This window comes from Canis aureus, chromosome 24, assembly GCF_053574225.1.
Source record: "Canis aureus isolate CA01 chromosome 24, VMU_Caureus_v.1.0, whole genome shotgun sequence".
NCBI lineage: Eukaryota > Metazoa > Chordata > Mammalia > Carnivora > Canidae > Canis > Canis aureus.
In genome coordinates, this window is record NC_135634.1 from 25,763,346 (window position 1) to 25,907,524 (window position 144,179).

Genomic DNA, 144,179 nt, shown 5'->3' on the forward strand with positions numbered 1-144,179 from the left:
GGAATTTCCGGTGGTACATTTAAGATACAGAGAAAAATTGGGTATGGTTTGGCTAGCCATATGCTAGCACACCGTTAAAATGAAAAAAGAACTTAAAGTTTTTAAAAGGACACACATAACATTTAAGATATCCTTATACAGAATGCTCACAAAAAAAAAAAAGAATGCTCACAAAATTTTTATGAGTTATATGAATAGTTACAATGAAGAAATTACATTCCCTATTTAATAAAATTTATTTTAGTCGTTTGCACAGATATTCTACACTGATGATGCTTGGTTATAAAACTTTATTTTGCAGAAAAAATATTGCTTCCCTATCAAATTATAACACAGGGCAGGAAATAGTATATTGGACTTTTAAACATACATAGTTATTTTGAAACGAAATGTTTTAACTGCCTGGCACATACATAAAACACTAAAAAACTAAAAACTTGGTTGTATTTTAGAAATTATCATAATACAGTCTCCTCAATGAAATCAGAATTCAAGAAACCAAGAAAAAACAACTAATGCTTTGGGATAAATAATCTTTTCTTCTTAATTCCTAGACAAGGATTGGCCAGTAATAAATGAATATTTGCAAGAAGTCATTAAAATCAAGATTAAAATGCTGTATAATCTTCCTTATAAAACATAACATATACATTTCATATCTGACCATACGAAACTGTCACTTATAAATTTTACACTTTTATGAAATACAACTTACTTGTGTTATATTTATTTTGTAGCAGAATGGAAGCCTTATTGCTTAATTTAAGTGAATATTACAATATCACTTCTGTTGATTTAGTTTTACTTTTAAAAGTCTCCCCCCAAAAAAAGAGGGATGTTTTTGTGTAAACAGCAAATTTTTTCAAAATATAAAATCTAAAGAAATCATTTGAAAGTATTTTGAAAACTTTAGAGATTATATTTGTTGGATTTTCTCTTCTTTATCTCTCTCTCTCTCTCTCTCTCTCTTTCATAATTTGCAAGTGTGAATATTTGGGTGACCTTCACTATCTTTTCCCCTTGACCTTTCCAGGTTCCTTTTCCATCTGTTTCTCAACTTAGGAGGCCAAAAATTCATTATATAACTATCTCCAAACAAAAACACACAACTAAGAAAGGTGGCATTTAATCAGGCATTTGCATATTAGGCAAGAAAATTATTTTTGAAGCTCCCACTTATTTAAACAATGTTACATATCTTTGCTTGGAAGTGAGTAAACTAAATGTAGTGTTTCTTTCTAGTCACAATGGTAGAGTACTATGTTAGAAGGCAAAACCTCTCAGCCTGTGAAAATCACCTACCTACCTTCTCTTGATGTTTAAAAAAATATCCACTGAATTCTTTGGACAGGCTCTCTATACAATCTAGCTTTTATCGTAAATATTCATATTGACATTTGAGAGGTAGCTTTATTCCAATTAGTGAGAGCTTATGAACAACAGTATAAAAGGAAAAGACAGCTTTCCTACATATTCACACCCTAAACTTCCTATCCCCAATGTAGCAGGAATAATCCTTTTATTCCATTAAAATGGTCACTAACCTTATAATGATAAAAGAATGTCTTAGTCTTTTACCTGAAAGAGTCTTGTCAACGTAACAGGAACTGAAATTATGACTGGCCCATGTTGTCTATTACAGTCCAGGGCTCTGTACTGTTTTGCCTTCATGAAGGCTGAAGTAACAATGTCTGACTATTGCCTCCTGGGACCCTTATGAAAATAAGATAGATAGCTGGTTCAAGCAAATGCTATAGACCTTGACCTGGGATATAGCTGTGAAAAGCAAATAATGCCACATACACTAAAGATAATTAAAATGTTATTCTAAACTGTTTTTTTTCTTGTGCACATTATTTTGTATGGGCATATGAATGTTATACTCAGTTACACAGATATATAAGAAATGATTGTACTTATAAAAATGTTACATAGCCTTTCTTTTCCCCTCAGGAGGGCAAAAATACCATAGGAAGCAATTGCATTGCAACTTCCATTTTCAAAGTCCTTGCAACTTGAGTATTTTAATTCATAATTCATATCTTTATCATTCTAAAAAAATTAGGCTTCTTCAAAGCTGTCGCTCTGAAATGTCTTGGTGTTTGGTAGGCTGCGCGTGTAAGGCTGCATTTCCTTTTGACTGGGGCAGAATAAAGTCATTGCTTTGGAGATAATATTTATTTGGATGTGTGTGCTTATTTGTTTAAAACTACGAATCCTGGAGAGAGTGTTAATTCTATGCTATATAAGTGAGTTTTATATAAGAAATATAGAATTTCAGCTAAAAAATTGTATCTCAACAATATATTATTGTGTTAAAATATTGTCAGTCTAAGATCAGCTTGATATGAAAACAAAATGATTAAGGTCTCTTAATGAACACCAGCATACTACCATATGTTATATGCATAGATATTTCACTGGTTTTAGATTGGAATGATTGGAATATAATCCTCCTGAGAAAGAAATTTAAGGTAGATTACTTAATGATTTTTTTCCAGCCCAAATTTTAAGATGCTAAAACATAGGCATATGTTTTGTTGTTTAAAATGTTTCCAAAAGAAAATCTGAAATCAAAAAGACATTAGAGGTCTTTTAGGTCTCTAAAAGACATTTAGGTCTTAGACATCATGATCATTAAAAAACATTTTTTTTAGATAAAAATTATGATCACTATTCTGTTTTTCAAAAGTAACAGTCTTGGGATCCCTGGGTGGCTCAGCAGTTTAGCGCCTCCCTTCTGCCCAGAGCATGATCCTGGAGTCCCGGGATTGGGTCCCACATCGGGATCCCTGCATGGAGCCTGCTTCTCCCTCTGCCTGTGTCTCTGCCTCTCTTTCTGTGTCTCTCATGAATAAATAAATAAAATCTTAAAAAACGAAAACAAAACAACAACAAAAAAGTACCAGTCTTCATGCCAGGAGAAATATATTTAAGAGTCCCTGACACTTTAGGTTTATTGAAGTAGAAACATAGAATGTTACTTTGGAAAAAAAATTTAAAAAAAGAATGTTATTTTGAAAAAGAAATATATATATTCATATGTATGCATATCTACTCTTTTTGAGAAGAGAGCTAAAAGGGCTTCATAATTTAGGGCAGTAGAAAAGGGAATGGCAAGAAACAACCCAAAACAAGAGGAAATCCAATCGTGTTTTTGGGACAAAGAAGAAAGGGCATTTTCCAGGCTAGATTTAGTCTTATTTGGAGCAGTTGGAATGAAAGAGAGGTAGGTTGTTACTATCTAAATTAAATTATGTGGATTATCTGTCTATATAGAGCAATGACATCTCCTGTTCCTAATGAGCTATGTAGATGTATCTCTAACCCAACGACAGAGGATCCACCATCTACTTTTGAAATAATTTGGAACTTTCCATTTAGTTAGGAAACATATTTCACCAATATCGTATTGTAACTATATTTTCGAATACATTCTCCATGACAATAGTCTTTAAATGCAATTACCTCCCATTATTAATTGACCATCTAGTATGTACCAGGCACTGTTCTAGGAGCATCAATGAACAAAACAAACAAAATTCTTGCCCTCCTTAGTTGGGCGATTCTTTCTGAAGAATCTGGAAATGAATAGTTGAGGGGGGAGGGGAATTCTGTAGTTTTCAGCATGTCCACTAGGTGGCAAAGTGTGAAAAACTGTCCACTTAATGTGGAGCAAAATTTGGTGCAAATAGCATATTTCTATTAAAATTTGCACCATATTAGCTAATGGTCAGAATACAGAATACATTCTATGTTCAGTTTGCAAAGCATTCCTTTTTTTTAAGACTTTATCTATTTATTCATGAAAGACACAGAGAAAGGCAGAGACATAGGCAGAGGGAGTAGCAGGCTCCAGGCAGGGAGCCTGATGTGGGACTCTATCCTAAGATAGCGGATCATGCCCTGAGCCAGGGGCAGGTGCTCAACTGCTAAGCCACCCAAGTGTCCTTACAAAGCATTCTTTATGAGGGGCTCATCATTTCAAGAAAAGAATATAGCCAGTTGCATTTCATAGAAGTCTGTCTGTAAGATCCCCATTCAGCTTATCTTAATAAATTTTGCTATTTTCCTTCCCATATTTGTATGTAGTCCCAAATATATGGATTATAGAAATTTGCCAGAGTCTGAACATCAGGTTTTGCATAAGGTCCCACAAAGCCTTGGGTCAATTTTATTCAAATTTACAGAGATAAATTTAGGTATCACAATGCAATTTCAAATTTAGGGAGTTATTGTCCAAAATGTTAATATATTGGAATAACATCCAATATATTTATGAGTAGTCAAATACATATGCCAATATATACATACATGCAATCATACATAAGTTTTGTTTTCAGAGACCCCTTAAATGAGATTCACACTTATCATGAAGAAATGAAATTATTTCGTTTAATCAGATCTCTTCTTTGGGATAGAATTAAGATATTATTCCCAAACGAAACTGAACTTTTATTCATCTGTCTATCTCCTAAAGAGACAAAAATAATTTTCTTATTAGAAAAAAATGGTTAATACACCACGTATAAATACTTGTAGGGTTGTTTAAACAGAGTTGGAGGTTTTCCTGTGCTTATGTGCCATATGAAGTCAGGCTCTTTGTTTCCAGATGAATATTCTTTAAATATGAATGTAAGATGTTAAAGTATTTGTCTATGTGAAGATGCTCTCCCCAAGTCTGTGTTTCTTTTTTCTTTTTTTTAAGATTTTTTTTAATTTATTCATGAGAGACATACACAGAGAGAGAGGCAGAGACACAGGCAGAGGGAGAAGCAGGCTCCATGCAGAGAGCACAATGTGGGACTCGATCCCGAGACTCCAGGATCACGCCCTGAGCCGAAGGCAGGCACTAAACCACTGAGCCACCTAGGCTGCCCTCTGTGTTCCTTTTCTAAGAACATGTTAATGTTCTATTGAAAATCCTCTCTTTACTTTGGCCATGGTGATTCTCAATGTATTTGCAATGCATGGATCACACTTTGGGCCTGAGATTTGACAACAGTTACAAATAATCAAAAGAAAACAGAGAGAGAATACTTTGCACATAAATTGGAAATACAGATGAGTTTCCCAGTAGATGTAATTGTTTAGATTTATCTGAATTCTAGGGTAACTACTGTTTGATGGAAAGTGAAAACATGGGGCACCTGGATGCCTCAGTGGTTGAGCGTCTGCCTTTGGCTCAGGGCGTGATCTGGGGTCCTTGGATCGAGTCCCACATCAGGCTCTCCACAATAGGGCCTGCTTCTCCCTTTGCCTATGTCTCTGCCTCTCTCTGTGTCTTTGAGAATAAACAAATAAAATCAAGAAAAGAAGAAAGAAAGAAAGAAAGAAAGAAAGAAAGAAAGAAAGAAAGAAAGAAAGAGAAAGAAAGAAAGAAAGAAAGAAAGAAAGAAAGAAAGAAAGAAAGAAAGAAAGAAAAAGAAAGAAAGAAAGAAAGAAAGAAGGAAAGAAAGAAAGAAAGAAAGAAAATGAATGAATGAACATTTATGTAGAGCTTTGTGCTTTCAATACACAACGGGCACCAGCTTATATCTGTTCTGCTTGGTTCAGGGGCCCTACAATATAGTTGAGCTGTAAGTAATTTTATTACTTCATGCAGAAATCATTTACATAAAATTGATTTGTAGCTCTTAATGTAGTCAAGACAAGGGGTGGCATGGTGTTACTAAAGAATGATCTATTCTTAATATAACTATGACTATAAAAGGATTTCTCTGTATGAACAAAAGAAGGGACAATTGAAAGGGGTTTGGGAATATAAAATGCTCCTAAACTATAGTTGGCAGCTAGTTGTTGTCCCTACTGACAGCAAAACAAGCAAAAACCTCAAAAGTAAGCACAGAGAGACTTGGGGATCTTATGTTAGAAAAAGGTGGAAGAATTTTAAGGAAATTGGTTAAAGTAATTGACTGGGTTGGAATAGAAGCTCATGGAATCTCCTTCTCTTCAGGTCTCTACCAGTAGAATTCCGTATCAGTAATCTGAGTTTGGTTATTCATTCATTCATTCATTCATTCATTCATTCATTCAATCTCTCTACCTCCCTTCCTTCTCCCTCAACCACTCATGACTTTTGCTTTGGATTTTAAGACCTGAGAATACAGCTTTCAGTGGTTTTAAAGTAATTCCATTACAAAACTCTTTAATAGATTTATTATAATGAAATTGTATTCTGGGTTACATTCAGTTTAGGCTTTTCTTATGGACTTACTGTGTGTGTGTGTGTGTGTGTGTGTGTGTGTGTGTGTGTGTTTTAACCAGAATTTTACTTTTACTTTATAGTAGTATAACAAGCAGAGTAAAACCTTAAATTAAAATTTTTATAAACCACAAATCCTCAATAAATCAAAGTTTTCATTCAACCATATTTTCTACTCATGTGTTTCAGTACACATATTTTTTTCAGATTTGTAATTACTGTATATAATTCGTAGGGCTTTCTTTTTAACATTTTATCATAAACAGTTCTCCTAATTCTCAACTAATTTTTACATTTTCCTAATAGATAAATTTCCTTAGATTTCTTCTCTAAACATACTTCTTTCCCAGTGTTCCTCATCTCAAGTGAATGGCACCATCCTCTACACAGTTTTTAAAGCCAAAAATGTAGGAGTGTCTAGTTCTTAAAATCTCTCTGGCCACCACCCTTTTCCAAGCCTCCCTGGCTTCCACCTGTACAACTTCAGAAGTCTGATAAAACTAGTCTCCTTACTTTCATTCTTACTCCAGCCACTTACTCATTCCTCACACAGTAGTCACAGTATTGTTTGAAAAATATAAATCATACCACATCACTTCTCTTTTTAAATCCTTTTGCAGCTGTCCATGGCACTTGAATAAGATCCAAATTCCTTACCACCACCTATCAGGCCATGCAAGATAGGACCTCTGCCTGCTTTTTAAAACCCGCCTTCCTTTTTGAATTCCCTAGTTCATTCATTCATGCATGCATTCTCCAGATATTTATTGATGTTTTCTTATGTTTCAGTGATTTTTTTTAAGGTGCTTGGAATAGAGAAGTGAATAAAACAGTGCCTTGCTTCCTGAAGCTTATATTCTTTATCTTAAAAAAATATTTTATTGAGATGCCTGGGTAGCTCAGCGGTGGTGTCTGCCTTCAGTCCAGGGCATGATCTCAGGCTCTACCTCATGAGAGAGAGAACGTGCACACAAGCAGGCAGAGTGGCAGGCAGAGGGAGAGGAAGAAGCAGGCTTTCTGCTGAGCAGAGAGCACAACGTGGGACTTGATCCCAGAACCCTGGGATCATGACCTAAGCCAAAGGCAGGCATTTAACCAACTGAGCCACTCAGGCACCCCTGAAGCTCACATTTTATTGTACATGAGTGTTTTTACCTCACGGCTTTTGCATTTGCTGCTCCCTCTGCTTTGGAATATTCTTGTCCGGATCTTCTCAGTGATGATTGTGTTTAGATAAATACAGAGAGACATGTCCATATATAGCCAGTATACCCAGGACTCCCCAGCCTGTGACTTCTAAGGTCACGTTTACCTCTTCAGAGTGTACTTGTGAGACGGCAAATGACTTAAAGAAAATAACGCCCTTAGCAGAGTAATTGTGATAGAGCAGAAAGATTAAAAAAAAATCTGTAATTTTTATTTTATCATCAGTGTTGTCAATTAAATATTTCCTCAATCTTCCCAGAGATTTCTGGGACTCGTTTCCCTATGGTGTTGATCAAACTACAAAATGAGCTTCTCTACAAGAATCCTAAGTCACAAAATACATTTCCAAGATGCTGGGAGATTATTTCCTTCCAGAGCCAGAACTCTGCTGAGCAGCATGGTACAAATAGCCCCAGCTTAACAGTATGGTTTTTATCATGGATGCCAATTGGCAAAAAAATTTAGAGATGTTCTTGATTGGAAACAAATTTTGACCCTTTGGTGTGTTACATTCACAATGTTTCCACTGGAAAGTGTTTAAACTTTTATTATTGCATTTATCACATTGTATTATAGTCACGGGTAGGGTGACCATACTTCCTAGTTTATGCCTGTTGTCTTGAAGTACCATCTGGTTTAGCATTTTAGCACTCTCAAAAGTGTCCTGGTTTAGACAATAAACTCTGTAGTCCCCCGAGTTATGAGGCAGGTGCCTGGCTGGAGAGGCAGAGGACTACTGGGGTGGTCCTGAGCTGAGTGTGGGCCTGCTGGAGAAATTGGTGAAGCTGGTGATGCAGAGATGTCTGGCCGATTTGCATGCTGAGAAGGGCTCTGGGGCGAAAGCTAGTCACTGCTGGCTCCAGGCAGAAGCAGTAGTCAGGAGGGCCTCAAAGACTGTGGCTGAGCCTTGGGAGGAAGTGATTCCTCCACCACCACCTCCCCGCTTCCCCATTTCTGCTAAGAAGACATCTTATTCCAAGACAGAGAGGACTGCAGAGAACAGAACCATTTGGCTCTTTTAGAGCTTGCAGTTGTAAGTGTATTAGCGGGCAGCATCCTGGTCAAGAAATGAGGGCAATGAGACATATCCTAGAAGACGCTTTGTAACCCTTACCCTCAGTGAGGTGTGAAAACAACCAGAATTTCTAGGCATTCTGAGAAATATTCAGGCAGGGAATTGGGGAGGATTTGCATGGGTCTTATGTCACCAGTGCAAGAGTAAATTTGCTTTAGGATACTTTTGGTTTTGAATATTCCAATTATAGGATCAATTACAGTCTCTCAATTTACAAAGAACAGTTGATAGTTCTAACACCTCATGACCAAGAAGAGTATTTTCTGAACAGACAGTACCTTAGTTATCCAGTTCTGAAATTGTCCTGTGAAAGATTTTTAAATTGAAACAGGATGAATTTTTTTTATATCCAAGGCAGGTTATTGAAGTACTTAAATAGATGTTCGGATATGCGGTTTGAGAATACTTATCAATATCAATGTATTCATTCGACAACTATTTCCTTAGAGCCTAGAATATTTCATGCACTATGCTAAGTGATTGTGACAATATACATGTCTACTCTGCTATTTCTTCTACATTTTTATGCCGAGGACCCTCCCAAAATGTTATCTCAGCTTTCGTCTCTCATCTCTGCATTATTATACATTTCCAAACTAACTGCTGAATAATAATTCACATGATTGTCCTATTTATTCTTTAAATTTGAGAAGAGAGAACTCATTCTCTCCTAATCACCACCTTACCCCCAACCAAGCAAACTTGCCCTTCAATTGTGTCCCTTCATCTCCAATGGCAACACCTTCTTCAGACTATTTGGAGTAATTTTTAACCCCTTCCTCTTTATATCCAATAGCCCGTGGTTCACCAAAATGGTTCACTTCCAAAATGTCTCGCCAATCTTTCCTTCATTTCCATGCCCAGTAATGATGCTGAAGGTCAACTTCCATCATATTTCACTTGTGTAAGTAGGGGGGCCTCTTCACTGATTTCCTTGAATGTATTACATTCTGTTGTATTTCCATTTCATATTTTGGATAGGCTTTAGAGAGATCTTCCTAAATCACAGATCAGAAATGACACCATTCTTAATAAACTTTCTAATTGCCTACAAAAATAAAATATCAACTCACTATATTAGCTTACTTTCTCCAACCTATATGTTGTTTGTCGCTTCCATAAACTCGTCGCTCACACCTTATCTTCCAATCCCAGCAGATTAGTCACCATCCCATGCTCCTCCTATGCTATGTTTCCATGACTTTGATCATGCAGTTCTCCCCCAAACACCTATTGAAATGACATTCATCTTTCACACTCAGCTAGTGTTAATGGTTCACTCTTCCTAAAATAGTTGCTTTTTTTTTCTTTTTAAAGATCTTTTAGTACATTTTCTTCTGCTGTTCATTAAGGTTAGTTGTATACAAAATGTCCTTGGGAGTCAGCATATTGATCCCTATAAATGTTCCTGTTAACCTCCAAAAGTCATATAACTTCTCCAGACCTCTGCAAAATTGTGGTGTTATATATAAAGTATTAGAGAACTGTATGGATTAAGATTGCCTTCCTCCCACTGAAGTCTTTGATGGTAAGGGACAGTTTTCTTTATTTTTGTCTCTTTCATAGAACCTGGTTCATTCTTCCTCACCCAAAATGAGCCATATTTAAATGCTTATTTGAATATTTAAATTAAAACTTCACTGTAATGCAAAGCAACATCCGAAACTGATACATGTTATAGGTACTTGGGGGTTACAGTGAACTTGAACATGTGAGAAATGTGATTTCTCTTAAATACTGAGAAAAGCACAAAATGCATCAGAATGGCTTTAAGGGAGCAGGCCATGCCTGTAATATGATCAGCTATATTCAGGTTTTAAAGAAATTAATGTAATAATAATTGAAAATGCTAGAAACTAAATTCTACACCTGAAACTAATGTTATACTGTATGGTAACTGAAATTTAAGTAAAAACTTGAAAAAAAAAAAAAAAGCATTAGAAATGTTTTGATTCCATGAAAAGGGAAGCTGGTGTGGAGGGGAAGGGCAAAGCATTGTTCCATTTAATGGTATAAAATAAAAAGAAATATGGAGCCAAATACTAGCCATACATAGTGCAAAGTGACTTCAGCTATCAAACTCTTAGCTGTGCAAAAATCCTCTCATTTCAGAGAGTGCATTTGGCTATGCTGTTTGATAAAAAGCATAAAGCATTTGATTCTAGTTGCTTGCTTGATTCCTTGCTCTGACTCCATGATCATCAATCAACTTTCTGGAGGCTGGTAAAAAGAATGTACTGATCACATTCAGTAAGTTATCATTGTAACATTCCCGTCAGTTCTAGATTTAAAAATCAATGATGTGAGAAATACATTGCTTGAAGTCTGTTGACAAAACCAGATTTCTGAGACTGAGAACCAGACCCAGAACGAACAAATTCATCATGGTAATAAATGCTACCCCAGGAACACTGTTACAAGGGCATTGGATTTCACCTAATCTAATCTGAGCTTGGCCTCATTCAAGAGTTTTTCAATTCTTTATCTTATTATTGACAATGGCTATAATCTTTTTTGAGTGGCATTTTGGAAAATACTATGCATTATTTTCTTTGTTCCAAGATTAACCAAGGAAAGGAGAAAATATGTATATATATATTTTGAATTACATAGTGAAAACAAATATCTCCAAAGTGAAATAAAATAAATAACTGAATTCCTTCATAAATATGATTACCTACATTGGATCTCACAGTCCATTTTTAGGGGGAAAAACATTAATGAAGCAGTTAAATTGCAACACTAAAATTGATACATATTAAAAATGTATATAATTTTTGAGAATTTTAAAGATTCAATAAATGATTTGACGGCCTCAGGATTGAAAATGACCTTGGCCTTGGAAGAAACTCACTGCCAATGTGATGGGTGAAAATGCGCTGCTATATACACATAGCTACTCTGTTTTGCTGCTTCTTATTGTCCTCTCAGTAAGAGCAGTGCCCTTGATAAACTTTTCTAGATGTCTCCACTTTTCTGGGCTCTTTTCTCAGCTGCCTCCCACAGAAGTGTAAGCAGATTCATTGGGAGTCTGGTGCTGGCAGAGGGTCTGTCTCCTCGGTTGCATACACTCGCAGTTCAGAAGAGATGACTCCTCCGACATTGTTTAACATGAAAGCATGCTTTATTCATGTTTTGTTTGGATAAAAATCGGCAAGTAATCATTATGTTAAATTTCTACAAAGGTAGTCTTCAAATGCCTATCATATCCTCACACTTTCACTATGCTTTTGTTGGAAGAAATTCCCTTTCCTCGAACTTTTCACATAGGGTTTTAAATAAGATGATAAACACTGGTCTTGTTTTCTTTTACAGTTAAACACCAAAGCAAAAATACATATTGCATTAACTATCCATAACTAACCATGTTCAGTAATTTGGTTTTAGCTAATTACATTGATTATTTTTAAAATTGAATACATAAATAAGTATAAAATCACAATTTTTCAGCTTAATTTAAAAACTTGATAATAAAACTGGGTTATGCTGATGGCTAAGATGTGTTTTCAAAAGGGAAAAATGATTTTACTTTTTAAGAATGCTTTGCTTTAATTCTTAAAAAAAAAAAGGAAAGCAGAAAGTAACCTGAGATCCTAGAATTCTTGTTTATTTTAATTTTTAAGATACATTAAGGAGACAGACATTTGTAAAGATTTTGGCTTTAAATAGTTTCTTTTGGAAAGCATCAACAACTTAAATTTTTCCTTTTTTTAAAATAATTGAAATATTTAAAATTAGTCACTTGCAAAAAAAAAAAAGAGTGAAAACATTATCTTAGGTATGTATGTCCCCAAAACTTACATATTTCTGATTCAGACTTTTAAACTGTCGATACCCAAGAGACAATGCCATTGACATGTACCTGGCACTAGTTCTGCCAGTTAATTTTTTCCCTGGAGAGTGGTTTTGGGCGACAGAGTGGCGTCCGGGCTTCCCGGGTTGTTGCACTGACAAACTGCAGTGGTGGTAAAGTCAAGGAGCCTGACAAAATCTCATTAATCATTTTAAATTAAATCCAACCTTCCTGTCCAACCGCGCCAAGAAGAAAGCCATTTTTTTTTTTTAAGCAAATGAAAATTTCCTCAGTAAAGATTTGGTATCTTTCTCTTGTTGGTCTTTAATTCAATCAGACAAAAATAATATAAGACAATCCACTTTTTGAAGCTTGAAAACAAAACATTTGTCCAGAAATGATTTAACAGATCAACTAAGTGTCTTTTAAAAATAAAGCAAATTCTGAATAAAAATACATGGAAACATTCTGAGGGAAAACTATACTAGTTAATTTGGGGACACCATTTATCTTTATTTTCTGAGTAGGTCAGGGAATTTATTTAGTTCTATCTAAAATATATGATCCTTAATAATATTTGAAAGAGGAAATGGGAAGATCATTATCCATATCTTGGTATATTTTACTCCAGTTTCTGTTTTCCAATCAGATTTTTGCAGTTTTATATGGTAATTGTAATGTGTGTGTGCACACATACGTATATAGACATATGTGCATAATTTCACATCCTTTTGGTATTCATAATTATTTGTAACTGCTTTCTCATTTTATTCATAAACATCATAGCTTCAGAGTAACACATGACGAGGATGTATTTTGGTCTACTTTACCACTATCTAGCATAGGATCTTGTAAATAGCATATACTCAAATATCTGCTAGTTATTTGTTTGAACAGCCCCCAAGTTTTGGGCATTCCAGTTCTTTCTTTTTTTTTTTTCCTTGAATTAAAAATAATGGCAGAACTAATGGTGTAAGTAATATCTTTTTCCCTATTTTGGACTATTTCCTTAGGATGGCTTCCCACAGTGGACATATTCAGTTATGAATGCTTAAAAAGAAACTAGGCAGTTAATAGTGATATTTAAGAAGTTCACTTTAAACACAGAAAAACAGACTTCAATTACAATAAACAAATTGCTATTTTAAAGGTTAAGACTTCTGAATAAGCTTACTCTCATCAAACACCATATTAATCATATTGTAAAAAAATGTCAAAGATCAATTTAGAGAAGTAAAAAGATCAATGGTTTAAGCTCTTGAAATAAAAAAAAAAGACAATCTTAAAGTAGTGATTCACCCAAATATTTAAAATCAGAAGTCCTCTAGAGATGAATTTATATCTAGAATAGCAGGTTGAATTTGTTTTTAAATATTTTTAAGAAGTTAACTCTAATATGCTGCAATTTGTAAATTGTGTACAACTGAAAGCTCCAAATATATATATATTTAAAATGGACGTAGTTAAACCATCTTTCTATGTGCTTATGTACAAACTAAACCAGATCTAAAATAATTCAGTTGGCCAAGGTCTATGTTAGGTACCGAGGGAGATACAAGAATAAAATTTCCACCACCTGAAAGAATTGGAACAGCTGCGCCAGAGAGGAAAGAGTGTAAGAGGATTTTGAAGGGTAAATAACATTTCAATAGGTAAATGTGGAGGAGAGGTTACAAGCTTTTAAGAAAACAAAACAAAAAACAAAACTAAAGGAAGGATGAAGATACAGGTTGAGATTAGAATGAGTTTTAAATCTGGAGGACTCAGTTTTTAAGTACTGTTTTTCCTTACCTTCTTCTTCTTCTTTTTTTTTTTTTTTTAAGTATACTAGAAAACACAATTGGTAATTGTGTATAGGAAAAATGCACTAGCAGTATGCGATTGGTGTGGTATGTTCTGGGCTTGAAACAGCACAGCCCTTAGTGGGGATGGAAGGTGTAGACAGGCCTGAGCTGTGGTGGACCATAAGTACTCTTGTGGGTTTCAGCAGAGCTCAGATTACGCATTGAGGGTAAGAGAATATTTGATCAGAGACAATATAAAAGCCATTAGCACTACTGTAACTAAAGAACTCAGCCTCAAGCGGAAAAGGTAGACCCAAAGAAGCCTGAATATAGATTGGACACAAACCACTTGGTTGAGCTGCACGTATTGCAAGCTCAGCATTCTTCTTGAAACCCTACTTCCCTAGCTCTTGGGATACCATGCTTCTCTGGTCCTTCTATAGTCTTCACAAACCCTCTGTCTATCAAAACCTAAAATGTTGTTTCCCCCCAATTTTTTTACTCAAACTGCTGAGAGTTCTTTCCAGTGTTTCACTTAACAAAACACCTTTTATTTACTAATATGATCCCAACTTAAATATCCAGCCTCTGCTTTTTTTCAGCCTTCTTCTCCAGCTGCAACCAATGTTCTATTGATACTTTCAATATTCAAAATATCCAAAAATTGGGATCGTTATCTGTTCCATATCACTCCACTGGTTGCTTCTCTTAGTAGCTACCTAGAATAGTAGGACAACCAGATTCTTATATCAAAAAACTTCCTTCAAAATCACTAAATCCTATCAATTTTCATTTTCATTTTTTATTCATTTCTCCTCTCTAAATCCTCTGCCACTTACCTAGTTCAAGCCTTATAATAGAAAGGCAGCCTCTGAAAGCTTTGCTGAATAAGTTATATTTGTGGTAGACCTTAGATGATGAGTAGGGGAACTTTAGATATAGAAGGGAGAGCAGGATGTCACAGAAATGCCAGTTTATAAAAGGTAAAGACAGATCAGACCACATTTGAGGAATGCTGGAGATAAGGCTTTAAAGAAAGATAAGCTGAGGCCAGATTGCACAGTCTTTTTTTTTTTTTTTTTTTTAAAGATTGATTTATTTCAGAGAAAAAGGGAAAGAGAGTGCATGGGGGGCAGGTAGGGGTAGAGGAAGAGAAGCAGAGGAAAGAGGAAGCATGGAGCCCAATCGGGGCTCAATCCCAGGACCCTGAGATCATGACCTGAGCCTAAATCAAGAGTCAGATGCTCAACCAACTGAGCCACCCAGGCACCCTCAGGTTGTACAGCTTTATATGCCATGGTAAGGCTTAATTTTGTAGAAAGGAATGCATTGAAAGACTTTAAACAGATGTGTCATAAGGAGTTTTGGTTATAGAAAGATAAATTTGTTTTATCAGAAAGAAGATCCACTAGTTCTCAACTTTAGTCACTTGGAAATCCATGGGGACATTATTTGTATATTACAATAACTGAGGAATGCTACTGGCATCTAGTATGCAAAATCCAGGCATGTTAATGTCCCATACTGTAGAGGGCAGTATCCTGTAATGAATACCCTTCCCCCTAAGCCAGTAGGACCTCCATTGGAAAACACTGAATTTCTAATTGAGTAAGCATCCAGTAAACACTTATTATGCTGAGGGTTTTTTTTTTTTTATTATTTAATAGAGCATTTAGATTTATACTCACCTAGTTTTCTTTTTTAAGATTTTATTTATTTATTCATGAGAGACAGAGAGAGAGAAAGGCAGAGACACAGGCAGAGGGAGAAGCAGGCTCCATGCAGGGAGCCTTACGTGGGACTTGATCCAGGGTCTCCCAGGATCATGCCCTGGGCCGAAGGCGGTGCTAAACCGCTGAGCCACCTGGGCTGCCCTCACCTAGTTTTTAAAATGCCAGGAATAAATCCCTATTTAGTAAGCAAGTAAGTAGTACAAATACTGTCCAATTAAAGAGAGATCTACTTCAAATGATGGCCAAGTAGCTCTTTCAGACCAATCCTTGAACAGATAAAACCACAAATTTTGGACAAAGTTTAGAAATCAACCACCTGAAAGTAATGGAAAGCAACCCAATATAGGCTGATCCTACATTGGAGAGAATACTTGGAAGAAGGGAATAGCAGTAGATGAGTTTCCCATTTTTATAGCTTTTGTCTGTGGGCAGCCCCCAGTCTGCATCCTAGAAGCCTTTTGTGTTACTGACTTGAAGAACCATGGGGCACAGTTTGGAGCAAAAGCAGCTGCAAGAAAATGAAGAAAGAAAAAATGGCAAGAGAAGAAGAGAAAGCACTCTAATTTTTGTGTATGAACTGTGCCCCAAACTCTGGTTTCTCTCTGAAATATGTACATACAGAAAAGATTCCAGGTTAAAAAAGTGAACTGACATTTGAGCAACTTCAGGGGAGCCAGAACTTGCAACTGAGTTCTTCCAGTTAACTTCCAGCTTTAAAAAAAAAAAAAAAAGAAAGAAAGAAAGAAAAAGAAAAAGTCTTTGGAGAAATGTATCATAATACGGGGTTTCTACATATTTTATTTGCCGTGTCCAGGACAAAGTCTGAATTACTAACATATGAAGAAACAGGAAAATATAATCTATTCTCAAAAGAAGAGACAATCAAAGAAGATAAAATGATAGAGATTTAAAGCAGCTATTTTACTATGTTCAAGGTTGTAAGGGAAAATGTGCTTGCAGTAAATGAAGACAGGAAATCTCAGCAAAGAAATATAGATTATAAAAACTTGAAGGAATTTCTAGAACCAAAAAGCACAGTAATTAAAATAGTTCATTGAATGAGCTTAAAAGAATGATTACAAAAGAGTCAGTGACCTAGAACAGAGATCAAGAGAAATAATCCAACTGAAGAAAAGAGGAAGATAAAAAAAAATCTGCAAGATGGTATCAAAAGTTCTAGCATATGTATAAAAGGGGAGAGAGGAATGAGACTGAAGAATAATTGACAAAAAAAAAAACTCAGAGGAAAATGGGATTTTTATACATATAAGGAGAAAATTTGAATATACGGACTTCTCACTGGAAACAATGGAGAACAGAAGACAGTGGAGGAATATACTTAAATGCTGATGAGGGTTAGAAACTGTCAACACAGAATTATATATGCAGCATAAGTATTCTTCAAAAAGGAAACCAAAATAAAGACATTTTCATGTACAAGGAAACTATGATAATTGATTGCCAGCAGACCTGAACTGTTATAGATGTTAATATTTTTCAGGTTGACATGAGTGATACTCCAAGGAAACTTGGATTTTCAGGAAGGAATAAAACCATTAGAATGATAATGTGGGTACATATAAATGAGGGTTTTTTCCGTTGTTTAAAATGTATATGACAAAAAAAATGTATATGACTACTCAAAGCAAATTATTACATTGTGGAGTTTGTAAAATATGCTATCTGTAATACATATGACAACTATAAGATAACAAATGTAGGAATTGGGTAAACATACCTATATGGTTACAAGGTTTCTATATGTTAAGTGAAGGGGTACAAATATTAACTGTATTAGGTTATGTAAGGTTGAATATCTTGATATGGGCTTTGTTTACTCAAGTACATGGATTTATTACGATTCATGGATTAGTACACTTAATATTTTTGCATTTCATTGAATGTAAATTTTACCTATAAAGAAAAAAGAATTTTTAAAAAGTGGATCTCTAGCTAATCATATACAAGTTGAATTCTATAGGAACAAAGTGTGCTGATGTCTGAAACTTATATTACCTGTACAATAAGATGGGTTGATTGATGAACTGAGGGATGGATAAATATCTGCTAAAGTGAATGCAGTAATACTCTAATTGTAGTATCCACATAGTGGTTATATAGGTACTCTCTATAAAATATTTTAATTTTCATGCTTGAAAATTTTCATTAAAAAATGTTAAAAAAATAATACTGCCAATCTACATATATAATCTGGCCAGGGCAGAAAAAAATAAGAACAGGAAAAAGGGGAAAGTTGGAAATGTAGGATACAAAAAAGAAATATAAGGAAAGAAAAGAGAATACAACTAAAACAGAGGTAGAGAAAAACCTAATGGTAAGGGAGAGACAGGGATAGGAAAAAAAAGAGATAGGGCAAGATGCCTGCCATTCATGGGAAAATACAAATGATACAATGTTATCATTACTGTTGGTCTTCTCAAAGTTTTCAATAAATTAGTTTTGAAGTTAAAAATTACAAAGAATTATTTTGTCATGGAATTCAAAATTATGCACATGTGAAAATTTAGGTATTTTCCTCAAGATCTGAGAACTTGTTTGCTTCCAGCCTAAAAGTCCCTTTGACTTCCAAAACTGTCACTACCTATGTCTTCTCACTGAAAATTCTTATTACCAACCACTATTCAGTTAGGACCAGATCTGGAAAGAAGCTGGGACTGTACACTTCTGGTAAAAAGTTTCTACTCTTCTTCTGAGTTCCTCCCCCTTGGCTAGCAGCTCTACTCATCACATAGTGTTTCATTTCAAAGCTGTTGCTTTTTACTTAGCAGTATTCCCAGGAAACTTCTGACTTACATATAAATAAATATACTGTTCTTTATCATTTCAATGCTACATATTTCATAATTATAATTGTTAATTAAGCTATGTTTATACACTTGCTCTCCATGAAGCACTATTTTTCTTTTCGTTACCACTCATGTAATATCTATGAAGGCAGGGCCTATGTCTAGGTATTGCCACTACCCAGCCCAGTGTTTAGTACACAGAAGGCCCTTAGTAAATATTTATTGAATGAATGAATGAATAAAGATAATTTATTCATTTATAATATCCCTTTGTCAACTGATTCTAAACAGAAATCATCAAGTTAAGAGAATGGTAAAGCTTGACTAATCACAAAAGATATAAGTTCTAAAACCATTCTGTTCCTATATATATGAATCCCAGATTTTAACATAATTTGCTATCTCAAATGCTTTAAAGGACTTAATGAGAAATGAGTAACCCAGAACTTTTAAAAATGGAAGGTTAAGTGATGAATTTATACTATAAAAATAAGTGCTTGTTTTGCTTATTACTAGTAATAAATCAATACTCTTTTCAAAGTTCAAAGGAAAGAGAAACTGGTATTGGTTTTTATCCAAGTGAGATCCAACTTTTATGAAGATAGTAATAAGCTCAGATCACAATCAAATAAATTTCAGAACTCAGTTTGAGAGAAAAAGAAAAGGCTTTAGTTAAAATCTTTACAATAAAATAATTATGATTATAAATCTCTTTAGTTAAATATGTACACATTACATGGTATTTTAAAAAAAGAATGAAAATGAGTAGTTTTTCAAGCAAATCTAATGCACAAATATACCATCTTTTAGAGTATGTCAGTTTAACATTCTTAAACAGCTGGGTCAGACAATGGCTCTGCTTTGTGCAAAACATGATAAGCAAAATTAAGAAAAATTCTGCAAAATTCTTTAGTTCCCCAAGGAAATTACTAAAAAAGAAAATAGTAAAAGAAAAAAAAAGGTGTACACTCGAGCTTGATTGTATATAGAGGCTAGAATGACCAGCACTAATGTAACCCCCATATCTGCTAAATAAGTCCTTGGGTAACTTTAGTTTGAAGTTAATAGTTGAAGTCCTAGCAATTGTGCTTTTATGCAGCCACATGGCCGATAAGGTAGATGTTGTCATACAGGTGCCCTACAAAATCTTCACTAATGTTTTGAGCAGCACGACGGGTATTTCGAATAAATTCTCTTTTTGACATTTTATTCTTCACATGAGGGCTAGTGAGGTCAATGGAAAGTAGAATCAAAGAGTAGCACAGTACATAGACAGCATCTGGAATTAAAAATAAACACCTCAAATTATTAGGTGGTTTGAAAAATATCCCAAAGGCATTATCTAATATGATAATCTTCATAATTTAAAGAAATTGAGATTAGATCATCACTATACAGAATGGCCAACTCATCCCAGTTTGCCTGAGCCTTTTCCAGTTTTAGCATTGAAAATCCTGTGTCCTGAACATGATAGACTCCTAACTCTGGGAAACGAACTAGGGGTGGTGGAAGGGGAGGTGGGCGGGGGGTGGCGGTGACTGGGTGGCCGGCACTTTGGTGGGCACTTGACGGGATGAGCACTGGGTGTTATTCTGTATGTTGACAAATTGAACACCAATAAAAAATAAATTTATTGGAAAAAAAAAAAAAAGAAAAAAGAAAATCCTGTGTCCTGGGAAACTCTTCAGTCCTGGACAAACAAGGATGGTTGATCATCCCAACTAACAATTCACTGAGTATTTTCTTTAACTAATAAATAATTTTATTTTATTTTATTTTTTAATTTTTATTTATTTATGATAGTCAGAGAGAGAGAGAGAGAGAGAGAGAGAGGCAGAGACATAGGCAGAGGGAGAAGCAGGCTCCACGCACCGGGAGCCCGACGTGGGATTCGATCCCAGGTCTCCAGGATCGCGCCCTGGGCCAAAGGCAGGCACTAAACCGCTGCGCCACCCAGGGATCCCCCAACTAATAAATAATTTTAGAATAGTTCAAGATTTTATAGTGAAAGCTCATTCTAAATTTAATAATTTTAGAATTGGCTTTATTTTCATCATTGCTTTCAAATGTGATATTTCCATTCAACTATCCATAAAATACACTTGAAATGTTAGTATATCTATCTTCCCATTAAAAAAAAGCCACATATTTACATAAAATGTTTTTTATAAAAATATAATTGGGGGGCAGCCCAGGTGGCTCAGAGGTTTAGCGCAGCCTTCAGCCCAGGGCTGATCCTGGAGACCAGGGATCGAGTCCCACATCGGGCTCCCTGCATGGAACCTGCTTCTCCCTCTGCCTGTGTCTCTGCCTCTCTCTCTGTGTCTCTCATGAATAAATGAATAAAATCTTTAAATTAAAAAAAAATATATATATATGTAACTGGGAAGTATTTAATGACAAAGACATGTATTAACTTAGTACTCAAAAATAAAAAGTAAACAACTTATAAGATTATTAACTTAATATCCTCATTTTAGGTATGCATTTTAAAGGTCCATGGAATTTATGTATCAATTTCAAAAGTAAATTTTTAGAGAAAAGATTGCTAAACCTGAGTAGCATGCAACAACAACAAAATGTCTTTATATATGCCCAAGGCAATATCGGATGTTTACTATCAAAACAATAACAAACCTCAAGATACTTGCTACTATTATTTGCTACAACTACTTGCTACTACTATGGGGTTTTTATTTCAGATTCCTGCAGTCTTAATAAAGCAAAATTGAACATTTTGTCTTATAAAAGCATTTTCAACAAATTTCATATGATGGGTAAATGTTTTATAATCTCCACTTAATAAACACAATAACATTTTTGAGATAACAAGAAAAGTAGAGCTCTGTCAAATGAAGAAATACACAGGATACTCAGGCTATCTTGTGCGCACGTAGATACATACTTATACACACAAGTTATAAAAATTAGTTGTATTAAAAAATTTTAGTAGAAAAATTCTAGGTGTTAACCTATGTAGTATGTGGACTATGAAAAGCTTCAAAAATAATTTCTCAAGTTTTTAGTTAAATTAGTAATAATATGTAATTCTCAAATAAGAATTTTAATGAATTTATAGCTAAGTCTTTCTTCCTACAAGTGTGTTTACTACATATAAATGACAAGCATGATAAACTATTCTAAGCTCACATAAATGTTGTATTCTATAGAATTAGTCATTGCTACAAGTAGTAAAAGAAGTATTCGTAATTACTGAAAGAATGTTTCCCCATGGTGAGAAAAAAATGCCTCATGTACAACTATTTTTACCTGGAGATGGGAAGGGGGATAGAAGAAAGTCACTATATATATTCTTACCAGGACTAAGGCCAAGTTCTCGCATTAAATCAGGGTTACAAGCACAGAATCTATGTGAGAACTTTGTTATGAGAGTTTCAAGATATTCTCCACGCTCTTCAGGGGCATGGATATGACGAAAAAATTCTCTCAGTGCATTGGGCAAAAATTGATTTCTAAAATTATGCAATGTTACAAGGTCATCCAAGACATCTCTCCTAGTGGAAAAAAGAAAAAGATACAGCTTTAGTTAACATTTCTCCACTTAAAAAATGATAAAGACTCATAAATTATGTTTTTGGGTGAAAATATTTTATTACTGATTCTAGATCACCTACTCCTACAAAATATACATAATCCTTAAAATTAAAAAAATACAACTCTGATTAATTTTTAAATCTCTTGTGGATAGGTTATAATAAAGTAAGGTAAATTTAGTAATTCTATTTAGACTTTAGTAATTCTAAATATAAAATGAATTAAAAATAAATTTTGCAATATTAAAAGGGCCAGCTTCTTTTCAAGTGTCTTTTTGGCTAAATTCAAACAGTAACAGAATTCTTTGTTTTTACCTATAAAAATAATAAGAGTTCTCACTTTCCACACCAATCCACACCACCAAAGGTAACAACTATTTATGTAGGCTTAAAAATAAAATGTCAACATATAGTATATATTTTTTCTAGTATTTGTTTTTATTTCATATGATATACTGTGAACAGTTTTCTATGTCTTTGCACACAGATCTAAGTCATTCTTTTTAATGACTCAACAGTATCCCATCTTATGGATGTAACAATTCTACTTATATACATTTAGGCTATCTATAATTATACAAATACTTGTGTATATGTGTGTACATATATGTGTATATATTTGACTAAATATATGTATGTATGTGTGTGTATATATATAATTTTTATATATACATACATATTTTTATCAATGGCATTCTAATAAATAGCCATCCTTTGTTATAATATGGTTCCAATTCTTGCTGAACTTAACTATGATTATATGACCATAATCTTTAATTTCTATCAATTGTTTAAGGTAGGGATAGGAAAATTATAGCTACTAGGCCAAATATGGCCTACTATCTATTTTTGCAAATAAAATTTTGTTAGAGCACAGTCATATTCATTTGTTTACAGACTGCATTTTCAGGCTACAATGGCAGCTATAAATAGCTGCAAGAAAAATTTCTCCACTAGATGACTGAAATGTAGTATGGTTTTAAAAGTAAAGTAATGCTTTTAATGAATTAAGCTTTACTAATTTCTGATGAAAACTTAAAAAAATTGTTTTTACCTTTCATCAAGATAGATTCTCAGTTTTTTCCAATTTAGTGTTCTTGTACAGAAGATAAACTTTGCTATTTCCTTTGGTGAGTCATCTAGGATACCCTTGGACATAAAGTAGTTCACTCCCTAAGGCAGAAAGACAAGTCTACATAAATAAAGTCAGTCTTTATTTATAAATTTTAACAATTAGGCAATAGCAGAACAATAGCCATAAATTCTTTCCAGCATTAATAGACTTTTTATAGCTTTAACATGCAAAATACAAGCTAGAACTTGAGCTGAAACTATTACTTGTGGTTGATAGTTTACATGCAATGAAAAGTAGGAAATTCAAAGTTAAGACTCCTAAAGAAATCCTAATTCAATTTTCTGGCTCATGTCAGGTAAAACTAACTATACGGAAATACGGCTTACATGGTAGTGGTGGCTGGGGGAGGAACTACTATACAGATTTTAAAATAAGCCTGTAGCAAATGCTTTTCCACTGCCTAATAAAAAAACATGATTTCTTAAAGACATAGTCTAATACACTATTTAAGGAAAAAGCTTGAGAATAAGATTCTCCAAATCAAAGATCAACAAATTTATTCTGTAAAGAAAAAAAATTAAAATTTAACTTAAAGTAGGCCCAGTTCCAGGCAGGTTTATGGTCTATACACACTTTAGGCATCATTACATTCTATAAAAATTTAGCTTCAACATATAGTGAGGCAAAAATGTAAGAAGACAAATCAATTTTAATGTTTTTTTTTCATAGGATTTATCTTTGAATTTCCTTTTCCCTGCATGCAAAGTTTTCCAGAGAAGCATTATCCACAGTTTGTACCTATCTTAGATTTAAATCAACAACAACAAAACATCAACAAAAAAAATTGAACACTGAAACCAATGTTTTCTCATGTATATGGAGGTCACATTCAAATAAATACCTTATGTGGATTTGAATGTGCAGTTATTGAAATAAAAGGCAGGTGTGTTTATTTCAACTCGTAGTTATCCAGATACATGCGTTCCCATGAATACTTATGTCTGGATAATAGCACACTGTGTGCAGTTAATTAGTAGAGAAAATGATGTATTATATACACGCAACATACTGTTTTCACACATAAATTCCTTCAGCATTTCTTCCCTTTTACAAACACATATAGTACTCAGAAATATTGCACCCATTAAGAATTCAAAAAGTTAGAAGAATTTTTATGACTCTTCTAGATAAAAAAGTCTCATAAAATTTTTATATTAAAAAATTACAAAGCAATTTGGTACCATGAGGTAATGCCTTTGAAAGTTTATAATTATCTATAAATTGTAATTCAAAGATAAGATTTTTTAATATAAAACTAATTTTATGAGCCATGAGGATAATATCCTAATGGCAATGTTATCAGTTTCTCATGTGAATTTTAATAGTACAAAAGCAGTGCTAAAGCACTAATTTCAAAAATGTATATAAGAAGGGCAGAATGTGATAACATGAAACTTTCTAGTCAACTCAATCATAAGCCATATTTCAGACTGCATCCTGGATACAAAGCTAGGAAATACAACATGGTCAAGATGGAAAGCCAAACAATTTGTTTGGAATGAGACTCTCAGCAATTATCTGAGGGGGGCAGGAACTAAAGAAATAGTAATGCTTGTTCCATCCTTTCCTCCATTAGTTTGAATAATCGAGAGTTGACTGTATGTTTTAATTTCATCTACTTAGTAAAAATTATCAGGTTTGATTTTTTTTCCAAAATTCCTCCATTTAAAAGAATATTTCAGAAGTATTTGCAGTGCTTAATTTTAATCTAAGTAATTCAAACCCCAAGGGACACCAACTAAATATTATTTAATAGCTTTTTTATTTATAACTACTTGTAAATCAATATTTCAGAATGTAAAACTAATTCTAATCAATTTATAAAACTATACAAAATATTAAAAAACACTAAATGATCCATTAAATAATACATAATTCTCTATATGATATATGTGTTTTAATATCATTTGGTGCTTCTTAGTTACAAATGAACATTGGTATTTGCCTCATGTAAGCATCCTAAAAATAATGTTGTTGATAATTTCCTAAGAAATACATGTTTTAGGAATTTAATCTTTCACCTAATTTGAAGTCTCCAAGATCACTCATATACAGAGGAGTAAGCATGAACACAGTCATACAGCTTTAAACTCAATCCTGAAAATGAAGGACACAGGTTGAAATAAGCCAACTCTGTTGGTTTTATGAGGAAAGGAGGCATCAGTTTTCAAGCCTGGGATTTCTCTGGATAGGAAGATTACTTCAGAAGGGCTATCAAAGTGAAGGGTCAAGGGATGTGAAATAGGAAAAGGCATAAGATCAGATTATAATTTTCTTCAGTAAGCAAGCTGGCAACCATCTGAATTCCTATCTTGTTACGTAAGCAATGAACTACAAAAGAAAACACAGTAAGAGATTTGTTGAATAACCATACGTTTGTTTAATAAGTGGTGTAAGTATTTTTTTTATTTTTAATACAGTTTTAGAAGAATGGTACAGAGAAATCCCTAGAACACATAGCACATTACTAATCTGGACTAGGGCTCTCAGCAGAGTGAGAGTATGCATGTGGTGTCTCACAGACAAAGGAAATCATGAATATTAATATTAGTCTATACTAACAGTTTCCAGAAAAGGGGAAGGCTGTACAAAGTGTCAGAAAAGGCACTACTTTCCACATAATTCACTATAAAAGTGTCTGATTCTGGATGTCACATTTTGTGGGGCATACTGACAAACTAGAATTTATCTGGATAAAGGAAATCAGGACCTGATAAGATTGTTGAAGGGTCTAGAATTCCTGTTAGATAAGAAAGAGGTGAAGGATGTAGTGATATTAGCCCTAAAGAACATACTTAGGAAAGGAGATTAAGACTAAGACAGCTGAAAGGCTTTATCAGAAGGAAAAAGGAACAGGCATTATGTGTAGTTTTAGTGAAGATCTTAAACTGATTAAAACTACAGAACTTCTTCCCAGAAAAATTCACATACACATTTTTAAATTATAAATTAAATGCCTGAAGCCTAAGTAAGGACTGCAGGTTAGGAATCCCTATTCTAGATGATGTAGGAGCATGGTTACTGAGTGCCAGTAATAAGGAGAAGGTTAGTGCCATGTAAGGAAGGTCATGCTTGCAATTTTACAGCTGAGTTGTTCAAGGCCAATAGTTCGTCATTTGTTTGATTCATTTTTTTTTTTTACATTTCCAAAATAAGCTTAAGTTTCAAAATTATTAGTTTATTTTGATTGCTTAATCTACACACATTTTACTCCATTATCTCTTCACTGTTCAACTTGCAGAATTATCTGAATTGTTAGAGTCATAGTATATATAGTTCCTTTTCTTTCACATGGGAATAATTCTAAGACATTTTTGTCTTTCAACTCGAAGATAAATTATGATAGTGTCAGTCCTACAATGAATTGGCTCCATAGAATAAAGGGAAGTTTTTGTCATCTGGAAGAAAACTATTGATCAAAATGGATTTTATTTAAAAAATAGTTTTAAAGGACTGTTACAGTGGGATAAATAAAATTCCTGTTATAAAAATAGATTGGATATATAAAGATTCATATTTCTCTGGAAGACCATAAATGTATATATTCATATTAAAAATCTTAAATTCTTTAGTAAGGTGTTTTATTTTTATTTAAAAGAGAGCATGTGTGTGAGCGTGTGTGTGTGTGTGTGTGTGTGTGTGTCTGTCTGCACTCCATGCTCAGTGAAGACTAGGAACTTGATCTCACAACCCTGAGATCATGACCTGAGCTGAAATTAAGAGTCAGATGCTGAACCAACGGAGCCACCCAGATGCCCCAGTAATGTGATTTTTAAAAGTATCCATTTAACTTTAGATTTAAATATAAAGATAGACACTCAAAGACTAGTTTGTAAAACAGATGTATGTATGCTGTATATATGTGTAGATAGGTATGTATCTGCTTTAAAAGCATTTCTGAAACACTGACTCAAAATATATTAAAATGATCTATATCTTCATTTAAAATGTATTAAGTGCAAGGTATATATGCAAGGTATTCAGTGATAGACACTGAGAAGTATACATTTTTGCTCTAAGAAAATCTAAAGTTTATCTGGGGAGATAAGATAGGTACACAAATAACTAGTAATCGAGTATGACAGGGCCTAAATGAACAAGTATGAAAAATAAGCACTTCAGTAGTTCAGGAAAGGAAAAATCACTGTGGGACAGGACACTTAGACAAGTTTTCCTGGGATATCTACTTTGAAGGAATGGTACAAGTTTAGATAGCTCAGAATGAGGGGAACACTGGAGATGAATATTTTACTTGATATAGTATATGAGCAAAAGCATTATAATACAAAAAAAAGGCAATTTTCAGGAAATAGGGGAACTATTTTGGGTTTGAGAACAAGTCTGGAACCAAACTGTAGTAGGAATAGCACTGAATTTTAAGGCAAGAAGTTTATTTTCTACCTTATATGTAACTGGAAGCCTCTGAAGGCTTTTTAACATGATGAAGCAATGGCCTGTAATATAAATTTGATAGTAATATAAAGAGAAATAATAAAAGGGAAATTACACAGTAGGCTACTACAATTGTCCAGGCTTGAAGCAAAATAAATGCAAAGGAAAGAATCTATTCTAAAAACATATGAAAAAATCCCCCACACATGTTACATATGTATATGAAAATAAGAAGTGAGAGCACATGCTACCATGCTGGCTATCAAGCCAAGGAATAATGAAAAGTGAAAAATAAAGTTAACTGATGTTTCTGGCTTAGATGAAAAGGGAAATGACTGACAAGGGGGAAAAATTCACAAGTTATAGAGAGTGTTGATTTAAAGGAAACAGTAATGGGTTTGGACTTCAAAATTTTGGACTTTCAGGTGATGACAGATAAAACTAAAAGGGAAAGTAGGCAGTTGGCAATGTAACAAGACATTAAAAAATGCAGGTTCAAGGTACAGACTAAGGATCTTGAATAAAAAGAATCAATCAGTAAAGGAGTAGCCAGAGATGGAAGAAGGCAGATACAGGATAACATCCCAGAGGCTAGAAATCATTGAAATGTAAAGAAAAGGATATACAATGCAATTACCTACTATAATTGAAAGATCATAATTTTCAAAAGAGCGATCAAAATCATGGCTCTGCCACTTAATGATTTTGTGAACATAATTTACTCAAAATTTGAACCTCAGTTTCCTAATCAGTGAAAATCTTATTTAAGTGGTTATTGTGAAGATACAAAAGTGTCTAGCCTAGAACATAGCTTGTTTCCCTTTTCCTTTAGGCAGCTCAAGGAGATTAGAATGGGAAAGAGGGTAACGGATTTGGTGATTGGGGAAAAAAGAAAGTAGTGACTTTTAAGGGGTCTCTTTTCACAGCATAATGGGGACTCAAGTCTAAGAAGAAAGCTAAGGAATGAGCTAAAGTTAAGGAAACTGACAGCTCACTCACTTGAAAAATTAGTACAAAGGAGGAAAAAATATTAAAGAACATTAAAATTAAAGGTCAAGAAGAGAAACAAATGCTTTATTTTTTAAAGTATTTTATTTATTTATTCATGAGACACACACACACACACACACACAGAGAGAGAGAGAGAGAGAGAGAGAGACAGAGAGACAGAGAGACAGAGAGGCAGAGACACAGGCAGAGAGAGAAGCAGGCTCCATGCAGGGAGCCTGACGTGGGACTTGATTCCAGGTCTTCAGGATCAGGCCCTGGGCTAAACCACTGAACCACCCAGGCTACCAATAACAAATGTTTTATCAAGACCATTGTGACCCATGAATGTGAGAAGACAAAAGAAAGAGCATCAACAGGGAGAGGAAAAAACTGACATAAGAGCAAGAGATCATGGGAGCAGCAAGTGGAGATTTGGGGACCCAGGGGAAAGACTGAAAATACAAGTGGAATTGAAACTCATCACACTCTGGCCAAGGTCCAAACACTCCCCAAGGAGAAAAGCCTGCAAGGAGAAAGCCTGCAGAGGACTGCCCTGAGGGATAGAGCAGCCACACATAACAGAGTGGCAGAATACACGAGGCATACACCAGAGACACTTCCTGAAGTGCCAGGCCCTGGGCAGTATCTGACTCCTTGTTCATAAAGTCATTACTCTCAGGAGCAGGAAATATAACTTGCTTTCTTAACATAGAGAAGACAGAGACCTAGACAAAAGGCCAAGATGGAGAAATTCATCCCAAAAGGAAGAACAAAAAAAGGTCACAGCCAGGGATCTAATCGAAACAGGAAATATGCCTGCTCCACACTTTAAAGCAACAATTATAAGGACATTAGCTAGGCTTAAGAAAGGCATAGAAGACACCTAGGGAATCCCTCACTGCAGGGATAAAAGAGCTTAAAACCAATCAGGCCAAAATGAAAAATGCAATAACCAAGATATTTGAAACTGACTGGATGCAATGACCACAGGGATGGAAGAAGCAGAGGAACAAATTAAGTGATACAGAAGACGGAATTATGGAAATTATGAAGCTGATCAAAAGAGGGAAGGAAAAATCTTGGATCATGAAGGTAGACTTAGGGAGGTAATAATGCTTTCTGAGACTGGAGGACAGGACAATATGCTGGTTCAGAGACAGGCATATTAAGAAACTGACAAAGGCAGAATGTAGAGTCCATATTGGTTTCTTCTTAGGGTATATATACCATCTAGAAAGAGTTGGAAAAGAGAGCTCAATTGGATCCCACAGTGAAGTGGTAAAGATTTCTATCAGCAATGGTGTGGGCAAAACAGGGAATCCATTAGGAGCAAACAAAAGGAGTATCAAGCAGCAGGATGAACCCAGGCTATGTTAATGTAAATTCATCCTATTACATTAACATAAATTCATCCCACCTCATGTTAAGTTTTCTTTAATAGAACAAATGCTGTAGTAATTCAAGAAAAAAATTAAGAAATTTTGTAAAGTAGACTCCACTGGGTATGTTACTAAAAAATGTTATGCAAGTGATATAGCCCCAAGACTTACATGATCAGATTAGAGTGGTGAGTTGTTTCAATGTAATTTGTTTAGGAGGCAGACAAATAATTCAAGAAATCATGAACAGGTAGCCTACACCAATATTAAGAAGGAATTTAGAATAAAAAAAATGTGTTGGATAAAGAAGATGTGGTATATAGACAATGGAATACTACTCAGCCATCAAAAAATGAAATCTTACCATCTGCAACGATGTGGATAGAACTTGAGGGTATTATGCTAAGTGACATAACTCAATCGGAGAAAGATAATTATCATATGATTTCACCTATATGTAGAATTGAAGAAACAAAACAGAGGATCATAGGGAAAGGGAGGGGGAAAAATAAGACAAAATCAGAAAGGGAGGCAAACCATAAGAGACTCTTAACTATAGGAAACAAACAGGATTGCTGGAGGGGAGAGGTGTGAGGGATTGGGGTAACTGGATGATGAGCATTAAGGAGAGCTCATGATATTATGAGAACTGGGTGTTATATACAACTGATGAATCACTAAATTACCCCTGAAACTAATAATTGAATTTAAACTTAAAAAAGAAAAAGATATGTTGGGGCTTGGTCATCTATTTTTTATTATTTTTTTTAAGAATGGCTCTTCTCCCATAATTCATGTTTTAAGACACATTTACTTTGTCATATGTCTTCTATTACATCAATACCCACATTTTCTCTTCCCTTTTAATAAAGCCTTATTTTTTGATTCAAATCATTATCCACAGTGTGCTTCAAAAGCAAAATTTACTATACATATGTTCAGAACCAGAAATCATAGAGAATAGAGTGAATTCTAGAAAACTAGGTAAGCAAAGCCAAATGAAAAAGAACCAACTGTTGTTGCAAACCTAAAGCTGACTTAAAAAATACATAGTCTTAATTAAAAAAACAAAACCCCCTGACCACTGGTACTGAAAGTACTGGCTGGCTATTGGCATGGACACCTGGCAAAAACATTATGTAGCAGTTTGTATCAATAACAGAAATCACTAATGAAACAAAATTGGGAGTACCCTTGTTTTCTTAAGAACAGCATAATAAAGACATTTAGAAAAAACCTTGGTTTAACTAATTTTGTTCAAATTTTACAATGTAAAATCCAGAACCATGGCTACTATTTTTTCAAGTAATAAGTCTATCCTTAGAGCATTATATAATAGAAAGCATACTGGATATTCCATTTAGTTTTTTTTTAAATTTTTTATTTATTTATGATAGTCACACACACAGAGAGAGAGAGAGAGGCAGAGACATAGGCAGAGGGAGAAGCAGGCTCCATGCAGGGAGCCCGACGTGGGATTCGATCCCGGGTCTCCAGGATCATGCCCTGGGCCAAAGGCAGGCGCTAAACTGCTGCGCCACCCAGGGATCCCCCATTTAGTTTTTTTAAAGGGCATGTGAAGACTTTTAAAATAACAGTCCTTAAATTTTAACAATAAATATTTACAAAACATAGTTCGATTTAGATTTCTACTTTTTCTTACAATGAGAACTGATACAATAATATTCAAAGATGTATTTTAGCCACAGTGAAATGAACAATTGAATGTCATCTTTTTACATTAAAAATATAAAAATTAAGAGATACAAAAATGTTATGGGTATTTATTTTCTGGATAGTAAAAAACAATTAGCACATCAGAGAGAGCAGCCTTCTATATGTCACATGGAGCATTCCCACTGTATTGTTTGAAAAGAGCACTGATGGCTCAGATGACAGGTCTGATTCTATCTCTCCTTTTTTTATAGTGCTTTCAGAATCACTTAAGCAAAATATAAAACCTTTTAATATTTGCTCAGTTGGCAAATTCTACCTTAAACAGAGAATATGTGATCCATAGTTAAACTATGTGGGATAAAACCACATAGTTAAGGGATATGTTCCATAGTTAAGGGATAAAACCACATAGAACTAGGGTGATATTCATCTGGGGATATATCTGTCAAGTAATAAACTAACACCTTGCTTTTTAGTTGCAGCCAAGTAAATATAGATTACTTAATGAGCAGGGCTTAAGACTATGTATAGAAGTTTTCATTCTGTCATTTCATTTCATTCTACCGCATGAAGTTTTGCAGGGTTTTCTTCTGTAAGTTTCCATACCACTTTGATTCATGGTAACTTAAGCTGCTTATACATATTATGATTGTTATTCCTAATTTAGTCACTAGACTCTGAGACTAAAATCAAAACTATGACAAGGTTTTTAAACTCATCCTATGTGAAAAGATGATAAGAGTGACAAATCAAGTTTCTCTCTTACTGAGGTTCCCATAAGTAGGCTATTCACTAGAAGCCTCTGTGTGACTTAGTTATAATTAAGACAATTGGGAAAGACATGTGAAGATGATTTTGATGTCAGTTTGAAATCTGAACTGCAGATTCCAGTCTTGTCTCTTCTGTCGGAAGAACAGAGAGCACACACTGTCCATGCCTATGTGGGGGAGGTAAAGTTGTGAAGAGGCAGTGCTGCTATATGGCACCCAATTCCTTCTCATAGTTACTGAAAGTGGTCAGAACTAAACATTCTGGAGGATAATGAAGAATCGTACTATTCAGTTTTGAGTATGGAATATGGAATGAAATCAGCTTATTTACAGACTTTGAAGTGGCAAGGATTTCAGCTTTCAAGAACAATTTATGGAGGAAGTTTCCATATGTTAGAGTGCAAAATGTTGATGAACTAATAAGAAATATGGAAAATCCTTCTAATGGAGTCCTGGAGAAATGGAGAAGAAATGTATGACAGATTGTACTGTTTCCTTTTCACGGGAGACAAAGCAGTGACATCAGACAAAATCACATAAACAGCATTACCCAGGTTTTAAATAACAATGAAAAGTTCTAAAAAAAAAAAAGTTCTTATTAATTAGTTTTAATAGACTCAAAAGAAAAAGTTACACTTTGAGTTCTAATAGTCCCCAAAAGTGTGGCTCTGATGACTGAGATAGGTCAATAAGATGAGGAACATGAAAGTAATTTTTAAATGATAAATTACTACTAAAATATCAATATTATTGACAAGTTGCTGGTAGCTAAAGTAAGGTTCTTGGAAAAGGCCCTTCTTCTCTAAACTGTCTGTAAATTAGAAAATAAAAGCTTTCTAGTCAAAATCTGGAAACAAAACTATTAGGTTAAGGTACAATTAATAATAATTCAAACTAAAGAGAAAGTAACAAATCTGAATACTAATATTGGCTAATTTAGAATTCTTGCTTTATAAAAATCACATACAAATAGAACTATTTAAATGACTAGCTCAACTTTAATAAAAACAAGTTTTCTCATATTACCTAGATTCTAATATGTACATTCACAAATATACCTTAACAGCTCAGAAACAATTTTGAAATAAACATTAAGAAAAACTCCAAATCTTAATGGTAGACAAGTGGGATTTAAATAGTAGTTTCACAGCCAGGACATGTGTATACTTACTCATGAATTAAAGTATCTGTTCATCCTACTATCATATTCAGGCAGGACACATGTTTTAATTTGAACATAATTTTAGACACCTAATTAAACTGTTTAAAATGTCCACCAAAAGATTAAACTAAGCATTACCACTGACACCAAAAGTTACTGTATATGCAAAAGATTGTTCATCACATGCTACAAAATGAAATTAATGGCAAAGGGTTATTGCCATTTAAAGCTAGCAGATGTTGGTGTGACCGATATATTCTGAAGGAACATTATCTACCAAAATCCAAAAGTTCCAAGAGAGGATGAATCCCAAAGCCTAGAGCAGTGCTTGGTTCTTGATAGTCTAAGTTGCTATAGTTGTACCTCTAGTATAAATATAAAGCTACATTTTGGTGAGCATTTAGAGGCACTAAGCATTTAACATACATTATTTCATTTAGTAGACACAGTAACATCACAATACACATTATCGTGTATTACAGATATTGTCTCCATTTTACAGACAGGGAAACTGAAGCACAGAGGTTAAATAATTTGCCAAGGTCTAAATCATATAATTAGTAAGTGGAGAGGGACTTAATAAATATTTGTTGAATGAATGATTGAATCTGCTGTGCAAAGCCTCTAGGTAGGTGGCTTTCAAGAGAACCTATCAACTTTTAAGGATTATACAATTAAACTAAGGGGTAAAAAAAAGAACCTAACCAGAACAAAAACCTATGAATTAGACCAAAACTCCAGTATACTTTGAAATACCTCAAATATAAACTCTCAAAAGTTGGAGTCACCACTACAAAAAAGCAACAGGTTACTCTGATGCTATATTTATCTGCTAATGGCCAAAAGTAGTTCACAAAGATTGATTGACAGAGAGAGCATCAACTGGGAGGAAGGGAGAAGCAGGCTCCCCACCGAGCAGGGAGCCTGACCTCAGGATCCTGGATCACAACTTGATCCGAAGGCAGAGGCTCAACCACCTGAGCCACCCATGCACACCATAACATTTTTATTACAAAGAAAGTATGACATGAAAGAAAATGTTATGGAATATTAGGGATAAATGTATACTACAGTTAGTTGGTCAAAAAATTTGCATTTAATGTAGTGTTTCCTTCATACTCCCAGATTTCAAAAGCTGTGATTTGATGCTGTACAACTGCTGACATCCATGAACTGAGGAAATACTGTTTTTTAGATTTCTAATAAAGAATTCATCTTTTAGAGTGACATTTACTGTGACATCGGTATTAGCAATTGCTAAATTCAGACAAGATGTGTAGGAAAGACAACTACTTTGGACATTAAAATTGAGAACTTAGATCTAGAAAGTGCTGTCACTTTCTAGAAACCGTGGTCACATCAGATAACCATGGAGTTTTTAAGATGGTCAGGATATGGTAAGGAAACAAAAGGTATACAGATTTTTCTTTGAAATGTACTTAAAATATTAACACAGTTTTGTAAATTTGCCAGGTATATTTATCTAAATTGGTAACAAAAGTAAAATTCAAACAAAGAAAAAAATATCTTGCTCATTTTAGCCCTGCACATTTTAAAATTTGTAGTATGAGTGCTGTGTTGGTAAAATATTCTAACTTTACTCTTTCTTCTAGTTGAAAGTAGGACTTTCAATCCTGATCAATGTAGTAGATCAATACAGCATCCACTAATTTGTTTGCATTTACCCTAGATAATTCACACTAAATGAGATAACAGTATCTCCCATGACAAACTAGGAAAAACAAAAGCAGAATGTATCCAATGAAGCAGCTGAAGAATATACAGAATAATACTGATTGAAGAAGCTATAGAATACTCTTGGGTTGAATCTCTTTTTCCAATTAGATTAAGACAAAAGAGGGCCTGGGAAATTTGTTTCCCTCTGAAGCTTCTAAAGGTTTACCCTGAGTCCACATACTTCTGTGGAGTCTCATTCTATACCACATACTGGAATGACTCTTGGTGACAAAGGAAAGGGAGGGTACTGAATATATATTATGGTCAGGGCAGGGTGTAAAATAAAGTTGACCTGAAAGACACAGGATAGTTACCTACTTAAACATAAAATTAACACATGATTGATCAGATTAAAAAGAGAGATATATCCCTACATACCCATACACATGCCACATTGCCCTCAAAAAAGTGAATGGCCTCCATTTTAGTATGACCTGCCTAGTGGTAATCAGACTGAAAATATTAAATTATCTAGCCAGAGGATAACAGTGTCTAAGACACATGGATTTTCACTTTACCTCTAATGCTAATCAGGGGAAAGGGGCTCTTCCAATTAACTTGAGTATTTTAGCTCTTTTGGGTAAATACTTTCAATAGAGGAGAAAGATTTATAAGCTATATATAGTTAGGGACTCCTCTCAGTATTAACTAGCTTCTTTGCTCTAAATTCTCATCAGCAAATTGGGGATAAAATTAATTAGCTAATGATAATTAGCACTGTTTATTTTTATAAGATAATGTGTTCAGGATTACATATCAAACTCTTAATGAGTTTGGATAATAATAATGATGATGGTGATGATGATGCATTAGGATACTCTTGATTGCAAACAACAAGAACCCCAATTAAAAAAAGTAAAGGGATTATTTTCTTATACAACAAGTAAGTTCTAAGTATTTTGGCGCCAGGGTTGTCAGGCTCATGGACCCAATTCTTTCTTCCCAATGTTCTACTTGCCCTGTGTTATTAATAGCTCTCATGGCTGCATCTGTTTCTGTCATTATATGCTCATACGTTAGTGCCCAGAAGTATACACACATACAGGTATGTTCACATACACATTGATACAGTATTTTTGGTCTCTTTTTGAAACTTAAAATTTTCTCTGCATGTTTTCTCCAGTCTTACAGGTCAGAACTGTATTGCATGGATGCCATGGAAGCCAACAGTAATAAAATCAGCACAATTATTTTGGAATTGTATACAACACCCGAGGCTGGGAATGGAGCAATCCTTTCAGCTGGTTCAAGTTCTTTATCTAGTGAGTAGTCTAAGTGATGTGATTTAAACCCTGTCCATATAGGGGCTATTCTGATTTTTTTAAATTACTTTTACAATAGGATACAGTGGTATGAGAAGGACCTTGAACACATCTCCTGAGTTCCACTTATATCCTTCTGTTTTCCCCACTTTGTGGGAACAACTATTTTTCACAGATAATTAGGCTTCATTACTTCAACCACAGCATAATTACCGACCCTCATCCTTTTTTTTTCTTGGTCATTTTTGCTCAGTGGCAGGAGGACCTAAAACCACAAGGAAGTAGTCTCAGCAACCAATCTGAATTATTGTGCCACTTAGGAATATTCCTCCTTTGGGTACTAAAGGCGTCTAACCCAGTGGAGCCCAGAAATGAGAGAAGCAGAATAACAAATTCGGTAAGTGGCTCACTGGTAAAACTAGTGTCGCAGATGCTTGGGCCTGCCTGAAAGCCATTTCACTCTTTTCATTGCTTTTAGCATTTCAACCACAGTTGCTAAATCATGATGACTCTAAGTCAATCAGGTGATCCCTTCTATTCTGTTCTCAAGAGGTCTAGGAATGTTGATGTGATTAAGTCTGTCCATTAGAAATGAGTAGAAGTACACTGAAGGTGCCTGAAAAGACATTTTACTTCCTAACAACCATAAGGAATTTGAGGAGAGTTTCTTTGTTTTGCCCCCAATCTTTGTGCTGAGGATACTTTCATATGAGGATATGAAACTTTGAGTGGTGGTGGCCAGCTTATCATCAAAAGAAGGCATAAGCCATGAGATCAGTGTATCATTGAAATAACTCTAGGATACCCACCTCTGGGTCTCTCTGGAGGTAGGTAAATGTATATGATTAAGCCACTATTAAGCTGTCTGTTCCTTCCAGCCCAAACCCCCCAACTGGTACATACAAGGAAAAGTGGGCAATACATTTGCCAAACTTCAAAACATCTTAGTGGCCTGTCAGCCTTCACTGAAAATACTCCTGTGTTGCGAGAGATAATTGAGTTAGTATAGAGAATGAGATATCAAGGATGTAATGATAAATGATTTGTTATAAATTATCTGACAAGCATACTTATATCAATGCTTAAAGGCAATCATTTAAATTCAATATTGTTATTAGGTTTGTTGTCCTACCCTTATTTTATAAAGTAAAAATTTTCTTAACATATTAGATAATTAAAATATAGAACATGGATAAACTTCTCAGTCTTTCAAGGCACAACTTTCAGTTTTAATTTTTTTTGTAATAATACCATTAGACAAAAGGAAAGAGAACAAATATAGATTCACAGACTTTCAGAAAGAAAAAAGATTACTGGTAAAATAGACATCATATAATGCTCAGTAAACAAGAAGGTATTCAAGCTATGTGTCTATTTAGAAATACATTTTTTTACACATAATAAGATTACAGATAATCTACACTAGCATATCACAGAACATGTCCCCTAGAATGTTACTTTGCTGAGAGAGAGAGAGAGAGAGAGAGAGAGAGACTGCCAAATAAATCTAACACTATGTCAAATAAATCTGAATAATGCTGCATACAACATATACTCACAATGTGCATCAATGTATTAAAGGCTTTGAAAAGTTACTCTTTAAATAAGACAAGTAATCATAACCTATCATGGTCAAATTTATTAGACTCAGGAACTCTGACGATGTCCATTATCCAGCGTAATAATCACTGCAAAGAATACATTTGGGAAATGCTTATCTGTACATTCTGATTATACAAATCAGGGTTTTCTATCTTTAAGAATAAAAATAAAAGTTACCTTTCATCACTGTTATGCTATGAAGTAATGGTAATGAACATTTCGCTGCTGAATACTGGAGCAAAAAGTCAGTAAGATTTAATATATCTGAGTATAAACTCCTGAGTTCCCTTTTATAATGGAGAACTACAAACTTCTTGCTTATATTTTAGCTGGCCCAACAACAACAAAATGTTATATTGAAAATTAATTGCTTATGTATTTCCATTTAAAATGTGTGCATAGGTCCAATTTAAAATATTTCTCATAATAGATTCTACCTCAGATCAATCTCATTATTATGCACAAAATTGTATGCATGCATGTACATCTTCCTTTATGAAGACAAGAAAAATGTGCCTATAGGTTAAAAAAAAAAAAGACTGCTTTTACCTGACCCCAAAGACAGTATTTTTTTAAAAGATTTATTTATTTTTAAAGAAGAGAAAGAACATGAGAGAGCACACATGTGAGTGAGGGGGTGGGTGGGAGATACTCTCCAGCAGACTCTCAGCTGAGGGGCTCGATCCCACAGAGCCTAAGATCATGACCTAAGATGAAACCAAGAGTCTGGTGCTCAACTGACTGAGCCACCCAGGCCTCTCAAGAATATTATTTAAAAAAAAAATTTAAACATATTTACACAAAAATAAAACCTATAATATACTGAAATTAAATCATGTTTGCTTCCAATTTTTCAGATTCTAAATTTAAAAATAACTGAGAAAATGTTTAATACTAAACGGAGCTCAAGGAATATAGTTAATTGGTTGATAAGTAAAATTACTTTATCATAATACTACTAGGAGAATAAAATCAACACACATAACTTGTACATGCAGGGGAAATACAGCCTAATGTAAACAGATGGTTTTTAGCACATTCCTTTACTAGAATGTGGTCACCTGCCACAAAGTACACAAGCTCATGCACAAGATCAAGACTTTACATACAGCTGAGATCACAACGTCATGCAGATAACAACAGCGTGCTAGATAATCGTACCACAAACTGTGCGGATGTTCTCCCCCACCCCATGAGCCACTGCCAGCAGTTGCTGTGGAGTTTGGTTACCCATATCCGTGACATGAACGATGTCCTTTGGAGAATCTTGTTCCCTGTGGCTGTAAGTATTCTTATTTTTATAATATTTTAATGATGCTTGCTATCAAAATGATAAGTACAGAACTAGAAATTATGGAAAAGTAGGTTTTTATAATACTGAACAATTATACACATCTTAACTCAGGTACTTAAAATAAATCAAAATTTATATTTACACATATCATCAAAACTAATTTACTTTTCAAGCTTAAATGAACCCAAAATAACACATCTGATGATAGTGCTCCAATGAAGTGGGAAAGAAAATCAACCTCCAAAGTACTTCCTTATTTGTAGCACTTAAAAAACTTGGCAAGAGTCATTCTAAGACCTGGCTAAAGTATGACTCGTACAGGTAAGTTCTATATAAAAACATCTATTAGGATAACTCTTTCAATTACATTATTTTAATTCTGAAGATTTCGCTTGGATAAACAACCAAGTTGATATTATTTATATTAGTCAATGAAGAAGTACGAATATAGTCATTAAAATATTTTCCCTCGTTTCTCTGCATCTACAACTGTATTTATCTCAATGTTCTTCTTTGCCTATCTATAACCTAGGTGCATTCTGGTAAAGATAGGATTCTATTTTGTTATCAGACAATACCTGCTAAGTTACCGATGTTTAAAAGAACAGAATCAGAATTCTGGAACCACAAGTCACTCTGAAAGGTTCAGCTTAAAAAAAAAAAAAAAAAAAAAATGAAAGGTTCAGCTTTATGTCTCTTGACAGCACTGTGTACCCCTTTCAGAATAGAGAATTCAACACTTCTGGAATGCTCCAAGATATCTTTAAATCAGGCAAAGGAGTGAAGAAAAAGAAAATACAGCCAACTCTCAACAATGGAAGGTAGGATGGATAAGTAAAATCTGAAGATCTAGAAATCTTATGTTAATAACTTCAATCCCCTCTCTTAGCAAATATTCGATTTAAAAATTTTTTAAAGTTTTATACATAAAAAAAAGGTCTGTTCATTTTACCTTTTTTCTCTGCCCACCCCTCCAAACACAGTAGAGGAGGTGTAACAAGAACTCAATAGTCTGACATATGTAGCTGCAAAGATGGAAACATATTTTGACATCTAGCTTTTTCAATTTAGATATTTAAACCAATCCATATCATATTCTAGTATATAAGGGCCTATCTATGGTTTCATCTTTACATAAAAATGATGGCCTCATAATTTGTTTTAAAAATAGGTATTCCTTTAGCAAGGAATGCTACTTACCATAATCAATATCAGCAGTTACATCCAACTTTTCTGACTTTGTAAATCTACAACTCAGTACTTACCAAGTTATTCTTTCCTTAGAATATGACATTTGCAAGTGATATGAATTAAAGATGATAGTTTTACTCATTATCAGTATAATTTATAACAGGAACCAGATGCCTTGATAAATTGGGCATAATAAGACTGGGGCTTGTAATAGCTGCCTTTCCTGATTCTTATGTACCTAGAGTTAAACACTGTACTATTCTGTCAAGGTTCTTCAGTAATCATCATTTGACTAACTTAAAACACTAATGCAAAATATGTAACTTATTATAAAGCTCATCATAGGAACTGTTTTAATTAGCTACAAGTAATATCTAATTCTAATAAACATTAATAATGAAGTCTCTGAAACCATGCCATTATTCAAATATATAAGTATAGAAGAATCTCTTGAACTGAGAGCTATGCCATAGTGTAAGATCAGAAAGTGACATGGAGACTATTGCTGTAATTTGGAAGGAACAGAACTTAAATTTTACCAAAAATAAGAACAAGTGTATTTTATGATAAAATAAATACACCAGAAAAAAAAATTGCCATAAAAGGATGTTATAAAACCTAAATTTATTTATTTAATTTTAAAAATTTTATTTATTTATTCATGAGAGACACAGAGAGAGAGGCAGAAACATAGGCAGAGAGAGAAAGAAGCAGGCTCCGTGGAGGGAGCCTGATGTGGGACTCGATCCTGGAACTCTGGGATCACGACCTGAGCTGAACATAGATGCTTAACCACTGAGCCACCCAGCCATCCCCAAAACTTAAATTTGTGATAATTTATTCATTTGTTTGTCTTCTAAATTAAGTATCAGTTTTCTACTTAATCTGAACATCAAAACTCTTATTAAACAGTAGTGAGAGAACAGGCTTCTTAATTCAAATATTTATATCAGGCTTTATAATATATATATTTTGTTATATTTGTGGGGCTAAAACTTAACTGATAATGTATGGTGTATCAGTAAACTTTTGCAATGGTGTTATATTTTTATTCATGTATAAGAAAAGTTAAGAAATCGTATGTAAGAAGCAAAAAGTCAATTTAATTTTTAAAATGTTATTTGTATTATATGCCTATTTATAAAATCAGTATTTCTGTTTAATATTCAAATACAGTACATGGGGAAACATGTTTCTAACTATAACATAGTAAAAGTTATTTTATTTATTTATTTATTTATTTGACAGAGAGTGAGGGAGCACAAGCAGGAGGAATGGCAGAGGGAGAGGGAAAGGCAAGCTCCCCGCTGAGGAAGAGCCTGGCTAGATGCAGGGCTAGATCCCAAGATCCTGGGATCATGAACAGAGTGGAAGGCAGATGCCTAACCAACTGAGCTACTACCCACGCATCCCGAGTTAAGATATTTTAAAAAATATTTGGCTGCATAATTTAAATAATCCTTACTACCTCTACAATGAATTAAAAAAAAAAGTTGGTTTTGAAAATTAAATAAAAGAAAATAACTGGCAGTTAAATTTTTCCAGAGAAAAGAATTCACCTAGAAGTAGTAGTTTTGAGTGCTTTATAATTTCCATTAGATATCTAAGAATAAGTCTAGTAGACATTTAAACATTTGAGGGGGAAAAAGCAATTCTAAGCATCTGACCTTTCCAGGATATATTAAAATGAGAATACAGAAAAAAAAATGAAAGAACTGTCTTCATATTTTGATCATTCTTATATGTTACAGTAAGAAATAATTAGTTAATACAAAATTATTCAATTTTATAACAATCTAAAAGCAGTTTCTATGGAAACATGGACTGTTAAAGGCATTTTGATGTGTCACAAATGAACAATGTCCTTTGTGATTGTCTCTGATAAAAGTTGCATCCTTACTAAATAGAAAAATCAAACAGGAAGAAAATGCTGCAGATAAATCTGATGAACTTATCTTGTGCTCTCCACATATAATAGAGTAGTATTTCAATCAGTTCAATGTAGAGGACTGCATATATGTCATGGAAGCTGCCATACAACATGGGCAGGTAGGTTTAAAATGTGAGTTGATAAAGGAAAGAGAAATGACTATGTTATATAGCATTAACTTCAACTTAGTGGGCTTCTCAGTAATTTCCTCATTGAGAAGGAACATCAATGACTGTTACTTTACTTGCAAGTTTATTGTACTAGAAAGCTGCAGCAAGAGAGTAATAAAGTTCAACTATTACAAATATTCAAGTTCTTCACTTACCTCCTCTGGGTTGGCATTAAAGGTGAGGCTGCCTTCATCCAGCTGCATATACAATTTTCTGAAAGAAAATCCTAGAGGTGGGTTCTTATTATATATGGAACAGTGACCCCAAGTGGATTTACACAACCTATAAAAGATAAAATCAGAAAACATTATATATACACATAATAAAACAGTAACATGAAATTTATGTCTAAAGCTGAAAATGTTTAATTCTGTACTTGTTTTTTACTAGAGTGTGATTGACAAATGACTTCAATTTAGCAACTCTGATAGTATTAATAAACATGAGTTATAAAGATTAATAATATTCATGAGTACTATCTGAAGTTAAATATAAACTATTACTAATAATAGCAATGATAGCCTATTTATTTATAATATTCAGTGCTTACTAGATGTCAGGCACTATTTAAAAATTATAATAGTATTAACTTGCTTAATCTTTATAACAACACAATGATTTTGGTGCTAAAGATAAACATAGACACAATAAAAGATTAAAAAGATGATTTAAACCCAAGGAATCTTACTCCATAGTTAGCAATCTCAACCAAGAAGCTAAACAAGATTAAGTAACTATATGCTCTATTGCAAAGTAAAATTGAATGGAGGTAAAGATTGCTAGGTAGGGGCAGCACTTTATTTTTTTTACATATATATATATATATCAGTATATATATATACTGATAACTGGCAAACTAAACATAGAAATTATGATGCTATAACTTCAGTACATACATCAAAAACTATGCGTGATATTAAGCATAGATGCTTTTAAGAAACTGCTTCAAAACAGTTTTTTACCATCACAGTGATACATGATTGCTTAAAAATTATATGAAACCTAAAATGCTAGTAGTTTGTATCAAAACACATTATTTTTGCAGATTGGGATAGTCGTGTCCAACTCTGTACAGAGACATTAGCTACTGGTTATTATTTGAAAGCTAAAGTTTAATCTTATTTTTTCTTATTACCAAGATCAGGCGTATTCAGGGTGGTATGAACACAGACATTTTTTCTTATTACAATGCCTAGAAATTCTTGATCATTAGACCATAGATCATTAAATAGAAGTGCAATACTCTAGAGACACAGAGAATACTGAAATATTTTAGTGCACTTTTAATGACTCTATCTCAAAATTATCTGATTTTTGTGTGTTCAAAAACACCTACTTGTAGTGACAGATATTATTAAAGTAGTTTCATTTTCTGATTTTCATTATTGAATATTGGCTAAATTTCATGTCACACACAATTAGTTTTTCATTTAGAAATTATTTAATGTATATAGGGTAACACGAAGATGTTACCGTCTCAGCCTGTAACATGAAAAATTGTGAGGATAGTGGATAAAGTATGTAATTTAATATGAGAATATCTTAATAGTTAATTTATATCCTTGCATTATTTTTACCAACCAAATTAAATCATTGATTCTAATATAGCAAGTTTAGGAGCTTGTTTAGACATCAATATTTTAGCAAACCCTTTAGTTTTATTGCTTTTGACTTTTATTACTGGTTATGTCAAAGTAACAGAACCTCTCAACATTAATAAATATTCAACACATCCAAAGTTAAAATAAAGACTAAGCTAGCCTTCAATTGAAAATAGAAGTAATTTATCATTAAAAAAATGTCATAAAAATAGGCATAATTATGTGGTAACAATATAGGAAGCATTCCTTTCAGAAATGAACATCCAGATTTAAATCCCAGATAAAGAATACATTCTGATTGAGGTCAGATAACTTAGAAATAAACTTTTTTTCAGAGTTCAAATACAGGATACAGGATTACAAATTAAGTTTTCTGGGAATACAAAAATGCAGAAAAGAAATTTTAAATGAGCCAGTTTTAAAGCATTTTTTTGTTCTTTTATTAAGCACCACAAATAGAATTTTTTCTCACTTCCACAGTACCTTCACTATAACAAGACAATGAGAGAGTAACAGGGTGAGGCTGATGATTTTTATCTATTTAGAGGCTGAGATTAACTATATAATTAATACTATAATTCTGTAGCATCAGAAAGCCTAAGTTAGAAATGTCATTTTTGGTAATACATTTTTACTAAAGTTTGGCTATTTGGATAATTTATTAATTCTCTCAATTAGTTTTTCACTTGGAAATTATTTAAAGTAACAAAAAGATCTTTGCTTTTTGTCTTTTCACATCATTAGAAAGTCCCATTTAAAATAATCAATCAATCAATAAATAAATAAGCAAGCCTTAGCATCTCATTCATTTTGGGAATATAAAAAATAGTGAAAGGGAATAAAGGGAAAGGAGAAAAAAATGAGTGGGAAATATCAGAAAGGGAGACAGAACATGAAAGACTCCTAACTCTGGGAAATGAACTAGGGGTGGTGGAAGGGGAGGTGGGCGGGGGATGGGGGTGACTGGGTGACGGGCACAAAGGTGGGCACTTGACGGGATGAGCACTGGGTATTATTCTATATGTTGGCAAACTTAATAAAAATAAATTTATAAAAAAAATAAATTTATAAAAAAAAATTTATAAAAAAAAAAGTAAATATGCCTTAGTAAAGAATTCTAGAAAGCTCAAGATCCAGTGACTCTTCTAAGTTTGGTAACATTTTTACAACTCAAGTATATGATCTTATTTAAAGAGTAACTTCAGTTACATAAAATAGATTATCTTCCAAACATTCTTAAATTTATAGGTTAAATTGGTATAATTGCTACTATAATTTCTATAGTCTACTTTTACTTCAGCAAGCAGATTATCTCCTTACATTCTATTTGACTTCATTGATGAAATGTTGGTTAGAAAAAATAAAAAGTAGATGAAACAGTCACCACAGATTATGTTAACAAGCACCTCTATGACAGAAAGAAATATCTAAATAAGTAAACATAACCTTCATATAAGAAGCACAAACTATACTGGGGTGTGAACACTCTAAATTTTGGAATTATAAATTCTCACTTAACTTGTATTTTTATTTTTGAATTTTTTAATATTATTTTTAAAGTAATCTCTACATCCAATGTTGGGCTCAAATTTAATAACCCTGAGATCAAGAGTTAGTTGCATGTTCTACGGACCAAGATTGGCAGGTACCCCAACAACTTGTATTTTTAGAATAAACTTATAACTTCTGATTTATAATAAACTGACATCTCTTGATTGGTAACTTATCTTCTAACTACAGAGTCATTTTCTTTTATACTGTCCTTCTTTCCCCAATATCAAATTTGACTGTAATGCTAATTCATTATCTTGACAGGTTTTAATAAAGAGCAAGTCAAAATACAAACCTAGGTTAAAAAGAAATACATCATAATATATGTCTATTATAAAAATAACATTTAAGCATGACTGCCTTTAGAGATATCTGAATCAAACATGTTAGGTTGAACTTACCCTTGCCAAAGAAGTTCATCATTTGCAAGGTCTTGCCAAACACATGAAGCTAAGCAGAGGTCAGTTGCATTCAGGTAGGACAAGATGGTAAAGCTTAGCTCAGGGGGCAACATTTCCAAATTAATGAATCCTTCCTGTTCTTTAGATTTCCGTGCCTTCAAAAGATGATATATATCAATGCCTCCTTGGACTTGTTTACGATGACTGGTGTTAGAAATGTTGTTGGCAGCCATCCTCCTGCTCTGGTCTCTGCTGAGGTAGCCTTGCTCACTATAACCTTCTTGCTGTAGCTGCTGGTTTCTGGCCACTCTCCACAGCCCCTGACCCATCTGCAAGCCTGGGAGAAAGCCAGGATATAGTAAGAAGGTGAACTGTGACACGAAGCATTAATTTATCAGAATTAGCATTATTCATTAAAACATATTCAAAGGAGTGGCATATTACAAAGAGCTGGAACATCCAAAGTACAAAACTTGGACAGAGAAAGTTGCAGAAATACTTGATTTGATCATCACCTTTATCCCAGTTTGCTGACTACTTTTAAAGTCCACAGGTGACATAATCATTTTTCACATGGTAAGATTTAAAAGTTACTGATGTCCTAAAGACTCTTACAAATTATAATTATGTGGACTTATGGGCCAGTATTAAATACAGCTCTGATCAGAGCACAGGACTTTAGTTAAAAGGCCTCTAGACCCTGCTTTTTATCACAACCCAGGCTAAGCTAAGCTAGCCCCTTTTAACCAAACTCCCAGATGCATAACAGCTGTGAAACAGGTTTTTCCTTTAATTCTTGCCAGTCTACACTTAAGTTGTAGACTGTAATAAAATGTAACATAGGCCCTGAAGTCTAATTCAGAAACCTTATAAATTAGACACCTAGAACTCCATGATAAATAACTTAGTAATGACTATTTGGTTTTGTTGTTGCTTTAAATAAAAATCATAATTTAGACTAATGTTCCAGTTCTTCTCCATATAACCCTGTGGATTCCTCAGAGATGCCTGGGAAAAGATAAAGAAGAAAGTATGTACCAGCCTCATCTACCTCCATTTGACCTCCAATCAGTAGCTCTATGTTTATCTGTTAAGAAATATTAGACTGCCTAGTATATAAATGTTAGGAAACTACTGGCCTAGACTTCCTGTTTGATCTTGGTTTTGGAGTAAGTAACTTCTCCTAGGCAAATAAACTCATTGAGAAAAATGAAATCAAGAAGAGGTTTTAATTAATAGAGACTTCTAGGATCTCTTTTCCAAATAAAAATATTCTTGTTTTATAAATCCGAGTTGACTACTAATATGTGTATGTATGTAATTTAAAAATTTGGGGGGAAATCGGATTTTCAAATAAAATCATTAAAATAAATTTCATAGCACGACCTATCTTTAAAACAGTTTTAATTAGCTGTTTACAATGAGAACTAACAAAAAAGGAAAGAAAAAAGAAAAAACCTCAAGGGTGACTAGAAATTTTAAATATTAGGAACAATTTGAAAATTGAGTAGCATTTCAAAGAATGTCAAAGATATTTTTTTCAGTGTTTAAAAAGGCATGCTCCACATGTATATTTACTGAGTTATTGGCTATTATCTGGATAATGACTACTGTAATGGGTTACTTGTTGATTAGAACAGAAAAACAGTCCAGGATAATTTTTCACTCTTCTCCTTTAAGTGAACTTCTTGGAATCACAGCAGCTTAAGTATAAAGGGATGGGGGGTACAAAGAGAAGGAATAGATTAATAATTTTTAAATATGGGGAAATTAACTTTAACAAAGAAACCAAAAAAAATCTTTTATCTCTACAATACATACCACAATAATGGTAGCAGTTCTTAAATTAGTGATTAGGTCATAATAATTAAATTGTATTTTTAATATGGAATATTAAGAGATTGAAAATACAGAGCCAGAGGAAATCTCTGCAAAACACTTCTAACAAAGGCCTGGTATCTACAATGTACAAAGAAGTCTTAAAATTGAACAATAAGAAAACAACTCACTTAAAAAGTTGCAAAAGATCAACAGATGTCCCACCAAAAAAGATATATTGGTAGCAGATAAGCATATGAAAAGACACCCCACACCATGTGTTGTTCTACAATCTCAAATTAAAACAATGAAATAGTAAATGTTACACATATATTAGAATGCTTGAAATCCAAAATACTGACACCACCATATGCAGGCAAAGGCATGGAAATGCAAAACGGTACAGTCACTTTGGAAAACAGTTTGGCAGTGTCTTACAAAACTAAACATGCTTTTACTATATGATCTGGCATTTGTGACCCTTGGTATCTACCTGAATAAGTTGAAAACTTATATCCACATAAAAACCTGCACACAATGTTTGTAACAACTTTAGGCATAATTACCAAAACTTGTAAGCAACCAAGATATCCTTCAATATAGGTCAGTGGATAAACTATGGTATATCCAGACAATGAAATATTTAGAACTAAAAAAAAAATGAGCTATGAAGCCATGAAAAAACATGGAAGAAACTTAAATGCACATTACTAAGTGAAAGAAAATGATCTGAAAAGAGTACATAGTGTATGATTCCAATTATATGACATTCTGGAAAAGGCAAACTAAAGAGAGCAAAAATTATTAACAGAAAAATAAAGAATATCAACAGAAATTTGTAAGGAAGTTTGTTTGCTAAATATTTAAATATGCCATGTCATATTATAACATAAGTATAACTTGACACAAATTAACATTTCAAGATTGGAAATCATAAAGATCATTATGTCCATTATGACTATTTCTCTGTTTATCTTAGCAAGAAAATATCTAGAATCACATTACTTGCTAAGGTCATTTAGCATATCTTGTCCTTTTCTGATGATTATTTTTTTCTTTTGTTTTTATACCACTAAAAGTAAATAATACAACATGGTAACTACAATGTTTGAAGTCTCAAGATTTAAGGCATTTGATATCAATTTCTGTGTATTTCCCCTGCAGCATCTTTCTGGTTAAGCAGCTGTTAAGCAGCTGTTGTTATTCTCAGAGATGTTGCTAGGGAACGCAGAATCAGGGTGATTTCCCTAGGCTCTGGACTTTAATGGGGATCACTTAAATTGAACACTGGATAATGTGATTCAGAAAGCATCCGGCAGGTAGAAAGAGGTAAAGCTAGCAGCTGGCTCTTGGAAGGGGGAAAAAAAACGTGATGGGGAGGGTGGAAGCTTGAGTCTTATGTGCACATAATTCAGACAAAGGAAACTTCATTCTCTATTCTACTGATGAATAATACCACAAATTGCCCTTCTGAAATGTCCTTTCCCTTTAAAGCAGGTTCTTGATACTGGGCAAAACCAAAGTATAATAAACCACTTGGGGAAGATTAATATCAAATTTACGCTTTGGAGAAAGGAAAGGGTGTTTATAGAGTTCCATCTCCATTCTCCTTAGGGTAACAGGAATGTGAAATGTGGGTGGAACTGTCAGAAAAGTGATAAAACTCTCAATGACATGATATCCATTGCAGAAGCTGTGAAGTAAGTCATGGAGGAAGCACAATATTGTGGACTCTGACATCGAACAGACTTGAGTTTAGATCCTGACTGCACTGTTATTTACTTATAGGACCTTGGGGAATTTATTTACTATTCTAAGCTTTGGTTTCTTCAGATATAATGTGATAATTTGCATATTACATAATAATATCTATAGTTCAAGAGGTTGTTGTATTGAATGAGATAATGCATATAAAGTTCATTCCATAGCTACGAAAATATTAGCTATTAGTTTGTTGTGACAAGACCATATTTTCATAAAGTGAAAATGAGAACATTGGCAAACTTAATGATTCTTCAGTTGTCCAGATGTTATGCCTACTGAATAAACTCATTTGTTCATGTTGATACCCATAATTCTTCATCTCCTTTAGTTACTTCATATTTCAGCCATTATTCTTTTCCTCATAAATACAATTTTTATATTGATGACCAAACCAACCAACCAACCAACTAACCAGACCCAAACCTGAAAAGTGAAAAAGCCTGCTTATATTCCACAAAAAATTTCAAACCTCAGCATGTCTTATGATAGAGCCAATAACAATGGCATGAAACAGATTTTGGTGTTATTAGTAATGTGTCAACATCTGCCTCTAAAAGAGATGTAAAATATGATAGTTTCATGCTGGGGTCTTACATGATTTCAAAATTCTTGAAAATAGGTGTGTGGACTGAATTGATCAAAATCTGACTTTAAAATACAAAATTTTCAGATGACTTATTAAAGTTTTAATAAAATCTTAGTATAAAGATTTTCAACATTAAAACATACATCATAAAAGATACAGTACTGTCATTTGTGCCAGGAAATCAGTCCAAAAAATATCAAGCTGCATAGTGGAATCACTGAATATACAAAGAGTTTCAAATTGAAAAAAATTAAACGCAAAAAAACTTTTGTATTTGAAATAAACAGTTGGTACAAATATAGATTGTAATTAAACCACTGCTAATAACTTGTTCACTCAAAACAGGCTGAGGAAAAAAAAAAAAAAAACAGGTTGAGGAATATAGACACTTCCAGGAAACAATACTCTTACAAGAGCACAGTTAGTCTATTTCATGTACAAATAAAAGAAATATGGTCATTTCTTGTAATTCATGGTAGTTATGTTCTATAAAGTCACTGCAAACAGTAAATTAGCCAATATGAACCATTGTTCCTAGGAGACATGGAGGGGTTAGGTTCCCACATGCTTCTGGCTACATTTTTTGCCAACTGATGAACATATAAGCTTGTTTTATGCGTGTTTCTATTAAAAGACACTTTTAATATACACTGTTGATTTATTAACACTGAACTCAAATCTGATCAGAGCTCATCTAACATAGGCATTTTCTCTATAAAGCACCATCACAATCTTCTTGCACTTAGGAAGGCTAAACAGTGCTTTAGCAATAAATGTGGGGGCCATTTTAAACAATGAAATCATCAACAAAAGAGCACAAAATATTAAAAAATGTGCCACTAAAAAGATCACAAAAAGGACACTAGTTTACAATATGAGAGCTAAAACAAAAAAGTGGAGAATCACCTTATTTGACCTTAGCTGGAAATGGCATGTCAAGATACAAATTTTCTGCAGATCTGTACATTTCTGAAAATGACTGTGAAAGTGCTGAGAGTATTGATTTGCAGGATTAAAAACATAAATTTTATTGAGTAGGAAAATTCACAAATACAAAATCTGCAAATAAAGATCGACTATAATTAATACTATTTAAAATATCCCATGCCTTTTTCTCCAAATTTGAATTTATTTTACTTAAAAGTTTATCATATTCAGAGGATTTATAAAATTCTAAGGACCTTCAAAATGAAACCAAAGAGATTTTCTTTTGGTCTCCAAAGTGAGGAACAGTGCTTCATTATTTCTCATCTGATGGAAATAAATTAAAATTTCATAATTACATAGGTTACAGAGGAGAAATTATGCTAACAAAAATTCCATACAAGATTTCAAAGTTGAAATTCTTCCTTCCAGAGAAGAGAAAAAATTATGGTTTAAAAAAATATCAAGGCAATTTTCAGGAATGATAATATGATAACTATAAACAAAGATTTAGATATTATTTATTAGTAAGTTCAAATGTACATTTTTACAGAGAATGATTAATGCAAAATAAATCTCAAAACTCTTTTTTAAATTGGATGAAGAGGGACGCCTGGGTGTCTCAGGGGCTGAGTGTCTGCCTTTGGCTCAGGGCGTGACCCCGGGATCCCGGGATCCAGTCCTGTATTGGGCTCCCTGTGGGGAGCCTGCTTCTCCCTCTGCCTGTGTCTCTGCCTTTTTCTGTGTCTCTCATGAATAAATAAATAAAATCTTTAAAAATATATAAATAAATTGGATGAAGAATCTCAAAACAATGGCCAAACATGCAAATGAACATTATTTAATAATTTCTATTTTCCTGGAATTATGCAGACACGGCTATAATCTTGATCATTTTAATACAGTAGTCAAATAATGCTCCTTATGTCTCAGAGATATTACATACTGTTTTCATGTAAGGGCCAAATATTTATGTTCAATTCTGTACTACTTGCAAATGTACTCATGTACATATGTATATGAATATGCAAACCTCTCAAATGGATAGAAGACTCAAAAACCTGGTATTACTGGCTATGGTATGGGTAACACCAAACTGAGCAGCTTTGAACACTCAGTAATACTGTGGATAAATATGTCACATTAGCTGAAAGAGACACCTATTTTATTATTTTAACCTAACATATATGAATTTCGTATTTTTATTATCTTATACAGTTCAAACTTAACTTTGTGTTTCTAAAGTCCTATGCTACAATGGCACAGTAGCTGGGATAACATAAATGGAAATTAACATGACTTTAGGAAAATTCCAATATTTTTCAAAAATAAACAAAGTCGGGCGCCTGGGTGGCTCAGATGGTTAAGGGTCTGCCTTTGGCTCAGGTCATAAGGCCTGGGTCCTAGGATGAGCCCCACATTGGGCTCCCTGCTAGTGGGGAGTCTGCTTCCCCATCCCCTGCTCATGCGCTCTCTCTCTCTCTCTTTTTTCTCTCAAATAAATAAATAAAATGTTTAAAAAATAAGGTCTTTGAAAAACTTTATCACTAAGAGTGAATAAAGCTGCTTGCTTACCTAAAGGTCCATTTATGGAGCAGTCACTATCACCTCTAAATGATTTTGTTTCATCTCTACCTGACAATATCTTAGGCATGTTACATCCAGTGTTATTATGCATATATGGTGCTTTTCCTTCCAAATAAGCTTTCAGTATCACATAGCTTGATTTTAATATGCTAAACTCTAAAATTATTTTGATTCATGCTAGCATGGTTTCAGGAATAGGTCTTAAGCCAGGACCTGGATAAATATAAATGGTAGGGTACCATCTCATTAATATGATTTGTGAGATAACAATTAAACAGTAGTAGATAACAGAATATCCTAACTCACTTTTGGAAAAATCTTTTATAGTCAACTCCTAGCTTCTTGTTAAAATTTTAAGTTTCAACACATATATTTACCACCTTTTTCTCCTATTAAAATGAGAGAAAATAAATAAAAAAGGGAAAACTTAAATCTAAAAGAGAAGGAAAACAGGCTATTGAGTGGACAAAACATTTCAACACATTTCTGTAACATGGAAGTGGGAGGAGTAGTGGTTGCTAATGAAGCCATGAAGAGGAAGGAGAAAGACAATATGGAATAGTGCAGAGAATTAAGCAGGGGCTTATTATCTTGCAGAACCTCAAAAGGCTTTTGGGGGTCCAATACACAGTGTAACTATGGAAACAACTGAGAGTAAAATGAGAAACAAAAATCAAGGGATTATTGGGTCACCATTTCCTTCTTTACACAATAATGAAAAAAAAAAAAAACCAGCCCCTTTGCAATCTTCATGAATATTGAATGAACTAATATGGAACAACAGACCATGAGCTATCCCTCAATACACATGTATCAAGTGTCTAGAATGATTAGCCACACACTCCAACCCCTTTCCCTTATCTAGGTTGAATGAAAAAGTGTTTCCTCTCAAGATTGAACCCTAGAGAAAGACTCCCTTTCTCTTCTAACGTTTGTAAGTGGCCCAGTATAATGGCTATCAAACCAATCATCTCAAAGGAAGGACCACCAGCTCTATACAGGTGCATACATCCACAAATCGAGTATTTTATGGTCCCAAAGATCCACTGTTCAATCTTTTTCTTTTTTTAATTTTTATTTATTTATGATAGTCACACAGAGAGAGAGAGAGAGAGAGAGAGAGAGAGAGAGGCAGAGACACAGGCAGAGGGAGAAACAGGCTCCATGCACCGGGAGCCCGACGTGGGATTCGATCCCTGGTTTCCAGGATCGCACCCTGGGCCAAAGGCAGGCGCCAAACTGCTGCGCCGCCCAGGGATCCCCCACTGTTCAATCTTTAAAGTATGGCTGAAGCATTTACACAATGACTACTTGGCTAGTTTTTCCTAATTTCATACAGTGACTCTTGACAAAAGTTAATTTTAATCTTAATCTAATAAACACAATCATAAAGCATAAATCTACATATTACATATTTGAGAGTTTGCTTAGAGAAGGAATCCACTGAAGGTCTACAATATATAAATATGGCAAAAAGGTATATCTTTCTCCCAACTTCAATCTTTCCAGTCTCCACCTGGGACCCCCTTAAGGGCTACCAAGAAAATCCCAAGGCAATGTTCCTTAAATGTAGATTATGAATGTCCAGTGACCTAAAAAAAATGGAAACAAAAGCAATGGGAAAATGTCAAAAGGAATGTCAAGAGCTAATGTGAAAAAGCTATTAGTCAAACATAGGACAATTTGAGCATCAAAATAAAAATAAGGACAGTAATAGATTATAATCCACATAAAAAAAGAATCCATAAATTTACATTGATGATCAATAAATAAAGGAAAAAAGAAAGCTGTTCTTTATAGTAAAATGTCAACTAATAAAGATTAAAGGAATAATGGGTTAGAGGAATCATTTAGAATCATCATGGGAAAAATTGGTAACCATACAGTGGCTGTGTCACAGGATATTCTTGTTCTTAGGAAACACACTGAAGTGTTAAAACATAATATATACAACCTAGTCTCAAATGGTTCAGAAAAATAGTAATATCTATCTCTATATAGAGAGAGTGCTAAAGTTAGGTTGGAAAATTTTCAAATTGATGAATCTCTTAGAGCATATACTAGTTATTTTTATTATTCTTACAACTTTTCTGTAAACAGAAATCTCGTGTGGAATTCAACCAGGTGAATTTGAAAAAATTCTTCGTTTGATGTGCATGCAGTTTAAAAATTAGTTAGTTTAGTATTATACACACTAAAAACCATCACTAAGGAAATAGAGGCCCAGCACTATGGCTTAAGAGAAGAGACTCCTGTCAAAGAAAACATCAAAATAGTAAGAATTATTTTTGCCATTTTTGACAGAAATGTTTAAAGGATAGAGAAAAAATTTTTAAAGAAAATTGAAAATACCCCTTTTAATTCTTTTTGTGTTCATATTAAAGGCTTGGAATTTCTGGCTGTTTCTTCCTTCTGTACATAATTTTAAGTATATAATATCTAGTAATATAAATATTAAACTATAATACTGTTTATGTACTATAAACCACCATTTAATACTCTCTGTGCTAAGCACTTTTAAAACTTTTATAGATGATCTCATTTTAATCCTCACAACAACTCTAATAGGTAGAAATTATTACTCTAATTTTATAGCTGAGGAAACTGTGACCCAAGTAAGTAACTTTGCTTGAGATCTCATAGCTGGTAAATGTAAAATTTAGTACTTAGACTTAGGTCTGAATCCAAAGAATTTGTGTTCTTAACCACCAAATCTTATGCTAGAACTGTTAGAGCTCACAGATGGCAAAGGCAATCTACCATCTGTTTCTTCATTACTGGCTCTCATCTCTTTTTTCTCTGTAACTGCTTATTACCTCCATTGTTGTTCCCAGCTGCAGCTTTTCTCATAGGTTTTGATGTGAAAAAAATTCTGGTTCAAACTCCAACACAGAATCTGATTCACCTATATTTGTGGTCTTCATTTTCCTCATCAGTAAAATAATGGATAATTCTTTTTAAAAAAATATATATATATTTGGGGGCAGGGGAGGGAGAGAAAGAATCTCAAGCAGGCTCCATGACCAGTGCAGAGCCCCACACGAGGCTGGATCATGACCTGAGCTAAAACAAAGAGTCAGATGTTTAACTGACTCAGATGTTTAACTGAGGCACCCAGGTGCCTCAATACAGATAATTCTTATCCCATGGGACTTAAAGGGGCTAACTTTAGGGAACCTAGCTCACAGGAGGTAATTTACAATAACAGGTAGTTCTGTAGTTATCTCTCAACCCTCTTTAAATTATTATCCTATATTCTTCCATTTCAGAGTGTACCTGATTATTTTGGATTTAATTACCTGAGCCTATATAGTCCTGCTTCTAAATTTCATTAATTTAGGATCTGTGAAATTTGGAAGAGATGCTATTTACCTTTGCTAGGAGAAAAAAAATAACTAGTAAATATATAATGTAAGAAGCATCAGCTAACTTTGCTTAGACTGATACACTATATATAAAAACAAATTTTGACAAGTAAAGTCAAGTACTTAGTCATCAGTCAGTGATTGAACAGATACCTTTTTGGCACTAAGCACTACCATCATCTTTAATCATGATCATTGTTTCTAGAAATGAAAACTTCAAGACTTCATGGGAAGATTCAACATATCAAAGTTCCTTCTGGCAATATCACAAAATAAATCTGTCAATAAGAGGAAATTTCTACTATGTCTAGTAATCACCAGTAATTTGAATTTTAAAGTGCTTTGTGAATAGCATGTTAATTTCTTAGATCTTTAAAATCAGTGTTACAATTGTTGAGATTCATATTTTTAAGCATACTAATTACAGAATAGTATTTACTCAAATATATTCATTAAAACAATACTTTTGGAACTCACCTATCATACTGTACTTTTTTCAAGTTTATTGGATTTAATTTATTAAAAGAAATATAACTTTTAAAAATGTATATATACACATATCTTTTTTTTATTGTGTTCTTCTTTACTACACTTCACAGATAATGAGTTTTTAACAAATTGAAGGTTTGTGGCAACTTGGCATTAAGCAAGTGTATAAATGCCATTTTCCCAACAGCATCTGTCCACTTTGTATCTGTGTCCAATACAAACATTTTCATTATTGTATTTGTTATGGTGGTCTCTGATCAATGAGCATGACTCTCTGGAAGCTCAGATGACGGTTAGCATCTTTTAGCAATTACCTTTCTAAGTAAGGTATGTACAGGTTTTAGATATAATATTTTTGCACACTTAATAGATGACCATATAAACCTAACTTTTATATGCATTGGGAAAACAAAATTCATTCGATTTGCTTTACTGTGATATTCAGTTTATTGTGGTGGTCTGGAACCAAACCCTCAATATCTCCGAGGTATGCCTGTACAGAGGCAGTCCTTGCTTTGTACAGTATTGCACTACTAATAGTGACCATGGGACCATGCAAGGTAAGGCCACAGCTCTAATATGCACATTTCAGTTAACATGGTACCATGCAAAGTAAGAACTAACTTTAAGTCCTAAGATGAGGAACTGATTCCACACAATAGGCTACATGGATAAATCTAGTACCAAACAGTACCTTAGATCTATAATGTGCTCAGTAAACGTTTGTTGAGTGAACAAAGGGATGAATGGTAAACAATGATAAAATACTGACTTAGATGAACCTCGACTTAAACTTCACATATCTTTTAAAAGCTAACTCAAATTGTATCATGGACTTAAATGTAAAGCATAAAATTGTAAAACTTTTTAAAAAATTCATAGAAGGAAATCTTAAGGATCTAGGACCAGGCAGAGTTCTCATACTTGACATCAAAAGCATGATCCATAAAAGTAAGAACTGACAAAGCATACCTCTATAATCAAAAACTCGCTCTTTGAAAGATCATGTGAAGCAGATGAAAACACAAAGTATGTACAGACTGATAAGATATTTGAAAACCACACCTGACAAAGGGCTAGTATCTAGAATACATAAACTCTCAAAATTCAACAGTAAAAAAAAAAAAAAAAATCAAACAATTCAATTAAAAAGGGGGCAAAAGACATGAACAGATATTTCACTAAAGAGAATATAACAAAGGGTACACAAGCACGTGGTGACATGTTCACCATCATTACCCAGGAGGGAAGTGGATAATCATACAAGGGCATAAAATCTATTGAGCTGTTAAGTATCTTGACTATGGTACAAGATACATGAACCTGTGCAGAATTTCATACACCCATTTATACATGAGAGTAAAAATAAAACTGGGGGAATATGAATAAGAAAGATGGACTGTATCAATGTCAATGCCTGGGTTGTGATTGTATATTACAGTTTTGTAAAATGTTACCATCCATGGAAACTGGGTAAAGAATACAAGAGATGCCTCTGCATATTTCTTGCAACTGCATGTGCATCCAGCATTATCTCAAAAAAGGGGGGACAAAATAGCACACTTAAAACGGGTGAATTTTATGGTATGTGGATCATACCTCAATATAAACTGCTTTTTAATATATAAAAACAAAAACGAAAAAAAACAAGGGTTCCTGGGTGGCTCAGTCAGCTGAGTGCTGACTCTTGATTTCAACTGAGGTCATGATTATCAGGGTCCTAACCAAGTAGGGCTTCAGGCTCACCAGGGAGTCTACTCAAGGTTTTCTTTCCCTCTCCTCTCTCTGCACCTCCCCTGCTCATGCTTTATCTCTATAAAATAAATCTTTTAAAAATTTAATAAAACATTTTAAAAAATAAGAGAGAGAAACTAATGCCTGCTCTAAAGAGAATGACCAAGGATATAGCAAGTCTAGTGTCATTTGGCAAAGAGTAACTATTTTAGATTTCAGGAAATATTACTAATTATTAAAATCTATAACCTAGAAATTTTATCTGACTCCATGGAATTTACTATATAGGTCAAGAGAAGACATGATCAAGGAATACAAATCCTTAAAGACACAATCCTATGTTTTAACTATTTATATAGTCTATATCAATAATTGGGTAAAGAGGGACGCCTGGGTGGCTCAGCAGTTAAGCGTCTGCCTTTGGCTCAGGTCCTGATCCTGGAGACTGGGGATGGAGTACCACATCAGGCTCCCTGCATGGAGCCTGCTTCTCCCTCTGCCTGTGTCTCTGCCTCTCTCTGCGTCTCTCATAAATAAATAAATAAAATCTTAACAAAAAAATAAAAAAAAACTTTCTAAGGTTAAAAAAATTGGGTAAGGATATAAATGCTAAAGGATTGGTATTTGTGTGCCTCCTCCTTGATTTAATAAAAATGCAAATGAAAAATAGATTAGAGAGAAAATCGGTATAATTTGCTTCATTAAAAATCAAAGTACATAAATTAATGTAAATTGGATTTCTTCAAATATTTCTAATATATACAAATAATGGTTTTATGTATTAAAAACATTTTTAAAATCAGAATAAATTTTGTTTAAATCTGCTAAATTCTTACGTATCCTTGTTTTTATTAAAATAACAGCAACATTAATAATAATACTATGCATTGATGTAATAATTATTTGGATGAGCCTATTTTTAAAAAATAAATGTTCAGGCCTCTTTGGTTTTTAAAATTTATTTCTAGTTTTATTATGCTGAGATTAGAGAATATAGGCGTATGATGTCTGCTTGAGAAAAATGCATAAGTTTTCTTGACATTATTACTCGGAAAGATGAGTTAAAAGTTACATCTCCAATTATGCCATATGCTGTGTGACCTTAGATATTTCAAATAAGGTTTGTGAGCTTCCATTTCCTATAAAATGAGGGAAATCACTTCTCTGTATTGTAGGACAGGAGTGCTGTAAGTCTTAACTAAGATAACATATATAAAAGCATCTTTTAATTGGTAAAGCAGTATGTAGGTCCTGCTTCACTTTTTTCTTAATGCAAAAATCCAAGAAACAGCAGTACATTTCTGACATGATCTTAGATGCAGTTTTCTCATTTTAAAAAAGTTTTAGACAAATGAATCGGTATTACATAGCACACTTCTAACTAGAAGGTGGTGTAAATTACTCACCAACAACTATATTAGTCAATGTATTAGAGTTTATAAGAACCATAACACTTTTCTATTAAGTACATAGCTGTTTCTAAAATAGATAGTATTTTTGACTATCTTTCTAATGTCTTGTTCTCTTTTCAAGAGTAGAGTATTTCCACAAAAGCATACGATAGCTATTAATAGCTGTTGGTGTATCAAACATAAAGCTTATCTGTAAAAATGTTAAGCAACTTTAATCAAAATATCTCTAGGTAACAAATTGAATATCAAATGAAATACTATTCTATAAGACAAAAGTAACTGCAGTAGTACTTTTAGTAATTCCATGGCACCAAACATTCAAATAGCACATGCTGTGGAGACAACTCTGTGTAATAGAGAATGGTTTTACAACATCATTTAAGTAGAAAATACACATGGAAGATGGGAAGAATAGAAACGAGCCTGGAGGATCAAAAAAGCACTCTTGTTTAAATACTTGTATTTGAAGCAAGTCAATTCCATAAGTCTCTTCCTGAGCAAACACTGTTAAATCACCAGTATATGATGATTGGCATAGAAATAATCTAATTAAAATAACTCATTATAAAAAATTAGTTTTGTTCAGTAATTCTATAACATCTGAATTTAAATTCTTAAACAGTGAAATTTAAAAATAAGATTTTTCTTATCTCAAATAAAGACCTAAGATGCCTACCAGAAGTGTTATCTCTAAAATGCTAATTTTATTAAGACTTAAAAATGAGGAAATTTACTTACTTTTATCCTTTTAGAAATTTTCAATATTTTTCAATTAGGAAGTAACAACTAGAATCTTTAAATGATATCATGAGATATTACTCAATGGCATAAGAACATGAGAAATTCTGTGAGAAAATATTTTCTACAATACCTTCAGAATCAAATGGGCAGCCCAATATTTATTTCTCTACTTCCAAAAGAACAGACCACCAAAGTAGTTTAGAACACAGTAGGTGGAGAAATTTTTTTAAAAAAAGAGAAAAAAGAGAGAAGAAAAAACATGATAACCAATCACACCCTTAAAATTGAATGGCAACAATTGTAGAGAAAGAAGGAAGGTAAGCCCACAAGGAGGTCTTTTCTAAGGAGAAAAGGGAAATAGTTAAGTACTAAGAGGTCACAAGGTACCTCAAACACATAAAAAAAAAAAAAAAAAGAAAAAACACCTACTCATTAAATTTAAAGATCTGGTCCTGCAAGAGCAGTTTGTGTTACTAAAAGGCATACCATTTGTAGTGTTTTTTTTTTTTTTAATTCAAAAAGACTTACAATATTACTTTCTGAAGCTTTTTTCCAGTTATTTAATTTGATTCTATAGTGAGTGTTACCAAATGGCATGTAAACAAATGTAAAAATTAAAATGTGTCATTTAAATGTAACCAAAAAAGCTGAGAAATTTAGCCTTATTTAACTCTTTTGGCTTGTTTTGCAAGAAATGTTCCACTGTTTTAATCTTTAAATAAATCTTTAAATAAATTTATCATACTTCTCAACTTGTAAAGAAACAAATTCAACTTTTAAAGTAAAAGCAATCATACTTCTCACCAGCATTATTGTTAATTACACTGGTTCTTTCTTAACTGCACTATTACTTAATCATCAACTACCATATCAGCTCCTTGGGGCACAGCACACTCCATGCTCACTAACCAAAATGGCCATTGCTATGAGAGTTAAGGAATTAAAAAGCAAAGCATAATAAAAACCGTAATTACTGAATTGCTTCCAGACAAATTAAATGAGATATTAAAATATTGAGGGAAGCCTGAATACAAGGGAAGTCAGAAATAAGATGAGAAAATATAACTATATTGGGAAAGTCACTTAAATTTTGATGTCTCAATTTCCTCACCTGTAAAACAAGGATTTTGAGCCATATGATCAATCCCTAAGGTCTCTTTTAGCTGTAAAATTCTATAATTCTATAAAAATTAAATGAGAAAAATAAATAAAGAGGTGATGGAGGCCTATGTGTGTGTATAAATCTCTGTTCTTTCTCTTTTCTCCAATGTTGATGACTAAACCTAATGCCTAAACTTGAAACCACAGATCTTTTATCATATCTATGTCACTAAAGTACTTGCCCCACATATGATGTGAACTTATTCAACTTATTAGTTTTATTATAGAATGTATCTCAATAAATTTGTCAGAAGAACAAAATAAAGAAAAAAAGTAACAGAATATAAATTTCTGGAGGTGGATATATTTCATTAAACTTGTTTTAAAATAGTAAAATAATGAAAAAGCAACTTGAGCTGGATGTATATTTCATACACTTCAGTATCAACGATTGATGCATTAATCACAAACCAGCCAAAGGATTAGTTTGTTTCCAAATTTGAATCAAAATGTAGAAAAAACAGTAATACATAGCACTTGGTTAAGTAATAAACTGTAAAATCATACATTTGAATAAGTAATTGCAATGCACTGTGATCAAATGATAATCTCTTGGTAATTCAATGGTTTTATATTGTGAAAAAAGCAAAACCAGTATCTTCTAATCTACACAAAAGCACAGTAAACACACAAGAATCCCCTATTAAACTAATATAATAACTTATAACATATGTTTTTGGCTTACTAAGCAGTTATTACCATAAGGTAATTGGTGGATGGAAGTGTTTCAACTGTGTTTTCTCAAGCATTTGTTTAAAATTTTGCAGCTATCTATCATATCACATTCATTAATTGGTTGAAACCTACTATATAAATGAAATATGTTAACCTGACAGGGCATCTCTATTTTTTTTAATAAAGATTTTATTTATTTATTTGAGAGAGAGAGAGAGACAGTGAGTGAGAGAGAACATGAGGGAGCTGGGTGGGGAGAGACGGGGGAGCAGAGGGAGAGGGAGAAGCAGACTCCCTGCTGAGCAGGGAGTAGGGCAAGGGCTTGATCCTGGGAATCTGCGGATCATGACCTGAACTGAAGGCAGACACTTAACTGACTGCACCACTCAGGTACTCTGGGAATCTCAATTTAAAAGCCTAACTCATAATTTGAGAATTGACACATTTAGGCTGGTGTTAAGCACTTAAGTTATAAAAGATAAACCAGAATAATACTTTACTAACAGGTAAAGCTTTACAACGTCTTTCAAACCTGGAAGCAGCATATACAGTTTTACAGTAGATCACAGCCAAAATAATGTTAGAACACTGAAAGGCTGTACCTTTAATTTTTAAGAAGGTTATGTGATTCACTGACAAAAGCTGTGCTAGTGATGGACAGCCAGGTAATGCTGATAGAAGGTGGTACCTGACCCCTATTAATAATGCTGAAAAACAGACCTAAAAACACACTTTGAAGATATCCCTCTCCCATCTTTATTTGATCTCACAACAACATAAAGACTTCCACAGACTTGCATTCTTTCTATACTAGAAAAGCATTACCTCTAGCTTTTCCTAACCTCTTTTCTCCTTAAGAGCTACCCCTTGCTCATGTTTGTTTTGATATGTCAACCATATAAAATGGCAATGGGTAAGGAATACACCATCTCCAGTTGTGATATGCTCTGCTCATATAGACCCTAAAAACACAAAACGTACATCATCCCTCATGAGGCAGAATTTCCCAGGAAAAATCTCGAGATTTATTAGATTTATCTTTAGATAATTAGTAGGGGAAAAAAGACAAAAAAAATGAAAATAGCTGTTTTCAAAGAGAGATAATGCTTGCAAATTTATTTCTTTACAAGTTGACATTTTTCCTTGTCTGACTACACTTCTTTTGGATGCATTTTTTGCTGTTATTCCTATCTAGTCACTCTTAAAAGTTATCAGCCAGGCTGGGTTAGGTGGTCTTGAGGATAGACCTCAAAGATCCTTGCATCCTGGGATTCATGCCCTTATATAAATCCTCTCCACACTGACTTTTCGTTGGATTTACTACTAATAAATGTCACTAATGGTGAGATATCACTTCTGAGATTAGGTTATAAAACATTATTGACAGTCTTGGGTACTCTCTATTCAATTGCTCATCCAGTGGGAAAGCAGCTACCATATTGTGGTAAAAGCCCATGTGGTGGAGAACCTAGGCCTATCAATCACTTGGAAGCAGATCCTCCTACCCCTCAGTGAAGCCTTCAGATGAGATCATAGTCCAACTGTAGGTTGACTACAAACTCAAAGACCTTGAGTCAGAGGCTCTCTACTAAGCTGTAACTAAATTTCTAACCCACAGAAACTGTGAGATAATAAGCCATGTTTATTTTTTTAAGCTGCTAAATTCTGGAGTAATTTGTTACCCAGCAATAGATATCTAATACAGTATCTCATCAGACAAATTATCAAAATAATTGGCAAAAAAATGGAAGTTTCCTATTCAACTTGAAAAACAATAACATTATTTCTTCATTCTCAGATCAATTGGCTCAATTTTGTACACCATTTTCTTAAAAATATGGTTTCAAAAATATGGTTACCATACTGCAAATATTAAAAAGGGAGGAGTAGAGCTGAAATGAAAAACATAAATCAGTTTCACTTTGTAGTAATAAAAATCATGATACATTGATTTGGAGGGAAACATCTAGGATCCTTGAAAAATAAAAATTCAACTTGTTAAATAGACTCCGTTGTTTAATGACTAACTGCTTACATAACCTAAAAATAAAAACAAAAAAAACTTCAATGAGGATTGGGACTAACTTATGCAGTTTCGTGTAATAATATTTAATCGGAACACCCGCCATGGAAGAGAGTAGAGACCAGTCACAAAGAAAACAAACAGACAAATTAAGAACCTGCCAAATCTGTGACATTTGAAGCACCGGGCAAAGCCATCATGATCTTAAGTAGAAGTGTTTGCATTCGTATCACTGAAAAGTAAGCAAAGAACCGAAAACTGCATATGCATCAAGAAAATACTCTATTTGAAAAGCAGCACTTGGGCTTGAAAAGAGTAACCTTTGCCATGTCTCAGCTTTATTTCATAGCGAGGCTGGGACACTCCCTGGGGTCCCAAGTTAACCTATACTCCAGTGGCCTAGAAACATAAGGACACACACCCACTCCCGCCTCCTGGTACAGACTCCACATTTTAACAAGCCGCCGCGGCTGTCACTCAAAATGCTCTGCGCTGCCATTGGTCCCAAAGTCTTGCTGGTTGGCAAGTTTCTGCCAACTGGCAAGCACCGGTTGTCTTTATTCCCGAGAAGAAAAGTAAAAGTATGCAGAAGAGAGAGGCAAGAGCTCTGAAATATTTTGTACCTGAGCGACCTGCGATCCCCACCGCCGCCGCGACGAATCGGCCTCTGGGCGGGGGCTTTTAGTCAAAAAAGAAAATGGCTCAGCCAGGAACTGATGCCCAGGCCATGGAGAAGCCGGTTCAGACTTTACTCGTTCCCGCCGGTGGAGCTAACAGCGGCGAGAACGCCAAAAGCAGCGCAGGATCCCCCTGAACTCCGCGCACCTCAAGCTGCAGCAGGCAGAGCTGCCGACCGTCCGACTTTTTGACGTTTCCTATTGTTGCCGGAAGTGACGTTAGGGTTCTGAGCCTTAGAGAAGCCGCGTTTTTGTTCCGGGTATTTACGATTCGCTATAGATCCCCCGTTTCTCACTTCGTCCCCCGAGCTACTCTAAGCACTAACATTAGGCAAACTTTTAATCTGCAACTTGGGATCGGGCTGGCCATTGAAAAGCGCCTCGGCAGAGCCAGCGTCCTCGGGGGTCTGGACAAACGTGGTGTGGAATCTGCAGCGAGGAATCGTGAAGCACCGAGGAGCCGGCAGCTTTGAAGGTGTTGCCGCGGCGCGCGGCGGGCTTCCAGCCACTGTTGAAATACAAACGGTCGACGCGAGCCTCGGGCCGCCGCCGCTCCTCGCTGCTGTCGGCTGGGCTCCGGTGGCTCGCTCCGGTCGCCTATGCTGTCTCCCCCTGTCCCTGCTGAGCGGGGCGGGAGGCCTGCGGGGCCCTCCTCCGTGCTCGGCGGCTGCTGGGGAGGCTGGCGACGGCGCGCCCCGGGTTATGCAGGGGAAGCCTCTCTCTGCTGCCCTTTCCGAAACGGCGGGCGGGAGCGAATGACCAGGTGTGCCTTTTCATCCTTTTAAGTCGAACGGAGGGAGGGGAGTCGTAGAAGTGCCCCGCCTGTAGACTCCACCGGTGTGGCCTTCCTTAGGATAAAGAGCCAAGTAGGGGAGATCGTGGCAGCCAGCTCAGTTTAGGGTTAGGGTGGGCGAGTTACAGGCTGATTCCTTCACTTGGCAGCTCTGAGCTCAGGAAAGATCAGCCTCCTCCGAAATGCGGACTGGAAGGAAGAGGTGAAAAGCTGAGCGTTTCCCTTGCTTGCGTTTCCCTGGGTTTTCTGTATTTCTCCATCTTCTAGACAATTTAGGGTTTTTTGATTTTTATTATTTATTTTTATTTTTATTCTTTTTACCTCTCTAAGGGGAAAAAAAAAAATCAGCCTTGGGCATTTTGACTCCGAAATTATGGGTACCCAAGACTGTTGCCCTAAAGCGACCCACAAATATTTTATATTCGTGAGCACTTTGTTTGTGAACATGGCAAGCCTACTGAGCTCCTTGCTCGACCCGCACCCTCTTTGTTTTTCTCCCAATATTCTCGGTGTTTTTCCTTTTCCAGACCTTTTCTGCGTATCTCTTAGACCAGTGTTTCCCCGAATATCTTTTGCGAAAATTTCGTAAGCTTAATTTTACCTCCTATTTTTGATAACGAGTTTTTTGTTTGTGTGTGTGTGTGTGTGTTTTTAATAAAATCTAGTATTGTAAGATATGTCACAAACTCTTAGCCATGGACCGTAAGCATTAAAGTCCGTGTACCTGCTTCATTCTGAACAAAAATCACTCTGAGTTCAATGGCTTTCCATGGGGAGGCATCATTTAGGAACTCTGACTGCAAGGAGACTGAGCTAGATTAAAAATCATAAACTGCTATTGTATTCCGTTTTCACGGCGTCTCCCCCAATAGTATATATATATTTTAAAAGGTTGGTTGGTTTATCTATCTATCTATCTATCTATCTATCTATCTATTTATTTATTTATTTATGATAGGCAGGCAGAGACACAGGAGGAGGGAGAAGCAGGCTCCATGCAGGGAGCCCGAGGCAGGACTCGATCCCAGGTCTCCAGGATCAGGCCCTGAGCCAAAGGCAGGCACTAAACCACTGAACCAGCCAGGGATCCCCGCGTCTCCCCCAATAAAAGTAGTTAGGCAGATCTGACTTGTGGAGAGACCTCTCCGGAGGATGCTAGGAAGCAATATTGAGTACACCTTAATGGTTGGAATCTATGTTACAAATAGTTCTTCTCTTCATTTCTTTTGATAAGGGTTATAAAGTGAAAACATTAATCAAGCTTAAAAAAATTACAAGTTATTTTTCATTTCTGCAGGTACTGTGCTAATAAAATGCACATAACTTGTAGATTGGCTTCTACAAGTCATAGAATACTTTAATTTTAGTATTTTTCAGTTTTGTAATATATTTAGCAAAGTCTTTCATGAAAATGTAGAACAGTAGCTGTCATTTTTTTGTATGATACTCACTTTTATCCCTTTTTTTTATCCTGTTTTATTACTTATCTCCTTCACCTGCAGATTCAACCTGTACTTGTATCTTACCCTTCTTCAAAATATTTGTTCTGCTGATATGGAAGAGGATGTGTTCCAAGGACATACTTTGTTGTCAGAAATTCCATTATCAGAGGTAGAAATCTGAGACATTGACATATGTTCCAGGACTTCAGAGGAAGGAAAGATACCACAAAGTATTAAACAAAATTACATGTATTAGAAGCATGGAATATACATTTGAAAGAATTAAAGGAAATCTATGGAGAGATACACAATTTATATAAAAGTTATAGAATGCCTTAGATGGAAAAGGTACCCCTAGAAGAATCATATTAAGATAGGTAGGTCTGGAACGTAATACAATACTATATTGGCTAGTGGCAGTACCTAAGAATATATATTTTTTTGCAGTTACAACCAGATTAGTTCCCATTTCATCTCCCAGGGAAGTAAGGCTGGTCTTGGGAAGCCCTCTCTTACTGTTTCCCTATGTCCATCTATCACCTAGTCATCCTAAAAGGTGTTAAATAAGGTCTATTTTCTTGGCCAGTATTTTGTATAATGTGATTTCAGAATCACTCCCTCTTTTTCTAGTTATCTTCCATTTGGCAGTACCTGAAATTCCTTCTGCCTAAAAAATGTAAATATTTAGAAGTAATTGATTAACTGAAAAATACTAAAATCCATGCATGTTTATAAATTATATTCAATAACCTGTTCTTTACCATATCCCTAAAGGAGAACAGTCTTGGAACAGCAAGATACTATGTTCCTAAAAAGGGGGGAAGCAGCATTGAGTGGCTAGCGGCTCAAAATAGAAAGCCTACTAAGTTTAGGATTTTGCAAATTGCTGACCTTATTAATACAGAGAAAGTATGTAAGGAGATGTTTTGTATCCTGGACAACTGCTGGAATGTTGACTGGGGGAAGATTATACTAACTCTACTTTACCTGATTTCTGAATTGTTCTGTTTTTAATGCCTATGACTTCATTTTAAAGGAACTTCATTCCCAGAGGATTCGTTATTCAAGGTATTGTTATATATTTTCCTTCTATGAAGTGTCCATACATTTAAAAATAGATATTTTTAAGTGTGTTACTGAGCTTTGCCTTACTGCTTGATTAAACTTACAGTTTAGAAGCCTTTTAGCTTTTTCTAACAAAGATTCTTTTTTTTAAATATTTTATTTATTTATTAATGAGATACACACAGAGAAAGTCAGAGACAGACAGTTGGAGAAGCAGGCTCCATGCAGAGAGCCCGATGTGGGACTTGATCCCAGCACTCCGGGACCATACCCTGAACCAAAGGCAGACGCCCAACTGCTGAGCCACCCAGGCGTCCCACTAACAAAGATTCTTTCTTATTTATTTGCCTATCAATATTTATTATATGAACCTCTTTTGGGAATAATCTTCTTTGAGAATCAGATTGAAAACTCTACACATTGCAATGAGTCATTTAAAAATACAGTTCCATGGTATTTTCTTCGGTATTTACAAAAATGAACTCATTTATTTAAAATCTCAAATATTTTTCCTGTCTTTTGGTGCACATATACATACACATACTGTTTCATAGATGTATTCTCTAGAATCATATTGCTGTTTCATAGGCCCTGTATATGTCAGACTTAGTGGATATCACCCTAAAATTTTCCGTAAAGTAGTTGTACTAATTTACCCTTCCAGAGCATTGTGTGAGTTTCAGATGTTCTATAGATTCACATTTTGGATTTACTTTGGAATTTCCTAATGATAAATAAGATAGAATGTCTTTTCACTATTTACTCTTTTAGAAAGTTCCTGTTCAGTTCTCTTTCCCATTTTCTATCGTCTTTTTCTTATTGCTTTGAAGGAGATTCTTTACATATTCTAGATATGAATCCTTTTGCTGGTTTAATACATCCACAACATATTTTTCTCTCAGTGGTTTATCTTTCCACTCTCTTAAAGATGTCTTTTGATGAAGAGAGTTGCTAATTTTAATGTGGTTCATTCATAAGGTAAAAAATCTTTCTCTACCTGAAGATCAAAGATACTCTCCTCTATGATCTCCAGCAAGCCTGGTTGTCTTGCATTTTATGTTTAGATCTTCAACAAACCTGGAATTAATTTGGTAAAAGATGTGAGGTACTATTCACATCAAGGGATCAAGATTTATTTACTCTATCTGGATATTAAGTTGACACAGTACCATTTATTGAAAAAGACCATCCTTTCTCCAGGGCTACTCAGCATCAACTTTGTCATAAATCTAGTGTCAATATATGCATGGTCTTTTGTGAACTCTTCTGTTCCATTGTTCTGTTTGTGCATAATTTCACTGATTCTAAATGTTACATTTACATATGGGTCTTTTTTTTTAAATTTTTATTTATTTATGATAGTCACAGAGAGAGAGAGAGAGAGGCAGAGACACAAGCAGAGGGAGAAACAGGCTCCATGCACTGGGAGCCCGACGTGGGATTCGATCTCGGGTCTCCAGGATCGCGCCCTGGGCCAAAGGCAGGCGCCAAACCGCTGCGCCACCCAGGGATCCCTTTTTCTTTTTTTTTTTTTTTTTTTTGAGGGAGAAGAGAATGCATTGAATTTATGGATCAATTTATTGAGTCTTCTAATCATTAAACAAGTTGTATACTTTTTCTATTTAGGGCTTTAATAAATCTAAAAGTTTTAGGATTTTTGGTTTTGAGATCTTACACATCTTTTCTAGATTTATTCACACGCTCATGATACTTTTGAGGCTACTTGATTTATACAAGAAAATTTGTTTTAAAAATCATATAATTACTTGATACAGAGAAATACAACTAGTTCTTATGTATTGGCCTTCTACCTAGCTACCTTGCTAAATTCACTTATTTCTTTTGGATTCTTGTATACAATTATGTCATCTGTGAATAGGTACAATTTTATTTCTTCTTTTTTAGTCTTTATTACTTTTATTTCTTCTTCTTGCATTTTTGTACTATGACTCTATTACAATGTTTAAGAGAAATGAGAGGAAACAAGATTCTAGTCTCAGAAAGAAAGCTTCCCATATTTCACCATGAAGTATGACATTTGCAGTAGGGTTTTTTGTCTTGTTTTTGTTTTTGTAGATATTCTTTATCAAATGCAGACAGTTCCCTTCTATTTCTAATATCCTCTAAGAATTATATCACAAAGGAATGTTGAATTTTATGAAATGTATTAAAATGATTGCATTTTATCCTTTATATGTTAATGTATTGAATTATAGTGATTCACTTTTTGTTTTGCTTATACTTTGGATTATAATCCAATAGTATTAATTTTGTCATTCAGATAGTTTCACCTTTGACTATTGGGAACTGTTTCATTTGTTTCCTGTGTCCTATTGACATAACCCCCATCACTTTGGGATTGGTTTGTTTTTTGTATGCTTTCTCATTTTCTGGAGCTATGTAATACTTCAGGCTCATCTTGTATATTTTCTGTGCCAGTCTTAGAATTTACCATTTCTCCAAGGAGTCGTGTCCTTTTATTGGAGAACAACATTACACGCTAAGATCTGAATATGAAGTGTGCTCTTTACTGCTGGGGTGTTGTTGCTTTTAATCACTTTCAGCTGGCAGAGAAAGGACATATGCATTTATAGACCCGTATAAATATAAATATAAATATAAATATAAATATAAATATAAATATAAATATACAGTATACCCGTATCGAGAGGTACTTCAGTATATAATTATCTGTATCTATATTAAGCTGAACATGAAGTTCATTCTGGATGTGTCTAACTCTGATTAGACAGGCATGGCTCATTCTAGTCTGCTCTCCTTACTAATCTATAAACTACCACCCTAGCAGTAAGAAACCTGACTCCTACGATCTTACATATTGTTCAATTCCAGGGTGAATGCATAGAAGTATCAATTAATTCATAAATACATGGGAAACAACTTTATAAACTAGGGTACAGTGTTTTTATATGTAAGTGATTTTGTCTTTAGCCATACAGGCTCCACTCATTTCCGGTAGTTACTTAGCACCTTTTCCACCCATCCACTTCTATGAGGTTGTTTCACACATTGGTAATATAGATTCTCTTGTCACAATCTGCATTCTGTCTTGGGGTTTACCAACTTATAAATGTTTTTTTTAAAGGTTACAAATATCAGGGTTCTCTTTGTGCTATATAGTTTTATAGGTTTTGACAAACACATACTGTCATATGTCTACCATCACAGTATCATACAGAATACTTTCACTACCCTAAAAATTTCCCCTACATTTACTTATTCAACCCTCTCTTCTCCTTCCCTCTACATTTACTTATTCAACCCTCTCTTCTCCTTCCCTCTGAGCCCTTGTGTAACCACCTTTCATCTCTCTTGTTTTTACTGTCACGATAGTTTTGCCTTTTCCAGAATGTCATATAATTAAAATCATACAGTATGTAGCCTTTTCAGACTGATTTCTTTCACTTAGGAAGATGCAGTAAGATCCATCAGTGTCTTTTTGTCACTGCTCATTTCCTTATTGCTGACTAAATATGCTGTTGTGTGAAGATACCACATTTTTTTTCATCCATTCACCTATTGAAGGACATTTTGGTTGCTTTCACGTTTTGGTGATTATGAATAGATCTGCTATAAACATTCAAATGCAGGATGTAATATGTACATACTTTTTCAGTTTGATTTGGCTAATACCTTGTTAGCATGATTGCTAATTGTAAGACTGTTTAGCTTTGTATCTGCTAAACTGTCCTCCAAAACAACTATACCATTTATATTTCTTCCAGGAATAAATAAGAATTCCTTTTGTTCCATATTCTCATATAAGCATTTGGTATCATCAATTTTTTGGATTTTAGCCATTATAATAGGTGTGTAGCAGTGTCTCTCTTTTAATTTGCAGTTACTTAATGATATGTAATACTGAGCATCTTATATGCTTGTCATCTGTATGTTTTCTTTGGTGAGATGAATATTCAGATATTTTGCCTATTTTTTAATTGGCTGGGGTTTTTCTTCTTATTCTTATAAGAGTTCTTTGTATATTTTGGAAACAAGTATTTTATTTACTATGTGTTTTGGAAATATTCTCTCCCAGTCTGTAAACTATCTTTTCATTCTCTTAACAATGCCTTTGTAGAAAAGAAATTTTAAATTTTAATGATGTACAACTCACCATTTTTTAAAAAGTTATTGATTGTGCTCTGATATTATCTAAAAACTCATTGCTAAACCTGGGGAAGCAGAGAGGTAGTTGCCTAACTGAACAAAGTATGTGGGAGGGGGTAAGGGAGGGAGGAAAAGTAAAAATCTAGGGTTTAGCAGCTCCTTTCTTTCATGGACTTTCAAATAATCATCCTTATTTCAACCCCCTTGGCCTTACCCCTTAGCCTTTCAAAAGCATTAGGGAACTTCGTTTCTAAACCTATCTTGGCTCTGGTAGTTTCCTCCTAAATGGGCAGACAGGATTAGCCTGTCTCTGCTCTGCTAGGTTGGTTTTCACTTATTCATCTGCTTTCCATCTTCCAAGATTTTGTTGATACTTCTTCTATCATGTGGAATCCCCTCTAATTCATTTTGCCCTGGTGAGTATATGTGGTTTTTAATCATTTACTTTCATTTTAGTGATGTTTAAACAAAAGAGATAAAGATAACATATACTTTTTTTTTCTTGACCAAGAGGCATTTAGCCATTTTATTTTATTTTTTATTTTTTAATAATAAATTTATTTTTTATTGGTGTTCAATTTGCCAACATACAGAATAACACCCAGTGCTCATCCCGTCAAGTGCCCCCCTCAGTGCCCATCACCCATTCACCCCCACCCCCTGCCCTCCTCCCCTTCCACCACCCCTAGTTCATTTCCCAGAGTTAGGAGTCTTTATGTTCTGTCTCCCATCATATTTTACCAGCCAATTCCTAATTTTTTTTAACTCAATTTTTACTTTCTAAGCAAAACATCTTATGGCTAACTATGAGTTCAAAGCCCTGGGAATAATGACTAAATCTGTAATAAATTCCTTTCTCTCCATTTTTTACTGATTTTATTATGTAACCTTTATAAGCATCTAAAATAGTCACTGATGGAGATTATTTCAGGTTGATGTCTCTTCCCAAATGGTACTTTGTTCAAAATAAAGTATTTGGTAGAGTACCATGAGACACTTTGTAAGAATATGAACATAAGGCAAACTTATTTTTTTTGTAAGGAAAAAAAAGTATTTGGGGGAAAAGCTTATCTTCTATTCGGGAATATACTGTATATAGGCGATAGTACTGGACCAGTAGGAAAGATAATTTAGCGGAAAATACCTAGGATAAAATAAATATAGTAAGTCCCTATAAGAGATGTGAACAAAATAGAGAAGATTCAGAAATAGACTTAACCAGTGTTTTATGGATTTATTTTTAGGTGAAAAATTAGATTATTGAAAGCTGGAGTTGAATGTAATGTTGAATAATGGCAACAGGTGACTTAAAAAGAAGCTTACGGAACCTAGAACAAGTGCTTCGCATGCTAAATTATCCTCAAGAGGTGGATTGTGTAGGGTAAGCTATGTATCAAACTTACTTGTGTTCTTTTTGATAATGAGTTGAGGTAAGATTTGACCTAAAGACAGGTTTTACTTGGGTCAGTTTAAAATTTTTCCTTGAAATGATGAAAATATTTTAGAAAGCAGAGGATTATAGGAGTTTTGTTTTTTTTCAAATATGGGTCAATGAAAAATTCTAACAGATTTAAAACACCTTTAGAAGTAGAACCACAATATATATCCATATAAGGTATGGTTTCTGTACAATTTTTAAACTCATAAAAGTATGATGGATCTAATTATATAATTTGCTATCCTCTCACATTCAGTTAGATGGTATTTTTAATTTAGAAAATTCTAGTTAATGGATTTCTTATGACAACTTACACCATGCACAAAGCTTGTTATTAAGCTAACTCATTTAATAGACCCCACTTGAACCTTTCAGTGTAGTTTTCACTTTCCAACTATGACTTACTTGCTTTTGTAGAATGTAGCGACATGCATTTCTTCTATATTCATGCTATTCTAATATGGTACTCTTGTCATCTCCTACCCCTTAATATTTCCTTTTTCTTCTTACCTGGGATTATCAATTAAAAGTATTCCCCAATAGAATATAAACTATAGACTGGTACTTTGTTTTGTCCACTGCAGTATCCCCGCATCTAGAGTTATGCCTGGCGTGTGTTAGTAGGTAACTAGACACTTATTTATTCAATGAGTGAAATGTCAAGGGACAAGTCCATATTAGGTATATGTTCTAGTAGTAGAGTAAAACTTGGTTAAAACAGTAAAAAAAGAGAATCCGGAAGTAATGTGCTTTACATATAAGAGTGGATGGACAGTAGGGAGAGCTAACCCCAAGAGATAACTGCAGATGAAAGGATAGTGAGGACAGGGGGTGGAAGCTGAAGTCTAATGGCTGATTCCAGGCCTTCTTTGTGAGAAGCAGAAGGTTCCCACAGCACATACCAATCCAATCCTGCTTCATTAAAACAAGGAAATCTCTATTTTCTAGTCTTGCTGGGACTTAACCAGTCCAAATAGCCATGTTTTCTTCTTACTACTTGGAGCATCATTTTAAGATACATTCTGGATAGAAACACTTGGAAAATATACTGATTATTCTCATATCTTTTGACCATGGCATTTGAGCTTTGATTTTCTAACTGACGTGGGAGTATCATTAAGAACACTAATATTTAGACTATTTCACAACATAGTAACTCTGGGTCTGTTGAAATAGATAATGCTACTTGCTGCTAATTCAGATTACTCCGCTCACCCACATACACACTCCCCCCACACATATTTTGATTCCTTCTATTACTTATCCATTTTTAAACTTTTTCTCAGCATCTGCTGTTTCTGTCTCTGTTCCAGTTTATAAGAGCTGTTTTATTACTATTTCCAATCAAAGCCCTTTAAAAACTGGATAACCAAGATTTTTGAATTAAAACAAGAAGCATTAAACGTAGACCAGGCTGTCTTCTAGTCCTAATGTGCATAAAATGGACAGATTTTGCTGTTCAAAAGTATTGTTTTTATATGTTCTGTTTTGAACGAATAAACAAGGTTGTCAGATCAGTTTTCTCATTGGGTAGAATATTATTGTACCCATAAATGTAAAAGAAATAATGTGTTTTGTCCTGAAAAATAAAATTTTATCATTATACACTTGTTCTCTGCCTTTTAAAAAAATTTTGAGTAAGGATGGAGAAATTTACGTATGTCTTGTATTTTGTGGAAAATAAATGTTTTCTGTAAGTACATTTTTACTTTGGTTGAACACATAACTGGCTAATTGAACAAATACCTCCTTACTTTGTTGTGAGAGAATCGGTGAAGATACTTCACATTGAGAAAACAAGGTTCATATGTGTAGACAAATAGAAAACAGTACAAGACCGAGCTGAGGCATTAGACACTGAATGCTCTGGGACTCAGTTTTTCGAAACATCAGTATGGATCAGAACATTGAAGATGGCTTCCTGGAAGGCTTGAGATTTGCCAAATAATTCATAAGAGCGAATAACAGGCAGAAAAGAATGATACCTTTTTAGACTGGAGAAATTAGCATAATCTGTTACGGCACAGATATAAGTGGTAGATTGCAAACTGATCAACACTGTTATAGCAGATGCCTTTTCCAGCCCTGTTTTTCTCTCTGTAACATAGAATTCATAATATTTTACCTTTGCAGGTTTATTATAAAGAGCAAAAGAAGTACTAAAACAAGTGTTTGCAAAACTATAATGTGTACTTGAGCACTATAAGGTGGTACATTTAATTAGAGAAAATGGACTGATTAAGTAAAGCTGAACTTTGCAAACTCAAATACTGTAGGGAATAGACTGTACTATTACTAAAGAGCTAAATGTTTAATAACTTATTTCATGTAATTTGGCTATACTGAGAGTAGGGGATAGAATCTAAAGGGTTTTGTGTATCTTCTAATTATTTGGATTAATTTATAAATTATTGACACCATATTTTATATTTCTTAATCTAACTTTGTGAAATTATGCTCATTAAATATCTTTTCTTTTTTCTCCTGAACAGTTTGGTAAAGGGAGATACAGCAGCATCTTTGCCCATCATCAGCTATTCCCTTACCTCATATTCACCTTATATAGCAGAACTTTTGATGGAATCCAACATAGAGCTCATAGCGAAGAATGACTTGCGTTTTGTAGATACTGTCTATAAGGTATTTTTGAGTTTATGAATTATTTCAGGAGTCATTGGATGATTTAAGGGTTTTATAATAATCCCTTAAATATATGTGCAATCCGTATTTTCAAATGCATTTCTCATTTGGATGCAGTCCCTATTAGAATCAAGATATAATTTAAGTTTCCTTTATGTTTTATAATCTAATAAGTGGCAGTTGGTAAACATTTGTCATTGGTTATCATTTGCTTTTATTATATCAAATGTTAGTAAAATTTGGCATATTGGCAGAAGTTAGAAATGTAACTATTGAGTGAGGTTTGTGGTTTGTAGAATTATGATTTAGTTATTTGTAAGAGGGAACTACAGCTTTGAGATTTTATGTTTGTTGAGGTCTGGGACCATGTGTTTTGTTTTGTTTTTAAGATTTTATTTATTCATGACAAAGAGATAGAGATAGGCAGAGACATAGGCAGAGGAAGGAGAGAGAGAGAGAGAGAAAGAGGCAGAGACATAGGCAGAGGGAGAAGCAGGCTGCAAGCAGAGAGCCCGATATGCACAGAAAAAATATCAAGTCCTGGACTTGATCCCAGGACCCTGAGCCAAAGGCAGAGACGCTCAACCGCTTGAGCCACCCAGGCTTCCTGGGACCATTTCTTATATGTACTCTAGTATCTACCTTTGTACTGTATGTATACTGAACTTAATCTCATGATTAGAAAAATACCTTCAGATTACCATTAATTTTTACTCACTGGTTTTCTCACTGTTGTTAAAATAAAACCCATTTATCAAATCAATTTATTTTTTTAAGTAGTGAGTTGCATTTGAAAAAATGGGACCTATTATGTGCAGAGTCTATGTCTCATCTTCCCTATCTTTGCCTCTAACACCCAGCAAGCTTCTATGGAAACCTAAAAGGCACTTCTAAAAAATCCTAGGGTTCTGTAACGTGGGCTTTGAAAATTGCTGATCTAGTTGATCTATTTCTCTCACTTTACAAATGAGACATTGAAACTCAGGCCTATTAACTTGTCTAAGAAGTCATGTGCTAGAAGAATTAAATTATTTTTCTGACATCTGGTATGGTATTTATTATCTAGTAAGTTAAGGAGGTTTTTAGTACCAATGAAGATATTTGAACTTTCTGATCATGGGCTATATTTTTTCATCTCCCTGGACAGCCATCTAGTCTCTGCTACTTCCTAGCTACCTGTTTTCTCTGCGAATACCTCTCCTACCTGGTCATGACTCACACCACCCTAATAAATCTCTTTAGTACCCTTAATCCAATGGCTTGATCCTCCCTTCTCCTCTCAGAGATGGTTTTACATTCCTGATCAGGTGGCCATTTATCATTTTGGATTTTGATTTATTCCCTTTTTACAGCTTCTTCGTGATCAATTTAATTATAAACCAATCTTGACAAAAAAGCAGTTTCTCCAATGTGGATTTGCAGAATGGAAAATCCAAATTATTTGTGATATTTTGAATTGTGTGATGAAAAAGCACAAGGAATTAAGTAGTCTTGAGAAGGTAATTTTATTAATTCATTTTAACTTGTTCCAAGTGGCCCAGTATTTTAATGTATAAAGTCAATCCCCTAGATAGCAAACTAACACAGATTATTACAGTTAGTACAATTAGTACAATTATTGTAATGTTCACACCTGATGTTTCCTTTAAGTACTGGTCACTTGTTTTTAAGCATTTGTGACTTTGAACTACTAGTCCTAAGCTAACAGTTCAAACATTTCCTCACTTCTTAGTTTTCAAAAGACCTGTCTCATCAGATACTTATTATTTGGCCATATTTCATATATGAAAATTTAAATATAATTTAAATATGTCAGCTTTCACATGAAATTAGTCTTAATACTTTTTTTTTTTTTAAGATTCCATCACAACAAAGAAAGAAAATCAGTTCTATTAAGTCAGAACCTTTAAGCACTGAGAAGACATCTACAGAATCTGTTGGCATGGACAGCACTGGCAGGTTTATAACTTCAGGAAAGGTAGGAAAATTGAAAGAAAATGTTTCAGTGTTAAGAATTATCTAATTACAGAACATTTCAAACATTTATAAAAGTACCCATTGCTGGAGTGCCAGGATGGCTCAGTCAGTTAAGTGTCTGCCTTCTGCTTGAGTCATGATCCCAAGGTCCTGTCATCAAGCACCACATTGGACTCCCTGCTCAGTGAGGAGCCTACTTCTCCCTTGCCCTCTACCTGCTGCTCCCCTGCTTGTGTGCATGCGCTCTCTCTCTGTTAAATTAAAAAAAAAAAAAAAAAAGATTATTCAAGTACCCTTTCTCACTATCAGCAGTTTATCAATCCCTCCTTAATTGTGTTTTATCAGTACTATAACCACTTTTCCAACATCTTTCCCCCAAATCTGAAACAATGAGTCAAATCTCAGACATTATTGAAATAGGTATTTCAATTTTTTTAGTACATAATTCTCTAAAAATCACGACCACAATTTCATCATTACACAAAATAATATAAATGATATAAATAACAGTTTAATCAATAGTGTTTGACATATACCTTAATATATTGTTTCAACTTTAGTAAATGTTGGGGCTCCTGGGTGGCTCAGTTGGTTAAGTGTCTGCCTTCAGCTCACGTCATGATCTCAGGGTCCTGGGATCAAGCCCTGAGTCGGGTTCTCTACTCATGGGAAGCCTGCTTCTCCCTCTCTTCCCTGCTCATGGTCTCTCTCTCTCGCTCTCTCTCCCCTCTCTCTCAAGTAAATCAACACAATCTTCTTTAAAACATTTAAAAATAAACTTTTGTAATACTTAAAAGGAAGATGGATATTTCTTCTGCAAAATTAAAATAAAATGTTTTAAATAATTATATGAGATGTTTAAAATAATTATGTTTAAAATAATTATATGAGAAAACTATTAATGCAGCTCTGATGTATTTTTTCTGTGCAGAAAAAAGCTGTGGTGATCCGTCACCTGTATAATGAAGATGGCCTTAACATTCCCGAAGATACAATAAGTACCGTAACAGATGTAAGAGAAGCATTTGATGTATGTGACTTAAAGACTACTGAAATAAAGGTTCCTGAAGTAAAGTTCCTTGAAATCAAGTCTGAACAACAAGTAAGAATTTTGGACTTCTTTAGCTGATGCCAGTGTTTACTTTGATGGACATAATTACTTAAGCATCTAAGCTTTGGAATGTCTCTAAGCTTTCAAATTATTAACCGTGACACAACACCTTTGTTACCATTATTTAAGAATAAATAAGTCTACTGTATATGATTCCACAGATATTATTTCCTACTTATGTTTAGGGTGCTGGGCCAGGTGTTATGGGTAAGGCAAAGATGAATAAGAGATAGTACTTTGCTTCAGGGAATTTATAGTCTGGCAAGAGATAGAGATGGCACTACTCTGTACCATGTGGGTTCTCTACTATCTATCTCCTTCATTTTCCTTTTTGGGCCCTTGGGTCCTTTTCTCTCACTTTCTGAATACCTTTCCTGTTATTTCATTGCCACAGACCCTATTATATAGCATGTAATCCATACTGCTCCTGCTAAACTTTTCTGTCTGTCTTCTGTATCTGGTAACTTCTGTATATCACAGTATACAAGTTGTCCTTTATAAAATCTACCACGTGGTCATTAAACTTATTTCCCATGTATAGCAAACTGAACAGTCTCAATGCACTGTCATTTTTTGGCCACTCCCTCTTAGCTTTGTGCTAAGGGCTATTACAAAAGCTAGTTAGTGACAGTTTTATCATACCACCAGGTATTCTTCCAAGAGCTTTATGCAAATTAATTTAATTCTCACAGGAACCCCATTAAGTAGGTACTGTTTTTTTTTGTGGGTTTTTTTTGTATATATAAGGGAATTGAGACATCAGGGTTATACACCTCAGATGAGGTAATTTCACTGCCCAAGCATCTTGCCTCTACAGATCACTCAACTCTCATGCTATACTGCCTGCTGTAACTGTTGAAACAACACAGTGCAGTGAAAATGGGGATATGTTGATTTTTAAAGGAATTTCAGTTTGTGTAATATGATTTTTAACCTTTCTATTCATTTTAGGATATTAGAATTAATCCTGAGATTACTGCACTACAGACAATGCTTACTGAATGCCAAGAAAAGCTTCAGAAACTGGCTTTGGTAGAGAGTAGATTAGAATCTTTGGAAGAAAAAATGAAAGGAAAAGTGATGGTAAATGAAAAAACCTGGACTAATCTTCTAAGTCGTGTCACTCTTCTTGAAACAGAAATGCTGCTGTCTAAAAAGGTATTTTCTTTACTTAATATTTATAGGATGTCTCAGATATAATCAAGTTTTTATTCATTGTTAAGTGTACATTTTAGAAAAGTTAATTAAGAGACTATTAAGATAGTGGGAAAATGTTTAGTTGAAATGAGGTCCTATTTAGATATAACCCATTTTGTTGTTGCTGTTACAGTTAGTGTTTTTCTTTTTTATCAAATACAATAATCTGGAAAACTATAGGTTCAGCTTTTAGAGCTTTTAATCCTCGAAGCATTTAAAATAAGGTAGGATTGTTTGACTTTTATGAGAAGCTTAAAATTATATTTCTTTAGCACAAATAGCCTCCTGTTTTACAGGGAAAAGAGAAAAATGGACAGGAAAAATTAAATTATGACTTCCTTTTTCACTCATTTACTTTGATCAAATTTCATAGAAACGGTTAACTAAATTTGCCATAGCCTTGTCAAATCTAAGAAGTCTTTTTTTTTTTTTTTTTTTTTTTTTTTTACTTAGGATTTCTATTTCAGGTTCAGTTAAAAATGTTTAAACATTCTTCATATCGTCTTTATATTTTATGCTTAGCAGAATATAAAAGGAGAACATTTTTCTTTTCCTTTTATTCTAAATAAAATCTGTTATTTCAGAATAATGAATATATAGACTTCAATGAACTCAATGAAGACTACGAATCTAGTAATGACATAGATATTCTGAATCCTGGTAAGTTCTAATGTAATGGCAATGGTATTGGTGGTACGGTAAGGAGTTTTCATGAGGATGATTTATATTGATATTTGATAATATTCCCAAGCCTTATTTTTTAGAAACTGCAGAACTCCTGGAACAAAGACAGTATTGAATTTATAGACTGCTGAAGTCAAGGATTGCTATAAAAGCCAGCTTACCTATCTTACATGACATAGTGGTTTGGGCAGTAAATTTATTAGACTACACATTTCTGATTTGATAAAATGTTTCCTCTTTGCATTTATCATTCATTCATTTATTTAGCAAATTCCAAAGCTCAACTCTGAGATCCTTGAGATCAAGATCTTTACCTTATGTGCTGTCTAGCAGACAGAAATTAGGTCTGTACTTCTATCTCCAATATCTGAATATAGAGCTCAATTTTTTTTATATATAGTGAAAGAATATTGAATTCCTGCTATTTGCAAAACTTTGCCTTTTCCAACTTTGCTTTTGCATGTTCATGCTTATAATTTTACTAACATGATTACATAGCATACCTTTAAGCCATTTAGTTAACACATATACAAGTTTAAACCACTGTGCTGTGACTTTGATGAGTACACAGGCCACCATCTGAAATGGGTTAGATTATAAATTCAGAAACTTTATAATCTGACCATGACCAATTAGAAGAATCAAGTTTACATATAAATCCTTACATTTATACCTTATATGTACATGCTACATGGAAGCAGAGTTTGATCTCACTTGGAAGAGCAATAATTCAATCTGATTTTAGGATTATGTTAAGTTAGGAATGGTTTTTGTGACTTTTATCAGAAATAGTGTTTCCATGGGGAGCTGTAAGGTGACTTGGTGACTTGGTGTCTTGGTAAAAATCAGTGAGAAGAGGCTTTTTTATTATAAGGATTGGGTTTATGCTGGGTGATTTTGGTGACAGTTTAAAGAAGTGAGGGTTCTTCCAGTTTGAGTGCTATCAGGAAGCAGGAACTGTTTGATTAATAATAATGAAAAAGCTGAAATTTTCAGTGAGAAAGAAGAAGCACTCATGTTATTTGGGAGACAATATACTTGGTCATTTGTGTGTTACTGCTTACATGGTGTCCTTGTTTATAGTCATACATGACAGAGTAGTCTTTTTTGTTTCATCAAGGTAATGAAGTGACCTTATGTGATGTTGATTTTCTATGAAATTATATTCAGTGGAGGATACAGTGAGGATACTTAGGCTCTTTCTGTTTTTGCTTTGATATTTTTGTGGCTTTTTCCTACCAAGAAAAGTATCCATCAAGTTATGGTATCACAAAATTGTCGTTCCAGTATAAACTAGAAGGAAGGGTACATGTGGGCATATAAAGGAAATTGAAGCAGAAGAGTGGAAAGACAAAAACATGGAGTTATGTGGAGTCCTAAAGATTTTAGCAAAGCTGATAGGATCGGATTTGTTTTATTAGTCATCTTAAAGCAGAATAGTGATTCATTATAGGAATATAACACAAGGACAGTAATTTGTAGAGTCAGTGATTTTATTTCAGAATAGTGAGAGTGTTTACTAAGGCTATAATAGTGAGGATAAGGAGGAAGAGTTTTTTTTAGCTGTTAGGCCTTGATTACTGACAGAAGTGGTAAAGGAGAGGGAAAAAGTCAAGACTGACCACTTGTGTTTGACTTGTGTGACTGGATACATAGTCATTACTCTTTAATAAAATAGAGAATTGAGAAAGTTTGGGAAAAAAAAGTTTACTTTTGAAAATCTCAAATTATGAAATACTTAGGCAAAATATCTGGAAATCAGTTGGACATAAATTTTTCTTGATTGGGAAGTACTGGCTTACAAATTTCAGGTTTCCCTGCTATCGGAAAGAAGAGCATTACTGTGAAACCTTTCATAAGCCTAAGTGGTATAAAGCAAATAAGCAATTACCATTGATTCATAAGAAAACTGGGGGCATTCCCAGACCCAAAAAATAACTTTTCTTAGGCTTTTCTGATACCTAAGGACACATCTTGCTAACAGATGCATAATTAAATTGTGATAAAGCACAGTTGCTTACAGAAACAGTTCAAAGCTGTGGCGCCCTGGTGCTCAGATGCTGAGTATAACTGCCAGGGAAGGAGTTTGGCAGGGCTACTCTCACTACTCAGGGTGTGTGATGCCTCTTTAATGACTTGCTACAAAACAAGCACTGAACTAATGTGGGTCTTTTGTAAAAGACAAGTGGCATAATATGAACTTTCAAAAAGTGGGAGATACCTGTACAGTTAAATGGCAAAGGACCTAACTAGTTCTCTTAATGCAGTAAGATCATAATTCTCCAAAGTTGGCAGTGAAAGATTGAGGGCCATGCGGAGAGAGTTGGCTAGGAAATCTTGATCTGAGAGATCCCCTGTCTTCACAGAGATCTGTTAGTAGTGACTCTGAAATTCCAAAACAATGGCCTTAGCACACTCTCATAGCACAGCTAAGGAGCCATTATGTTTAAATGAGGAAGATGATACCAATAGCTCAGGAAAGCAATAGGAAAAATTGTCACAGAAAGTAATACACACTTATCTGATCTGGCTATTAAATATGGCCTATGTTTAGTACATGCCTCATTCTGTAATCTCTGGAATGCCCTGTGTGGCTCTTCGAATTGCCACTCTAGCCTGCCTAATACCAGCATTTTCCCATCATGAAGTACACCCTTGAGGCTAGATAGATCCCTCCAATCTAGGCCCCAGAAGGCAGAATCTAGAGAGCCATTCCTTTACCTTCCATTCACCTTTCATTCTGTCTTCCCACTCTATTTCCTGTCCTAGGACTCTCCCCCCTCCCCCCACAATTTTTGAACAGCATAATTCAATACTTTCAAAGGACACTTCTATTCATAGAAAATAACTCAAGATTGGGGAATGGTAGGTATAGTTCCTTCTTAGTTTCAAGTTATTCCTTGAAATCATCTACTGCCAACAGCTCCTGCTAAAAGACCTGGGTTGAGCTAACCCTAACCTAACCTAATTGTACAACCCTAACCTTCAGGGTTGTACAATGTGATTTTGATTGAACTGGATCAAAAGTAGACACCTAATCCAGGGAATACCAAACCAAAAGGTGTTGAGCCAGATCATTTTCTCTCCCTTGGGAATTTGGTATTAGGATACTAAGTTAGTCAAATGATGTTGAGCCTGGGCTGAGCTGGCCATTTTGTTCAGACTCATGCAGAGGAATGGAGTAAATAGGTAAGAGAAGTAGACAAAAGAGACTGGCTCCATGTGAGATGAAAGTAAGTCTTTCTAGTTGTTTCAGTCCTCAGGTAGTAGTACTATTTCCCTAATTGAGGTTGTCTATGTAGGTTTACAATAAAACAGTCCTCATGTAAACCATTTTAAATGGGTGTCTAATTTTTTTTTTTTTTTTGGCATCGATTTTGAAGCTACCTGTATCTTGGCTATAAAACATAGGGCTTATGGAATCGATTTAATAGCAGCTTGTCTTATCTGTGATGTTTTATAATTGATTTAGTTGTAAATATTTACCATCATTTTGTTGAATAAATGGTATCATCATACTGGAAGTAGAAAGTTGTTCAGTTCTTTAGAAAAAAAATCTGTAAACCCTGAATTTTAAGCATTGTTTTTTCCATACACTTTAACTTAGGATAGAATATTTCTTAATTTTTAAAAAGTATAGTCAGTGTTACTTAACTAACCAAGTGGTGGTATAGTTACCACCACTTTAAGAAAATATACCTGAATCACTTAAAAATTGTGAACTTGCCTATTTATTCAATTGATTTGCTATGATAAACATAATAGTACCTTTTGTAACTTTTGCTAGCCTATTTTTAACATCTAGATCTCTATGTCTAGGTTGTTATCTTAAAAGAATAGTAAAAATATATCTGGGTCTGTACTATTAGCCACTTCATATTAAAATGTCTGTTTTTCTTCCATTTATACATAAAATATTTAGATGACTCCACTGTGAAAGGAAAAGATAACCTAAAAATTAATTTCCCCACAGACAGAAAAAGCAAAGAGAGGCAAACAAGTATTCCTCTTTCCTCTGGCTATAGTACTGTGTCATCAGATTCAACTCCCAGAACCTCAAGTACTAGTTACTGTGGTTTGAAAGAGAATTCAGAGGTAAGAAAAACTGGCAACTGCTTAGATGATTTCCTTTCTAAGGTCAGGAGAACAAGCAAGCATTAGATTTAGTTGTATATGCCATTGGCAAGAAAAATAGTGCAACTGTAAATCTTAATCTCTCGTTAAAATTCTTTATGATAAGTAAATAGTACTTTATGCAATGTTTTAGAGTGGGTTTTATATGTTCGTGGTCCATCTTTGATGATGGTTTACTTTGAGAAATCGCCTAAATTTGTTGCTTTTTAAATTAAAGGAAACAACAATCCAGAAAATGGAAAGGATGAAAAAAATGTAAGTAACAGAAAGGGGCAACAGAAATTCATTTCTCTATAGGGAATTGTATTGGATTACAGTATATATAGAAAGCGCATATGTGTTTCAAACCTTAAAGGTCTCTCAATCAGGTGTGGAATTTCCTTCAGGACTCCAGTGGATAATAAATCCACCTACAGTTATGTGTTTGTGAGATGAGTCACTGTTTTGGTTTCCAACAAGTGATGTAAAACATTGTTAATGGAATTAATTGTGGGATTAAACAGTGCAGAGATATTTTTGGTTGAAAGTTAATCAAGAGTATTATCTACTTTTGATAACTGATTTAGCGAAATATTTTTTTTTTTTTTTTTTTTAAATTTTATTTATTTATTTATTTATGATAGTCACAGAGAGAGGCAGAGACACAGGCAGAGGGAGAAGCAGGCTCCATGCACCGGGAGCCCGACGTGGGATTCGATCCCGGGTCTCCAGGATCACGCCCTGGGCCAAAGGCAGGCGCCAAACCGCTGCGCCACCCAGGGATCCCTGATTTAGCGAAATATTAAATAATATTTGTAGGTGGAGAGTTTGGAAACATTTTAAGTATTGTTAAAGTATTGCCAGCCTTTCAGACCGTATTGGTAAAGTAATACTAAAAATGATACTTGTATCTTGTACAGATGTGAAACTATAAATGGTTATTAAAGAACACTTAAAAGGAAATATGAAATGAACTTGTATTAGATTATGCACCCCACTACTTTAACTGTATTGCTTTGAAAATTAATAAGCACTAAAATAACTTATGCTTTAAAAATTAAAGACTCATAATTGACTTTGGTTGCTGTTTCTCCTTTCTGACCATAGTATATCCTTAATTTATTATGTACCCATAAATAAGAAAAATACTGAGATTTATTTTAGATTCAAAAGCATAATTTCAGCGACTTAAATCCTATGCCTTATTACGATTTTTTTTTTTTTTTTTTTTTTTTTTTTTTTTGCTTAATGTTATTTACTTCTTATATTTCAGGTTTGAAGAAACTGCAGAGTTACTGAAATGTCCAAATCATTAATTATAGAATTTTCTACAGGAACTTCTCTAGGACTTTGGCTACTGTACATGTTGTATATTTTAAGAATTCTCTATAAATTTTAATATGCTGCAATATTTTTATGAAGAATTTGAATTCCATTTGGCATATGAGTTTTTTCCAGTATTGAATAAATACTTATTTTTATGCTATGATTACACTTCTTTACTCTATTTTACTTTTCTAAGGAAAACCTATGTGCCAATATATTTCTTTTACAGAGTGAAGTCATTACAGCACTGTATTTTTGTGTTGACATTTGTTGGCAGTGTGCTAAGTAATATGTTTTTTAAAGTACAGGCTTGTGGACTATGGTTTACATCCTGTTGGAAACATTCCAATTGGGACTTGTGTATTGTACCCATGAGGCTCTCATGCATACCATCTTGCCGTCTGTACTGACTAATATGTTGTAATGAAAAGTTAAAAATGCTCATTGAAAATTAAATAAAAATGCGATTTTATGTTTAACCAAAAAGCAGTAATACATTTTCAGTTAACAGTGAAAGAGTGAAGGTATGATTCTCTTTTTGTATTTGGAAACTGGTCAGAAAGTTCATCATGAAAAATGTGTTGAGTATTTTAGTGCTCTATTCCATAACACATTTTAAGACCAGCAGCACAGACACAGATGGTGGCCATCCAGTATTACAAGATATACAGTATGGTTTTTTGTTTTCTTTTAAGTGATGGGAAGTTCTATTTTTTCTAGAGGAAAAGTCTTAGATGAAGAGAAAAATGAAATTCACTTTAAATTACCAGATGCATTACTAGACAAATGATCTTTTTTTAACTTTATACATAAAAAACGTAATAATAGCCCTGGTTAATCTTTAAGAAAATTGATTCCATTATTTGGAAGGAAAAAGGAATATTTTTTCTTTATTATTATTTAGATCATCTGATTGTATTTTATTTATTCTTTGTTTATATTCTATAAGTGTATTTTGATATTTGTCACATGAAACAGTTAAAATTCTGTGTAGAAATAACTAAAGAAAACATTTTTTAGTATTCTGTTTGGTTATTAGACTTTAAAGCTTAGGAATTTTTAAAGTCAAAACTACAAGTTTAAATTTAGTACAATTTCAGTAAATATTTATAGAATTAATGAACCAAATCAGATTTTTTTAATTATAAAAAATTATAAAAATCAAGATATTACAGCTATTAACGGAAAAACTAGTAACTTTTAAAAATATCAGTACCAGCATGGAATTATAGCACCACCTTGTGGTTCATATGCCAGTGTTTTACCTTTTATTAAAACAAGTGATTCCCAACAAAAATGATATTTTCTCTTTTGAAAAACTCAATTAAAAAAAAAAAAAAACACGTTTCCTGTGCAACACAGAAAAAATAAGTCTCCTTTTCTCTGTCTCTTTCTTCTGTCCCTCTTTTCTATATATAGCATACATACACAGTTGACCCTTGTACAGCACAGGTATGAATGGTGCAGAACTGCCCAGGTCTACTTTTAACATGGATTTTTTATAGTACAGTACTATAAATGTATTTTTTTCTCCCTTATGATTTTCTTATAACATTTCCTTTTCTCTAGTTTACTTTATTGTAAGAATACAGTATGTAGTATATATAACATTAAAAAGATGCTGTTATATCATCTTTTATGTTTTTAGAAAGGATTCTGGTCAACAGTAGGCTACTAGTTAAGTTTTTGGGGAGTTCAAAGTTATTTGCAGGATTTGACTGCATGGAGGGTAGACTTCCTGACACCTGTGTTCAGCGGTCAATTGTACTCACAATTAGATGATTTGACATTTCTTTAGTCCTAATTTACATATAGTATGCAAAATATAAGTAGCTATTGAAAATATGGTAAAAGATGTCTTATCAACTGGAAATTTGGAATCCACTTTTTATAGTATTTTTATCTAACAACTTTAAACGAGAACTAATAAAATCAACTCATACACTATATTTACTTACAAAGAATCTCTACACTACCCTGACAACATAATCTTTGCAGAAAACAAAACTAACTTGACTTTGAAGTTACTGAATAATAGCCAAATTATTTATTAACTCTTTTAGAAATAGTAGAAAAATTTTAAAGTTTTCTCAGATAATTTGGTAAGTAGCTTGTAACCTTAAACCGCTTTTTTAACATGAGAGTCTTGAGAAAGTAAGAGAGGAGAATCTTAGAGAGATTCCTTGGAGCTACATTATTAAACCTTTAATGGGAATTTTCACTAACTCCATTCCATTAATTCTCCCATAACCTGGATAAAAGGTATTTATTATACCGCCAACAAAGTCATCTGCAGCTTGTGCTGCCCTACCTGTACTATACTCTGTGAGTAGGCCTGGATAAAGCTTGTATTAGAATGCTAAACAAATGTGTAAAGTAAAATACTACTTAGAACAGACTCAAGAAAAGTAACATCAACAATGTGAAAATCCCAGGCAAAGATATAAGGAGTTGGAGAAAAATAGTTCTATGTTTTGTCCTAGAATTTTTAATATAATGTACATGGAATAAATATATTCACTAAAAAATAAAACTTAAAGACTTTGGAACTGCATTTTATACCATTCATTACTCACAGCTTTATATAATTGACAGGCTCTTGGGGAAACATTAAAAATTAAAGGACCTTGTCAGTTTTACAAACTACAACACTTTTGGAGCTCAAGTAACATTATAGATTTAATTTTTACTTTTTAACAATCCCCAGGTCCATCTGTCCTCTTTCTTTTAAGCTGAAAGTTGTAGAGAAGGTAAAGAGGTAGAGGAGTGTGAAACTTTAAAGTTCAGCTACAAAATTAAAACTTTAATTGTGTCACTTGAGTTTTAATGTTTTAGTGAACATGGTAGGTTCCTTACACTACTCAGAATGAAAGAAGCTAGAAAAGCAGCACTGACAGCAGTAGCAACATGCAATTTATTTGGGAGTGGTAGTGGTGAAAGTTTCTATTTTATAATGATTTTTATTTATTTTATTTTTTTATTATAGCTAATAGTTGTAGGAATGGGGACCATTATTTTTCTCTCTGAAGCCAACTAAAAATTACTCAGAAAATTGTAATTTGATTTTTTTAAAAAAGGGTTTCAAATGCAAAATGTTCAACTCAACATTTTAAAACTAAAAACAGAAGGCTTAAGCATCCCAAATGTATAAATTATTTGAATTTTATATTATGGATGGGTGGTAAGAAAAGGAAAAGCAGAGAATCACAATACTAATTACCCAAGAAAGTTGAACAGTGGGATGTAGAGAGATGGAAATAGGAGTATTGTATAATAAATCCTAATTTGTAGATCCAATCATTCACTTTCCTGAAGTTGATAAGTTGATATGTACTACTTGGACAGCTTCTCTAAATTTAGCTTCTCTAAATCCCAATTAGAATGGTTTTGGTTTTTAGTTTCTTTTACAAAGTGACAGTTTCTATCAAGAACACAACACAATCTCCATTAACCAGAGATGATTACTCCTAACCTCTAACTCCTACAGTGTATACCATTTTACCCCTTTGTCTCCTTTCCCATCGCCACTGTGTTCCCTCTCCTGTGCTCTGCTTGCACTCTTCACTGGCCTTCCTGCTTACAGCCAAGCCTCCTTTCATATAGGCAAGTATGTATTTTGAAATGTTCCTTAGATTATGCTATCCCATTGCTTAGAATGTTCTCTAAATTTCTTATTCTACTGAGCAAAGCCCAAACCCTGGACAGTGAAAATCTTTTTCTTCAGTCTCTTCTACATTTTCACAGTCCTCTCCTACAATTCTATCACCTATAGACCTAGTAGCTCTTCAGTTGTGCTTTGCACGCTATTTCATTTGCTGAGGATGATTTTCCTCCCACTCAGCTTATCTTCCAGGCACTGTACCTTCCTTAAAAAGGCTTTTCTCAACTACAGAAGCCAAATTGTATGCTTTTATCTTTTTGCTGCTTTAGGGCCATATTTATACTTTTGATTTTTACACCAGTTTTATAGTTATTGTTTGTTTCTATGACTTTAATCTCCATTGGTTCTGTCTTGGTTTTCAATCTTTCTTCAATGTTTATTTCCCCCTAGTGCCTAGGGTTTAATTGTTTATTCATTACAAACTAAGTGGTACCTAGTAATTTCAGTCAACTTAAATGTTGACCAAGTGAATATGAAATTATAATGAAATTATAATCAAGGTTTCCAGATAAGTTTTATCAAGTTGGAAGTTGCAGTCTGGTCAGTCATGCTCCATCCTTTCAATGGAAAGAATGTATTGAAGAAAGATCTAATCACCATGTGTTCTAGAAAAGGATCATCACACTTTGTTGGCATATTAATGAATAATTTAGAATCAAAGTTGATACACCTCTTTACTGGATGTCAGTGTATCTAGGCGCTGACCATAGGTAGAGAACAAGATAAACATGGTTCCTGTTCTCACTGAGCTAGATGCTGAGCAGGAAAAGACAGTTAAATAAGTAATAACTTCTAATAAGTAATTAAAAGAAAGTGTAATGCATCCGACTAACCTGGGGTGGAGAGAAGTCTTCTAAGAAGTGCTGTTAATCTGTGCTGTTAATGTAAGTCCTAACGGATGAACAACGGATAGCCAAGGAAGGTTTAAGCAAAAGGGCTAGCATAAACCAGGTTTTAAGAGGAAGGTCATTTAAAGGACGTTCACTAGGAGTAGCATAGAGGGTGGCTATCCTGTAGGGCAAGGTGTTAGAGGTTCCTTCATTCAGGCCTCAGGGGCAGTTTATATTTAGTAGAAAAGGTGAGCAGGAGAATATCTAACCAGATTTTGAGTTTTTGAAGCATGTATTTTAGTGCTATATTCTGGAGAATGAAAAAGAAGTGGCAAGGCTAGAAGCAGAGAAACCATTTAGGAGGCCATCACCGTAATCTACCGAAGAGCTGGGGTGACTCGTTTATGATGACTGGAGATGGAGGGAAGTAATGGGATTAAGAAAATGCAATTCTTCTCATTTAAGACTTCTTAAATTTGATTTAAATTGATGGTGTTTGGGACACCTGGGTGGCTCAGTGGTTGAGCATCTGCCTTTGACTCAGGACATGATCCTGGAGTCCTGGTATCAAGTCCCACATCAGGCTCCCTGCATGGAGCCTGCTTCTCCCTCTGCCTGTGTCTCTGCCTCTCTCTGTGCCTCTGATGAATAAACAAACAAAAAAAAATTTTTTTTAAAAAGAACTACCTTCACTTTAGTATCTGCATGGAGGGGGGTGATATTACATTAATAATTAGTCTACTATTTTGCCTAATTGATCCTGAACTAGAATCTTGTTAAATATACAAAATCTTGAGCCACTAGTTCCATCTATTGAATCAGATTTGCACTGCACCAAGAACCCAAAGTAACTTGTAGGAACCCGAAATTTGAGGAGCACTAGTTTCCATTGACATACCTTTGCTTTCTCATCATAATCAACATTTGAATCTAAGCTTCCAAATTCAGATTCTTTTAAACTGCTTTCATCTAGGGAACCCTGGGTGGCGCAGTGGTTTAGTGCCTGCCTTTGGCCCAGGGCGCGATCCTGGAGACCCAGGATCGAATCCCATGTCGGGCTCCCGGGGAATGGAGCCTGCGTCTTCCTCTGCCTATGTCTCTGCCTCTCTCTCTCTCTCTGTGTGTGACTATCATAAATAAAAAATAAATAAATAAATAAATAAAAATTTAAAAAAATAAAAAATAAAAAAAAATAAACTGCTTTCATCTAAATACAACTTTTTATAACCCATGCTCAATGTCTTGGATCATTTCCCCATTTGAATGGATAGTTTATGGTTTTGAATGCATTCAGTTTTTCTTTACTCTTGAATTACATGTAAGGGTTAAAACAGTCTTCTTCCAAAATTAGGTGTAAACTTTGTACAAATTAATGTTTGGTGTCTCATCAGAAATGATTCTTCACTAAAGATGCATAGGTCATACCAATATCTATCTTTGAAATATCTGTGTGTATGCTGAGAAATTTCCCAGCTTTTTACCTTATATTGCCCAAAGTGTAACAAGCAGGGAGAGGCAGAGGAACAAGCAGACTTCTCGTTGAGCACAGAGCCTCACTTGGGGCTCTATCCCAGGACCCTGAGATCATAACCTGAGCTGAAGTCAGATGCTTAACTGACTGAGCCACTCAGGTGCCCTAACCCAGTCTTTGTTTCCTATTCTCTCTACCATGTCTAGAGAACTTTACTTATCCCATGGTTTCAGATTAAACATAACTTATTCCAGGTAACATTCCCTAAGTCCCTAGCATGGTTTATTTAGGCATCCCATTACATACTATTAAAGCATTCTGATTTTCCTTCACTTCAATTTGTACATTTATGTAAGCCACAATTCACAATTGTTGCATAAGATCTGTCCTCCCTGCTACACTGTAAACTGTGTGAGAAACATCCTGAGCTTTGTTTACTGATGTACCCTCCACACTTATCACATGCCTGGTACATGGGACAATCTCCGTTCATTTTGTAATTTGATAAATGAACACTTAGACTCCCTCTAACCCCCATATTACTATACAATTCAAATTTCACAGACAACTTTTACTGATTTCTAAATTCAACATCCTAAGTTCAATTTAACATCAGCTGTTTATTTAGATATGATATTCCTGTATCTGGTAATGTATTTAAATGTGAGATATAGTATGTGGCATTAATTTCCAAGTTGGTAACTTTAGAAATTCTCCACATTTTAAGCATTGCTATTTTTTAGCCCTAGTGGAAGTTTCTCCCATTAAAAAAGGTGAGGAGGAACGCCTCGATGGCTCAGTGGTTGAGTGTCTGCCTTTGGCTCAGGGAGTGATCCGAGGGTCCTGGAATTGAGTCCCACATCAGGGGCCCCACAGGGAGCCTGTTTCTCCCTCTGCCCGTGTCTCTGCCTCTCTCTTTGTGTCTCTCATGAATAAAGAAAAAAGAAAAAAAGTGAGGAAGTTTTGCACAAAAGTACATTGATCTCATTTAAACCTCAAAAGCCAGTGAATTTGGGGAAAATATTTCAGCTTGTAGCAATATGGTAGACAAGATATTAAAAAATGAAAACTCGTGCAACAAGTTATCAAGTAGTCAACAAATACAATTAATATCACAAGAAATGAGAAGAAATTCCTAAGGGACAAGAGAAAACAAATTTAGTCTTGAATTTGAAACAGCAGTCGCCCTGAGGTAATTTGGTGATAGCAAAAACAAAGCCTTCAGGGTTTTTTTTCCCCCCTCATGTTTCTTCAGTTTTATTAGAGAATAATTTAAATGCAATCACATTCACCAATTTAAGCTTTGAAAAATATGTACATTCTTGTCACCATCACCCTAATCAAGATATAGAACTCTTTGTAGTTAATCTTCTTCCTCCATCCTTGGTCCCTAGCAACACTAATTTGCATTTTGTCATTTTAATTTTATCATTTCTAGAATTTTATGTAAATGTAACCCTATAGTATTTGGCTTTTGAAATTCACCCATGTTGTATATAGTAGTTCATTCCTTTAATATTGCTGAGTAGTTCTTTTATTATGTGGAAATACCACAATTTCTGAATTGTGCCATAGTTGATGGTTATTTCCAGTTTGGGGAATTATGAATAAAGCTGTTTGAATAACCAAATACAAAGCTTTGTTTGAGTACATATTCATTTCTTATGGATAAGAAGATAATGATATCTAAGAATGATAGTTGAGTCACATGATAAGATTATTTAACTCTCTGAGATACTGCTAAAGTGTTTTCTAAATTGGCTATACCATTTTAATTTCCCCACCAGCCATTTATGAGTTCCATTTCTCTGCATCCTCACCAACACTTGGTTTTTATCAACCTTTTAGTGATGCGGGCAATAAAAAAGATGGAATGTCAGGCTGAAATTATGTGCCGTCTTGATATGTGGTAAAATGGGGAAGGCCTCCCACAGCCTAACCGTAAGTTCCCCTCCCCGACTCTGCTGCCATGGATAAGATTCCCATAAGAACCAACCTCCTTACCAGGGGGACCAGGCACAGTTCCTGCTTGTCCCTGAGTAGCCAGACAGAGTTATTCAGAGAAGCCAATCACAGGGATGTAGCAACCAGGGAGCACCTCATAATGCTATGAAGCTTACCTCCCACAACCCTTAATTGTTTACTGTTTCCAAGTGTTACTTCAATCTGGCCCTGCCTGGCAGGCAATGTCCTTCTCCCACAGGTTGTGAGTACATGTAACTTAAAACTGTTGATTTCAGCTGTCCTGTATCAGGTGTCATTTGTTGGGCCATCTCCGTAATTTTAGGGTAGTTATCTTTCCCTCAACAAGGCAGTGAATAGGACCTGATTAAAGCTGTGCATAAGGGTGTCTTGGGTTATTTTTAGTTTATATTTCTCTAAGATGTTGAGCATCATATACTTATTTGCTATTTGTATATCCTCTTTGGTGAAGTTTGGCTCAAAGCTGTTACCTTCCTAGTCAGCTGTAAGAGTGCTTTGTCAGATACATGTGTTTACAAAGATTTCTCCCAATCTGACTTCTCATTCATTTTCTTAACAGTGTATTTTATTTTTTAAGATTTATTTATTCATGAGAGACACACAGAGAGAGGCAGAGACATAGCAGAGGGAGAAGCAGGCTCCCTGCAGGGATCCTGACATGGGACTCCATCCCAGAACCCTGGGATCACAACCTGAGCCAAGGCAGACGCTCAACCACTGGCATCCCAGTGTTTTTGTGTTCTTTCTTTTCTTTTCTTTTTTTTTTTAATTTTATTTGAGAGACTGAGTAAGAGAGGGCACACAGGAGCAGGGGCAGAGGGAGAAGCAGCCTCCCCCACTGAGCAGGGAGCCCAACATAGGGGCTCGATCCCAGGACCCTGAGATTATGACCTAAGCTGAATGCAGACGCTTAACTGACTGAGCCACCCAGGCACCCCTTAAGTGTATTTTAAAGGGCAGAAGTTTTAAATTTTAAAAACATCCACTTGATCTATTTATTAGTTATTGAGAGAAGGGTGGTTGAAATCTCCAACCATAATTGTAGTTGGAGGCTACAAAAAATTTTTTAGTACTCTCATGTATTTGTAATCTGTTGTTAGATGTATAAACATTTTGACTATTTCCTTATGACTAATTGACTATCATTATGAAATGGCCCTGTTTGTCTAGTAATAGCCTGTCTTCTGAAATTGACTTTGACATTGATATGACCACTCCAGCTTTCTTTAGAGAGTATTATTACAGTAATTATTTCCCATCTTTTAGAAGATCTGTGGGTGTATTTAAAGTAGGCTTCCTGAAGGTCATATAATTTGGTCTTGTTCTTTCATCCAATCTAAAAATCTCTGGAGTGTTTGGGTCATTTACATTTAATTTGATTGTGGAAATAGTTGGCTTTAAAATCTACCACCTTCTTATTGGTTTCTGTTTCCCATTTTTCTTGCTTCCTTTCTTGTTGTTCTGGTTTCTTTTCCTGTATTATTTTGCACTAATTTAATTTTTGTTATGTTTCTATTTTATATCTTTCAGTGACTTATTTAAAGTATGCTTTTTTTGTTTTGGTGGTTGCCCCAAGGTTTGCAGTATAAATCTTTGACTTTTTATGGGGTACCTTCAAATAATATTACAAAACTTCAAGTAGTACAAGAACATTTTAACATACTTCTATTCCCTCTCAAGCTTTTTGTTATATATTTTACTTCTATATGTGGTAGAAAGTACACAAAACATTCTCATTAATTTTGCTTTAATTAATCCTTTTTAAAGAGGTTTCAATAATTTTTAAAGAATCATGTATGCCCACATATTTGCCATTTCTGGTGCTATTTATTCCTTTATATAGAGCCACATTTTCTCCTGGTATCATATTCCTTCTGCCTGAAGGGGCTTCTTTAACTTTTCTCACTAGTTTGCTGATGAATTCTGAAAAAGTCTTTCATTTTCAAAAGATGTTTTTTTAAAGTTTTTTGCTGGGTACCCAATTTTTAGGTAAACAGGTTTGTTATTCTTCCTTTCAACAATTTAAAGATGCCTCTCTACTATTGTTTGGTTTGCATTATTTCTGATGAGAAGTCTGTCTGTCTTTGTTCCTTTACAGAATCTTTTAACTCTGCTTTCTTAATATTTCTCTTTATCACTGATTTTTAGTAATGAGAAGGGCTATGTAGAAAAACCAAATTAGACAAATTTTTATAAGTAGAATTTGATGGATTTGGGGATATTACATCTATATACAAAAATCACTTTTATTTCTATAAAGGAGCTATGAATGGAAATTTTCATATATATGTATATATTTATATAAACGTACTATATATAAAAGGAATAGATAATTAATGAACATAGGTATAGATTAATAAAAAGATGCATCTGGGCTTCATGAAGAAGATTATAGAACTTATGTAAAATTTTAAAAAAAACTAATTTTTTTTAAAGATTTTATTTATTCATGAGAGACACAGAGAGAGGCAGAGATACAGGCAGAGGGAGAAGCAGACTCTATACAGGAAGCCTGATGTAGGACTTGATCCCTAGTCTCCAGGATCACACCCTGGGCCAAAGGCAGCACTAAACCACTGAGCCACCAGGGCTGCTCACAAAATGTAAGTTAATGGAGAGCTTTACCATCTTCTTGCTAGGAATATTCAATAAAGATTGTCCATTCTCACCCAGTTTATATTTTATATTTCATCACAATTAATTCCAACCAAAACTTTCAGTGTTTTCCTCCAGATTTTAAGACCATATAGATTAAGAAAAAGTCCCCAAAGATAACTAAGACAATTGAGGAAAAATGGAGTGTGGATTTGTCCAATAAGATATTTGAAATTTTGGGGATGCCTGGGTGGCTCAGCGGTTGAGTGTCTGCCTCCGGCCCAGGGCCTGATCTCAGGGTCCTGGGATGGAGTCCCACATCGGGCTCCCCGCATGGAGCCTGCTTCTCCCTCTGCCTGTGTGTCTGCCTCTCTCTATCTCTCTCTCTCTGTCTCTCATGAATAAATAAAATCTTTAAAAAAAGAAGATATTTTAAATTTTGTAAAGCTGTAGTAATTATAACAGTTTTAGTAATTATAACAGAATTAAAATTCTTTTTTTTAATATTTTTTTTATTTATGACAGATACAGAGAGAGAGAGAGAGGCAGAGACACAGGCAGAGGGAGAAGCAGGCTCCATGCACCGGGAGCCCGACGTGGGATTCGATCCCGGGTCTCCAGGATCGCGCCCTGGGCCAAAGGCAGGCGCCAAACTGCTGCGCCACCCAGGGATCCCCAGAATTAAAATTCTTAAGTAACTGTTGTATTTCAAGGCAGCCAGTCTATTAGATCAGAGTAGAGATCCCCTAAACAGACTATATAGAGAGTAAGATATAGGACAAATACTGCTTTATTGATTAGTGGGGAAAGAATGAATTATTTGGTAAATAATTGTAGGAATACATGGCTACCAATATAGGGGAAAATGCAGTTACAGCCTCTTTTTACACTATTCACAATCATTTTCAGGTAGATCAAAGACATAAATACGAAAATAGAAAAGAAAGTAAGATCTGTAAACACCAGTATCAACATCATCTTTGAGCTATATCTGCATTTTTAAAATATGCTTATTAAAGTTGGAGAAGCTGTGATTTAAAAGATTATCTTTATGACATTGGGGTAGGGAAATAGTTCTTGAAATACAAAATACACAAGCCATAAGACAGAAAATAAATCTGACATTACTACTAAGCACTTGAATTACTGTCTGGAATGATGGGGGATTCCTAAAGGATTGGTTGTTCATACAGACAGCAGCCCTGCAAATATGTCAGACTGGAAGCTACTTAACCATATTTTCAACATCCTGCATCTGTTGCAAAAATAGCTGCACTTTATTGGCTTAAGTATAAGGGGGGATTTATTACCTCATTGATTTGATGAATAAAGCAAACCACAGATGCCCAGAATTCTCACCAAGGAGGGGAATACAGCTGAGTTGTAGCGATGTGGAAATTCCAATCCCGAAGACTGTGAGAATTGGACACTGGAGCTAAGGCCAGTGTGCACACCCATCATGTGCATGAAGATACAGCTCATGACTGCCCCACTTCCATCCCACAAATCCAAAGTCCCTTTGTGTGTACTGAGGGACAATTCTCTGGACCTGTTTGAGAAAAAGTCAACATTAGAAAGGATTAAGAACTCTAAAACCAACACCATTGTATCCTGCAGATAATTTAGATATTCTTGTGGACAAAACACACATCAATGAGAGGCATGTGCTAGTGGTTATGGCTTGGCTGTCAAGCCTGACCAACTCCAGAGTTGTTCAGCTGCTGTACCTGAACTAGAGATGGTCTTTTCCACATGCAACCTGGAAAGCCTTTCAGCCTCAACTGGCAAAGAGTTCAAATTGCCAGTCATGGAGAATGGACAGATCATTCCAAACTCTTGTTTTCTACACTGTCCTTATCCATCCTTTCTACTCTGCCAGCCATGGTTTTCCCCAATAGAGTCATTTAGAAAGTGATTCCAGTGCTCAAATTCTTTCTTTGATGTCATTCATATCCACAGGGAAGCCTATGAGATTGAGAAGGGAAGCTGGGGGTCTGGATGCCAAGGGTACAAAGTCAAGATGTGAGGTCACACTGCCTGAAGCTCTCAATTTGCACCCTCTATGGGGGTGAACTATTGCAGTGGGCTTGTTGGAGGTGAACAGAGCCTGAGATCAAGGACGTCATCTGAGCACCCTTCCCACTCTAGCATTATTTCCCCCACCTTTTCCATCCTGATGGCATTGGTTGAGGGCTCCTGGGGCAAGTAGTTCAATCTCTGAGCCTTGGTTTCTTTGCCCAAACAGAGAAGTTAGCCTCAGGCCCTTGTTCTCAAACTGGGCACCATAGAACTTTGGGAGGTTCCAGAAGTTACTGCAGGGATTTGTAGAAAACAAAAAATCTTCAACAGGAAACTTGGGAGTTTCCAGAAGTTATTGCAGGGATTTGTAGAAAACAAAAAATGTTGAACAGGAACCCCAAGGGCTCTGAGCACTTATCCTTCATGACTCTTAGCTGATACTTTATTCTCCACTTGTAAATTTTGTGTGATTTATTTCCATGTGATTTCACTGAAAAATTGGAGAATCCCTTAAAAAATATTCATCCATCAAAGGAAAATATGAGATGATAAAGCAGAGACAAAGTTTCTTTCAATAGAAAAACAAACAGGGGCAGCCCAGGTGGCTCAGCAGTTTAGCGCCACCTTCAGTTCAAGGAGTGGTCCTGGAGACCGGGGATTGAGTCCCACGTAGGGCTCCCTGCATGGAGCCTGCTTCTCTCTCTGCCTGTGTCTCTGCCTCTCCCTCTCTCTCTCTCTCTCTCTCTCTCTGTGTGTGTGTCCCTATGAATAAATAAATAAAATCCTTAAAAAAATAACAGATTGGTATTCAGAATATACAAATGACACCTATAAGTTAACAATCCAGTAGAAAGAAGACAGTATAAAAAAACAATAGGAATTATTGAGAAAAGAAATCCTGAATGGGCAAATATAAACATGAAAATATACTCTGAGGTTCCCGCTATACTTAATAAAATTTTAAAAGTCAGACAATGTTAAGTTTCATTAAGATTGTAGTCAACAGGAGTTCTTAAACACTTCTGGTGGGAATGCAGTCCATATAACTACTTGGCAAATACATTGGCAAAATCTCATAAAGGTAAAGGTGTGCAGATCATGAGAATTAGCAATACCACACTGTGGCATATACCTTAGATAAATTCTGCCACAGGTATTTAGAGACTATGTCAGAATATTCACAGTATTCATAGTATGATGTGCATGAAATTATAAAAAAAAAATGGTAGACAAGTGACTGGAGAGGTAGAATTTTGTATATCATCCTAAGGAGCTTTATACCTTGTGAAACAAGGGGAAGCCCTGGGGACTAAAATTTTGTTTTAGAAAGATTCCCCGGGGTTGAGGGTGAGTTTTAGAAGAGGAATTAGGGATCCCTGGGTGGCGCAGTGGTTTGACGCCTGCCTTTGGCCCAGGGCGCGATCCTGGAGACCCGGGATCGAATCCCACGTTGGGCTCCCGGTGCATGGAGCCTGCTTCTCCCTCTGCCTGTGTCTCTGCCTCTCTCTCTCTCTCTCTCTCTCTCTCTGTGACTATCATAAATAAATAAAATAAAAAATAAAAAAATAAAAAAATAAAGAAGAGGAATTAGAAGATGACAAAGGTAAGGCACAAGGACTGGTTAGGCCTCAACCAATGCCACTGGTTAGGGACAGTGTAACAGTCCAGGAGAGAAACAGGTTTACAGGGAAGAAATAGTGTTGGAGAGAAAGGAGAGACAGAAAAGACAAATACCAAGGAAAAAAAAATCAAAGAATAGTTGATTAGCTGGTATGTGTCTGTCTCGGATGGATGATAGTCATCAAAGAATGTTAATATTAGTCGTGTAGAAAGTCACTTTTGAAGAACCATGTCTTCAAATGGGTCAAATAGGATAAATAATCTCCCATCTGTAATTCCAGATAATTAAATAAATATGTTGATTTGTTAACATTGCTCATTTTTGTCATGGAGTTAAAGACTATAGAATTGGTGTTTTGGTTGTTTTCTCTTAAAAGTGAAGCATACAATTATTAATATGAAATAATCTATATAATTATGATAGAAATGTAGAATAGACACTTATTTGCTGTGCAGTCTCATACTTCTCTTCCTTTGGGGACTTCACCCATATTTCCTAATGGACAACAATGCCTTTCCTTTGTGAGTGAGTCACGTTGTTTTAAGTGACATGAATTCAGGTGTGGATCCACTTACCTTATAACTCATTCTCCTTATTCTCAGATACTGATTGACAAGTGAGCAGGTGACCCAACTGTGGACAAGGAGTTGGGTTGTTTTGTTTTGTTCTATTCTGGTTTGTCTTAAGGAGTTTGGTCTTTTTTGAGAAAAAGAAACCTCTTTTCTTTTCCATGGTAGCTACCAAAAGAGATGCTCTTTTACTCTCTACAATGTAAATATGAGGATTCAAGTCTGGAGCTGATAGTTATTTGTGCCTGAGTGAAAAGCTCCCATGTGAACCCAGAGAAAAAGCCAATATCTCAAAGGGCACAATGGTAAAAACAGTATGTGAATTGCTGAAGTAAGCTTTTTCCAAAGCCAGATCTACCTGTGGACTTTTCAAATGTGTGAACCAAAATACTGCCATTATTATCAGAGGCTGTATGGTATCATGATATACTCAGAAAATTGTGTGTAACTTTTTTAGGAAAAATTACCTTATTTCTTTAATCTCTTCTTATGGCAAAGAAGAACTATTCAATAACTATGATTTTTAACCATAACACTTTGAAACATTCAAAAAGCTATTAGTACTGTGTTATTATTATACAATTCAAACCAACTGAATTCTACATAGAGGGTATCGATAGCTTTTGACTTTCCTGGACCAAAATATCATTTAATATAAATGAAAGTGGCTTTTTAAATCTGAAGTCACGTAGAAAAATTTATGACAAAGCATTAGCATTTAAGACTGGATTGTGAAGAGTAATGGCAATTATACGCTTTCCTGTTTCATTAGGAAGGTGAATCAAGATGAACAGGAAAATAGCTCAGGAAAGCACTTCCCTCAAACACACAAAACTTACACATTTTAACAAAGGTAAATCATAAGACTTTTCAGAAAAATTGTTAGCCTTTCCCCTAATAGTACAGTTTTAGTTGATTAAATTGTAAAAGCTAAAGTCGAAGGAGAACTGTTTTTTCTTTTTTTTTTTTTTTAATTGTTTTGGTATATCTTTGAAGTTACGAGATGGTCAATGTTGTTTTTTTTTTTTTTTTTAAAGATTTTATTTATTCATGAGAGACACAGAGAATGAAGCAGAAACATAGACAGAGGGAGAAGCGGGCTCCATGCAGAAACCGGATATGGGACTCGATCCAGGGACTCCAGGATCACACCCTGAGCCAAAGGCAGACACTCAACTGCTGAGCCACCCAGGCATCCCAATGGTCAATGTTAAAATATATTTGGTGGTTTAACAATAACATTTTACTTCCAGGATAATGTTCTCACACTTTATAGCTCTGAGAATGTACTTTACGCATGGGAACTAAAAATATTATGCTATGAGAGAGAAACTGAAGCGAAAAAGTTCAAAAGGTATTTCATGAGGGATTTTCTTTTTGTTGGTTTTTGTTTTGTTTTTAGGTTTTAAAAAAGGATAAGACTGTTTGGATTATTTGTTCTGATTTTGTAAAACAAAATACTAATGAATACATGTTAACCTTCAGGTTATCAACATTCTTGCTTAAGATAGATTTATGGTAAAAATAGACTACTGAACTGTCCTGTTAAATTTTTAAAGATGAGTTTGGAGGAGTTACAAATAACTTCCTCTACCCTTAGGTCAAAAAGAATATGTAAACTTGAATATTTTAGATAAGGGTGCTTATTATAGCTTCAACTTTCATACTTCCTATAAAATGACTATAAGAATATATAATCTCTTTTCTGTTTTTATTATGAATATATACCACATGTTCATCTTTCAACATGTTAGAACATTTTCATTCTGACAATTTGAAAAGTACAAAGAGCAAATTTGTACTAAATTCATAACAAAGAAATAACCTTTAATGTTGTGTGTTATGTATCTAACTTTTGTCTTGTGTTTTTATGTGATTGTGTGGGTTGTTAAAAATAAATGTTATTTTTTAGTTGTAGTTTTTATTTTTCATTAAACTCATGTGCTTTTCCCAGTTCATTAAATATTTTTTCCAATGCACAATTTGGATTTTAATAGCTACAAAATATTTCCTTTTATTTTTTTAATTTTTATTTTTGTAAAGATTTTACTTATTTAAGAGGGAGTTAGAGCGTGTGCATAAGAGCAGGGGGAGGGAGAAGCAGACTCCTCACTGAGCAGAGAGTGCAATGTGGGACTCCATTCCAGGACACCAGGATCATGACCTGAGCTGAAGGCAGACATTTAACTAACTGAGCCACCCAAGTGCCCCCAAAATATTTCCTTTTAAAAATTTAAGTATTTGAACTTCAACATGCCAGGTACAATACCATAATCTTTTAAATAATTTTCTCTCTGGGTTTATTTTGCTGATTTATAAAGTTCCTAAAAACAGTAAGTGTCATGATAAACACTTCTACACAGAAATCTTTGATGATATGTACTATTATTTCCTTAGGAAGTATTTTCAGGGTGACAGTGATTAAGGTAATTGGTATCTATTCCTGTCTTTATGTCTGTAAAAGTTACATTCATCTGTAGGAGTCTCTGTTTAAGTGTAAACTCATCATTATGGAACTTTCCTTGGCCTTCCTCCTGTGTTTAGTCTTTATTTCTTGGGTCCCATGTTTTTCTTTCCTTGCCATGCTCTGATGTTTTCATGGAGCTCATTTGCTCAGTCTAGAGGCTCTCCAGAATTTTGCCTGAAAAGCTTGGCCCCCTTCATAGCTCCAGCTCTCCCAGTGGGTACATGCCAACCTATGGCTTTTTCCTTCCTTTTGCACAGGTAACCCTGTTTATCTGATTTCCATTTGCCAGATATTTGTTAAAACCTCTGCTGGTAACCCTTCACCCCATTCTCTTCATGGTTTAAAGTTTTAATATTTCTTTGTTGTCATTGTAAGTGGGAGCTATGGAGAGTAGAAAAATGTATTTCTTAACAACGGAAGATCTGGAGGGCGCCTGGGTGGCTCAGTGGTTGAATACGCCTTTGGCTCAGAGCATGATCCCAGAGTTCAGGGATTGAGTCCCACATTGGGCTCCCTGCATGGAGCCTGCTTCTCCCTCTGCCTATGTCTCTGCCTCTCTCTCTGTATCCCTCATGAATAAATAAATTAAAATCTTAAAAAAAGAGATCTGCTTCATTAACTTAAATATTTGTATCAACTTCAGGAAAAAAAAATACAAAGTCGGTACAAGGTAACTAGAGAAAAATTCAAACATTGCAGAGGTTCACCCTTACTTTCCTCTCACCGCTTATTAGGTCTACACATAAGTATTATACATCTATCCAGAAAAGCAAAAACATTGACTAAGCGGGGTGGGAATTAAGACATAGCATAACAATGAAAGCAGCAGAAAAAGAGCTGGGTAGGGAAAATCCATTTGTTGTAGAATTGATTGTCACACTAAGGTCAGAGTATGCCACATAAGCTGGGGTGATGGCAAAATAAATTAAGTCCTTTGGATCTAAGATCGCTGCTCCTGTGTTGATTATACATTCTAAACTGAACCATGCCATTCATTTCAGCAGTGCCACCATATGTGGCAATCGAAAGGACCATTAATGGAGACAGCATTTGCTTTTTCTTTGAACACACAACATCAGCAATACTTTATACACATCTTATAAACACAATTCCATGGACCAGACATATCTTACAGGCCTTGGCTCATTCATTGCAATTTGTTGAATCCTCAAATTGCTAGCACATACTTTAAAAAACAAAACAAAACAAAAAAAAACATCCTTTCAATAAAATAAAATCCACTTTTATTTTTATGATCATATTTAAGAAAGTATCTCCCCAAATGGTATGGGTCTCAAAGTGGCAGAGATGTTACGTGCTTCCCATTTGAATGACCAAAGATCTCAGGCAATGTATGCATTAATCACAACTACTGGGACACCTGGGTGGCTCAGTGGTTGAGTGTCTGCCTTTGGCGCAGGGTGTGATCCTGGAGTCCCAGGATCGAGCCCCACGTCAGGGTCCCCACAGGAAGTCTGCTTCTCCCTCTGCCTGTGTCTCTGCCTCTCTGTGTGTCTCTCTTGAATAAATAAATAGAAGCTTAAAAAAACAAAACTTTAAAAAAATCACAACTATTTACTGTTCAGGTTCAGATGTTTGTTCAATACATAGAGCTAGAATCAGACTGTGCCTTAGTTTAAAGAGAAAATAATTCAGGATGAACATATCCATAAGTTCTGGCTCAAGCAATCTATTTTTGAAGGAATAAATGCCATTTTGTTTCTAATTGGAGGAAATAATGCTTAGGATCGAACCTATTGACTTCTTGGAATTGAAGTCTAGAACACGTGACATTCCTCTCTAAATAATGCATTTGCTAATAGAAACAATCCACCAAGATGTTGAGCCAACACTTCTTTTGGAAGGTAGAGTTCTTTGGAATTTACTGAAAGTGGAAAATTGATTACATTGGGCACAGAGGACATTTATAGTAAGAGAAACACTTTAGATAAGACAAGACTTTTATAAACCAGAAAAGACCTAACATTTAAGAGTGTTTCAGAAAAACACTGTAATGTATTTTCTTATTTTTAATAGGCATTAAAAAGATTGCTGTATCGATACTAACAGAAATTAGGTGGTTAATTGAAGATTTAACTTAAAAGACAAACTGCTCTAACGTTGGTTTTAGAATTTTTCTTTGCGATGTACAGTTTAACTTTGTGGTCTGGCAAGTGCCCAATAGCCATTTATCTAGTATGCATACCTTTCCACAGCTGGATTTTCAAATATGCTTATAAAGTTCATATGACAGAACTATCCTAAAAATAAATATGTCAGCAGGCTTTGCTTTATTGTATGCATTTCTTCTGGATGTAACCTAACGAGATACAAACAGAAGACACTCTAAGACATCCTGCCAAAGCTATTCAAGTATAGCATCGTTTGAGACTGTGGAAGGTGATTTAGAAACACCTGGGTTGAATATTTATATCTCTGCCTTAGGTCCTAAAAGCCTTGCAGTTTTATAGTCCTTTCGGGAAAAGACAGGAACTACATTAACACTTGTTAGTGTAACAGTTAATGCACTTACTGCTGAGAAAGACTTTGTAAAAATTTGAAAATTATGCAAAAAAAAAAAAAATAAGGGAAGACTAAAAAGGATTAATGTTTGATCAGCGTTTACACTTTTAAGGATATATTTGAGAAATATCTTTTGAACTTGGGGGCATGAAAAAAGATGCATTGGAATAAAATTCTAATTATAATCTGATGAGCATCATTATTTGCAGTAATATTTAATGGAATGCAGCTATGAGTCCCAGCTAACATTGAAACAACAATTAAGATACTCTGCTCAAGCTTGCTTCATGTAGTCCTCTTGGAAACTGTCTCTTTAACCATATTAATTTTACATTCTCTTTCCCCCGCTCCCTCCGTACATCTGTTTGATTTAACTTGCAGCTACACAAGACAAAAAGCTTAATTAGATAGAAGAATATGAGCTGATAGATCAATAGGGAGAAGAACCATAGTTTCTTTCTCTCTGCACCAATCATGTATTTACATTTAACAGCCATCATCTAGAAGAAAAGTGTCTTTACCTTTCTTGTCAGGAAGAATAATTTTCAGCCAGTTAGCTCATAACCTTCCTTTCTTTCTTTCTTTCTTTCTTTCTTTCTTTCTTTCTTTCTTTCTTTCTTTCTTTCTTTCTTTCTTCTTTCTTTCTTTTTTCTTTCTTTCTTTCTTTTTCTTTCTTTCTTTTTTTCTTTCTTTCTTTCTTCTTTCTTTTTTTTTAGATTGTATTTATTTGTTTGAGAGAGAGCACAAGTGAAGTAAGGGGCAGAGGGAGAAGCAGACACTCCGCAGAGCAGGGAGCAGGGGCTTGATGAGATCAAGCCCATGAGATCATGATCTGAGCCAAAGGCAGATGTTAACTGAGCCACCCAAGTGCCCCCATAATGTATTTTTTCAAAATGGAAACGTTTATAGGTTATCAGATAAGACAGTAGCCCTGGGAAGTGCCAGCCTTTGAAAAAGCCTCCTCCCAGACAAAAGAATGTTTATCAAAAATTACAAAGCACCAATCATTGCTAAAATACTTGAATACTTACTTGCTCTGACACACATCTCATTTAAACCTCAACAATACAATTTGGTAGATACTTGTATTATCTTATCTCACTGATGATATGTCCGTATCAATTATCCATTGTGATGAACAAACTACCTCCCAAGTTAATGGCTTCAAACCTCAACCCTGAATTTTTTTTTTTAATGTTTTTATTGGAGTTCAAATTGCCACCATTTAGCATAACACCCACTGCTCATCGTGCCAAGTGCCCCCCTCAGTGCCCATCACCCAGTCACCCCAACCCCCCACCCACCTCCCTTTCCACTACCCCTTGTTCGTTTCCCAAAGTTAGGTGTCTCTCATGTTTTGTCACCCTCACTGATATTTTCACTCATTTTTTCTCCTTTCCTCTTTATTCCCTTTCACTAATTTTTATATTCCCCAAATGAATGCGACCATATAATGTTTGTCCTTCTCCAACTGACTTACTTCACTCAGCATAATACCCTCCAGGTCCATCCACTTCGAAGCAAATGGTGGATATTTGTCGTTTCTAATAGCTGAGTAATATTCCATTGTATACATAGACCACATATTTATCCATTCATCTTTCGATGGACACCGAGGCTCCTTCCACAGTTTGGCTATTGTGGACATTGCTGCTATAACCGTTGTCAATCCTGAATTTAACATGGTTCTGTGGATAGCAGTTTGGGCGGGGCTTTGCTAGCTAGCCCTTGTGATCAGCTGATGAGTCAGAGCTTGACTGGTCTGTGAAGGCCTTAGCCTCTCTACAATGTGTCTCATTCTCCAGCCTATAAACTGGGGTTGGGGGGGGGTGGGGGGGTGGGAGGGGTGGAAGGGGAGCGGTGTTTGCTCATGGGGGAAGGGGTAGTCTCAGGGTTCCAAAAGCTCTAGAGTAGAGGCTCTATGATCTCTTGAGGCCCAGGTTTTGAACTAGCACAACCTCATTTCTAGTGTATTCTGTTGGTCAAAGAAAGTCACAAATCCCACCAGGTTTCAAATGTGGTGGGGTGTGTGGTGGGGGGAAGTGGACTCCACTTCTTGGAGAGAGATTCATTGTGACTATTTTTGTATTCAACCACTCTTTCTGAGACAAAGTTGTCATTACTTGCCAAAGATCACACAGTTAATAAGTAACTAGACTCTCATACACTGCTGGCAGGTATTATATATCTACTTTGGCAGTTTGACATTTTTTCTGAGTTACTTGTTTTACTATTAAATTGTAAGAATTCTTTATATATTCTGGATACAAGTCTTTCATCTGGCATGTGTTGTGAATATTTTCTCCCAGTTTTTGGCTTGCCTTTCCATTTTCTTAATAGCATTTTTTAAAGAGCAAATGTTTTTCATTTTAATGAAGTCCAATTTACCAATGATTTTCTTTTATGTCTTGTGCTTTTGGTGTTCTGTTTAAGGAAGTGAGTGAATGAAAAGTGGCTAGAAGAGTCAAAAGTGTATAGTCATAGAGGTGTAAAGGTATATAGCCTGACATGATCCAAGTGTTCTGTTTCAAAACAAATTTTGAATTCTATTTAATAAAATAACCTTACTTGCCTTAACATAAAAATAATGCCTTACATATAAGTGAGTTTATCTGATGCTCCAGGATAAAGGCCCACATTTATTCCATAGCACAGGACTGGACACTTTTAAAACACAGAAACTATGGATTGTGAATCAGAGAACTGAATAGCTCACTTGCCTCAGGACCACGACATTATTCATAATGTGCTTTAGAGCCAATAAAAGCGATAAGGCTACAATTAAAAAGAAAAAGCACTGTTGCAGTGCGTGTGTGTGTGTGTGTGTATGTATACATATATATACACACATTATATATATATAATGAATTCTACTACCTTAATTTTCTTTGACCATTAACTATATTAGCTTTCTATGTAGATTCAACTATTCAACTGCTTAAATATGTCTAAGCTACTAACAAACCTTCCTGAATGAATAGCAGATGAACAACTGAATATAAATGAAAACAGATGCCTCAAAAAAGAGGATCCCAAATTGTCATCAACTCTTCACCATCACTACATGTTTTCTCTAACAAGCTCATATGCCCACAGCACATTGCCAAAGTTTATTGACTTCTTCCAAAATTTCTGTATGAAATTATGATGATGATCTCATAGAGTTCAGGGTTGCTGACTAAAGAGCACATCTCCACAGGATATTTTTTCAAAGAAGCTGGTGCCCCCAGCGGTGCTGGGGAGGGAGGCACACAGATGCATTTGAGGACATCACTAGCCTAAACCCTGCTATATGATTTGAAAATCTTCCAAAGTTTGACTTCTTTCAAATCTGAAAATCTGGAGTTACTCCATGATCCAGAGACACAAGGCAACCAAACAACAATACCCACTGGCCCCGTATTTGGAATCCATATTCTCATGCCTTTTATATATAGAAAAAAATGTATATATACATAAAAAATGTAAAATATATATGATTTTATATATGACCTATTGAAATATCAATATTTTTCTCATTATAAACACATACTTGCACAATAAATGTATTCATGATATATTGGATGGGTACTTACATGACATGAAAGACACATAAAATAACATAAAACCATGGGTTCCGCTCTAGACGTATCTGCTTTAGATTTAATGTCTGTTTAAATTTACGTACAAAACATGCTTAAGCAGTGATAATAGTTTAGATGGTAAATGACTGAAGGTGGTATGATACTGAGTTTTTATCCTCGTTGGACAAATCCTGGGACACAGAAAATTCATTTTATACTCGTTTCTATACATACAGATGGATTTAACCACTTAAATAATCTCATGGGTCTATTGCTCTGATTTTACCTATGTCTGTATGTTTTCTCAACTCTTTTTCTGGCAAAAACTGTGGAAATTTTTTTTTAATTGTTAATTTTCAAAGACAGCTTAAGAGAGGGAGACATTCAGATACATAAGCAGAGAGCTACTGGAACCCACACAGATGGGGTTGTGAGCAGCATTGGTAATACTGCATACAAACAAAATTAATTCTTAAAAACCTAGGCCTATTATAACAAGTGCTAAAATTATGGCTCAGTTTGATAGAAACATGTCCAGCTCAAAATTTAATTTCAGGCAACTCTTTACTAAGCAGAATTATAACAACTATCTTATCTGTGCCTTTTGTGTACTTACTTATTTTCTTATTGTTCTAATTGATTAAGGCACTAGACTTCTCTGAAAAATCGCCAATGAATTTAAAAGCAGTATTTTTAAAATTATTTATATTTGGAAATGTCCTTAATTCTGAAGAAGTGTGCAGCATTAACATAAATGGCTAACTTTCTTAAAAGATTAATATTAACCTATCTCCCAGTTTAAAATATAGTAAATAATCCCATGTCCCAAAGACAACTTCTAATACAAGTCCTCTTCGAGGCTTTTTTTTTTTTTTTTGGGGGGGGGTGCATTTTTACATAACTGTGACCATTCTCTATATACAGTTTATATCCTGCATCTTAAACTTTAATGTTTGTTCTGTATTACCAAAATTTCATGCATTTAACTTAAAAACCCATCCAGTGACTATACTGTGATTACTTTAATCTCATAATATTGCACATTTAAATTTGCCATTATAAAAATGCTCTAGGGAGCATCTTACTTAATTTCAGATTATTTATTTTACTTAGAGTACCAGTCAGAGTTCAACCAGAGAAGCAGAACCTATAGGAGATATACAAGACTTACTATAACAAAGTGGCTCACATGATCATGGAGGGCAGCTAGGCAAGTGTGGAATCCATTGGGCAGGCTGTCAGGAAGGGCAGGCTGGAACTCTCTGGAATGGGCTGAAACGGCTGTCTGCAAGCAAAGCTTTGCCTTCTGGGAAGCTTCAGCTGCTTTCAGGTCCTTTTAACTGAATAAGACCCACTCAAATTATCTTATAATCTCTTTAATTTACAGTCAGTTGATTATGGACTTTAATCACATCTAAAAAATAACTTCACAACGACACCTTGATAAGTGGTTCTGAGTAACTGGGAACCGTAGCTTAGCCAAGCAGGCACATCAAAAGACCATCGGCGTTAAATTTTCAAAAGTAAAATTACTGAGTAAAAGGGGATGAAATAAGAATATATATATATTCATATTTCTTTCCTAAGGGGTCATCATGATTTTTTCAGGCTTTCTAATTCCATTCTTGCCTTTTTTGGGGGGTAGGTACCAGATTGCTTACCCTACTACACTATGAATCAGTAACACACTTGGGAGTGCCCCAAAATAAAAAAGCTCTAGTGTCTCAAAATAAGCACATAATTTCCTGGTAGCAAGTAATTAAGGACTCTGATTTCCCAGGACATTTTGTCTTCCTTCTCCATTTAAACATGTAGTGCCTGAGTGCTGAACCTTACTGAGTAACAGCCCAGATATATTTATAGGTGGGAATATAAATTACTAAATATTATTTACTTTTTATAGAAAATGTCTGAGACATTTTGGGGTGGAGAGATAGAAGTATTAATCCTGTCCTCAAAAACTCTAAAGACAGTAATTTTCTTTCTTTCTTTTTTTTTTTTTTAAAGATTCTATTTATTCATGAGAGATAGAGAGAGAGAGAGAGAGAGAGAGAGAGAGAGAGAGAGAAACAGAGACACAGGCAGAGGGAGAAGCAAGCTCCATGCAAGGTGCCCAATGTGGGACTTGATCCCCAGACTCCAGGATCACACCCTGGGCTGAAGACAGGCGCTAAACTGCTGAGCCACCCAGGGATCCCTCTAAAGACAGTAATTTTCAAACAAATACTAGATGTTATATTCATAGTTAAGCTCATTTTAATATATTTCTCTGGGAAATGAGGTCAATCCACATCCTTAAAATCTACATAACCATAAATAAAAGGCAGACTTTCTGAGGCCCTTGCGGTTTCAGTAGATGTGTGCGAAAGTCCACATTATTTTATCTTTAGAAAATAAAAGCAGAGGTTAGTGGGGTGGTTAACTGGATGGATTTGGGGATGAGCATTTATTTAGCTGAATTCTTAGTTCTACCATGTACCACTTTTTAAAAGCTGGACAAATCGTCTCCCAAGCCTCAATATTCTCACTTGTAAAGCAGAGTTAATACTTTGTTTCCTTTCTGTCCTCTACCCCTCATCCCAAAGTCTCAAGCAGTTTAGGGGCAGGACAGAAAGTGAAGCTGGTTTACAAAACTGTCTGTCTTTTAGTTCTTCAAAGCCTCAAACTTTCAGAGAATTTATGTTTTGCAGGAAGCAGGAAAAGGGTGGGGTATCATTTGAAGACAGAGATAGAGTGCCTTGAAAAAAACATAAAGGAACAAATGCTCCTCCAGTACACACAGAAGGTCTCCAAAGCTGAGGGAGAACAGGAGGGGCCTTGTGGATCCTGAGAACAGAGAAGTCTGTGTCCTTCTTTGCATTAGGATCTGGAAAACTGGCAAGGCTCCCCAAAGGGGCAGACACTGCAAGGCTTCCAGCAGGGGTTAGGGGGGCAAAGCTTAAGTAGGCTCATGGTAGGTTTTTAAGGTGTAAGAGTAGCTAAGAGCTGGCAAAGCTGAAGAAGCCACACAGACAGCGTCAAAGGATAACTCTGGTCATTGCAAGCATGGATACAGATGACCAGAAGCCCTGATTATCATTTCATGTGACAATAGAACCAGAGCATAGAACTCAGATTCTTTGGCAGATATCTCTTAATACTTCCTGCCTATTTATGGGCTTTGCTTGATCAGTTATATCTCATTTCAAGAATTTTGGATTTTTTCTTTTTACTGGCTTTTGCCCCGGGATATGCTCAAATCCCTTTCATACCCTCAAGTGAACATCAATAATTTCTCTTGATCTGATCATCCCATCAAGTTCTTCCAGCCTCCCTTTTCTTTGATGTCATAGTTCTTATGAGTGCAATGACCCTTGATGTGCTCACTTTCTTAAGTCCTATACACTCCTCAACTGATTACAATTTGGCTTATTTTCTCTTCATGGAGGAAAACTATTTTTGCTGGGAAGAGAATGGCCTCTGACCAAATCCAAAGTTCTTTTTTGTGTGTGTGTGTGTGCTGCACCCTATTTAACCTCTGAGTAGCATTCGACACTGTATGTCACCATATATCAAAGATTTTGTATTTTTTAAGACTTTTTTAAAAGGAGGGAAGTACAGAGATTTCCACATAGTTCCTACCCACTCCCCCACCCGCCACCACCACACAGCCTCTCCCAATGTCAACATCACTCACTGGAATGGTACCTTTTTTTTTTTTTTTTTTTTTTTTACTAAGGATAAACCTACATTGACTCATCATGACCACCCAAAGTTCACAGTTTACCTAAGGATTCATTCTTGGTGTTGTACATTCTGTGGGTTGGACAAAAGCATAGTGACACATAACCATCATTTATAATATTGTCATGTTTTTGCTGCACTAAAGAGGATTTGTATTTTAATCCAGCACTGTACAGGGATGTTTTTAAAAGTAACCATAAAGCAGTATTTCTAGAAGTAGAAGTCACATTACCCCTCCTTCTTGAGACCTGCTCCAGTGTTGTATACTGGATCCTGCAGTTGATGTCCCTATTAAGTGCCTATTCTCCTGAGCTAAGACTTACTTTGTCATTCCTCATTTCTTTCTTTTTTCTCAACTCTCAAATCCAAGTGGATGCCAAGTCCTGTTGCTTCTACCTGAGACATATTTCATGGCCATTTTTCTTCCCTCCAGCTTCTACTAGGTAGAAAGCTCTCATTTCTCTCTCAGAATATTTAATAATCCTTATTTATTTTCCTATTACCAGACTTCCATACACTAGTGAAATCTCACACTATAAACCAAAGGCAATGATTTGCGTGTCTTCCCACAAGTTCTCCATCGTCTCTCATTAGTGTCTCTCAGCAGTCCTTAGGATATCAGAGTCTCTCCCTGTATCTCAAAGGGTGGTCCCTGGAGTAGCAGAATTAGCACTCCAGGGAACTTGTTAGTAAGGCAAAGTGTTAGGTCCCTCCACAGATGTACTGAGGGTACAATCCTTGAGTCTGTGATTTAGCAAGCCCTCCTCCAGGTGATTCTGAGGCTGAACCTCAGAGAGTGAGGAGAACCCTTCTGTTCTGGTTGCTACCAAACCTTGAAGTCTGTCCTGAATTTCTATTTCTCACACACTTCATGCTCTTCTCGCATTGACCTTCTTGCTCATCCTGTAAATGGCAGACTTCAAGACTGTTCTTTGTAACTGGAATCTCACACTTGCATTTTCTTTTTTTTTCTTGGAAAATTGCTGATATTTTTTCAATATCGACCTCAAAGACTGTGAGAACCCTAACTTCTCTCAAGAAAAGTATTTGCCCTGTCCTCCATGGGCATTCTGTTCACATCCCCATAATAGCATTTGCCATGCTGCATTTTAATTTATCCATCTGTCTACCTATCTATAATATTTAACTCCAAGGACTGAATTCCTCAGGTATACAGACTGAGTAAGGTCTGTTCATCATTATACCCCTAGTGGCTTAGCTTGTTGTTTTCTGTTTTTCTCTTCTTCTTCCTTTTTTTTTTTCTTTCTCTTTCCATAGAGGATTTAAGACAGTTGGAAAAATATTTCTGAAATGTTATACTCAGCACCATAGTGGTAACTGTAAAACTTGGCAACTATTACAAGTGTGTAAAAGTATCGTGTATCAGACTAACCGGTTGCCTGTTGCTCTTTTGCCCACCTGCATACATAAAATGACAGTAATTATTTGATAGGTAGACTGATTCCTCTCACGTTCTTACCATATGTTATTTCTATTCCTACTTTATCCATGGGTCCCTGTAGGCCTCTTTATACAACTTCCTATGTGACCCCAAGATTCTGACAACAAGGTTATAATATTTCCCAGGTGATTTCTCTCCACTGTCCAAAATCCTATTGCTTTAGGCTCAGTACTTTCAATTCCCTCCCCTGTTTGTTTGTAAGATTGCCCTTCTCATGTAAAAGGATATTGTGTGGGTGAAGAGAAGCAATTAAGCAAATAAGACCCCTTGCTACCACCTCAGGGTCTGCTCTTGGTTTGATTGCCTCTTTCACTAAAATACAGCCCTCTGTCTGTGCTCATATTTTTACATGAAGACAGACATTTTTTTTAAAGACAACATTGCTCCTGGTGTAAAAATATATTAGTTTACAAACAATGGGAGCTACTTGCTATTTGCAGATGAGATGAGGAAAGGTTTGCTATCACTTTGTACTCACTAAGAGCATCTTTGAGTTCCCGTAGCTTGATGTTAAATTGTTTAGTCAATTACTTCATTAAAGCACAAAACTCAATTCAATAGCTTAAAAACTGAATGTAGTTTCGACTGGTAAATGTGCTTTCACAGAGAGAAAGAATCATGTGACTTGTTTCAGAGAAATGAAATTAAAAAGTTAAGTCAAGAGATTATTTTAAGTACCAATAAAACAAGTTGGAACCCTTTCCGATTAATATCTAACAAAACCAAATCAACTAATAATTCTTAAGCAGCATTTTTATCTCATCATTGGGTATTTGACATTCCTTGATTACTTCCACAGATTCATTTTACATGAGATGCAGAAAACCCCATCTGCAAAGCCAGAAGCAGAGTGACTTCTTCAATGTAATTTTCATTGTCATTGAAAGTGACAGATTTTTGACAAAACTCAGCATTCGCTCTGAACTATTATAGCAGTTCATTTTCCAACAGCAAGTAATTCCAACTCGACACAGTGCTTGATGTAGACATCCAGTTCATGTGCTAAATCTCGTAAACCCCTAACTGTTCAATTTACTTCATATGGGGAAAACTGGGTCAACCTGGAACAATTTCGTACAGAAAAGAAACAGAGCTGCTACAACACTTTGAACTCCAGGTAAGTGAAAGACATAAAGTTGATGTGTTTCTGATGTTCCATTTCAAGATAATAACAATGGATCTATTCTTAAAGAAATACATAAAACTAAAGCTTTTTGAGTCAGATCATCTACCAAAAGGCTACATTTGGAGACCAGTTGCTCAGGGTGCCGAGGTGCTGCCCATGTATCTCAATCTGCTGGAATGGCGCACTAGAGGCCATATAACACGATGCTTTTTTTCCCTGCAGGCTCTGAAGGATCCTCTTCATTCCCATGTCAAAGGTGCAAGAACCACATCCTACCACACATTTCTTCACTTGAACTCCTTGGCTTCTCCCCAGGGCCAGAAATCATTAACCAGTTACTATAGATTTGCCTTCGCTGAGCATATCCAAATGTTTGTCCCCAATTTTGCCTATCATGTTGGTGTTTGCATTATGATTATTCAGGGGCAGGAGATTAATCAGCCTTTCTGTACTTTAAAAAATAGAGGGAGGGATTAGGTTGACTAAAATTGTGTGGAAGGAAAAGGTGTAGCAGTTTGCCTTCTACCAGAGGAGGCCTAGGAAGGAGAATTTAGTTTTATATCATGTTGTCTTTTCCAGTATTGAAAAGAGGTAATCAGACTCAGTGATAAATTCAACATCAGAATTATGTTCTGATTTGCTACTTCCCAGCTGTCCTCTCAGAGGGGTTCCCTGAACACCTAGGGAAGGGCTGGCTGAGCCTCCTGGGAAGGCAGTGATGTTTGGAGGGTGAGCTCTCCTTGTGAGAGGTTGTGTGTGTGCTGTGTGTGGTTTCATCACCTCTCTGCAATCCTTGCAATTTAGCTCAGAAAATTAGGTAGACCAGAGAGCTGCTTGGGATCTTGTTTGTAGGGGATATCACAGTGCATCTGACTGGCCAAGGTGTTGTCAGGTGCCTGTGGAATCATGGAGAAAGTACGTTGCCTTCTCTGAAGGGATTTAATAACCACACTCTCCCTCATGGGACCAACTACTTTGAATGAATATTAGGATAAATTACAGAGGGAAACTGAGGAACTTAATCCAATATTGGTAATTTTTCACTCATTATTTCAAAAATATTTTTGAGAAAAGTATATATTGTGCTAAATATTACAGTCTAATTGAGGAAGATGTCTAGACCTATTAAGGTCACTGAAAAGTATAAATTCTGAAATAGAAGGTTTTAAGCCCACTTGGGGGGAGAAAGGCATAAAAGATAATCAAAGCCAAAGAATGTTCTAGTTAACTGATGATATAATATTTCTAACACTTCCTGTTTTTCTCTTACCTTTTCCCAGCCAGAGAGAGAGAGAGAGAAGATAAATAGAAATAGCATCAGATACACTATGAGTGGTTAGATATTTATAGCTAATTATATTAGCTATAAATACAGATATTTATATTAAACCCACTTTTTTCTTTCTTTCTTTCTTTCTTTCTTCTTTCTTTCTTTCTTTCTTTCTTTCTTTCTTTCTTTCTTTCTTTCTCTTTCTTTCTTTCTTTCTTCTTTCTTTTCTTTCTTTCTTTCTTTCTTTCTTTCTTTCTTTCTTTCTTTTTCTTTCTTTCTTCTTTCTTTCTCTTTCTCTTTCTCTTTCTCTTTCTTTCTTTCTTTCTTCTTTCTTCTGTTCAATGAAATGGCTTTATTTGACTAACATCTCAGGATAGGTGGAGGGAGGGGCCATTAGATGCCTCTAGGCTCCTGATAAAAGGATCTGAGTAGGTAGCCTTGGAGAAAGGAACTCCTCAGAATGTCCCAAAAAAACAGTAAAGGGAAAATGGGATTTTCCAGCTTCTTTATGTAAAACTACATTTCCTAGCATTTTGCTAAAGGTTAATCCTGAGTGATGATGCTTCAAAATAATTTGCTTAAATGTTTTCATCTTGTTTTAATCCTGTAGTAGCTTAAGATATCAATAAATCCAGCTTTATTCTAAAGTCTGTATAAGGCAGCTTTACCCAATTGTTCACAGAATGGTAAAATTAGCATAAGGAAATTTAAAAGTCCTTATTTAATATGGTAACTGGTTCTTTTTTTATTTTTATTTTTTTAAATTTATTTATGATAGTCACACACAGAGAGAGAGGCAGAGACACAGGCAGAGGGAGGAGCAGGCTCCATGCACCAGGAGCCCGACGTGGGATTTGATCCCAGGTCTGCAGGATCACACCCTGGGCCAAAGGCAGGCACCAAACCACTGCGCCACCCAGGGATCCCCTGGTGACTGGTTCTTAATCTTGGGGATAGCAAAGGAGAAGTTCACAAATTAGTGTTGGTCTTGGAAGAGCTTATTGTCCTGTCAGAGACAAAAGGCTAACAAATACTACAAAATAGTATATAGTCAAGTTTCAAAACGTGCGTATTATAGACATTCAAAAAATTGCGTTTTGGTTGCCATATAAAAAAGCATCATGAAACGTGTGAATAGGAGCCACTAGAACTGAATAGTTTTATAGGCCTCCTCACTCCAGTCATGTTGGGAAATTTTCCTAATATTGCCTTAGAGCCTTCATCTATCAAGTGGGGAGAAAAATGCCTCACTTGTTTGTGAAGGAGATCAGGATATCTTTGTTACCCCCCAAATATGCCACTGTGGCACACTGATTATTGTGAACTGAAGGCAATTAAGAAATAAGGACTGTAATTAGAGCCCTCTGCCCTTCCTGAGAAGCAGGACATACATTTTCCCCTCCTGTACCGTGGTGAGGATAGCAACCCTTAGATAGCCAGAGATAGAGAGCTGCACCAAGACCAGACTATGTACCCAAACCTTACTAAAATATCCTTTCAGTTCCACTAGTTGCCCCCATAAATTTTCTAGTCACTTCCACATGGTTTTTCTGCCCTAGAAGCCCAGCCTCCTTTTACTTTTTTTTTTTTTAATATTTGTATTTATTTATTCATGAGAGACACAGAGAGACTGGCAGAGGATAGGCAGAGGGAGAAGCAGGCTCCATGCAAGGAGCCCAATGTGGTACTCGATTCAGGGAGTCCAGGATCATACTTTGTGCCGAAGGCAGATGCTCAACCACTGAGCCACCCAAGTGTCCCCCAACCTCCCTTTCCTTTATCTGATCACTTCTCCACAATTTATTGGCCCTTGTTAAATTAATATATATAAGCCCTGGAGTCTAACTACTTCTTTGGGTTTCTCACTTCTTTCCTGTGAAGCCCCCATGCATGTAAAATATATTAACATCAATAAAAATCATAAGCTTTTTTTCTTATCTGTCTTTTGTCCAAGTAACTCACAGGTTCCTGGCCATATTGCCTCAGAGAGTAGTGGAAATGTTCTTCTTCCCCTGCATTTGCTGAGGACTTAATGAGGTTAACTTTTGAGAAGTCGTTGGTTCCATCTTAATCATTTTCAACATGATCACATCAAATTAGTCTTTTTTTTTAAAGATTTTATTTATTCATTTATTTATGAGAGACAGAGAGAGAGAGAGAGAGAGAGAGAGGCAGAGACACAGGCAGAGGGAGAAGCAGGCTCCATGCAGGAAGCCTGAGGTGGGACTTGATCTCAGGTCTCCAGGATCACACCCTGGACTGAAGATGGCACTAAACTGCTGAGCCACCCGGGCTGCCCCAAATTTGTCTTATTCAAATACAGATATTAATTGTAATACAGTTTGAGAATATTATCCTAACATTTGGTCAAGAATTCTTCTCTGTGAACTGTTTCTGTTCAGAAAATGTGTCCATAAATGCTGGGAGGGTATCAGATGGTCACTTCAGAAGAAGGGGGAAGCTGCTATGCACAAAATAAGGAGAGGAATGTGTTGTTTTGCTACTGAGAGGGGTGAGAGATGGGGTTGGAGGAGAAATATGGAGTAAAAGAGGTGGGGACAAGAGAAAAGACAAGCCAGCAAAACAGAAAAGCAGAGAAAAAGAGCCAAGAAGGAAACTTCTGATAAGTGGTAAAAATGGACCTAGGGGAGAGGGCAGTATAATAATTTATATGTTTTCACCCTTCATCCCTCCAGTCATCAATAAAATCAGGTATGCTTACAAAGGCTTTGGTTTGATTTTTGAGGAACACAATAAAGGAGCTGTTCTACATCCAGGTGGATGTGAGGAAGTGCTTAGATAGCATGTGTGGGACAAGAACCCAAGAAGCAGAGGAAGTCATGAGGTAGTAAGCTGTCCAGAAAGTATCCAGCAATCATGGAATGTCTTTGGATTTTCATAACAAATGGAAACATGGAGTTCAATCTAATTTCATCTAAATTACCAAGTGTTAGGTATAAAGCATGTGATTTAACCAATTTGCAAAGACACAGGCAAGAGTTCATATTGTTTCAAAATTCACTCTATTTGTGGGTGGTTATTTTTAACATGTAATCAAATTCTTTGGTTTAATCCTTCAGTTTAAACCAATAATTTCCTCGATCTTCTTTGTTTATCATACTGAGTCCTGCCTTTTCCTAAATCAAGTATATCTCTGTGCCTCTATACTCTATTAGTCCTCATCTACCAGAAATCATGATGACATAAGATTCTTTCTTTAAATGGAGATGCCTTATCAAACTGTTTTCAACTATTCTTCTCCCACAGGTATTTTCAAAGTAGTTGTGTTCTTTGCAACTTTGACTACAGAGTCAAGGGTAATTTCTAAAAATTTGATTCGGAGGAAAAGTCTTTTCCTGCATCCAGTGACATTATGTCTTTCATTTCGGCTACTCCCTCCATTCTTCCCTGAGATCTCCCTACTAAGTTATGCTCCAGTTTCTGATTCCTTCTTTGGTAGTCTCTGTAACTAATATTGGAGGTGTGGGAGAAGCTCACCTTCAGAGTAAATCCAGAACAAGCCAGCTGTGATAGTGTAAACCTTCCTGACAGAAGCGACTTTTACCTGTGTGTTGTCATGTGATGACATTGCAGTAAAATGTTACACAACCTCAGTATCATCTGAAGGCTCCCTGACACTCTCAGAAGATGCTTTACTGGAGACAGACGGCATATCTTGGCTGATTCACACTCATATTAGATGGGTTTCAGGCACGGAGGAGTCATTATAAAGCAAATATTAGAGTAAAAATATTTGAGCAGTTGCTCTTAAACACTATAAGATTGCAGCCTATACAATAGATCCTTCCATGTTGGTAAAATGATACAACTGACTTCCCGTCAGCACCAATTCTGTCTGAGATTCCAGGTTAGTTTTTGTGGTGTCTCGCATCAGATCAGTAAAGTTTTCAATGTGGTGTGAAGGAGAAGTCCAGGACTTTCCATTCTATGAAAATGCAGCATTTTCAAATAGAGGTACGGACAGACAGGAAAATGGTTTTGTGCTCATGTTCCTAAGGAATCTCTCCTACCGTATCCTTATACAAATTGTTAATCAATTTGGCAATTAGATTGAGTAAGATGTGAGAATGTTACTTGGAGTATATTTGTTCTTTACTTAAAAATAAAAGTCTACCTTACATTGTACATGGACTCCCAAGATCTATATTAAAGAAAATCCTTCAAACTTCCAAGAATTCCTCAATATCATTAATTTGTTCCTTTATGTGTATGTCAAATAAAAGGGAATTTATTTTGGCCTATTACTTAGACACTAGGGTGGTATCCTTTTTCTTTTTTTTCTTTTTTTAAAAAGATTTTTTTATTTTTTCAGGAGAGACAGAGAGGCAGAGACATAGGCAGAGGGAGAAGCAAGGTCCCTGCAGGGAGCCCAATGTGGATATGATTCCGGAAATCCAGGATCACGCCCTGAGCCACAGGCAGAAGCTCAACCACTTCGCCACCCAGGTGTCCCACTAGGGTTATATTCTTTTTTTTTTTTTTTTTATTTATGATAGTCACAGAGAGAGAGAGAGGCAGAGACATAGGCAGAGGGAGAAGCAGGCACCATGCATCGGGAGCCCGACGCGGGACTTGATCCCGGGTCTCCAGGATCGCGCCCTGGGCCAAAGGCAGGAGCTAAACCGCTGCGCCACCCGGGGTTCCCCCACTAGGGTTATATTCTTAAATAGAGCATATTTTATTCCAAAGCCATCATAATGATTGAACTTTTAAATTTTTAAATCTGCAAGAATTATTTAAAATCTACATTATTTTTATCGGAAAAATTTTTTTGTAAGTAAACCTTTAAGGAAATTCATTGTTTTTTTTCTTTCTCAAAATTAAAAAAAAAAAGATTTTATTTATTTATTTGAGACAGAGAGAGGGTATGAGCAAAGCGTAGGGGTGGGGCAGAGGCAAGGGAGAAGCAGACTGCTGAGCAGGGAGCCCAAAGCCAGGTTGAGTCTGAGATCATAACCTGAACCAAAGGTGGGAACTTTATTTATCGACTGGAGCCAATCAGTCTCCCCCTATCTCGTGATTTAGGCATCTCACAAATCACAAATAAATGTGGACTAATTACTGGAGACAGAATTTCCTTTCCTTTTATTATAGGCACATTTCTTTGTAACCCATGTGCTCACTCCAATTTTATAGAAACTTAATTTAGCCCTTCAATTAATTATATTTATGAATTTTAACAGTTTCTGCTGTATGATAAATATACTAATTTTCTGTGGCTAGAATTCCATAGTTCCATGACCACTGTGTAGATAACATGAATTTGCTAGCTCTTTTCTATTTTGTTTCTATCCTCTCACTGTGGTGAGAATAACCCATTGAACTAGAAATTAAAAAAAAAATCATAGTAAATATCTTATTGTAAGTATATTGAAAGAAGAAATCCATGGAAATATCTAGATGGCCTTACATTTCAGGACTCAGACCTTAGATCTCAGCATTCACATTTCATGTACACAGGCCTCTGTCATATGCCATTAACATTAAGTTAATGTCTTGAACTTTGTTCTTTAGCACAATTATAGCTCAAATTGCCTACACAATTGAGTGTTTAAAGGGAGATACATATGATGTGTAGTTTAAGCCTAAGTGGGGAAAGAAATGCACTTACATTGTTTTCACCCTTTACATCTTGAAGAATCCAGCATGATGTAACATCTTTATGGATAACGAGATGAGCGACATTGATTTTAACAGAGGCCTCTGCCTCTTTATGATAACGAAAGTCAGAAAAATGATCCTGTTGATATATGGAATGAAGAATAGCAAGCTATTCCTTCAGATAATAATAAATCATGTGTTTGATGAGGAAGTCTCAGAAGACATTTTAGTATTCAGAAGTGCTTATAGCAAAATAAGTGTAAAATAGTAGAGATAGTTCACTATTACCAGCCACAATCTTTTTTCTTTTCCACTAAGTAAAAATAAATGCAACTCTGGATAGCATGAGGTGGTGGTATATACTGGAAATGATCTAGGGCTTCATTGACAAGATGGTAATTTTGTTCAGATCCCTATCACATACCTGCTTGACCTTGCGTAAGCTGCTTGCATTCCCAAGGCTTCACTTTCTTATTAGTAAAAGAGGCATATGACAGAGGCCTGTGTACATGAAATGTGAATGCTGAGATCTAAGGTCTGAGTCCTGAAGTGTAAGGCCATCTAGATATTTCCATGGATTTCTTCTTTCAATATACTTACAATAAGATATTTACTATGATTTTTTTTGTTTTAATTTCTAGGAAGCATTTCTTTGAGTATTTCAGAGAAGGGACCAACCTCAACGGTGGGAGTGTGGGCAGCCACAGTCTTCCAGGAATTTTGAGTTCTGTCTGAAATTTGCTCACAGGCCAGGCTAAATGCCCTGGTGATAAAAGAAAACCGATTCTTTCCTCCCTGATCTTTCTTCAATCTTTTCTGATAGAGGGAATTGTATGGAGGGCATATTCAATATAATATATTTATCAAATACTTGGTACATTGACCTTGGGCAATTTGTTTAGTGTCCACTTCACAGGATCAAATGAAGCTCAGGACAGCAGCTGGCATGTTGCAAGTGCTCAGTGCTAGTCCCAATTGGCATCATGCCTTCCAACTCCTGCTCCCTCTGCCCCTGACTTCTACAGGGGAGACTTGCTCCCGGAGCCTCCTAACTAGTCCTCTTGCCTCTAGCTCTGCACTTCCCTAATTCAAATGCATACCAGCATTAGGTCAATTTTCCCAAACAATACCTTTAATTATGTCATTTTCTTATTAAAGGCCATAAATAAATTTCCATTTTCAAAAGGATAAATAAAATTTTAAGTCCTTAACCTTTGTCCAGGACCTCGTAGCTCTGTCTGGCTTGTCTAGCCTCAATTAACTTTATGTCTGTTTGTCCATCATGTAATCATTCCACACCACCCAAACTGGTTTTACTAGCAGTGTCCCAGTCACGCTTTCCCCTTTGCTGTTGACTAATTTTTTTTTAAATTCCAGTATAATTTACATGTCGGGTTATATTAGTTTCAGGGGTGGTATATAGTGATTCAGCAATTCTTTCTACATCACTCAGTGCTCATCAAGATAAGAGTACTTTTAGTCCCCTTTGTCTATTTCATTCATCCCCCTCCATCTCCCTCTCCTGAGTCTTCTTGACATTGCCAGTGCTCCTTGTTATTTTTCTCTTCTTAAGACTTCTCGTACTCTATTTCTCACAAACTTGACTGGACTCCACTTTATTACTTTATCACAGAGGTGTGTGGTATGATACTTTACCTAGAAGAAAGGGTTAATAAGACCTAAATTCTTCAGGCAATGTAACCTTTCCCTTTCCTTCAAGAAAGTAGAACTATTTAACTTAGCAGATCAAGAATATAAGGTTATGTATCGTTTACCTAAAATTTTAGTGTGGGCTATGACTTGTAAGATTTGCAAGTGAAGTTTACTTTGCTCTGCTGGTTGCTATTTGCATAAGTGAATCTGTTTGGTTAACTTTAATATAATTTTCTGTCTTTTTTTTTCTTTCTTTGCATGCATACAATAATTTCTTGTGTTATCTAAGAGAATGACAATTCTGTTTCAAAGATTATTCAGAGCTTCCTAAAAAACAAAATGAAACCTGAAGTCCTGCTATATATTTAATGTTACTGATTCAATTATATCTTTGCTATTTACATTTAGGTTGTGAAAGTTAAACAACATACAGGAGAATACCTTGCTCCCTATAAATCTTTGTACAGATACTCTTGTTTTATGAGTTATTTTCAAAATGTCAAAAATGAACAATACCCCTTCCTCCCCATGGTAACAGCAATCTTAGACTCAATTTCTATGTCTGCTCTCCCCAAACTGATTATGATCACACTTCCTTGGGTTTGTGGACCTTATTTACATGGGGGTGGGGGTGGGGGAGGAAAAACAGGTTGTCATTGGTTAAAAGAAACGTGTGAGTGTTTTGGATTACTCTCAGAAAATTTCAGAATGATTCTGAGTTTGCACAGTAACCAGTGAGCAAGTTCTCTTTCCTGCTCCCATGCCAGAGAGGGTTCAGCTTCAGTTAACCATTCAGGTCTTGGCTATGCTATCAAGACTCTTTCTCTTGAAAAGATGTGGACATAATCCTGAAAAGAAATTTATACATATCTATTTCCCAATTCTAAGATTTGCTGTCTTCGAAATCTTAAATATATAACAAAGTAATTCACAAGAAAAAGAGTACAATGATGTTATTTTTCAAAAAATTGTTAAGAGGAAAAATTGTTAGGATGGAAAAAATGATGAAATCAAGTGGAGACTTGAGTTTCAAGCATGAATGTGAACAACTTTTTTCTTTTAAATCTTAAACTTGCTGTAGTTTTTTTGTTTGCTTTGTTTTGGTTTTGTTTTTCAACAACTACTGCCTTGGGCAGCCTTTGACTTTTCTTGTAACAGATTCAATTGCTTCTCTGAGGCATCTTCTCTGCTTCTACATGACAAGTGAGGCAGGTATTTGCTGTCAGTGAAGTGGACTGAATCAACAGATGTCACTCTATATGCCACAACCTGGTGAATCAACAGGAGGTAGCAGGGGTAGGGGGCCAGTGATTTGGCTCACCATAGGGTGTTAATAGGAGACTCCAGGAACTCAGTAGACAAGTAGCTTATTCTACTTTGGTCTCAAAATCATGATCTATTTAAGAAAATAATATTATCAGTATTTACCCATAATTATCAATAATTATCAATAAATTAGTATTATGAATTAGATCAGTACTTTCATAAGAGATAAGAAACCATAACGCCCCATATGGAATTTTCTTTGTTGGTAATCAATTCTTATATATGCTAATTAAGTTGATCAAACTGCTGTTCTTCTGTAGCAGATTTCCTTAATCTGTGTTTCTTTCTCTTAGGATATCAGAGAAACTTAATTTTCATGAGTTTGCTAAATGTTAGCTCTGTCTTTAGAAACTGGGTCAGTAGAGTTGTTGGTGTTGGAATCCTCCATCACTCACACTGCATTTGGAAATTATGGATATTGAACCTGGTTAGTCTCATAAACCATGGGGAGCAATAATTTCCCTCCTTTTTCTATTTTGTTTGCCCTCATTTTGCCTAGAAGATGCGATCTAGCATAAGGACCACCTTTATTGCTTTTTAACCGTCATAGCTCACATAATACTTTATATGTACATTAAGGCTTCAGAAACATTTGATCTTACTAAGAATGGTAAAATATGACAAATAGTATTTTACATTTTAGAAAAGCAGTATTTGCTAAAGGACTATATACTATATAACTGTGATACATTCTCCTAATACTTGAACTCATTTGTTCCTCACAAGTATCTCATTATATAGTGAAGAAATAGACTTGAGAACTTGCTTAAGATTTAGAGTGAATATATTTTATGTTGAAAGATAGGTTTGATTCAAGTTGTCTCTGGAATTATCAGATATATTTTATCACATTTGATTAATGATAGCCGGCATTTATTGTATTTTTAATATGTTAAGCACTATTCTAAGTAAGCGTTTTACTTCTATTAGCCCAACAGCAACACAAGGAGATAGGTGCACTATTATTTTTGTTTTGGAAATGCAAAATGCACACATTGAAAGTTTTAGAAGCTAGAGCCCCAAGGGCCTGTAGCTGATAAAAAGCTTAATTGGGAGTTAAACCTTGGAAGTCATTTCAAAGACCCTGCCTTCTGCTGATTTTGATACAACTTTCAATTTAAAATTAGTCTGTAACCTAATAGGTGATTATTATGTAAGATTCCATTCCTCACTTTGAATAATTTTTTGTGTTTTCCTAGCTAAGCCATTTAATTTTATTGAGCTTTCCTTTTCATTTTTATAAATTATCTCTTATTCATGTGTGGAGGCCGAGGAAATTAAGGCCATCCCACCTCAAGTTTAGCATTAGCACAAGTACAGCCATCTTAGGCCCCTGTTAATAAGAGTTGAACTTTACAGAAAAAAACTGCAGAATGTCCTTGACAGGGAATCCCATATCAGAAATACAACAGAGCTCAGAGAATCCCATATTAGATCTTAAGAAACTCCCCCACCCTTTCCCCCATATTGGAATGGGAAAAAAATTCCTCCACCCCTTCTGAAAATCCCTTAGACTAACCAATAAAAACCCAGCTGTAACCCACTTCAGGGTCCAAGCCCCTGCTCTGCTGTGTGGAGTATACTTGGACCCAAGCTTGACCTTGTAAATAAACCCTCCTGTACTTACATTTGTGTCAGCTCCTTGGTGGTTTCTCGGATTCGCAATCTTGGGCACAACAGATGTTTCTATATTAGCTTCATCAAAAGATTGTTGTTGGGAGTCATCATGCAATATATTTAATATAAAGCAAAATAAAAATCATGTATTATACACAAACACATCCAATTGATTTCTGACAAAGGTACAGAAATAATTCGATGGAAGAATTTTCAACAGATGGTGCTGCAGCAGTGGGCATCCTGAAAAATGGAGTTCAACCTAAACCTCATACTTTTTCAAAAATTAAAATACAGTAGAGATTTAAATGCAAAATGTAAAACTATAAGGCATTTAGGAAAAAAGCAAAAGAATATCTTAAAACTTGGACATGACATCAAAAACACGATCCATCAAAAACACTTTTGATAAATTGAACTTCATCAAAATAATAAGCTTTTGTTCTGTGTAAGATCCTGTGAAGAGAATAAAAAGCACAAGTTACACACTAGTAGACAATATTTTCAAGCCCCATATGTGACAAAGGAGTTATATCTGAAGCGTATAAAGAATTCTCAAAGTCAACAATTAAAAAAAATTAGAAAGTGGACACAAGACATAAATAGACATTTCCCAAGGAGAAGATGCTTAGGGCAAAAAGCACATTTGAAGGGATATTCAGCCTCATTTGTTAATGTGTATTAAGGAAATGAATAACAAAACCACAATGAGATATCACTCTATATCTATAAGAATAGCTAAAATTAAAAATACTGGCAACTCCGGGGGTACCTGGGTGGCTCAGATGGTTAAGCTTCAGATTCTTGATTTCAGCTCAGGTCATGATCTCACGGTCCTAGGATCAAGCCCTGCATCAGGTTCCATGCTAAGCAGGGAGTTTTCTTGTCTCTCTCTCTGCTCCCCTCGCCCCCCCACTCTTTCTCTCTTTCTCTCACTAAAATAAACAAATGGGTGACGGGCACTGAAGGGGGCACTTGATGGGATGAGCACTGGGTGTTATTCTGTATGTTGGCAAATTGAACACCAATAAAAAATAAATTTATCATTAAAAAAATAAATAAATAAAATAAACAAATAAATCTTTAAAAAAATACTGGCAACTCCCAATGCTGGTGAGAATGCCAACAAACTTAATTTCTTTCTTTTTTTTTTTTTTTTCAAACTTAATTTCTTATTCATTGCTGGTGGGTATCTAAAATGGTACAACTACCCAGAAAAAGGCTGGCAGTCTCTGCATGGGAATCTATATAAAATTTTTATGTATGAGTTTTGAATTATATTTTAATAAAAAGTTAAAGGAATAGCATGTGAAACATAGTAAGATGGAAATGAGTTTTTACTGTATTTATTGCTTAGTTGCAATGGTAAAAATAACTATTGATAATAACGTACATATGATAGACATGTATAGTTTTTTTAAAAAAGCATTTGTTTTTAGTTGCTTCAGATTAAAATACTTGAAACATTAGCAATTTAAGGGGGCAAATTCCTTTTAAAATGCTAATGGAGCTTGCTGAAGTAAGGAAATCATTTTATTTGAAAAAATTCAGAGAGACCACTGGATGGCAGTAGAGGTTTGGGGTTTTGTTCTCTTGGACTTTGTTTTAGAGAAAACAGAAAATAAAGGGCCAAATTTGGTTTGCCCTCAGCAAACAAAAATCTGTTACGATAGACATTATTGGTTATTAGGAAGGTTTAAGAAACAAATCCAATCATTTAAAAAAATTAGCGTTGGTGTAAGTTAAAACGTATAATAAATAGCATTGCAAGAGACTATAGGCAGAATAAAACGTAAAATAAATCTTGGGCTAACTGTCTAGGATGAAAGTGAACAATTTTAGAGGAAAAAAAGTTTGGCATTGACCTCTGTGATGGCATTTACAATTTTCTGCTTCAAAATCCTAAAGATCTTCAGAAATTTTAAGCAATTCCTTTATTTCTGCCTCTTCCTACTAATAATTACACAAAATTCAGCTGCACTTTGTTTCTTTTATGGGAAAATGTCTTCTTCTTTTAGATTTATAAATTAAAGCAATCCAGATTGTGAGGTGGAGGAACAAAAATCTGCGTTTTTATGATATCATATTTCAAAATATTCCATATCTTTTATTTTGATAAAGCTGAGAAAAAAAAAATCCCTGTATCACTTGCTGGATTTTCTGTAAAATTTACTTGCTGGGGCAAATTAAGACATTGACTTAATATCAAGTTTCAAGGGACCCTATGTTTTTCTTAATTAATGACTTATTAATTAAGTAACTTACACATCTCATTCTAAATATATATTGTCATCAAGGGCATTTTTGAGGTATTTATTTGCATATGTTGCTGTTCTTTTGTGTCATTTTTTTTTTCCGTGGAATAAAATGATGGGTATCAGATCTTGGACTATATGTAGAGAGACACTTTCAAGATCTCATTTGAACATTGATGGTAGTGTTAAACCAAATTTCTATGTGAGTCAGGCATCGTGATAATTTTTACAACCAAATGGTTCAATTTTGAGTCTGCCTTCTACAATGCCAGCCTAACTTTATGGATGATAGACAATGAGAGAGAAGTGGGATGATTATAATGAGATGTGCACAGTGAGGTTGGGATGGTAATACAGTGTAGCATTGTTGTGGGGTTTAAATGTGATCATGCTGTGGAAGAGTTTAGTATTGTGCCTGGCCCAGAGCAGATGCCCAATGAATTCCATTTGCTGTGAGTACCTGGTTGGAATCAGTAATGAATAAATTGGAGCATTCTCCTCCAAGCATGCCCACAGAGTGACTGATTGGGATCAGAAGATATTAAAGCAAAAAAAGCAAAAAAAAAAGAAAAAAGATATTAAAGCAAATATATGATATGAAGGCATAACAGACTCAGCATCGTAGAGTTTTTTGAAATAAAGAGCTAATATTAATGTCTTAGGAGAGGGGAGAATCTAATACCATCCCAAAGAAGGGCATCCACCTTCACAGGAGTCACTTGCCCCAAATTTTGCTCTTAAAAGCCCTCACTTGCAGAGAGTTTGGGACTTTGTTCTCCTGGGTGGTGCCAGACCAATAAATTGCCTTTCTTCACCGTAAAATCTCCATGATAATTTTTATTGGTTTGCTGCACATTAGGCAGATGAACTCTGCTTTGGTTTGGTTATACATTTCATTAGAAGAATAAAATTGTTAATTTCCTCTCTAAGTCAATAATAAAATAGTTAATGTATGAATAACATAAGTTTACAACAATTATTGGTAATGCTTTATTTATAAAGCAATTAAAATGTCTTTACCTCTTCAATGTTTATCACTGTCTACTTTTTCCTTCGCTTTGATAATAAATGTGATCTTGGATTTTGAAATTAAAAAGTTTTCTAAAGAAAATTTTCTAGGTTCACCAAGGCTAATAAAGAGAGGTAGTCAACTAATCAGTAGTGTTTCTTAAGAATCCACTGAGGGAAGGGTGCTTGGGTGGCTTAGGTCATGATTCCAGGCACCTCACATCAGGCTCCCTGCTTAGCAGGGAGCCTGCTTCTCCCTCTCTCTCTTCCTGTAGCTCCCCCCTGCTTGTGCTCCAGTTCCCTGTCAAAACAAACAAACAAACAAACAAACAAACAAACAAAAAAACAAAAACCCTATTTTTTTAAAAAAAAGAATCCATCTGAGTATATACTTTTTATCATGTTTAGTTTCCTTAAAAACTTGGCATGTGTTCAGACAGATGATATTTTGCATAAAACGTATTCTTCACTCCTCTTTGTTCTACTATTTCCAGTCCCTATCCTTTCAGCCCCCACGTTTTTCTGTTTTTCTCTTTGCTTATAACTTTTCCACTTGAAAATCCATCCTTGATTCAAGCGAATCTTTTGGAGGGTATATGTATTACAGAATGCTAAGACGGACAGACAATGTGGGCTCAGAATCTAGGTGTTACTTTCCATGAAGATGAATATATACTAAACCTTAGAGGGGAACATATCATCATAATTTCAAAAGGCTTGACCTTGCCCAGATGATCGGAAGTTGCATTTTGTTTCTTGCAGTTGCTCTCCAGAATTTCCTAGCAACACTTTATAAGTGACTTCTTTTTAATACTTTTGGGAAAAGCACCAGGGGACTAGATTAATGTTTTACTATAAGAGTTAATTTGATTCATGTGCTCAGCATCTACAGATCTCTCCAAAGCAGCACATTCCTGAGAAATTGCTTGAATCTTTTCATAAAAGAAATCGTCCACTGCGTTATAAAGAAGAGGCCCTTTGGAACTAATCTCACTGCAAATTTCAGTACTTTATGCTTTAAACTAGTAATGGATAAGTCAGAGCATTCTCTTTCAAGCATGTCCACAGAAGTGATCTGATTACCATGACTTATTGTTTATGCTGAATGCTCATATTGAGTCTTAAATAGCATCCTCTTCATCCTCACCTCAGCTCTCTCGGCAAAGTAGCAAGACGTAATTATTCCATTTTTATTAATGCCAACATTAAAACAGAGAGTTAGGATATGATGGAGTAGATTGTTTCTAAAGCCTTTTAGAAGAGCATGGCTATACATACCAAATAAGCGCATTTACTTTTGTAAGCCGACAAGCTGTGCTACCAATTTCACAACTGAGTAGAATCAGGCAAGGGAGCAGAAAAGAAAAAAGATGCAAAATGGTTTTAGTAACTATGTGACTGATATTGTGCTATGCAGTATAAAATGGTTGTATCATCAAATCTTCAGAACCCTATGATGAAATTTCCTTTTACAACTCAAGGAAACAGGAAATCAGCAAGGTGAGGTGACCTTGATCACACAGTTTGAAGCAGGTAGAACATATTTTTAAGCCCTGACTTGTCGGACTCAAAACCTAGTCCTTTTTGGAACCAATATGCACTGTTGGTGGGAATGCTGTGTAGGGAAACAATTTGAAGGGTTCAGCAATCTCTCTTCTGGATATATATGCAAAGGAAATTAAATCAGTATCTTAGAGAGACACTTGCACTCCCATGTTCATTGCAGCATTACTCACAATAGCCAAGATATGGAAACAACATATAAATAGCATATATAGATATGACATATATACATATGGAGAATATTATTATATTATATATTATTTATATTATTATATATTACTGCTATATATTATTATATCTTATATTATTACACATAATTTATTGTTATAAATTATTATATATGGAGAATATCACTATATTATATATTACTCATATTATTATATACTATTGTTATATACTGCATATGAGTTATTATTATATATTATTTTATAATACATAATATATACATTAGAGAAATTGAAATATAAGACAGTGGTCTCTAAATAGGAAAATGAGCATTTTGCTCCTTAAAAGGGTTTTCAAGAATTGATTTAGGGTGTCTTATGACAATCATAGCTTTTATCACTTAGGCCAAACTTCTCCAATGAGTATCAGTTATTCAAGGGGCAGAGTCATATTTTACTCATTTTTGTTCTCAGAACATAACAGAAAATATTGGTGTCTATTCAAGTTTGGTTGAATTAATGAACAACTAAGATATTCTTTCTTGGCATCCCAACTTGGTCAAAAACCCCCTCTTCCAAACATCTGTGTTAGAGCGGATCCCTGACTTCAGCACATTGACCACAAGCTGACTGTAGTGGGGGAGTCCTGATGTAACCAGGAGTGCCTGGAAGAGGCAGATGTTGATAGTACATTGACTTCCAGAAAACTTACCACCAAGGTCAGCATCCTCCAGTTAAACACTCTTGTAGTAAGTTTTGAAAATGAAGTAATGGTTTCAGTATCCTTCCTTTCCTATCATGAGAAAGCACGTGCTCAAAATATGTCTCAAGTAAAAAAAAATTTTTTTAAAGATGATTTGTGGGGCACCTGGGTGGCTCAGTGGTTGAGCATCTGCCTTTGGCTCTGGTCATGATCCCGGGGTCCTGGGATTGAGTCCTGCATCAGGATCCCTGCTGGAAGCCTGCTTCTTCCTCTGCCTATATCTCTCTGCGTCTCTCTACCTGTGTCTCTCATGAATAAGTAAAAACAAACAAACAAACAAACAAACAAAAGATGATTTGTGGCAATGCCTGGAATTTTGAGCCCTTTTGTCTGATGAGTACAACAGTTTTTAAAAAAAGATTTCTAAGGAAATTCAATACCTTAAAAAATTTATTTAGCAAAGGTTTATTGAACAATCAGGAAAATAACAATCGCTTGTCCATATTCAAACCATCTTCTGGAGGTTGCAGAAATATATGTTTTAAAATATTGGCATTATTTTTGAAATATTTCTTGATGTCCAGGGTTCTTAGCATACAAGTGCTTAATGAGTTTTAGTTATCATCATCATTATTACTGATATTAACATCTTTTATGACCTTCACTGTTCACCCTTTCCAATTCCCATGGTCCCATTCAATTCCATTTCTTCTTTCTTGATCTAACCCAATCTTCTCTAGCTTGACTAAAGCCTGGCTTATGGATTCATCTGTTTTACTTCCCTAAGTCCAGCAAGAGTCATGGGATTGAAGTTTCTTGCCAGAAACCACGCCTTAAATCTCCTGTTATCTCTTCCTTGACTTCTTCAAAATCCAGCAGCTAACAAGAAGCATCAAAACTGTCTCTGCAGCTACTTCTGTGCATGCTTTACCTCCAGTGAGGTTAAGGACAGCTATTTTGGAAACATGGAAGAGATTACTGAAGTGTATAAGAGAGAACGGGGGAAGACAAAGGGAGTATAAGAAGAAAGGAGTATCAAAGGCATACCAAACTTCCTGTTTGGTTGCAGACCACCTCAATAAAGTGAATAGCACAATAAAATGAGTCCAATGAAGTTTTTGGTTTCCCAGTGCATATAAAATATATGTTTACAGTATAATAGTCTATTGAGTGTACAATACATCTAAAAAACAGTGTACATATCTTCATTAAAAAACAGTCTATTACTAAAAATTTCTAACTATCATCTGAGCTTTCAGTGAGTCATAATCTTTTGCTGGTGGAGGGTCTTGCCTTGACACTGATGGCTGCTGACTGATCAGGGTGCTTGTTGCTGAAGGTTGGGGTGGCCATGGCAGTTTCTTCACATAAGACAACGAAGTCCGCCTCATCAATTGACACTACCTTTCAAGAATGATTTCTCACTAGTGTGTGATGCTGTTTGATAGCATTTTGCCCACAGAACTTCTTTCAGAATTGGACTTAATTTTCTCAAACCTGCCACTGCTTTATCAATTACATTTGTGTAACATTCTAAATTGTTTGTTGTCATTTTGACCATCTTCACATCATCTTAACCAGGAATAGATTTGATTTTAAGAAACCACTTTCTTTGCTCATCTGTAAGAAAAAACTCCTCACTCATTCAAGTTTTATCATGAAATTGCAGCAATTCATACTCAATTTCAGGCTCTGCTTCTATTTCAAACTCTTGCTATTTCCACCATATCTCCATTTACTGCCTCCATTGAATTCTTGAACCCCTCACAGTCAACTTTGAGGGTTGGAGTCAACTTCGAGGGTTGGAGTCTTCTTCCAAACTCCTCTTCACGTCGGTATTTTGACGTCTTCTCATGAATCACAAATGTTCTTAATGGCATCTGGAAGGGTGAGTTCTTTCCAGAAGGTTTTCAATTTGCTTTGTCCAGACCCATCAGAAGAAACACTATGTATGGCAGCTAGAGCCTTACACAATGTATTTCTTAAATAATAAGACCTGAAAGTCAAAATTACTCCTTGATCCATGGACTGCAGAACGGATGTTGTGCCAGCAGGCATGGAAACAACATGCCACCTACTATACACCTCCATCAGACCTCTTGGGTGACCAGGTGCACTGTCAGTGGGCAGTCACATTTTGAAAGGGATCTTTTTTTTCTGAGCAGTGGGCTTAAAATATTCAGTAAGTCATGTTGTAAACAGATGTGCTGTCAACCAGGCTTTGTTGTTCCATTCGCAGAGCACAAGCAGAGTAGATTTAGCATAGTTCTTAAGGGCCCTACATTTTCAGAGTGGTCAATGAGTGTTAGCTTCAACTGAAAGTCACCAGCTACATTAGCCCCTACCAAGAGAGTCAGTCTGAGCTTTGAAGCTTTCAAGCTAGGGATTGACTTCTATCTATGAAAGTCCTAGATGGCATCTTCTTCCAATAGAAGGCTGTTTTGTCTACATTCAAAATTTATTGTTTAGTGTAGCCGTCTTCATTAATGATCTGAGTCTGATCTTCTGGAAAGCTCACTGAAGCTTTTGCATCAGCACTCTTCTGTTATGGAGATGGCTTCTTTCTTCTTTCCTAAACCTCATGAACCAAACCCTGCAACTTCAAACTTTTCTCCTGCAGCTTTCTTGCCTCTCAGCCTTCATAGGACAGAAATAATTTGGAGCCTTGTTCTGGATTAAGCTTTGGCTTATGGGAATGCTGTGCCTGGTTTGATCTTCTATCTAGACCACTCAAACTTTCTCCATATCAGCAATAAGGCTGTTTCACCTTCTTAAACATTTGTGTGTTCAGTGGAGTAGCACTTTTAGTTTCCTTCAAGAACCTTTCCTTTGCTTTCACAGCCTGGCTAACTATTTGACAGGAGAGGCACATTTGATAACTATTTGGCTATCTTGGCTTTTGACATATCTTTCTCACTAAAATCATTTCTAGCTTTTCATTTCAAGTGTGAGATGTATGACTCTTCCTTTCACTTGAGCACTTAGGGTTTGTTGTACAATAACGTTGTAGGGTTACTAATTAGCCTAATTTCAATGCTATGTGTTTCAAGAAATAGGAAGTCTGAGGAGGAGAGAGACAGTGGTATAGCTGATGAGGAGAGCACTCAGAACACATACATTTATTGATTCAGTTTGCTTATACTCTTAAAAAAATTTAACGTGTTTCAGTTTATCTTTTAGCAGTATCATCAAGGCACAATTCTTCTCTTATGAAACCTGGCCCCGGTTTCTGTGACACCACAAGAAAATGATTCAAGAGGAGCAAATGAACATTCACACAGACACACACACACACTCAATTGCTGGCATTTCTCTGATCAGGTGTCATTCCTTGAAGAATAAGATAAGGATCATACTAGAGATAGCGGAGCTCCTATTTCTCAACCTTGATGCAATCAGAACCTCATGACTAGTTTTGGTCGATGGTTGTGGGTGGAAATGACATGTAATGTTTGTTACCTTAGCGTAATAGCCCCTTCTACCTAATACAGATTTTGCACAAGATACATCCAAACACACTTTACTTTTTCCAATATCAGCAATTTTATTTTCCTATTGTGAGAGCAATCTAGGAAGGTATATGGTGACAGTTAAGGGGTCCCCTGGTCCTGCATCAAATTTCTAGCTTGGGAAGAATAGAAGGACCCATTTTCTAGCTGGGGTAGTCTGTAATTTTTCAGATGACAGATAGATCAAAGTGATTGTCCTATCTTAAGAGGATTGGTGACTTCTTAGAATTTTAGAGTGCTAATAGATGCCTTTTCCCTTAGGGGACAAACAGGTCTACCCAGGACATTCATCATCTTTGCATAATTTACGCATATTTTTAACTTCCAATTCAAATGTTTAAACATTTAATGTTAAACATTTAAACATTTGAATCCTGTTAATCACACAGTGTAAGTAGCAGAGTCAACACTAAGAGTTATTACATTATCTCAAAAGAAAACACACCTTAAAATCAATTAAGCTCATCTATTTGAATATTCAACTGGTGATAATACAACATTTAAATATCCTCCTACAAACCAATTTTTGACAATAATCAGAGTACTAAAATTATCTTTCAAGAAAGCAATCCTAGAGGAACAAAACCTAGAGAAACAGCAGAACAAACAAACAAAAAAAAACTATGTCTCACATTTGCCCCAGTACAACCAGTACCTCTCTTTCTACCTGATATTCTGAGATTGTAGCCTCTAAAACATGCAATAAGTAAGAATAGAGTTGTTCCAATTTTAGGGATAGAGTTGGTCCAATTTTCCGATTTTATTGCTACAAACAATACATTTTACAGTCCCCATCAGATGTCCCCCCCTACCATCTGAAGTTCCAATTGGAATCAAAGCAACAAGTGAAGATCTAGTACTTGTAAGTATCCCATTGATTTTACAACTTTTGACTCCCTCCAAAACTTAATTACCAATAGCCTACTGTTGACAAGAAGCCTTACCGATAATGAAAACAGTTAACACATATTTTATATGTTATATGCAATCTTAGAATAAAGAAAACTGGAGAAAAGAAAATGTTATAAACATCATAAAGAAGAGAAAATACACTTATTTCTTGAAAAAAAAATCCACATATACGTGGACTTGTATAGTTCAAACTCGTGTTGCCCAAGGTTCAATTATAAAGTTAAAGATTAGGCATATCTGTGTCAGAAACAGAAATCTAATTCCTGGGAACCATAGCTAAAGAAAAGGCAACAATTTTGTGTTTTTCTTAACCAGATATGTACACCAATCAAGACTTGTATATTTGATCTGTCAAATTTGAAACTGTATGCAATTTTTGCATACTTTATATATATAATGCTTCTGGGTTTAAACACTTCTGAAGAGGGGATCCCTTGTGGCTCAGTGGTTTAGTGCCTGCCTTCGGTCCAGGGCTTGGTCCTGAAGTCGCGGGATCGAGTCCGGCATTAGGCTCCCTGCATGGAGCCTGCTTCTCCCTCTACCTGTGTCTCTGCCATTCTCTCTCTCTCTCTGTGTCTCTCATGAATACATAAATAAAATATTTAAATAAATAAATAAATAAGTAAACACTTCTGAAGAGATAGACTTTCTCCATTTCCTTGGTGATTTCCACCACCTATTCCTTCCCTCTTTCCACAAGTGTCAAATCTTTTGTATGTGTCCAATACTATGTGAGGTAGCGGAGACGGCAGTAAATAAAACCAAACATTGACTCATGTCAGCATGGTGCTTGGGATAGCATGGAGACAGGGATTAAACACATAATCACCTAAATAATATTTAATATAATCTCCTAAAGCATATTTGTGATAAGGACAGTAAATTGTTGGTATTTGGATTCGTATCATCATGTAGCCGAGGGGTATGATCTAGTTTGGAGATTAGGCAGATTTTCTTTTTTTTTTTTTTTCTATTTTAGTCATAGTTTTATTAAAAAAAAAACTTGTAAATTTCAAACAGTACAGTGCAAAAATATATAAACAATTATTTTATGTCAGATAATGTTGGCTCTAACAAATCAGCAGGGTTTTTTGTTATTATTATACAAACACGGCAACAAAATGTGAAAATAAAACACCTGCACTTGGGAAAGCATGAAATATAACATTACAACCATGGGTTTTCTATACATGATTCCACCTATTGGTGAAAGTTTATTTTTGTCACTCCCACCTAAGATTTACTGACACACTGTACATCCTGGGGTTCAGCACTGTCTTTTATAACAGGTGCTTTATGTATCAATATCTAAATTACAGAGTAAAGCACAGTTTCGTATCTATTCCTCCTTTCTCATTGGTAGCCCAATATATTCTTCCTCCTTGTGCTATATCTACTGGAGAAGTAAGTGAAGGCTGGTGGTTAGCCGCTCCTCACTGGCTAGAGCAGACAGTTTGCCTGCACCAATGCATATCATCAGCCCTGCCGACTATGCAATTTTACTATTGCCCCTGAACAAATGTCACGTGAACCCCTATTTTCTTACAAGGGGTAAATATCAGTGTAATTCCAAAGGATAGAGTATATACACAATTTTATTCAATATTTTATATTATGCTACAAATATGTATAATTTCAGTAATAAATTAAGAATAAATGAACAAAATCAGTACCAGGGTAGTTCATAGACACCACGTTACTCAATGCCATTTTTCTGCCTTCATTTCTAAGAGTTCACCCAATCCAAGATTCAGGATCATCCTCTTGTTAGAAAAATTTGTTTGTGCAGCCTATGTGAACTGCATAGAGTTTCACCTCCTTTAAGCCATGAGAGATGTTTGTTAATAGCAGAAATGCTGGAAAGGATGATTTACAATCAAGAACAGTTGATAAACATTTGTACACTATGTATAAAACTCTGCAAAAATTCTTTAATACTTTTTTCCTCCAGTTCCTCACATTCTTTGCATCCTGTTTCAGTTATATTCCCTTTTGAAGATAAATCACTGTTTGTGAGGATGATAAAATTCTCTGCTGTTTCCTTAATGGGATTATTGTTGGACTCAAACGAAATAACACCTAACTCCAGGAGAAAGCACTTCATTGCTGTTACTTAGCAACTGGGATGCACATCACTTTCAGTAGATAAGAACAGTATCAATATGTATAGATTGAATAAGATTGTCAATTCTTTCCAAATCAAGTATAACCTCCTGCCAGTTTGCATCTGTTTTAGGAATGCCTGCACTGATACAGCCCAAAATGAAGACATGAATGCCAGCCTCAGTCAGAAAATATTCAGAAGTTAACACAAATAGCACTGGATGGAAATAGTTCTCAAAAGTGGTTTCGAAATTCTTATTACTCAATGCCAGGGTAAATCCTTAAGTATTGAAGAAGAGCGGGCTATGGCAATGGTTCCCATCCATCCAGGATACTTCCTCCAATGAGTCTAGGCTTCAGGGCAGAGGGTGGCAACCAGCGCAGCCACCCGGCTCCCTTCCCTGGCGACGGGCTTCAACTGCCACGATCGAATCAGCTGGGGTTCCCCCTGGGTGCCCTGAACCCAGAGAGTCCCAACCCCCAACGAAAAGAAAAGTGAAAGAGCAATTAGGCAGATTTTCCTTGATGAAGTGAAAATAGAGATGAAATCTGAGTAACAACTTTTAGCAAACGAAATGGGAGAGGAAGAGTATTCTAGGAAGAGGTAACAGAACATGTTAAGGGTTTATATTCAGAAGATACTCAGACATCCCATTTTTCACTTCTAGTGGTTTGAATCTTTTAAAAATATATTCATGTCTCTACATGCTCAATGCTTCTTGAGCATGTGGCATATAATTATACCAGCTATGTGATGCTCTTGTCCACTAGAATCCACACTATTTCTGGGTCTGTTTCTATTGATTGATTTTTCCCCTCATCATGGGGATATTTTTCTGCTCTTTCGTATGTCTGGTAAGTCTTGGTTTTATGCAGAGAATGTAAATTTTAGATTTTGGTGGTGGTAGATATTTTTGTATTGTTAGGTGCTAGATATTTTTACATTTCTATATATTCTTGAATTTCATTGTAGGAGGCTACTAAATTACTTGTAAAGAGTATATAGCTTTACTGTCATTTCACGTTTTGTTAGGTGGAATCAAAATAGTTTTTAGGGCTAATTAGCAAGGCTGTAATGTTTTGAATTAGCAAGGCTGTAATGTTTTGAATATTCAATTCAATGGCTCTCCTATGATGAGACTTTCTGTTCTCACGGTGAGCACAAAAGCTATTTCCAGCTTTGGGTGAGCCCTAGGGCTTGCCTTCTGAGTATTTCTTTCTTTAGTTATTGATAGTTTCTTCACATACAAGTGCTGATCAGAACTCAGCCGAAGACTCAAGGATGATCCTCTGTAGATTTCTGAAGCTCTCTCTGTGTGTAAAGTCATTCCTCTCCAGTACTCTTTCCTGTGAACTACAGGACCCCAGGATCATGACCTGAGCAGAAGGCAACCACTTAACTAACTGAGCCACCCAAGTGCCCCTCTTTTCTTTTTTTAATAGATCTACATGTACTGTGAGTAAATGTGCAACCACACTGAAAGGTTAGGAATATCTGGCTTAACAGAGATTGCCATTCCTTTGGCTTAATGGAAAGCCAATTAAATTGTCCAAGAGCACACTTGGGAGGGACAGAATCATATTGGTGACTTGTGTTTCAAAAGTTTACTTCTACAAAGGTGACTGAGTGGAAGCTTAGAGGCCTTTCAAAGACTTTTATGGTAACAACTGCAAAAACTAATTGGACAGGCTCAGATTTCAAAAAAAAATAAGATTTTAAGCATAATTCTAGTAGTATATTGATATCTAAAGATTTTACCACTATTTCAAGGTTCCTAGATGATTATACTACTAAGAAAAAAATGCTAGAAGAAAGACAAATCTCATTTTTCATAAATGTTAAGCCACTTTGATACCAAACCACTATTTAAAAAATTCCTCATCTCTTCTCAGTGACAGAAAAACCTATTTAATGAAATTTTTAAAATTATAAGAATTTTTTTTTCTTTTTCAAGTTTTTATTGAAGTTCCAGTTAGTTAACATACAGTGTAATATTAGTTTCAGGTGTAGAATTTAGTGATTCATCACTTTAATAAATATTTTTAACACATGTAACAGAATACATTGTCTAAGGCCAATAGGCCTTAGGAATAAGGAAGTAAAAATGGATCTACACCAAAGAGTGCCTAGGTGGTACATTAGGTTAAATGGCCAACTCTTGGTTTCTACTCAGGTCCTGATCTCAGGGTCATGACATCGAGCCCCCAAGTTGGGTTCCACACTCAATGCACAGTCTGCTTGAGACTCTCTCTCCCTCTGCCCCTCCCACCTGTGCTCACTCTAAAATAAATAAATAAATAAATAAATAAATAAATAAATAAATAAATCTTTAAAAAAATAGCTACATTAAAAAAATCACTTTTTAAAAAGATTTTATTTATTTATTCATGAGAGACAGAGAGAGAGAGAGAGAGAAGCAGAGACATGGGCAGAGGGAGAAGCAGGCTCCATTCAGGGAGCCTGATGTGGGACTAAATCCTGGGACTCCACGATCATGCCCTGAGCCAAAGGTAGACAGTCAACCGCTGAGCCACTCAGGCATCCACAAAAATCACTCATTTAAAAAATAATAATTCCATACCAAGAGATATATCACCATTCTATCTCAGACCTGCAGTTCCACCCTTATGTCAAGAATGCCCAACTGTCCAATCCCTTTGTTAACAGCTGAAACAATTTGTGAAATTCTTTGGATTCACCTTTTCGGGATGGTTGATAACTTTCATTAATTAGGAGGTTTGGTCCTTGAATTAATTAGTGGTTCCTTGACTTGGTTAATTTTTCCTAGTCCATCCTTAGCTGGCTCTATCGTGCAGATCTTACTTTTGCAAAAGGCCGACATAAAATTTTCTTGTAATTTTACCTTTTGTTACCAGTAATCATTTTTTCATGTATTCAATGCAGACAGAAAGTTGAAGTTTTTACATTTTTGAAGTGTTTTTCCATCTTTAAAAAACAAAACTTGGTTTCTGCTTAAATCTGTCATCTCATATGTTAATTTAAGTGGATTTAAATTTCTTATTACATAGACAATATGTGATTATTGTGACAAGATTGAAAGGTACAGATTAGGAAAAGTTAAAAGAAAAGTCACTTGTGTTACAAAGCAAAGGATAGCCACTATTCTCTTCACCTGTTACATATCTTTTGACTTTATATTCTTGCTATTTTTAAATATAAAAAGAGATACATATATATGTTGCTTTGAAATCTACTTCTTTCCCTTAACAATATGCTGTGAATATATTTCCATACTAGTATATATTATTTTCAAACATAATTTTAAATGGATGCCTAATATTCCATTGTACGAATGTGCCATACTCTTTTTCAAATGTTGCAAACACAGTTGCTACAGTTTTACAAACATGGTCACAATCACAGCTAAATGTTTGCACATATTGTGAACTATTTCCTTCAGACTAATTGGAAAATTTGTAGTAGACTCAGATGGCTTAACGGAATTGGCTCATTGCCATTTTCCTGATCATGAGAAAAAGTAAACTACTTTAGTTACTTTCCCACCTCCAGCATAGAAACAATATGACAAAATAATACTACAGTGAAACATCAGAGAGAGCCATTATGC

At 35.1% G+C, this 144,179-nt stretch overlaps 3 protein-coding genes, 1 long non-coding RNA gene and 1 pseudogene across 18 annotated transcripts in view; 3 read left to right on the plus strand and 2 right to left on the minus strand.

Moving 5' to 3' along the window:
• Positions 1 to 19,249: 19,249 nt before the first annotated feature.
• On the minus strand, positions 19,250 to 95,258 carry FBXO8 (F-box protein 8). Of its 4 annotated transcripts, none has more exons than XM_077868597.1 (6): positions 95,238 to 95,258; positions 46,402 to 46,738; positions 43,004 to 43,130; positions 23,212 to 23,330; positions 21,922 to 22,118; positions 19,250 to 19,882 (listed from the first exon to the last, which is right to left on the minus strand). In XM_077868597.1, the coding sequence occupies exons 2-6, from the start codon at positions 46,728 to 46,730 to the stop codon at positions 19,695 to 19,697; spliced, it is 960 nt and encodes a 319-aa protein (XP_077724723.1). In that variant the 5' UTR covers positions 46,731 to 46,738; positions 95,238 to 95,258; the 3' UTR covers positions 19,250 to 19,694. The 4 variants fall into 4 exon arrangements, with proteins under 4 accessions (XP_077724723.1, XP_077724720.1, XP_077724722.1 ...); XM_077868594.1 differs by lacking the exon at positions 95,238 to 95,258 and adding an exon at positions 67,677 to 67,792; XM_077868596.1 differs by lacking the exon at positions 95,238 to 95,258 and adding an exon at positions 65,506 to 65,650.
• LOC144295922 (uncharacterized) lies at positions 39,196 to 59,056 on the plus strand. 7 transcript variants are annotated; one of them, XM_077868598.1, is made up of 4 exons: positions 39,196 to 39,545; positions 40,281 to 40,378; positions 55,181 to 55,204; positions 56,651 to 59,056. In XM_077868598.1, exons 1-4 carry the CDS (start codon positions 39,315 to 39,317, stop codon positions 56,754 to 56,756), a joined length of 459 nt encoding a protein of 152 aa, XP_077724724.1. In that variant the 5' UTR covers positions 39,196 to 39,314; the 3' UTR covers positions 56,757 to 59,056. The 7 variants fall into 7 exon arrangements, 1 of the variants encoding a protein (XP_077724724.1); XR_013363059.1 differs by having other exon boundaries at positions 39,205 to 39,545; positions 55,181 to 55,355; XR_013363063.1 differs by lacking the exons at positions 55,181 to 55,204; positions 56,651 to 59,056 and adding an exon at positions 41,997 to 42,456 and having other exon boundaries at positions 39,295 to 39,545.
• CEP44 (centrosomal protein 44) lies at positions 65,629 to 103,682 on the plus strand. Of its 6 annotated transcripts, none has more exons than XM_077868587.1 (13): positions 65,631 to 66,120; positions 67,653 to 67,969; positions 68,629 to 68,660; positions 74,030 to 74,166; positions 76,716 to 76,863; positions 78,216 to 78,362; positions 78,722 to 78,841; positions 79,772 to 79,942; positions 80,903 to 81,109; positions 81,733 to 81,808; positions 85,806 to 85,927; positions 86,184 to 86,221; positions 87,219 to 89,825. In XM_077868587.1, the coding sequence occupies exons 4-13, from the start codon at positions 74,078 to 74,080 to the stop codon at positions 87,259 to 87,261; spliced, it is 1,161 nt and encodes a 386-aa protein (XP_077724713.1). In that variant the 5' UTR covers positions 65,631 to 66,120; positions 67,653 to 67,969; positions 68,629 to 68,660; positions 74,030 to 74,077; the 3' UTR covers positions 87,262 to 89,825. The 6 variants fall into 6 exon arrangements, with proteins under 6 accessions (XP_077724718.1, XP_077724716.1, XP_077724713.1 ...); XM_077868588.1 differs by having other exon boundaries at positions 67,653 to 67,761; XM_077868592.1 differs by lacking the exons at positions 86,184 to 86,221; positions 87,219 to 89,825 and adding an exon at positions 103,058 to 103,682 and having other exon boundaries at positions 65,629 to 66,120.
• Positions 103,683 to 140,110: 36,428 nt separating this feature from the next.
• On the minus strand, positions 140,111 to 140,848 carry LOC144296620 (interleukin-15 pseudogene; annotated as a pseudogene).
• A 145-nt stretch (positions 140,849 to 140,993) lies between these two features.
• The window catches only part of LOC144295923 (uncharacterized), a 10,896-nt gene continuing 7,710 nt past the window's right edge, over positions 140,994 to 144,179 (plus strand). Inside the window, exon 1 of the long non-coding RNA XR_013363065.1 lies at positions 140,994 to 141,193. This is a non-coding gene — a long non-coding RNA (uncharacterized LOC144295923). The remainder of the gene's footprint in view (positions 141,194 to 144,179) is intronic.

Coding starts and splice junctions, on each gene's coding strand:
- CEP44 (XM_077868590.1), top strand. CDS start 74,078: ATGGCAACAGGTGACTTAAAAAGAAGCTTACGGAACCTAGAACAAGTG. Junction 74,167..76,715: donor CAAGAGGTGGATTGTGTAGG/GTAAGCTATGTA, acceptor TCTCCTGAACAG/TTTGGTAAAGGGAGATACAG. Junction 78,363..78,721: donor AATTAAGTAGTCTTGAGAAG/GTAATTTTATTA, acceptor TTTTTTTTTAAG/ATTCCATCACAACAAAGAAA.
- FBXO8 (XM_077868594.1), bottom strand. CDS start 67,731: ATGTCCTTGGAACACATCCTCTTCCATATCAGCAGAACAAATATTTTG. Junction 46,739..67,676: donor AACAAATATTTTGAAGAAGG/GTAAGATACAAG, acceptor GCTTTCTCCCAG/GCTTGCAGATGGGTCAGGGG. Junction 22,119..23,211: donor AGAATCTATCTTGATGAAAG/GTAAAAACAATT, acceptor TTTTTCCACTAG/GAGAGATGTCTTGGATGACC.
- LOC144295922 (XM_077868598.1), top strand. CDS start 39,315: ATGTGGTCACCTGCCACAAAGTACACAAGCTCATGCACAAGATCAAGA. Junction 39,546..40,280: donor GAATCTTGTTCCCTGTGGCT/GTAAGTATTCTT, acceptor TACCCCTTTCAG/AATAGAGAATTCAACACTTC. Junction 40,379..55,180: donor CCAACTCTCAACAATGGAAG/GTAGGATGGATA, acceptor TTCTGTAAACAG/AAATCTCGTGTGGAATTCAA.